The following is a 144,179-nucleotide window of genomic DNA, read 5'->3' as shown; positions in this document are numbered from 1 at the left end:
CCAGCGATATGTTACAATCCCCTCCTGAAAGCAGGACTAAGGCAGCAGAGTCCCTTCACCTGGTTGCTGGGGCCAACGATATGTCGCAATGTCTTCTGTGGCTAACGATATGTCACAATGTCTTCTGGGGCTAACAATATGTCACAATGTCTTCTGTGGCTAGGCCCAATCAGCAAAGGTACATTACCTAGTGCTGGCTCCAGTGATGTGTCATAATACTTTTTTTTTTTTTTTTTTTTTTGGCATGGCCTAGGCAGAAGACAAAATTTGAAATACCTAGTGATGAACAAAAGACACACCATAATAAACTTGTGGGCAGGACCCACACAGGAGAGTCACATCACCTAGGTGTTGGATCCAGCCATATTTCACAATACACAATATATGTGGGGCCCAGGCAGGAGAGGAGAGTTACATCACCTGCTTACCTGGTTCAGTGATATGTCACCATCTCCCCTGTGCACGGGGTGCAGACAGAAGAGGAGAGCCACATTTCCTAAGTGATAGATGTAGTGATATGTCATAGGTCTCCTGTGGGCAGGGCCCAGGCAGGAGCCTTTTATTTTCTAGATGTTTAGTGTAAAAATATGTCACAATACCCTAAAAATCCAGGGCCCAGACAAAAGAGGAGCGTCATGTTAACTAGAATCTGTGTCCAGTAATATGTCACAATCCCCGCTTTTGGCAAGGCCCAGGCAGAAGAGGAGAGACACATCACATAGGAAACAGACATAAAAAAGATGTCATAATGCCTCTGTGAGCAGGGCTTATGTGAGAGAGTAGCATCACCTAGGTGTGATAACATGCAATGTGTCACAACACAATATATGTGCAGGGCCCAGACAGGAGAGGAGAGTCCCATCGCCTAGATGCAGAGCACACATCAACACATAAAAATTCCTTATCGGTCAGAGTCCAAGATGTTGAGCAGGGTCACATCACCTAAGTGCTTGGTCCAGCCATATGTCACAATACCCTCTGAGCGAAGGCCCCAGGCAGGGTAGTGAGTCACATCGCCAAGGTAAGAGACCCACAGAGAAGTCACAATATTTTCTATGACCCAGGTCCTGGCAAAAGAAACACATCATCTGGTTTCTGGATCCAGTGATATGTCACAATTATTTCTGTGGTCAGGGTGTAGGCAGAGGTGAAGAGTCACATTTTCTAGGTGATATGTCACAATGCCTACTGTGGGAACGGTCCAAGCAAGAAACTCCAATCACCTTGGTAATAGTCCAAGCAATTTGTAATAATGCCTTTGGAAGGCAGCGCTAAGGCAAAAAACTGACATCACCTTGGTGTTGGGTCCAGCCATATGTCACAATGTTTCCTGTAGACATCATCAAGGCAGAACAGAAGACTCACATCACCTAGGGACAAGGTCTACCAGTATGTCACAAAGCCCCTGTGGACATTGTCAAGGAAAGAGTAGAGTCACATCACCTAGCTTCTGAGTTCAGTGATGTGTCACAATCCCTTCTGTGGGCTGGCCCACACAAGGAGAGTCAAATCACTTGGGTTCTGGGAAGAGGCACATGTCACACCTACAAGAAGGTCCAAGGATAAGATTAAAAATTCCACACATGTCCAAATTCTAGGTATGAGAGTCAATGTATGTTGCTTGGAAATACATAAGCCACAATCTCTACAATGGACTGAATCAACTCATGAGAGCCTCAATGTTTTCTGTGTACTGTGTTCCCTTATTAGAATCACAGTCTCACGGGTGTGCTAGATTTTGGTCTGAGAGACAGCAGTCAACCTGTGGACCAGATCCACTCATGAGAGTCAACTTTCCAACTTTTGACTGTCTCCAGGTATAAGATTCAGAACTTCAACAGTGGGCTGTGAAAGGATGATCATCTTTACTGTTTGCTGTGTGTGTGTAAGAGTGTCACAATCTTACCTTTGTTCAGGGCCATGTTAAGACATGTTCTGTATCACCCAAGGGCTTTTATATGGTATGTGTGGGAGTCACAATTTCCTCTAAATCCTTTGTGCTGGTATGGACCCGTGATAGCGTCTGTAGCTTTAAGCCCAGGTATGACAGTCAACATCTTTCTAATTGGCTGGGTCCAGATAGGAGAGTTTTCACCTGCCAGAGCTGGGTTTAGAAATGAGTCACCATCACAACTCTGAACAGAAATTCACAAATGAATGTCACAACTTTAACTGTGGACTGCATCCATGTGTGAGATTAAGTTCGTCACTGGTGGACTGCGTCCATCTGTAAGGGTGACAATCCTAATGGTTGTCAGGGTGAGCACACAAGCAACACAATCTCATCTGCATGCTGGACCTTGTGATGACACTACACTCTCTCTACCACCCAAGGGCTTTATACAATATGTGAGAGAGTGGTAACCTTTTTAACCTTGTACAGAAAGGAAACCTAGGATCTTACCCATTTTTCTACACTTAGCTATGACAGACAATATTTGTCCTCTTAGCCAGTTCAAAATATTAGAGTCATTATCGCACCTGTGCAGTGAGCCAATATATATGTCAGAATCCTACCTGTGTGTAGGGAGCAAACAGAAGAGTCACATCACATAAGTGCTGGGCAAGAGATATGTGACAATCTTTTGTAAAAGAAGGAACCAGGAAAAAGAGACACATCACCTGGGTTCTCAGCCAGGGACATGTTAAAATTCCCCACTGAAAGCAGGGCACAGCCAACAGCAACACATCACCAGGATTCAGGGCTCAGTGTTATGTCACACTGTGACCTTTGGGTAATACCCAGGCATGAAAGACACATCACCTCATTTCTGGGTTCCACGATATGTAGCAATCTTTCCTATAAGCAGCATCAATGCGGAGAAGGAGAGTCACATCTCTTAGGTGATAGATGCAAAGATAGGTCACAAGGCTTCTGGTGGACATCGCCCAGGTGGGAGTCTCTCATACACTATAAGTTGGGACCAGTATTAGGTCACAATACGCAACATATGCAGGGCCCAGGCAAAAGAGAAGAAAATCTCCTGACCCAGGGTCTGGGAAATAAACTGATAGTAAAGCCATGTAACACTTTCTGTGAAGGTTAACATTTCTGAACCTTGCTTTCCTTCTCATTGTATGCATGAGCTATTCTCATCCACCACTGGGGGCCCGTCTTGATTAATCTATAGTTGCAATTTAGAGAACTGGCTGATTGAATCCACCTGGGCTGATCTAACTGACTGAAATCACCTGAGCTGAGCTTATTGGCCAGTTAAAACTATGTGGGCTCAAATATTGGCTGACTGGAGTCACCTGGGCTAAACTAGTTGGCTGATTTTAATCTCCTGGGATCAACTAATTGTAATAACCTAGTTTGAGTTAACTGACTGATTGAAATCAAAAGTGCTGACCTAATTGGCTGATTGAAATCACCTGGAATGAGGTAATTGACTGATTGGATTTACCTGATCTGAGCTAATTGGCTGATCAGGTTACCTAGAATTACCTAGACCAAGTTAATTGGCTAATTGGAATAAACTGGGTTGAGCTAATCGGCTGATTGAAATAATCAGGGCTGAGTAAATGGGCTGATTTTATTCACCTCCCCTAAGAAGAATAAGTAGGGAAATGACCTCTGACTTACTTTTTTTTTTTTTTTTTTACAAGACTTACTCATAAATGGACATTACATATATCTATTCCAGCTACTCCCCAGGAACAGCATTGCACTTACCTGGGATGGGACAGAGTTCCTGGAGGCAGGCGCAGGCTGCCATATTCGCTGTTTGGATGACTCAGCCATTCTAGCCTGCGGGTTTAGGAAAGTCCAAACAAAACTGACAGCCTATGGAAAGAAGCCCCCAGCACAGCACAGTGGCTCCACCAAAATGTGGCCAGACTGTTTCTTTAAGTGGAACCCTGACACTTTTTTTTGGTCTCAGGGTGGGGCCTCCTATCAGGGTCTCCAGCTGGCCCCTCCCATATTCTCTGGTAGACAGGGTTTTTATTTCTCTCTGGGATGCAGTGCCCAATGGGAGGAGTGGGACACCATATTTGGTGTTTGGACAACTCAGCCATTCTAGCCTGTGAGCTTAGGAGAGACCAAATCATCAAAGGTCAGAAGGAATCTCCCAGCATAGCACAGTGGCTCTACCATAATGTGACCAGACTGCTTCTTTAAGTGGGACTCTGATATGCTCCTCATCTCTGAGAGATAATTCCCAACCAGGACCTCCAGCTCCTCCCACTGATGTTCTCTGGGCAACAGAGGTTTGAAAACGTTTTGGGGCAGAGTTCCTAGAGAGTGGGGTGGGCCAACATCTTTGCTGTTTTGCAACATAGCTGTTTCGGCCTCCAGGCTTGGGAGTGCCCAACCTGATGAGGGGCAGAAATGGCACCCCAGCACAGCATGGCTGCTCTATGAAAGTGGAGCTGGACGGCTTCTTTAAGTGGGTCCCCAGTTCTGTTCCTTCTGGCTGGGTGAGACCTTCTAACCGGGATCTCCAGTCATCTCCTCCAAATGTGTTTGGGCCCACAACATGTCTGCACCTACCCTGGGGATGGAGCTCCCAGGGGAAAGAGTGGGCTGCTATATTTGTTGTTTTACAGCCTTCACTGGTGATACCTCCAGATACTGAAAAATCCAAGAACTAGGAACTGGGACAGATGCCCAACTAACTGCAGCAGCTCTACAAAAAAATGGCCAAATACGGACTGGTCTCGAACTCCTGATCTCAGGCAATCTGCTCGCCTCGGCCTCCCAAAGTGCTGGGACTATAGGTGTGTGCCACTATGCCCAGCCTGGAGAGTGTTATTCTAAGTGAGGTAACTCAGGAATGGAAAACCAAACATCGTATGTTCTCACTTATAAGTGAGAGCTATGCTATAAGGATGCCAAGGTATAAGAATGACATGATGGAATTTGGGGACTCAGGGGGAAAGGGTGGGAAGGGAGTGAGGGATAAAAGACTACACACTGGGTACAGTGTATACTGTTAGGGTGACAGGTGCACCAAAATTTCACAAGTCACCACTCAAGAACTTACTCATGTAATGAAACACCACCTATTCCCACAATAACCTATGGAAATAAACAATTTTTTTAAAGTAACTTCATTTTTTAACAGAACATAAAAAAATGGCCAAATAGTTAAAAAGAAAGAAACAAACAAAAACCTCCTTTCATAGGTCAGCAACCTCAAAGATTAAAGGTAGATAGGCACACAAAGGTGAGAAAGAATCAGCACAAGAATACTAAAAACTCAAGAAGCCAGAGAGCCCTCCCTTCTCCAAATAACCATATTACTTCTCCAGCAAGGGTTCAGAATGGGGCTGAGGCTGACATGGCTGAAATAACAGAAGTAGACTCCAGAATGTGGATATAAATGAACTTCACTGAGCTAAAGGAGGATGTTCTAACTCAATGCAAGAAAGCTAAAAATTATAATAAAACATTGCAGGAGCTGACAAACAACATAGCCAGGATAGAGAAGAACTTAATCAACCTGGTAGAGCTGAAAAACACAATACAATAATTTCATAATGCAATCACAAGTATTAATAGCAGAATAGACCAAGCAGAGGAAAGAATCTTGGAGCTTGAAGACTATCTTTCTGAAGTAAGAAAGGCAGACAAGAATAGAGAAGAAAGATTAAAAAGGAATTTAAAAAACCTCTGAGAAAAATAGGATTATGTAAAGAGACCAAATCTATAACTGATTGGTGTACCTGAAAGAGCTGGTGAGACTAGAACTAATTTGGAAAACATATTTCAGAATATGATCCATGAGAATGTCCCCAACCTTCCTATACAGGCCAACATTCAAATTCAGAAAATGCAGAGAACCCCAGTAAGATGCTCCATAAAAAGATCATACCCAAGACATACAAAAATCAGATTCTACAAAGTTGAAATGAAAAAAATAAATGTTAAGGGCAGCCAGAGAGAAAGGCCAGGTCATCTACAAAAGGAAGCCCATCAGACTAATAGCAGACCTCTCAGTTAAAACCCTGCAAGCCAAAAGAGACTACAGGCCAATATTTAATATTCTTAAAGAAAAGAAATTTTAACCCAGAATTTTATATCTTGCAAAACTAAGCCTAAGCTAGGTTGAAATAACATTCCCTTTAGACAAGCAAATGCTGAGGTAATTCGCTACCACCAGATCTGCCTCCTGAAGGAAGCACTGATTTGGAAAGAAAAAATTATTCCCAGCCACCACAAAAACACACTGAAGTACACAGACCAGTGACTCTATAAATCAACTACATAAACAAGTCTGCAAAATAACCACCTAGCATCAAGATGACAGGATCAAATTTACATATAAAAATACTAACTTTAAATGTAAATGGATGAAATCCCCCAATTAAAAGACACAGAGTGGCAAGTGGATAAAGGACCAAGACCCATTGGTATGCTGTCTTCAAGACACCTATCTCACACGCAATGACACACATAGGCTCAAAATAAAGAAATGGAAGAAATTTTACCAAGCAAATGGAAAACAGAAAAAAGCAGGGGTTGCAATCCTAGTTTCCAACAAAACAGACTTTAAACCAACAAAGATCAAAAAAGACAAATAGAAGCATTACATAATGGCAAAGCATTCAATTAAACAGGAAGAATGAACTATCCTAAATATATATGCACCAAACACAGGAGCAACCAGACTACTATAACAAGTTCCTAGAGATCTTCAAAGAGACTTATACCCCCACACAATAATAGTGGGAGACTTTAATGCCCCACTGATAATATTAGACAGATTATTGAGACAGAAAAGTAACAAAGATATTCAGGACCTGAACTCAGCTCTGGATCAAATGGATGTGAAAGATATTTACAGAACTCTCCACCCCAAACAGCAGAATATACATTCTTCTCTTCACCACATGGCACTTTGTCTAAAATCGGTCACATAGTGACAAGGAAAACACTCCTCAGCAAATGCAAAAGAACTGAAATCGTAATAAACCATGTCTCAGACCATAGCACAATCAAATTAGAACTCAAGACTAAGAAACTTACTAAAAACCATACCCATGGAAATTGAATAGCCTGTTCCTGAATGACTTTTGGGTAAATAATGAAATTAAGGCAGACATCAAGAAGTTCTTTGAAATTAATAAGAACAAAGACAAAATATACCAGAATCTCTGGGACACAGCTAAGGCAATGTTAAGAAGAAAATTTATAGCACTAAATGCCCATATCAAAAAGCTAGAAAGATCTCAAATTGACAACCTAACATCACAACTAAAGTAATTAGAGAAACTAAAGCAAAGAAATCCTAGAGCCAGGAGAAGACAAGAAATAACCAAAATCAGAGCTGAACTGAAGGAGATGGAGACATGAGAAACCATTCAAAAGATCAGCAAATTCAGGAGCTGTTTGTTTGTTTTGAAAAATCTGATAATATAGATATATCACTAGATAGACTAATAAGGAAGAAAAGATAAAAAATTCAAATAAACACAATCAGAAATAATAAGGAGTATATTACCACTGACTCCACAGAAATAAAAATAACCATCAGAGAATAGTATAAGCACCTCTATACACATAAGATAGAAAATCTAGTAGAAATGGATAAATTCCTGGACACATACACCCTCCCAAGACTAAACTAGGAAGAAATTGAATCCCTGTGAAGATAAATAACAGGCTCTGAAATTGAGGAAATAATAAAGAGCCAGCCAACTAAAAACACCCCAGGACCAGAAAGATTAACAGCTGAATGCTACAAGATTTACAAAGAAGAGCTGGTAAAATTCCTACTGAAACTATTTCAAAGAATTGAAACAGAGGGTCTCCTTCCTAACTCTTTCTATGAGGCCAGCATCATCGTGGTACCAAAACCTGGCAGAGACATACACACAAAAAGATAACTTCAGGCCAATATTCTTGACGAACATTGATGCAAAAATTCTCAACAAAATACTGGCAAACCAAATCCAGCAGCACATAAAAAAAGCTTATCCACCACAATCAAGTAGGCTTCATCCATGGGATGCAAAGTTGGTTCAACATACACAAATCAATATGTGATTGATCATACAAACAGAATTAAAGACAAAAACCACATGATTATCTCAATAGATGCAGAAAAAGCTTTCAATAAAATTCAACATCCATTCATGTTAAAAACTCTCAATACGCTAGGTATTGAAAAAACGTACCTCAAAATAATAAAAGCCACATATAACAAACCCACAGACAACATCATACTGAAAGGGCAAAAGCTGAAAGCATTCCCCATTAAAACTGGCACAAGACAAGGATGCCCTCTCTCACCACTCCTATTTAAGATAGTATTGGAAGTTCTGGCCAGAGCAATCAGGCAAGAGAAAGAAATAAAAGGCATTCAAATAGAAAGAGAAGAAGTTAAACTATGCCTGATGGCAGACAATATGATCCTATATGTAGAAAACCCCATCGTCTCAACCCCAAAGCTTCTTAAGCTGATAAACATCTTTAGCAAAGTCTCAAGATGCAAAATTAATGTGCGAAAATTACTAGCATTCTTATACACCAACAGCAGTCAAGCTGAGAGCAAAATCCTGAATAAACTCCCATTCACAATCACCATATTGAATAAAACACCTAGGAATGCATCTAACAAAGGAAGTGAAAGGCCTCTACAAGGAGAACTATAAACCACTACTCAAAGAAATCAGAGCAGGGCATGGTGGCTCACCCCTGTAATCCCAGCACTTTGGAAGGCCGAGGCTGGCAGATCATGAGGTCAGGAGTTCGAGACCAGCTTGAGCAACATGGTGAAAACATCTCTACTAGAAATACAAAAATTAGCCAGGCATGGTGGCACATGCCTGTAATCTCAGCTACTCAGGAGGCTGAGGAAGGAGAATCGGTTGAACCTGGGAGGCAAAGGTTGCTGTGAGCCAAGATCACACCACTACACTTCAGCCTAGGTCACAGAGCAAGACTCCAACTCAAAAAAAAAAAAAAAAAGATATAAACAAATAAAAAAAAATTCAATGCTTATGCATAGGAAAAGTTAATATTGCTAAAATGGCCATACTGTCCAAGTAAACGTGTAGGCTTAATACTATTCCCGTTAAACTATCACTGGCGTTTTTCACAAAACAAGAAAAATGTATTTTAAAATTGATATGGAACAAAACAAGAGCCTGAATAGTCAACAGAATCCTAAGCAAAAAGAACAAAGCAGAAGACATCACGCTACCCAACTTCAAACTATGCTGCAGTGCTACAGTAACCAAAAAAGCCTGGTACTAGTACAAGAACAGACACATAGACCAATGAAACACAATAGAGAACCCAGAAATAAGACCGCATATCTACAACTATCTGATTTTTGATAAACCTGACAAAGACAAGCAACGGGAAAAGGACTCTCTATTCAATAAATGGTGCTGGGATAACTGACTAGCCATATGCGGAAAATTGAAACTGACCCCCTTCCTCCATCATCCTCAGCAAACTAACACAGGAATGGAAAACCAAATACCACATGTTCTCACTCATAAGTGGAAGTTGAACAATGATAACACGTGGACACAGGGAGGGGAACAACATACACCAGAGCTAGTCAGGGGATAGTGGGGCGAGAAGAGGAAGAGCATAAGGACAGATAGCTAATGCATGCAGGGCTTAAAACCTAGATGATGGATTGATTGGTGTGGTAAACCACATGGCACATGTATACCTATGTAACAAACCTGCACGTTCTGCACTTGCATCCTGAAACTTAAAATTTCAAAAAAGAAACGGAACTCCTTCCTTACACCATATACAATAATTAAGTTAAGATGGTTTAAAACTTAAATGTAAAACCCAAAACTATAAAAACTTTGGAAGACAACCTAGGCAATATGATTCAGGACATAAGCATGGGCTAATATTTTATGAGGAAGATGCCAAAAGCAATTGGAACAAAGGAAATATTGCTAAATGTGATTTAATTAAACTAAGGTGCTTCCGCACAGCAAACAAACAAACAAAAAAATGTCAACAGAGTAAGTGGACAACATACAGAATGGGAGAAAATTTTTGAAAACTATGCATCTGACAAAGATTTAATTTCCAGCATCTATAAGGAACTTAAACTTACAAGAAAAAAGCAAACAATCCCATTAAAAAGTGGGCAAAGGACAGGAAGAGACACTTCTCAAAAGAAGACATACACACAGCTAATAAACCACGTGAAAAAACCTCAACATCGCCAATGATTAGAGAAATGCAAATCCAAACCACAATGAGATACTGTTTTATACCAGTCAAAATGGCTATTACTAAAAACTCAGAAAATAACAGATGCTGGCAAAGTTGTGGAGAAAAAGGAACGTTTTTACCCTGTTGGTGGGAGTGTAAATGAGTTCAACCATTGTGGAAGACAGTGCGATGATTCCTCAAAGACCTAAAGACAGAAATATTATTCTTCCCAGCAATCTCATCACTGAGTATATACCCAAAGGAATATAAGTCTTTCTATTATAAAGACACATGCATGCACACGTTCATTGCAGATCTAGTCACAATAGCAAATACATTAAATCAACCCACGTGTTCATCAATGATAGACTAGATAAAGAAAATATAGTACATATACACCATGGAATACTATGCAGTCGCAAAAAAGAAGAAGATCATGTCCTTTGTAGAGACACGGATGAAGCTGGAGGTCATTGCCTTTAGCAAACTAACAAAGATACAGAGAACCAAATACTACATGGTCTCACTTATAAGTGGGAGCTGGATGATGAGAACACACAGACACAGAGGGGAACGACATGCACTGAGGCATATTGTGAGGTGGAGAGTTGGGAGGAGGGAGAGAAGCAGAAAAAATAACTAATGGATAGGAAGCTTAATACCTGGGTGATAAAACAATCTGTACAACCAATCTTTATGACACATCTTTACCTATGTAACAAACCTGCACATCCTTCACATGTACCCCTGAACTTTAAAGTTAGAAAAAGAAAAAAAAAATGTAGTAAAAAGATAGATTATTTTTGACTGCCTTGGTGAACAGTCCAGAGTCAGCATGGACTGTTCAGCTCTAAGATTCTTACTTATGGGAAAGAAAGCATCCTGTGTCTTGTCTGCACTACTGTTATATTGGGTATTCTTCTACTTGTAGGCAAATGTAATCCTAACCAAAGGGCTAGCTTTGTCATGGAATCCCTGGTAATCTTTGGTAAGACATATCTCTTTCCAAGGACAGTTTTTTTTATCTGCATAGTGGTGGAGGCAGGAGTGGGGAAGATTCTCAAGTTCTAGTGCCTTCATATGGCCCACATCCATAGTTTCTTGTACAGTTAATAGCATCTCAGATTCTCTTTGTGGCACTACTCCACCACGAAGTGTCCATCAGTCCATGTGTTAAGTGAGGATGTCACCACTTTCTAGATGCAGAGGGGAAGGGACATATTGGGTATGCTCCACGGGGAGCTGCTGGGGGATAAAGGTGGGGCTCACATGCACACATTGTCTGTGGGCCTTGAAGGATCCTGTGTGCATGACCTTTTTTGGACAGGTCCAGCTGCCCAGTGCAGTACCCATCTATTTCTGCCCAAGTGAGGAAGATCTGGGCACACCCTGATCACAGCCCTGCTACACTCATCCTACTTGGTAGGGAGATTGCAGCATGTGCATGCTGAGCTGTGGCTTAAGCACTTTGACATCTGATATCTCACTGGATAACTGGGAAACTGAGGTCTGGAGAGAAGCAGAGAATAGCCCAGAGAACATAAAGTTGGCAGAGTCCAGAGGAGAAAAGCGCATCCTGATCTCACAGGCCAGGGCTCAACCCTATGATAGGGTTTGCTTTGGGAATGAGAGTCCCTGAAATCTTGAGAATTTCTACCAATTTTCTCATATGGAGCAAACTCATATCTGCACCATTAAACTTGCACAGGTTTGTGTGCATAATGAGCGTACACACACACACACACACACACACAAAGACTTCTCAGGTTAAAGGTCAGAAGAGCAGTTAACACTGATGGAGTAACAAGAAAGAAGACAGAGGATGATGGTAGCTCTGCCATGGGGTAGGGGCACGCAGTCTCCTGGTAACATGCCCAGGACCTAGAACATGGAGAGGAAAAAAGACCTGGGAACCTCAAGGTTCCCATGGATCTGCCTGGGCTGTGGCCATCCACAGGAAAGATTTCAGAGGACAAAACCTTAGTGTCTGCATTCACTGCTCTGTGTAATTAAAATTGGCAGTAATCCCCCTACACTCAGTATGAAGGGGAATACAGTAGTGAAAGAGCTCAAATTTTTCTCTATAAATTGAGGTAATTGACCTAGGTGGCCTCTATATTTCCAAGGCTTAAAAAAGTGAGTTGACCTTGCTGTCTATCAATTACCCACTGTACTCTCAGATCCTTGGAAATTTCTCTGTATCCTCTGGAGGTCTTTCAGAGCAGAAATTGGCTTGGGGGTTTGTGGGACTGAGCACTCAGGTTAGTGTAGAATGTGGCAGAGCATCAGATCACTGCTCTGAAGACCATCCCTGTCATAGCTTTGGGCTTCTTTTTTAGAAGTGGAACCAGACTCATTTTCCAGGCTGGGATGATGAAGCCTTGTGAATTAACTGGATACCTCAGAACAGTGGAGGGAAACAAGGAAGCACAGGCGGCTTCTGAGGTCTCTCACATTGCCCTGGAACCTGTAGGCCTCATTTATTTGCCCTCCTGTATCATAGTTTATTTTTTTGTTGGTTAAATTGTTTTAAATTTGGATTTAAAATTTTTGTTAGTCTGTTAAAGGTTTGTCAATTTTTAGCTTTTCAAAAAAGCCAATTTTTTTCATTGATCTTTTGTATTTTTGTTCAACATTTTTTCTGCTCTAATCTTTATTTTTTTTTATTCTAATAACTGGGTTTGGTTTGCTCTTGCTTTTCTAGTTCTCTAAGATACAGTATTAGGTTGTGTATTTGAGAATTTTTCTTTTTTGGAGATGTAGGCACTTATACCTATAAACGTTCCTGTTAGTACTGCTTTTGTGTTCCCATAGATATTGGTATGTAGTGTTTTTATTATCATTTGTTTCAAGAAAATTTTTCATTTTCTTAATATCTTCATTGACCCACTGATCATTTAGGAGCATATTGTTTATTTTTCATGTATTTGTATGGTTTTTATAATTCTTCTTTTTGTTAATTTCTAATTTTATTCCATTGTGGACAAATAAGATGTTTGATATTATTTCAAGTTTTTGAATGTTTTAGGACTTGTTTTGTGGCCTAACATATAGTCTATCCTTGAAAATAATCCATGTGCTAAAGAAAAGAATATGTATTCTGCAACCATTAGATAAAATGTTATCTAAATATCTATTAGATACATTTGATCTATAGTACAAGTTAAGTCCAACGTTTCTTTGTTGATATTCTATCTGGAATACCAATTCAATGCTGAAAATGGAGCGTTGGAGTCTCCAGCTATTTTTGTATTGGAGTCTATCTCTCTCTTTGGTTCTAATAATATTTGCTTTATATATTTCAGTGCTCAAGAGTTGGGTGCATTTATATTTAAAATTGTTATATTCTCTTGTTAAATTTATCCCTTTGTCATAATATAGTAACTTCTTTGTCTTTTCTTATAGTTTTTGTCTTAACTATTTTTCTAATATAAGTATAGCTACTACGGCATTTTGTTGTTGTTGTTTTCATTGACATTGAATATCTTTTTCCACTTCTAAAACTTTTAGTCTATGTGTGTCTTTATAGATAAGGTGAATTTCTTACCGGCAAAGGATCAATATATCTTGTTTTTATATACATTTATCCCCTCTGTCTTGACTGAAGAGTTTAGTCTATTTACATTCAATGTTATTATTGATAAGCAACAACTTACCTTTGCCATTTTATTTGATTTATGGTTGCTTTGTGATCTTCTCTTTTATCTTTCTTTGCTTTTTGTCTTCCTTTTAGTGAATGTAGTTTTCTCTGGTGTTATGATTTAGTTTTGTGCTTTTTATCTTTTGTGTATTCCTTGTATGTTTTTTGGTTTGAGATTACCATGAGGCTTGCAAATGCTATCTTATAACCTATCATTTTAATCTAATAATGCCTTAACACTGTTTGAATAAACAAAGAAGCAAAAAGAATATACAAACTCTATGCTTTAACTCTTTTTCCCTCACTTTTTGTTGTTTCTATTTATGTGTAATTTTACTGTGTATGTCTTGAAAAGTTGTTGTAGTTGTTATTTTTGATTGGTTTATTGTTTAGTCTTTTCTACCTTGCATAAGAGTAGTTCATATACCACAGTTACAGTGTTACAATATTATTTGATTTTCTGTGTACTTACTATCACCAGCAACTGTATGTAACTATATGGTTTAAATGATTCCTCCATCAGCAGGTGTAAGCTGAGTTTGGTTTGGTTTTTCTTTCTGTTATAACACGAAAGCACTGAGTTGAATGCCTCTCAATTGCTGAACTCTCCCTTTCTGCACCATGCCACCATTGTTGGGGGATGTGGGAGAAATGGTGATTCGAGACTATTTTTCCTACCCGTTCAGTGCCTCTTCCAGCAATATGAAGTTAAAACCAGGTACCATGAGTGCTCACCTGACTTTTGATTCTCATGAAGGTGCTTTTTAAATATAGGTCGTTGTTAAATTGGTTTGTGAAGCCTTCTATTCTGCCACCTTGATGTACCTATGAACCAGTTATAGCTTTTTATTTTTTTTTTCTTTTTCAGGCAGAGCCTTGTTTTGTTACCCAGGCTGGAGTGCAGTGGCGCTATCTTGGCTCACTGCAACCTCCACCCCCCGGGTTCAAACAATTCTTCTGCCTCAGCCTCCAGAGTAGCTGAGATTACAAGCACACACCACCACACCTAATTTTTATATTTTTAGTAGAGACAGGGTTTTGCCATGTTGGCCAGGCTGGTCTCGAACTCTTGACCTCAGGGGATCTGCCTGCCTCACCCTCCCAAAGTGCTGGGATTACAGGCATGAGCCACCGTGCCTGGCTGACATTTTAAATTAATTAGTTTAAAGCCACATACCCATATAAGTTTTCCATTGTCTCTAAATTACTAGAGGTCCCATTTTAAAACAAATTTTTGGCCTCTAAATTTCTTTATTATAACATTTAGTAAATAGAAAATTACCAAAGAACTATTCAAAGCATTTAGTCTGTAACTGTCATTGCTACTATATAATAAATTCTATGGCCAGGCGCAGTGACTCACGCTTGTAATCCCAGCATTTTGGGAGGCTGAGGCAGGCGGATCACGAGGTCAGGAGATCGAGACCACGGTGAAACCCCGTCTCTACTAAAAATACAAAAAACGAGCCGGGCGTGGTGGCGGGCGCCTGTAGTCCCAGCTACTCGGGAGAGGCTTGCCGTGTCTAAGGTGGACCAGATAGCTCTCACCAGCAGCAGTACTATTCAGGTAAGGCAGAGGGATGCAATTGTGAGTCACTGCGGCATTGATCTCCCTGGTCTTGCCCAGATGGTCGTCTCATCCATCTCGGCCTCCTGAGTACCTGAAACTACTTGGATCTTCCCGGTTTTTTTTCCAACTCCACTTTCAGTTTGCTTCCACAGAACGTGGAGTTGCTGTGGTTTTTCTCCCTTGTTTTTTGTTCTCTTTCTTTTATTTCCTTACACTCTTTTCTGAAAGCACGCTGAAAGTGATGTTTTAGATTTTTTTTTTTCTTTAGCTAGGTCTTCTCACTCTGTCACACCCTGGCTGGAGTGCAGGTGGGTGATCAGCAATGAGCTGTGACCACACACGTGCACTCCAGCCTGGCTGTGAAACTGTGACACATGGAGATCAAGGGAGAGAGAGACAGAGAGAGAGAGACAACAATTAATTGTGACATTAATTACCTTTTATTTTTGTTCTCTCCCACTTATTTATTTGTCTTATTATTGTTTGTTATTATTTCTTTATTGTTGAATATTTACTGTTGGTTGTTTATTTATTTTGAGACAGACTTCAGCCATGAGCATTGGACTTGGCCGCCAGCTGGCCATGTCTAAGGTGGACCGGATAGCTATCACCAGTGGTAGTACTTTTCAGGTCCAAAGGAAGGATGCGATTGTGATTCACTGCAGCCTCGATCTCCCCAGTCTTGCCCTGGAGGTCTTTCCATTCAGCCTCTCGAGTACCTGAAACTACTCAAACCTTCTTCCTCTGTTTTTTTTTTCTAGCCCCACTTTCAGTTGGCTTCAACAGTACTTACAGAGAGTTACTGTAGTTTTTCTTCTGCGTTCTTTGTTCTCTCTCCCTCTTTTTTAAATTTTTTATGCTCCTTCCTGGATGCTGAAGTTGATGTTATATATATATTTCTATTTAGCTAGGTCTTCTCACTCTGTCAAACCATGGCTTGAGTGGAGGTGTGCGATCAACAGTGAGCTGTAACCATACATCTGCACTCTAGCCTGGGTGTGACAGTGTGACACACAGAGATCAAGGGAGAGAGACAGAGAAACAGAAAGACAGAAACCGAGAGACAGAAAGAGAACAACTAATTGTGATATTAATTACCTTTCCTTTTGTTCACTCCTACTTATTTATTGGACTTATTGCTGGTTATTGTGTCTTTGTTATTGTTAAATATTTACTGTTGGTTTTTTAAAAATTTATTTTCAGAGAGATGTTGGCCATGAGCTTTGGACTTTGCTGTCAGCTTGCCATGTCTAAGGTCGACCAGATGGCTCTCACTGGTGCCAGTACCATCCAGGTCCACATAGATTATAATTCACTGTGGCCTCGATCACCTTGGTCTCTCCCAGTTGGTCTTCCCATCACAGCCTCCCAAGTACCTGGGACTACTTGGACCTTCTTCCTCTGTGTTTTGTTTTTTTTTTTGAGACGGAGTCTCGCCCTGTTGCCCAGGCTGGAGTGCAGTGGTGTGATCTTGGCTCACTGCAAGCTTTGCCTCCCGGGTTCACGCGGTTCTCCTGCCTCAGCCTCCCGAGTAGCTGGGATTACAGGCGCCCGCCACCACGTCTGGCTAATTTTTTGTATTTTTAGTACAGACGGGGTTTCACCATGTTAGCCAGGATGGTCTCCATCTCCTGACCTCGTTATCTGCCCTCCTTGGTCTTCCAAAGTGCTGGGATTACAGGCGTGAGCCACTGTGCCCGGCCTTTTTTTTTTTTTTTCTAGCCCCACTTTCAGTTTGCTTCCACGGTACTCAGAGGGAGATTGAGGGAGAGAGACAGAGAGACAAAGAGAAAGAGACACAGGCAGATAGAGACAGAGAGAGACAACAATTAATCGTGATATTATCACCTTTTACTTTCGTTCACTTACACTTATTTAAATATTGGTGTTATTATTGTTTGTTATTATTTCTTTGTTACTGTTAAATGTTTACCGTTAGTTTTACTGTTTATTTATTTTGAAACACGTGTTGGCCAGGAGCATTAGAACTGGCCACCAGCTTGCCATGTCTAAGGTCGACCAGATGGCTTACTGGCAGCAGCACTGTTCAGCTCCAGCAGAGGGATGCGGTTGTGTTTCACTGTGGCCTCGATCTCCTTAGTCTCACCCAATTGGTCTCTTCATCTTGGCTTCTCAAGTACCTGGGACTACTCGGACGTACTTCCTTGTTTTTTTCCTAGCCCCATTTCAGTTTGCTTCCACAGTGCTTGGAGGGAAATCAAGGGAGAGAGAGAGACAGAGTGACAAAAAGAAAGAGACACAGATAGAAACAGAGAGACAGAGACACAGACAGACAGAGATGGACAGAGACAGAGAGACAACAATCAATTGTGATACTAATCACCTTTTACTTTTGTTCACTTCCACTTTTTTGTTCATTGGTCTTATTATTGTTGGTTAATATTTCTTTGTTTCTGTTAAATATTTACCATTGGTTTTATTGTTTATTTATTTCAAGACAGATGTTGGCCATCAGCGCTGGAATTGGCCACCAGGTTGCCATGTCTAAGGTTGACCAGATGGCTCTTGCTGGCAGCAGTACCATTCAAGTCCTGCAGAGGGATGCCATTGTCACTGCAAGGTAGACCTCCCCAGTCTCGCCTGAGTGGTCTTCCCATCTCGGCTTCTTGAGTACTTGGGACTACTCAGACCTTTTTCCTTTTTTTTATCAGCCCCACTTTCAGACTGTTTCCACAGTAATTAGGGTGACTTGCTGTTGTTTTTCTTTTTTCTCTATTTTCCTATGCTTCTTCCTGCATGCTGAATTTGACCTTTTAGTTTTTTGTTGTCACACTCCAGCCTGGGTGTGACAAAGCGAGAGAGAGAGAGAGAGAGAGAGAGAGAAGATCTTAATTGTGATATTAATTACCTCTTACTTTTGTTCACTCCCACTTGTTTATTTCTTGGTCTTTAATGTTGTTTGTTATCAATTCTTGGTTATTTTTAAATATTTACTGTTTTCTTTTTTGTATATATGAGGCAGATGTCAGCCACGGAGGTTGGACTTCGCTGCAAGTTTGCCATGACTGAGGCCAACCAGATGGCTCTCGCTGATAGCAGGCCTGTTCAGATCCAGCAGAGAGATGCGCTTGTGATTCACTGTGGCCTCGATCTCTCCGGTCTCACCCGAGTGGTCTTCCCATCTCCGCCTCCCAAGTATCTGGGACTACTTGGGCCTTCTTCTTTCTTTTTTTACTAACCCCACTTTCAGTTTCTTTCCACAGTACTTAGAGTGACTTGCCGCTGTTTTTCTCCTATGTTCTTTTCTCTATTTTCCTACACTTTTTCTGGCACACTGAAGTTGACCTTTTGTTTTTTGTTTGTTTGTTTGTTTGTTTTGGCATACTGCAGCCTGGGTGTGACAAACGGAGTGAGAGTGAGACAGAGAAAGAGAGGGAGAAGATCTTAATTGTGATATTACCTTTTACCTTTCTTCACTCCCACTTATGTATTTATTGGTGTTTGATATTGTTATTATTTCTTTGTTATTGTTAAATATTTACTGTACTTATTTTGTTTATTTTGAGACAGGTATTGACTCTGAAGATTCGACTCAACTGCCAGTTTGCCATGTCTAAGGTCGACCAGATGGCTCTCTCCAGCGGCAAGGTCAACCAGATGGCCCTTGACAGTGGCAGTATTGTTTAGACCCAGCAGAGAGATGAATCATGATTTACTGCAGCCTCAATCTCTCCAGTCTCAGCCAAGTGGTCTTCCCATCTCGGCTTCCTAAGCACCTGGAACTACTTGGACTTTTTCCTTTCTTTTTTTTTTCTAACCTCACTTTCAGTTTATTTCCACAGTACTTAGAGTAACTTGCTGTTGTTTTTCTTCCTTTTTCTTTTCTCTATTTTCCTGTGCTTCTTCCTGCGTGCTGAATTTGACCTGTTAGTTTTGTTTTTGTCACACTCCAGACTGGGTGTGACAATCAGAGAGAGAGATTTTTTTTCTTCTTCTTCTTCTTTTTTTTTCTTTTGAGATAGAGCCTCACTCTTTTGCCCGGGCTGGAGTGCAGTGGCGCAATCTCAGCTTACCGCAACCACCGCCTCCCAGGTTCCAGCGATTCTCCCACCTCAGCCTCCCAAGTAGCTGGGATTACAGGCACCTGCCACCATGCCCGGCTAAGTTTTGTATTTTTAGTAGGGATGGGGTTTCACTGTGTTGGCCAGACTGGTCTTGAACTCCTAACATCAGATGATCCGCCTGCCTCAGCCTCTCAAAGTGGTGGGATTACAGGCATGAGCCACCGTGCCCAGCTATTCACTTGGTTTTTGAAAGTGTTTAAAAATACAGCACGGGCCGGGCACAGTGGCTCACGCATGTAATTCCAGCACTTTGGGAGGCCGAGGAGGGTGGATCACGAGGTCAGGAGATCGAGACCATCCTGGCCAACACGGTGAAACCCTGTCTCTACTAAAAAAAAATACAAAAAATTAGCCAGGCGTGGTGGCTGGTGCCTGTAGTCCCAGCTACACGGGAGGCTGAGGCAGGAGAATGGCATGAACTGGGGAGGCAGAGCTTGCAGTGAGCCGAGATCGTACCACTCCACTCCAGCCTGGGTGACAGAGCAAGACTCTGTCTCAAAAAAAAAAGAAAAAAAAAGAAAAATCCAGCATAATTACTCAAACACTATGTTCATGTAAAAAAAAGGAATTCCTTTTTTTTTTTGAAATGGAATCTTGCTCTGTTGTCCAGGCTGGAGTGCAGTGGCACGATCTCAGCTCACTACAACCTCCACCTCCTGGGTTCAGGTGATTCTTCTGCCTCTCACCTCCTGAGTAGCTGAGACTACAGGTGCATGCCACCACACCCAGGTAATATTTTTTGTATTTTTAGTACGGGGTTTCACCGTGTCAGCCAGGATGGTCTCTATCTCCTGACCTCGTGATCTGCCTGCCTCAGCCTCCCAAAGTGCTGGGATTACAGGCATGAGCCACTGTGCCCTGCCAAAAGGAAATTTTAAGGTGCTTATATTTCAGACCTCAACAAGGAAAGCAAAAGCATCTATTCCCTTCAGACAATAAATGTATTATTGCACTATTTTCATGAAAAATTATGTAGTAAACAATTAGTCATATGTGAACATTTCTGGGAGGTACCAAGTTTTTTGTTTTTTGTGGTTTTTTTTTTTGAGATGGAGTCACGCTCTGTTATCCAGGCTAGAGTGCAGTGGTGTAATCTCAGCTCACTGCAACCTCCGCCTCCCAGGTTCAAGCAATTCTCCTGACTCAGCCTCCCAAGTAGATGGGACTACAGGCACACACCGCCATGCCCGGCTAATTCTTTTGTATTTTAGTAAAGACGGGGTTTCACCGTGTTGCCCAGGCTGGTCTCGAACTTCTGAGCTCAGGCAATTCGCCAGCCTCAGACTCCCAAAGTGCTAGGATTTCAGGCATAAGCCACCGTGCCTGGCCTCAAGTTTTATCTCATAAAATTTAGCATGAAACTCAGAAATAAAAATCACAGGATATACAACAAAAATATTCACTGTCATGAATTTAACCTGGAAAAAGAAAAACTGATGTTTTAATGAATCTATGTGACTCGCTAAAATTAAACAGGAAAGGGGGCAGCTTTGGGATATAATTAATTTAACAGTTTCTCCCTATTGGTCATCTTCTCAATTTTGAGAGATAGACCAAACTTTTTTTTTCTTTTTGAGACAGAGTTTTGCTCTGTCACCCAGGCTGGAACCCAGTGGCACAATCTCGGCTCACTGCAACCTCTGCCTCCCGGGTTCAAGCAATTGTCCTGCATCAGCCACTCAAGTAGCTGGGACAATAGGTGTGTGCCACCATGCCCAGCTAATTTTTGTATTTTTAGTAGAGATGGGGTTTCACCGGGTTGCCCAGGCTAGTCTTGAATTCCTGACCTCAGGTGATCTGCCTGCCTCAGCCTCCCAAAGTGCTGGGATTATAGGCATGAGCCACTGAGCCCAGCCCACTCCTGTATCTTTAACTTTTCCCAAGGATTTATGATTCCACTCTGGTTTCTCCTCAGGTCCCTCATCCCGCCCATACTCACTCCCCTCACTGTGTTAGGCAGGTACAGTTAAAATGGGGAGAATAACACATTCAGATTGTAGCCTCCAAGGTATTCCCATCTGGGGTGCAGGGAGGAGGGAGGCAAGTCAGAGTCTGTGGTGGTACTTTTTGCTGGGTCTGAGGGCAGGAAGGCCACGGCTGGTCACATGGATATCTGGGGAACCACCACTGCCAATTCCTTCCCCCACCGAGAGCTAAAACCAGGTCAGGCTAATCACGATTCATAAAACCACTGCAGCTCTCATTCTGCACACAACTAAAGTGTACCCCAACTCCCAGCCCTACCACAGATCTCCAACTTCCCATCCCAGAACACAGGAAGCCCTCCATTGTTTTGACCTAAAGCCTGGACTTTAAGCCAGGTTGGTCTTGGGGATGGTGGCAACAAAAGCAGCAGCCACAATGTCAAACTTACTTATGACGAGAAATCTCGTCTGCACGTCATTCACTCAGAACTGACCTAGAGTCGTGTACAAGTTAAGAAGGCCAGATCTATACACTCATGGGCATGGACACATTCCACACTTACTGGGGAGAATGAGAGGCACCTGTTTCCCAGCTGCAAACTGATGTCCACATTCACCATTCACATATCTTCATTTAGGCCTCTGCATTGTATATTCATTGAACCAATGCAAATACATCTTCCGGGGGGGCATCATTTAGTGCAGCACCACCCCCAACTTGTTCTGCGGGGCGCTCAGGAGGTATCTGGTCAGCTCCTAATTCCCTAGGACAAAGGTGCCTCCCCCTTTCCAGCACTCACATCCAGCAGCACCATCTCAGGATGGTTTTGTTTTGTTTTGTTTTGTTTTGTTTTGTTTGAGACGCAGTCTCGCTCTATTGCCAGGCTGGAGTGCAGTGGCACGATCTCGGCTCACTGCAACCTCTGACTCAGACTCCCTGGTTCAAGCAATTCTCCTGCCTCAGCCTCTCGAGTAGCTGGGATTACAGGTGTACACCACCACACCCAGCTAATTTTTGTGTTTTTAGTAGAGACGGGGTTTCACCATGTTGGCCAGGATGGTCTTGATCTCCTGACCTTGTGATCCGCCCGCTTCAGCCTCCCAAAGTGCTGGGATTATGGGTGTGAGCTACTGTGCCCGGCTAGGATTTTTTTTTTTTTTTTTTTTTTTTAAACATGAACAGCATGAGGAAGCAGGCATGGTAAGACAGGCTTAGGGCCATGGACAGCTGGCTGCTGGTGAAGCACCACAGGGCAGGCACATCTGTGGGTGGGGCAATGACAAGCCAAGGCAGTCATAGTCCCTAACCCCAACAGCCCCAGCCCAGATGGCATTCAAATCTTCCTGGATGGGCTTGATGCCTGTCACTCACCCTCTCTCTAGCACTGCCTTGTGTTGGTTACTCAGAGCCTGGGAGAGGAGGTGGGGATTGTAGATCCAGGGTGGGAACCACCTTACACCCAGAGTTCACCTGGTCACAGGCCAACAAGCAAGTCCAAGCGTCACAGCTCTAGACCCTGAGCCTTGGCATCTCCAGCTGCACTTTGTGTTTATATATTAGGTTTTTAAAAAACATAAATAAGCAGACACAAAAACAGCCACTTTGATTGAGGAGAGAGTGGAAGCTAAAGCAGTTGACCCTCAAACAGCTCCGCCAAGCCCCAGGCCAGGTCAGGCCATCTGAACACTCCAAGGCCACATGGTAGTTACAGAGGATGACAGTTCCCACAGGTACTTGTCAAGCACTGTGCTAGCTTCCCACAGAGTCTCAGAATGCCTCCTCGCCAATACCCTGTGAGGGGAAGCCCTGCCTCACTAGGGCACAAGAGGTTCCTAAGCTCTTCCCAGGAAATGGTTAGCAAAGTGTGGAGTAGGGCAGCGGGGGAAAGCCCAGTCAGAACAAGTGACTAGCCAGGGTCTTCCTAGACTCCATGCCCTCCTCCACATGGGGCCTGGAGGTGATGTGGACAGCCTCCTAACCCCCTCCATCCCACAGTCTCCTCAAAGTGACTGTTTTTGTTTGCTTGTTTTTTTTTTGTTTGTTTGTTTGTTTGTTTTTTTGAGACGAGTCTGGCTCTGTCGCCCAGGCTGGAGTGCAGTGGCCGGATCTCAGCTCACTGCAAGCTCCACCTCCCGGGTTTACGACATTCTCCTGCCTCAGCCTCCCGAGTAGCTGGGACTACAGGCGCCCGCCACCGCGCCCGGCTAGTTTTTTGTATTTTTTAGTAGAGACGGGGTTTCACCATGTTAGCCAGGGTGGTCTCGATCTCCTGACCTTGTGATCCGCCCATCTCGGCCTCCCAAAGTGCTGGGATTACAGGCTTGAGCCACCGTGCCCGGCCGTGTTTGCTTGTTTATTTATGGGATTTTAAAAACCTGATTTTTATTTATAGTAGTTTCAGGCTTATAGTGTGTATTTTTATAGACTTTATTAGAAGGAAGAGGGCTTAAGACAATAACTTTTTTTTTTTTTTTGAGGCGGAGTTTTGCTCTTGTTGCCCAGACTGTAGTGCAATGGCATGATCTCACTGCAACTTCCACCTCCCAGGTTCAAGCGATTCTCCTGCCTCAGCCTCCCGAGTAGCTGGGATTACAGGCATGTGCCACCACTCCGACTACTTTTTGGTATTTTTAGTAGAGATGGGTTTTCACCTTGTTAGCCAGGATGGTCTTGATCTCCTGACCTCAGGTGATCTGCCTGCCTTGGCCTCCCAAAAGTGCTGGGATTACAGGCGTGAGCCACCGCACTCAGGAAGACAGTAACATTTTTTTTTTTTTTTTTTTTTTTTTGAGATGGAGTTTCGCTCTCGTTACCCAGGCTGGAGTGCAATGGCGTAATCTCAGCTCACCGCAACCTCCACCCCTCAGGTTCAAGCGATTCTCCTGCCTCAGCCTTCCCAAGTAGCTGGGATTATAGGCATGTGCCCCCAAGCCTGGCTAATTTTGTATTTTTGGTAGAGATGGGGTTTCTCCGTTTGGGTCAGGCTGGTCTCGAACTCCTGACCTCAGGTGATCCGCCCACCTTGGCCTCCCAAAGTGCTGGGATTACAGGTGTGAGCCACTGCGCCCGGCTGACAATAACATGTTTAAAAGGTCTCAGTGGAGAATAGACTTCCATGTCACAAACGACGATGTTGGCCTCCTTCGGCTGTGTTTGGGCAAAGTATAAACCGTGTGAGAATTGCCATGTTCTGGGTTGTAGTTTCAGTGTGGGAGGGCAGTTCCTCAAGATGGAAAAACAAATCTCACTGAACTGTAGGAGCCACACTCACCTTTTATCACATTCCCCACAATGGTCTTTCACTTTTTTTCTGTGCTTAAATTTCTTTAAACATATATTATTTTGATTATATATATAGGGTGTATATGTGTGTGTGTGTATATATGTATGTGTGTATGTGTGTGTGTACACATACAGGTCTCACTCTGTCACCCAGGCTGGAGTGTAGAGGCCGAATGATAGGTCACTGCAGCCTCAACCTCCAGTGATCCTTCCACCTCAGCCTCTCGAGTAGCTTGGACTATAGGCATGCAACATCATACAAGGCCAATTTTTAAAATTTTTCTAGAGACTGAGTCTCACTACATTGCCCAGACTGGTCTTGAACTCCTGGGCTTAAGCAATCATTCCACCATAGTCTTCCAAAGTGTTTCGATTACAGGTGTTGGCCATCAAACCCAGCCAAAAATATTTTTTAAAGAACTGTTACAACCGAATTATGAGCTATGGTTGTGCCACTGCACTTCAGCCTGGGCACTAAAGTGAGACCTTGTCTCCAAAAACAAAGCAAAACAAAAAATTGTATGACCTAATTAACTTCTAAGATTGTGTCCTCTGTGTCCCCTTCCTGCCCTGTAAGCTATCACTGTTAAATATAATGGGTATTGAGAAAACCGTTAGATGTTAAGAAATTCCTGTATATTCTCTAACTGAGAATAAGGTGTTCTGATGTGTCTCAATATTTCCTCACTCCTACCACCAGGGTCTAAACTAGCAAATCAAATCAGGACACCCACAAAGGACAGTTGGCCATTTTCAAATAGAAAATGAAATACCCCCGTTAGTGAGAGTAATCCAGTGATTTTAAAAAAGAGAAGTCAGACTGAGATGCAGCGCAGTCAGGGCACAGTTACCCTGGAATAGCCACTTCACACGGAATAATTGAGGAGCCTTTCTAAGATGAACAAATTGGGGTAACATAATTCTTTCTTAACCATTCTCAGCCTCAGCTGTCCCCCACCCCCACCCCATTCCTAATGGTCATCCCACGATGTGGTCAGCAGTGTGGTACAGCATGGTGAGAGAGGGGTCCAGGGATGGGATGAAGGTCTTTCCTGCATTATCAAAATGATTAAAAAGTTGTTAAAGAAATGTCCAAATGGACCGGTCACGGTGGCTCACGCCTGTAATCTGAGCACTTTGGGAGGCTGAGGCGGACAAATCACGTGAGGTGAGGAGTTCGAGATCAGCCTGGCCAACACAGCAAAACCCGGTCTCTATTAAAAATACAAAAAGTAGGCCGGGCGCGGTGGCTCAAGCCTGTAATCCCAGCACTTTGGGAGGCCGAGACGGGGGGATCACGAGGTCAGGAGATCGAGACCATCCTGGCTAACAGGGTGAAACCCCGTCTTTACTAAAAAAAAATACAAAAAACTAGCCAGGCGAGGTGGCGGGCGCCTGTAGTCCCAGCCACTCGGGAGGCTGAGGCAGGAGAATGGCGTAAACCCGGGAGGCGGAGCTTGCAGTGAGCTGAGATCCGGCCACTGCACTCCAGCCGGGGCGACAGAGCGAGACTCCGTCTCCAAAAAAAAAAAAAAAAAAAAAAAAAAAAAGTAGCAGGGCATGCCTGCAATCTCAGTTACTCGGGAGGCTGAGGCAGTGAGGCAGGAGAATCGCTTGAACCCGGGAGACGGAGATTGCAGTGAGCCAAGATCGCACCATTGCACTCCAGCCTGGAGTAATAAGAGCGAAACTAGGTACCAAAACAAAACAAAACAAACAAACCACAGTCCAAATGTTCTTTTCTTACCCTTAAGTAGTAAATAAGATGCATTATACAAGCCGACCCAGGTAAGGGAAAGAGCTAGTGCATCTCAAGTCTCAGCTCACTTCTTAATTAGCTGTAATTCCCTGTGCACGTTACCCTACCTACTTCAGCCTGTTTTCCTATCCGTAAAATACACTAATGCTGAGAGGAGGGGGGTGGTATGGAGAGAGTGCTGGTGCTTTATCCAATCAGTGGCGCTGGCGCGGGAGCCGCCCAGTTGGAGAGGAGGGCGTGGCTTCCGGCATTTGGTGGGGCTTTTGTACCTCGCTGGCGCCAGAGCTTGGGATCTGTCTCTGCTGTTCTTCATCCTCCACCTCGGGAGCGCCCGGTGACTGTCACAATCTGTTGCCCTGTTATCTGCAGGTTCTGGGAGACGCACAGTTAAGATGCCAGGACATCCTGGAAGATGGGAAAAGGTGAGTGTGCGGGGTTGGGCATCCCGAGAGGGGAGAGCGGTGGTACCGGCCTCCCCACAGTCCGCTCCCGGGTCGCCCACCAGAGTCCCCGCTGGCGCAGCTCCACCCTAGGTCCCTCTCGCCGTAAGATGGCGGCTGGGCCCGTAGCCGGGACCCCGGTGTCTCGCCGCGACCCGACTGTGCGGCGCCCTGTCTGGAGCTCCCTGGGCAGCTCTGCGCGCAGCCCCGAGTATTTCCCGGATTGTTCAGGGATGCCAGGCGGGTCATCAGGGCAGAATCCTGACTCGGTGGGTGCGTGGGAGGAGCTGCGGCAGGTGAGACTCCCAGTCTCTTTTTTTAAACATTTTGTTTGAGACGGAGTCTTGCTCTGTCAGCCAGGCTGGAAGTGCAATGGCGTGATCGCTGCGACCTCCGCCTCCTAGGCTCAAGCGATTCCCGTACCTCAGCACACGCGAGAAGCAGGGATTCAGACCTGCGCCACCACGCCTGGCAAATTTTTGTGTTTCTAGTAGAGAAGTGGTTTCACCATGGTGGAAACTGGTCTGGAACTCCTGGCCTCAAGTGATCCGCCCGCCATGGCCTCCCAAAGTGCTAAGATTACAAGCATGAATCACCGCGCCCAGCCTCTTCTAGTAAGTATTAAAGGGAGTCAGTGTTAAAACGTTAACGAGTTTATTTGAGCAGTGATTGGTGAAATGGAAAGCACCCAGTCATAATATGTGGCCCACCTGAGCGGCATAAAGGAAAGGGTTTTATGAAGGGCGTGTGAGAAGGCAAACCAAATTCAAAAAGTGGTTACAGTTATGTAGTCATCTTATTTGTATGATTCAGGTGGAAATTTCCTGGTTATGTAATCAGAAGTTAATTGCAGGTTTATGATTGGTTAAGCCTGAATTTTGTTTCTGCCTAAAAATAGTAATTTGTAAGAAATCGAGTTAGGTTTTTTTTTACTTATGAACACAGGTTACTAGAGCCCCTTCAGTCTAATTTCCTGCTTTTTAATTATCTTAACACTCCACAGGAGGACTGGTTTCCTCGGTGACTTACTAATGTATGGCAAAGAGGACTTCAAATCCACCTTTTCTCCTAGCTTAACTCAGGAAATTATAAATTTCCACTTTCGTTCCTACATTCTCAAATGTAGGAAATGAGGACAACTTCCTCTCTCCAATTTACAACACTATCAACTATTTGTCCTTTATTGTACATTTCAAACATAGTGTTTTAATTGTTAATTATGTTTTTACACAGCAGTGAATGGCAGGTTTTTAAATATTTGTTTTCTGTCTGTAAACAGGTTTTTTTTTTTTTTTTTTTTTTGAGACGGAGTTGCACTCGTGTTGCCCAGGCGGGAGTTCCTCTGGAACTCCACTGTTAAAAAAAAAAATCTCTGCGCCTCTCCGCCTTTTATCTTCCTTAGGCACACACACCTTATTAGTACATATTTGGGTTGAAGGTTTGCTTTGGAGAAATTACAGGGCCCTTTACAGCAGCCCTCTAGTCTTTTCTTGGTCGTGAGTTTCAGAACTGTCTGGGATAACCCAAGATGCCCACAGTGGCCATATCTCTTGGAGTGTCTAATGAATATCATCCCCTGGATCACCTCTTAGAGGACAGCCTGAAGAGTAAGAGTGTAGCCTCTCAGAAGAGCAGCTGGATGGCCTAGGCCTGTGGAAAATTTCCTTGTATACCATTTGTCTAAAAAGCTAACCACTTAGAAAATTAAAATTATTTTTTCACAAAGGAACTCTTATGCACTGTTGGTGGGAGTGTAAATTAGTTCAACCATTATGGAAGACAGTGTGGCAACTCCTTGAAGACCTAAAGACAGAAATACCATTTGACCCAGCAATTCATTATTGAGTATTTACCCAAAGCAATGTGAATCATTCTATTATAAAGACACATGCATGCGTATGTGCATTGCAGCACTATTCACAATAGCAGAGACATGGAATCAACCTAAATGCCTATCAGTGATAGACTGGATAAAGAAAATGTTGTACATATACTCCATGCCACTGTGCACCCATAAAAAAAAATGAGATCGTATCCTTTGCAGGAATGTGGATGGAGCCGTAAGCCATGATTCTTAGCAAACTAACACAGGAATAGAAAACTAAATACCACTTGAACTTAAAAGAATTTGGTAGCTTTTCCAATAATTCCCTGACAGCATTTTGATTTTTTTGTATATGACATCTATTATGTATAAGACATTTGGATTACACAGATGAACAGGGTTCGACATACCTGCCCTACAGGAGTTTATAGTTCATTGGCATGGATAGGTGTAAATGATTAATTTATTCTGGAGAATAATACTTGTAAATAAAAAGACTTGTATTGAGGAGCTGAATGGTAATAGTGATCAATTGTGCCACTGACATAGAGGGAAATCAAAGAGGGCTTTATAGAGGAGGTGACATTTGAGTGGGTGTCAGGGTTTAATACAACCTTTTTTTGTGTTAATGCTGCTGGTGCAGAGTATACTCTTTTTTTTTTTTTTTTTGAGACTGAATCTCACTCTGTCACCCAGGCTAGAGTGCAGTGGTGCAGTGGCTCACTGCAACCTCCGCCTCCCAGGTTCAAGAGTAGCTGGGATTACAGGCATGAGCCACTGCACCCAGCCCCAGAGTAAAAAATTATTTGCAGCCTGGCCAACATGGTGAAACTCTGTCTCTACTAAAAATTCAAAAAATTAGCTGGGCATTGTGGCGTGTGCCTGTAATCCCAGATACTCAGGAGCCTGAGGCGAGAGAATTGCTTGAGCCCGGGAGGCGGAGGTTGCAGTGAGCCAAGATCGCCGCTGCATTCCAGCTTGGGCAATAGAGCAGGACTCCATCTTAAAAAACAAAACAAAACAAAAACCTGGGCATGGTGCTTCATGCCTGTAATCCCCGCACTTTGGCAGGTGGAGGTGGATGGATCACAAAGTCTGGAGTTTGAGACCAGCCTAGCCAATATGGTGAAACCCTGTGTCTACTAAAAATACAAAAATTCGCCAGGCATGGTGGCGGGCACCTGTTGTCCCAGCTACGCAGGAGGCTGAGGCAGGAGAATTGCTTGAACCCGGGAGGTGGAGATTGCAGTGAGCCGAGATCACGCCACTGCATTGCAGCCTGGGTGACAGAGCAAGACTCAGTCTCAAAAAAAATTATTAAAAAAAAAAATGTTACCCGTTGACTCTGAAATATATTGAGGGGTCCTCCCCCAATGACATAAAAATGAACAAGTGTGTAAACAGTTAAAAAGTTCCTTCTCAACCTTTTTTTTTTTGGAGCGACAGGGCTCTGTCTCCCAGGCTGGAGTGCAGTGGTGTGATCTCAGCTTACTGCAAGTTCTGCCTCCCGGGTTCACGCCGTTCTCCTACCTCAGCCTTTCAAGTAGCTGGGACTACAGGTGCCCGCCACCACACGCGGCTAATTTTTTTTTGTATTTTTAGTGGAGACAGGGTTTCACCATGCTAGCCAGGATGGTCTCGATCTCCTGACCTTGTGATCTGCCCGCCTCCGCCTCCCAAAGTGCTGGGATTATACAGGCGTTAGCCACCATGCCTGGCGGAGATGGAGTTTCACTCTTGTTGCCCAGGCTGGAGTGCAGTATTCTAATCTCGGCTCACTGCACCTCTGCATCCCAGGTTCAAGTGATTCTCCTACCTCAGCCTCCTGAGTAGCCGGGATTGCAAGCACCTGCCACCATGCCCGGCTGATTTTTATATTTTAGTAGAGATGGGGTTCCATCATGTTGGCCAGGCTGGTCTTGAACTCCTGACCTCGGGTGATCCACCCGCTTTGGCTTCCCAAAGTGCAGGGATTACAGGTGTGAACCACTGTGCCCAACCTTACTTAAGCTTTTTATATTGTAGTAGAAAATTTAAGTCTTATAATTTCCTTAAAATATTCCATAAACTATGTGTTGGAGTGATTAATCTTTTCTTGAAATATTGGTCATTTTTGTTTTTTGACTTTTTTTTTTTTTTTTTTGAGACTGAGTCTTGCTCTATCGCCCAGGCTGGAGTGCAGTGATGTGATCTTGGCTCATGGCAACCTGTGCCTCCCGGTTTCAAGGGATTCTCGTGCCTCAGCCTTATGGATAGCTGGGATTACAAGCGCATGCCACCATGCCCAGCTAATTTTTGTATTTCTAGTAGAGACAGGGTTTCACCATATTGGCCAGGATGGTCTTGAACTCCTGACCTCAAGTGATCCTCCTGCCTTGGCCTCCCAATGTGGTGGGATTACAGGCATTGAGCCACTGCGCCTGGCCATACATTGTTCATTTTCTTATTTAAAACTAAGTGAGTAACCCTGAGTGGTAAGTAGAAGCCTGAACTCAGTGACTCCAAGCTAAGTATAGTTTTGCCTGTAAAGGGAGATCATTGAAGGAGCGGCCGGTTCTGCCCGAGAGCCTCCTCTACAGATGTCCCAGCCTGCTCACAATAGCCATAGACAGAGCATTTATACTTAGAGGAGCCGCAGAGCCCTGAAAACCTTGAAATCCACAGGCAGATACAGTTGGGATTGGCACAGAAGTGGGGTTGGGAAGCTCTTTCTGGGAATAGAGTTGTTGTTATTCCGAGGTTGTTTCTAGATTTTGTAAAATATGACAAATTTAGATTTAGGTAAGAAGTCTCTTAATTTTTTTGTCTCATTCTCTCACCCAGGATGTAGTACAGTGGTGCAATCTCGACTCACTGCAACCTCGACTCACTGCAACCTCTGTCTCCCATATTCAAGCGATCTTCCCGCCACAGTCTCCCCTCCCTAGTAGCTGGGACTACAAACGGGCGCCCCGATGCCCGGCTAATTTTGGTATTTTTAGTAGAGATGGGGTTTCACCATGTTGGCCAGGCTGTTCTCAAACTCTGGACCTCAGGTGATCCACCCATCTCAGCCTCCCAAAGTGCTAAAATTACAGGTGTGAGCCACTGTGCTTGGCAAGAAGTTGCTTAATTTTTTTTTTTTTTGAAATGGTATTTTGCTGAGTTCCCCAGGCTGGAGTCCAATGGCACGATCTCGGCTCATTGCAACCTCTGCCTCCTGGGTTCAAGCAATTCTCCTGCCTCAACCTCCCAAGTAGCTGGGATTACAGGCACCTGCCATCATGCCCAGCTAATGAATTTACTTAATTTTAAAGTAGTATTGCAACAAGGGGAAAGCACCAACTATAAGATGTTGGAGAATTTTAAAGGTTAGAGAGAAAAGGACTTTCATAAAGAAGAGAAAACAAGGTCAGAAAAAAACTGGGAAGGGGAGGGATAGAACGTGGTGAAAGTAGATGCTAGATCAGGGAATATTTTATGCAGAAGTCAGCCTGGTGATTTTTTTTGTTTGTTTGGTTTTCTTGAGGCGAGGTCTTGCCCTGTTGCCTAGGCTGGAGTGCAGTGGCACAGTCTCAGCTCACTGCAGCCTCCGCCTCCCAGGTTCAGGCAATTCTCTCACCTCAGCCTCCCTAGTATCTGGGATTACATGTGTACCACCACGCCTGGCTAATTTTTTATATTTTTTTTATTTATTGTATTTATGTATTTTTTTGTTTGTTTGAGACAAAGTCTAGTTTTGTTGCCAGGTGGAATGCAGTGGTATGATCTTGGCTCACTGCAACATCTGCCTCCTGGGTTCAAGCCATTCTTCTGCCTCAGCCTCCCGAGTAGCTGAGACTACAGGCGCAGGCCAGCACACCTAGCTAATTTTTGTATTTTTAGTAGAGACAGGGTTTCACCATATTGGCCAGGATGGTATTGATCTCTTGACCTCATGATCTGCCCACCACAGCCTCCCAAAGTGCTGGGATTACAGGCGTGAGCCCCCACGCCAGCCTGAGTGCTATTTTAAATCATCCAGAATCAGCTGTGTATAATTCTCAGCAAAGTCAGTGATTTAGAAGCATACTTTGCAAATTGTGTCGTGTGCAACAATGAACTGGAGATCTTCTTGAAATGCAGATTCTCATTCAAGAGATCCGGGGTTGGTCTTTTGTTTCTGCATTATTTTTTTTGTTATTTATTTATTTTTTTAGAAAAAGTCTCGCCTATTCCTCACGCTGGAGTGTGGTGGCAATACTTCTGTCTCAGCTTTTTGAGTAGCTGGGATTACAGGTGTGTACCTGTAATAATTCATGGAGAATATGAAATTGAGAGTTTTATAGGATTTGCAGGTTTATAGCATTATAGCAAGAATGGCAAAAATCTTTGTTTTCTTTTTGAGACTGAGTCATCTGTCACCCAGGATGGGGTGCAGTGGTGCGATCTGGGTTCACTGCAACCTCTGGCTCCCAGGTTTTAGTGATCTCCTGTCTCAGCCTTTTGAGTAGCTGGGATTGCAGGTACGCACCACAAAGTCTGGCTAATTTTGTATTTTTGATAGAGACATTTCACCATGTTGGTGAGGCTGGTCCTGAACTCCTCAATTTAAGTGATCCTCCTCCTTTGGAGTCCCAGATTGCTGAGATTACAAGCATGAGCCACCATGCCTGGCAACAATCTTTCTTGGACTATATTGACTATATACTAAATTTTATCCTAGCAATTTTTTACATATTAATGAACAATACAACAAAATAATTTATGAGAAGTAATAATATTTGTCGCTGTTTAATATGCGTCCCTGGGCCAGACACAGTGGCTCACGCCTGTAATCCCAGCACTTTGGGAGGCTGAGGCGGGTGGATCACAAGGTCAGGAGTTCAAGACCAGTCTGGCCAACATCGTGAAACCCCATCTCTACTAAAAATACAAAAATTAGCTGGGTGTGGTGGCAGGCGCCTGTAGTTTCAGCTACTGGGGAGGCTGAGGCAGGAGAATCGCTTGAACCCTAGGGGCAGAGGTTGCAGTGAGCCAAGATCATACCATTGCACTCCAGCCTGCCAGCCTGGGCAACAAGAGTGAAACTCTGTCTCAAAAAAAAAAAAAAAAAAAGAATATTTTGTCAAATATTTAGTACATAGTAGAGCTTTTTTTTTTTTTTTTTTTAATTTATTTATTTATTTTTTTAAGACAGAGTCTTGCACCGTTGCCTAGGCTGGAGTGCAGTGGCACAATCTTGGCTCACTGCATCCTCCACCTCCCGGGTTCAAGCAGTTCTCCTGCTTCAGCCTCCCAAGTAGCTGGGATTACAGGTGCCCACCACCACGCCCAGCTAATTTTTTATATTTTTAGTAGAGAGGGGTTCTTCCATGTTGGTCAGGCTGGTCTCGAACTCCTGACCTTAGGTGATCTGCCCGCTTTGGCCTCCCAAAGTGCTGGGATTACAGGCATGAGCTACTGCCCGGTGACTCTTTTCTTACCTGGGCTTTGCTAATAGTAGAGGTTGTGACCTGTCTCTGGCTCCAGCACTTAGATATTATGACTCTCCTCCCCTGCCTGGTCTATGCCCACAGAAAAGAGAGTGACTTATCGCTAGGCTCAACACACAAGTGATTCGATTCTTCTTCATGATCCCAGCCCACACGGCTTATTGTGACATCTTTAGACCAATCACCTAGGTGATGTGACTCTCCTTTTCTTCCTGGGAACTGTCTATAATGAGGATTGTGACACATCACTTGGCCCAGCACTTATGTGATGTGACTCTCTTCTTTTGTCTGGGTCTATCAAATTGGGTGATTGTGTCATATAGCTTTACTCACCACCTAGATAATGTGACTCTCCTGTTTCTCCTGAGTCCTACCTACAGAGGTCATTGCAACATATCTCTGAGCCCCTCATTTAGGTAATTTGACTCTCCTGCCTGGGCTCTCTGCTCAGTGATTTTTGTGATGTCCGGAGCTGCACGCCCCGGCCATAGCGAATAATAACTGACGATTAAAAACGCCTGAGCTCTATTCATTTCCACCTTCTACCTCCTCCCTAGATTTACCTTTTTCCCTGTATTAATACCTCATAAAAGATGGCGCTCTTCCTGCTTCTTCTTCACCCATTTTTCCCGCGCCCGTGAAAATTACTACCTGACAGCGCAGGTGCAACATGACGTTCGACCAGAGAAACCAATACCTATCTGGCCACGCCTCCACTATGAGATCATTTTCGCCTTGGACCAACCCCTTCCCCTCCAAGTGTATATAAGGCACTGCATTACCGCCATTAAACGAGACTTGATCAGAGCACTGTCTTGTCTCCATTTCTCGTATCTCTTGTTCCCCAAATTCCCACCCCCTCCTCCAGGGCCTGCTTCGACTATCCCGCGGGCCGGGATATTGTGACACATTTTTCGATTCAGCATCTAGGTAATGTGACTCTTCCCCACTGCTTGGACTCTGTCACAGAAGGTATTGTGATGTATCACTGGGCTTGACACTTGGGTGAAGATACTATCTTCTCCTGCCTGGGCCCTGCATGAATTGTGTATTTTGACATGTCACTGGGTTCAACACACGGGTGATTCAGCTCTCTCACATGTACCATGAGCATGGGTTATTGGGACATTTATTTTTGTTCATCACCTGAGTGATATGACTCCTCTCCCCCCTGAACCCTGTCAAAAGGAAAGATCGTGACATATCACTGAAACCAGAACTTAGGTGATGCGACTCTTCTATCTAGCAACCACATATTTTGGGAATTGTGGCATTTCACTGGGCCAAACACCTAAAAAATGAGAGGCTCCTGCCTCAGCCCTGTCCCCAGGGATTCTTGTGACATATATCTGCATCCATTACATAAAAGATGTGATGCCTTTTCTGCCTGCACTCTGCCCTCAGGAAAGATTGTGACACACTGCAGGGCCCAGCCACCAGGTGATGTGTCTCTCCTGCATGTGCATAACTTTCAGGAGAAAATTGTAACATGCCACTGGTTGAAAACCCAGATGATGTGACTGTCCTGCCTTTTCACAGCCCTCAGGGAAAAAAATTTACATATCATTGGCCCAGCATCCAGGTGATGTGACTCTCCTGGGTGCTTTCTGCCAGCAAGTTGGTTGGTAACATGTATCTCATCCCAGCTCACAGGTTTGATGATGACTCTAATACTTCATACCAGCCAATAGAAGAGATACTGTCTCTCACAGCTAGGCTTAGAAAAAGGAGTAAAATCCCAGGTCTCCTCTCTGCATGAAGGTTATAGAGAATCACCACTCTCTCGTATATTGTATAAAGCACTCGGATGGTACAGTGTACAGAGCATGTCATCATAGGACCCAGCAAACAGGTTAGATCATGTTTCATGGAAGCACTCCCTACCAATTTTTAGAATTGTCATCCTCACACATGGTAAAAGCCCACTGATGAGGTCGTAATTCTCATGCACAGATGCAGTCCACAGTTAAAATTGTGACTATCATATGTGAACATGTGTGTTCACATATCATATGTGGCCACAGTTGAGATGGTGACTCATTTCTAAACCCAGCTCATAGGTGGCTGAGGACTCTTCTCCCTGGAGCCAGCCAATTGGAGAGATGTTGACTGTCATAGCTAGACTTAGGACCATGTTAGATCATGGGTCCAAAGCAGCGCAGAGTTCTCAGAGCAGGTTTCAACTCTCATGCACACCATATACAGTCCACAAGAGAGTGCTCTGACAGGGCCAAGCACACAGGTGAGATTGTGAAACATATTCACACCCAGTCAATACCAAAGACTGTCATTTACTTAAATAAACACACGCTACTTTTGAGATTCTGAACCTCACTTTTGGAGGCAGTTGATTGTTGGAAAATTGACTCTTATTTGTGGATTTTGTCCATAGTTGGGTTAGTGACTCTTTAATCAAAATTCAGCACACCTTTGTGACTGTAACTTCACTATGGAGCTTTATTTATTTATTTAGAGATGAAGTTTCACTCTTGTAACCCAGGCTGGAGTGCAGTGGCCTGATCTCAACTCACTGCAACCTCTGCCTCCTGGGTTCAAGCGATTCTCCTGCCTGATTCTCTCGAGTAGTTGGGATTACAGGTGCCCACCACCCCACTGGCTAATTTTTTGTATTTTTAGTAGAGCTGGGGTTTCACCATGTTGGTCAGGCTGGTCTTGAACTCGCGACCTCTAGTGATCCGCCCACCTTGGCCTCCCAAAATGCTGGGATTACAGGTGTAAGCCACCATGCCCAGCCTAAGGCACATAATTTGCAAAGGAAATTGAGGTTCTTGCACAAATCCAGTCCACCACTGAGATTGTGACCCCTGTACTTAGACCCAACATGCAGGAGGTATTGACTCTCATCCCTTGACTGAGGACAAGCGTGTAATTGTTAATGTCGTCACTAGACCTTTCGACAAGTGTAATTGTGACATACACCTTGGCCCAGCATCTGAGTTATTTGTCTCTTTCCTGGGCCCAGCTCATAGTGACATATCACTGGACCTAGACCCTTGGTAATGTGATTCTATTCTGCCTTGATACAGCCCATAGGGGTCATTGTGACATCACTGGGCATTGCACGCAGGTGATATGAGTCTCCTCCTCTGCCTTGGTGCTGCCCACAGGTGTATTGTGACATATTGCTGGGTGTATGTTATGTGACTCTTTTGTTTGTGCCCTAAACACATAGGCCATTGTAACGTTGCTGAATCCAACACCCAGGTGATGTAACGCTTCATCCTGGACCTGTCTACAGAGGGGATTGTAATATATGTCTTCACCAATCACCCAGGAAATGTGACTTTTTATTCCTGCCTGTTCTCCACTCACAGGGGATATTGGGACATATTGTTGGGTACAGCACCTAGCTGATGTGACTTTTCTTTTTTCTAGGTTCTGCCGACAAAGGAGATTATGACATATTGCTGGGCCTAACACTAAGGTGATGTAACAGCTTTGGCTGTGCCCTTGGAAGGCATTGAGACATACTGCTATGCCCAGCACCAAGATGATGTGAGTTCTCTGCCTGAACCCTGACCACAGGAAGCATTGTGACCTACCTATTGACCCACTGCAATCTCTCCTATGGGAAAAGCACAGATAAATGCTCTCTTTTACCGACATGATTTGACATTCCTCTACTGCCTGGGCCATGCCCACAGAATAGAGTGATTTATCGCTGGACCAAGCAGTGATGTAATTATTCTGCTTGGTCCTTGCACACACAAGTCACTGTGATATATGTTTGGACCCATAACCTAGATGATGTGCCTCCTCTTCTGGGGTTTGTCCACAGCGGCAATTGTGATATATCGCTTGACGTAGCTCCTATGTGATGTGACTCTTCGTTCATGCTTGGGCCCTTCCCACTGGGATGATTGGAACATAAAGCTGAGCCCAGCACCTAGGTTATGTGACTCTCTTCTTGTTTATGAGCCCTACCGGCAGGAGACATTGTGACATATCTCTAGGCCTCTCACTTAGGTAATGTGACTTTTTTGCCTAGGCCCTCCCCTCCAGAAATATTGTGAAATATTTCTGGACCAAGAACCTAGGTGATATGACTCTCCTCTTTTGCTTGGGACCTGCATACATTGCATGTTGCAACATGTCTCTGAGTCCAGCACCAAGGTGATGTGACTGCCCTGCATGGATGCTCCCACGGAAATATTATAACATCTCTTTATTCATTATCTAGGTAATGTGACTCTTCTCTTCTGCTTAAGGCCTGCCAAAAGAAAAGATTGTGACAGATCACCGGACCCAGCACCTAGGTGATGTGACTCCCCTCATTTGCCTGAGACCTGCTATATTTTGGATATTGTAACATACAACCGGGACAAACACGTAGGGGCTAGAAGGCTTCTGCCTGAGTCCCTCCCACAGGAGACCTCGTGATGTTTTTTTGTTGGTTTTTTGTTTTTTTGAGATGGATTTTTGTTCTTGTTGCCCAGACTGGCATGCAGTGGCGCGACCTTGGCTCACCACAACCTCTGCCTCTCGGGTTCAAGCGGTTCTCCTGCCTCAGCCTCCCGGATAGCTGGGATTACAGGCATCTGCCACCATGCCCAGCTAATTTTCTATTTTTAGTAGAGACAGAGTTTCTCCATGTTGATCAGCCTGGTCCCGAACTCCTGAAATCAGGTGATCCACCTGCCTAGGCCTCCCAAAATGCTAGGATTACAGTTGTGAGCCACCGTGCCCAGCTTTGTGATGTATTTCTGCATCCATCATGCAGGAGATAAAACCCTGTATTTTTGCCTGCATTCTGCCCACAGGGAAGATTCTGACATATCGTTGGGCCCGGCAACCAGTCGTTGTTGTGTCTGTCATATCTGGGCCCAGCACCCAGGGGATCTCACTCTTCTACCTGTGCCCTGCTTTCAGGAGGGGATTGTAACATCCCTGGTAAAGCCCCCAGTGATGTGATTCTCCTGCTTGATGCCTGCCCTCAGGGAGGATTGTGACATAGCCCTGGCCCAACACACAATTGATGTCACTCTTGCATTCGCTCTTTACATACAGGTAGGATTGTGACATATATCTGGCCAAGCATGCAGATGTAATGATAACTGTCATACCTTGCAGAAGCCAATAGGAGAGAGAATGTTGCCCTCAGCTAGGCTGAGGAAAATTAGAAAGTCTTTCTGTACAAAAGTCATAAAGAATTAGTACTCTCTCACATATATAAAGCCCTAGTGTGTACAGAGAATGTCATAACAGAGTGCAGCACACAACTGAGATTGTACTTGTCCTCTGCACACCACACCAACCTTTACAGTTGTCACCCTGATCCATTGACAAGAGTCCACTAGTGAGGTCTTGAATCACATGTGAACACAGTCCACAGTTGGAATCGTGACTGTTATATGTGAACATCTGGCTACAGTTGGGATGGTGACTGATTTCTAAATCCAGCTCATAGGAAGGTGAAGATTCTCCTATCTGGACTCAGTCAATTAGAGAGACGTTGACTCTCATATCTGGGCTTAGAACCACAGGAAAGATTCTGGAGCTCCTTCCTGTGGAAAGGTCACAGAGGATTACCAATCTTGCGTATTGTAGAAAGTCCTCAGGTGACACAGAGAGTGTCTGTCCAATGCACACCCAGGCAACAGTAAGGATTGTCATTCTCCCATGTAAACACATCCCACTATTGAAGTTCTGAATTTCACAGAGGCTGTCAAAAGTTGGATAATTGCCTCTCGTGTGGATCTGGTCCACAGGTGGGTTAGTGACTTCTAGACCAAGAGTCACCACACGTGTAAGTCTGTGACCGCACTAAGAAGATACAGTCTGCAGAAGAAACTGTGGCTCTTTTGCACACATTCTGTCGATCATTGACATTGCGACTCATGTACTTAGACCCAACATACAGGAGGTGTTGACTTTCATACCTTTAGAACCTGGACATGTTTGGAATTTCTAATCTAATCCCTGGACTTGCCTGCAGGTGTGATTGTATGCATCTGCAGGGCACCTTAGTGATTAGACTCTCCTGCCTTGGCCAGGCCCACAAATGAGATTGTTACATATGGTTTGACTCTGGACCTCCAAGATGTGACTCTTTTTTCCAGCCTTGGAGCTGCCCACAGGGTGCATTGTGACATATTCCTAAGCCCTGCACTCAGGTTATGTGACTCTCGTTTTTTGCTTAGGCCTGAATATTTTTCATGTTAAGACATATTACTAGGTCCAACACCTATAAAATGGGAGACTGCCACCTGGGCCCTTTCTACAGAGGGCCTTGTGACAGACCTCTGCATCAGTAACCTGGGAGATGTGACTCTCCATTTTTACCTGTACTCGCCCCACAGAAAAAACTGGCTGGCCCCGGTACCAGGTGATATGTGTCTGCTGCCTGGGCCTGGACCACAGAGGGCATTGTTACTGATTGCTGGGCTCAGCACCCAGGTGATGTGATTCTGCTGCCTGTGTGCTGCTTTCAGGAGAAGGTTGTAACTTATTCCTGGCTGAGTATTCAGGTGATGTCACACTCCTGACTGGTCTCTGCCCTCAGAAAAGGTTGTGTCAAGCCAGGCCTGGTGGCTCATGCCAGTAATACCCAGCACTTTGGGAGACCAAGGTGGGTGGATCGCCTGAGGAGTTTGAGACCAGCTGGCCGACATGGTGAAACCCCGTCTCTACTAAAAATACAAAAAATTAGCTGGGTGTGGTGGCAGCCACCTGTAATCTCAGCTACTTGGGAGCCTGAGGCAGGAGAATTGCTTGAACCCGGGAGGGGGAGGTTGCAGTGAGCCAAGATCATGCCACTGCACTCCAGCCTGGGCAGCAGAGCAAGACTCTGTCTCGGGGAGAAAAAAAAAAAAATTACAAAAATTAGCTGGGCATGGTGGCATGTTCCTGTAGTCCCAGCTACTTGGGAGGCTGAGACATAAGAATCATGTACTTGAACCTAGGAGGCGGAGGTTGCAGTCAGCTGAGACTGTGCCATTGCACTCCAGCCAGGGCAACAAGAGCGAAACTCCATCTCAAAAAAAAAAAAAAAGGTTGCGTCATATTCCTGGCTAAAAACCCAGATGATGCGACTCTCCTCTCTCCCTATTCACAGGCAGGATTGTAAAATAATTTTTTTTTTTTTTTGAGACAGTTTCATTCTATCCCCCAGGCTGGAGTGCAATGGCATGAACTTGGCTCACTGAAACCTCCACTTCCCGGGTTCAAGCAATTCTCCTGCCTCAGCCTCCTCAGTAGCTAGGAATACAGGCGTGAGTCACCACACCTGGCTAATTTTTGTATTTCTAGTAGAGACAGGGTTTCCCATTGTTGGTGAGGCTGGTCTCAAACTCTTGAGCTCAGGTGATGCACCTGCCTTGACCTCCCAAAGTGCTGGGATTACAGGTGCGAGCGACTGCGCCTGGCCTGTAAAATATATCTTGACCTTGATCACAGATGCAATGATTACTCTCATACGTCACACTATTTAATAGGAGAAATGCTCTCTCTCTCTCTCTTTTTTTTTTTTTTTTGAGACAGTTTCGTTCTTGTTGCCCAGGCTAGAGTGCAATGGCGTGATCTCCGCCCACTGCAACCTCAGCCTCCGAGGTCTAAGCAATTCTCTTGCCTCAGCCTCCCAAGTAGCTGAGATTACAGGCATGTGCCACCATACCCAGCTAATTTTGTATTTTTAGTAGAGATGGGGTTTCTCCATGTTGGTCACGCTGGTCTCAAACTCCCGACCTCAGGTGATCTGCCCACCTCGGCTTCCCAAAGTGCTGGGATTACAGGCATGAGCCACTGCACCCAGCCCAACCAAGATGCTGTCTGTTCCGGCTAGGCCTAGAGTCATGAATATGATTCTGGGTCTCCTTGTACAAAGGTCATAATGAATTCCCACTTTCTTGCATACTATATAAATCTCTTGTGGTACAGAGAGTGTCATTACAGGGTTCAGCATACAGGTGAGATTGTGGTTCTCATATACACTCCCGGCCAACTGTTAGAATTGTCACCCTCACACGTGGACAGAGCCCACTGGTGAGGCCCTGAATCTCACACACATACACAGTCTACAGTTAAAATTGTGACTGTCATATGTGAACATCTGGCTAGAGTTGAAATAGTGATTTATTTCTAAATCCAGTTCATAGGCAGTGAGAATTCTACCTGTCTAAGCCCAGGTAGGAGAGTCAACATGTCCCTAATTGGCTGGGGGACATGTTGACTCTCCTACCTGGGCTTAGGGCCAAACAGTTCATGGAAGGGATGAAGGCTCTCAGCTCTCATGCACAGATTCAGTTGGTGAGCTTGTCACTAGCACACTTAGACCCAACATACAGAATGTGGTGACTCACATGTCTAGAACTGGGACATGTGCAGGATTTTTAATTACTGGACCTTCCTGCAGGTGTGATTGTGACATATGTCTTTGTTATGCACCGGAGTGCTTTGATGCTTCTGTCTTGGTTCAGCCTGAAGTGAAGATTGTGATGTATCACTGGACCCAGCATCTCGGTGATGTGACTTTTGTTTTTGGACACCACAAATTTTGGGTATTGTCAAATATTGCTGGATCCTGTACCTATGTTATGTGACTCTCCAACCTGTGTCCTGCATGTTGTGCCATATTGCAGCACAATGTTTCACATTAGACATCATTACATATTGCTGGGCTCAACACCCAGGTGATGGAACATTATTTTCCTGGGCCCTGACTACAGGGGGCTTTGTGACATAACTGAATGCCCATAACCATGGTGATGTTACTCTTCTCCTGCCTGGTCTCTGCTCACAGGGAAATTGTGACATACCATTGGCCTAGCATCTTGGTGATGTGACTCTCCTCTTTTTTCTCAGGCCCCACATATTTGGGTATTGTGACATACTCAGATGTGACACTGGGCTCAACACCTAAGGGATGGGGAGTCCCCTACCTGGCTCCTTCCTCCAGGGGGCATTGTGATATACCTCTGCACAGGTATGTCACAGTTATTACCTAGGAGATGTGACTCTCCTCTTCTGCCTGCACCCTGCCTACAGTGAAAATTGTGGCACATTTCTGTGGCCAGCAACCAGGTGATGTGTTTCTCCTGCCTGGATCTTTATTACAGAAAAGATGGTTGACATATCACTAGGCCCAGCATCTAGGTGATGTGACTCTCTTCTGCCTGGTCCCTGCTTACAGGAACATTGTAGCATATTGCTATGCCCAGCACTTTTCTCTTCTTTTAGGTTTTGCCTGCAGGAGACTTTGTGACATTGCTGGGCCCTGCACTGACATTATGTGACTCTTCTGTCTCTGTTTTGCCTACTTGGGCCACTGTGACATATTGCTGGGTCCAACATCCAGGTGATGTAACTTTTATGCCTGGGTCCTGGCATCTGAGGACATTGTCTTTGCACCAATCACACAGGTGATATGATTTTCTTCTGTTACCTGGTCTGTGCACACAGGAAAAATTGTGACCTCGGCCAGGCGCAGTGACTCATGCCTGTAATCACAGCACTTTGGGAGGCCGAGGTGAGTGGATACCTGAGGTCAGGAGTTCAAGACCAGCCTGGCCAACATGGTGAAACCCTGTCTTACTTAAAACACAAAAATTAGCTGGGCATGGCGGCAGGCACCTGTAGTTCTAGCTACACAGGAGGCTGAGGCAGGAGAATCGCTTGAACCAGGGAGGTGGAGATTGCAGTGAGCCGAGATGGCACCACTGCACTCCAGCCTGGGTGACAGAGCGAGACTCCATCTCAAAAAAAAAAAGATTGTGACCTTTTGCAGCACATAGCTGATTTAACTGTGCTTTGTGGAGTACACCAAGCAGGTTGTCAAACTGATAGTTCCTTTACTGAAATTTTATTTCCACGATGGCGTTGGAGGGGCAGCAGCAGAATCCATGCCTTTTCTCCTGGAGTGTGCGAGAGTCTGTAGTCCTGAGTATCTCACACAGATGTGGCAATTTATGTGATGTTCTAATTAAGACCGTTGGTACAGAAACAGATTCAGACGTCTTCTCGGAAATAATGCATTGTTTAGCAAAGTGCATTGAAGTAATGGGAGATGGATGCCTTAGTAATGAACATTTTGAAGAACACCTTTGCCACATGTCCTCAGGACCTTCTGAGGGCCGTGCTATGGGGCATGGTCACTCATATTTGACTCTGAATAAATTTCTTCAAATATTTTAAAGAGTTTAACTCTTCATTGACACAGCTGATGTATGGAGCACGCTTGCTGTGCCAACCAGTGTTTCAAAGCTGTTTAGATATTTTTGCTCATTAAATCTTCATCAGCAAAAACTGTAGGTAAGTTTAATGATTCCTCATGTCACAGACAAGGTAACTGAAAGAAGAAAAAATTTAGGAACTTGCCCAAAGTCAGCCAGGTAGGAAGTGGCTGAGCTAAAGTGTGCTCTGACCTAATCCTTCCTGCTTCCCTTTTACAGACAGTGCTGTTGTGCCTTGATTAGACAACTATTCATTGATCACCTGCCATGGGCTGAGCACTGTGATTGGCACTGGGAATATAGTGGTAAACAAGACATAGCTCCCCGGAACAAAACTATAAGGAAGTAAACAACAAACACCAAGATTATATCAAAGATGTGAAATGCCCGAACGTGCTGCTGCTATAAAGAATTCCACAGGGTTATTGGGGGGTAGATTGTAATTAAAAGGAGGTGGGTAAAGCAAAGCTTTCCAGAGAGGGCTAGAGCTGAGCCAGGTCTGGATGCTCTTATCAATGTGAGTACTTAGAGTTTGTCTCAGTTTATTTGCAGCCCCTAAAATCTAGAATTTGTCTCAGTTTCTTCATATGCAGCTAAAATCTTTGGAATGTCTGAAAAGAGAAGCATCTTTTGTATGTTAATGAGATGACTTCTGGCTGGAGGCTTCTGGACAGCCTCAGGACCAGGGTTGATTGCCAGAGAAACCAATTGTGTAACAGAGCATTAAAACTCTCAGCTGGCCGGGCATGGTGGCTCCTGCCTGTAATCCCAGCACTTTGGGAGGCGGATCACCTAAGGTCAAGAGTTCAAGACCAGCCCAGCCCAAACGGTGAAACCCCATCCCTACTAAAAATACACAAATTAGCTGGGTGTGGAGGTGAGCGCATGTAATCCCAGCTACTTGGGAGGCTAAGGCAGGAGAATCCCGGGAGGCGGAGGCTGCAGTAAGGCGAGATCAAGCCACTGCACTCCAACCTGGGTGACAGAGCAAGACTCCATCTCAAAACAAAAAAACACTTCTTACCTCCTTGGATGGTAGAGAAGCAATCTGGGCTTTGTAAAAGTAAAAAGAGTACCTTATTTGATTCAACTAAGTGAATTGTTAAAGGGGCATATCAATGAAAAGCTCTTCCACCCCAGCCTCACTAGTTAAGTACCAGTTAGGGGAAGTTCTTTTGGTATCCTGAAATTGCTTTCTGCCTTTCCAGGCATATCATTAAGAAAGGGCACACTCTTAAACCAATCTGTAACCTCATACCATTCTCAAAAAAAAAAATTAAGGTTAATTTTAGGTTTATACCAAAAGTGCACAATTTAGCAATTTAGCTGTTTTCATCAAGCCAACAATATTTTACAAGCTTACTTAAGCCAAGATTATTCTGTCTTGTGCTGGGTTTTATCATTTATAACCCTTAGGGCAAATCTTAGAGTATTCTTGCAGGAATAATCATAAAACCACTTTTTTTTTTTTTTTTTTTTTTTTTTGAGATGGACTCTCACTCTGTCACCCAGGATAGAGTACAGTGGTGCAATCTCGGCTCACTGCAAACTCTGCTTCCTGCGTTAAAGCTGTTCTCCTCCCTCAGCTTCCTGAGTAGCTGGGATTACAGGCATGCACCACCATACCTGGCCAACTTTTGGTATTTTTAGTAGAGACAGGGTTTCACCATGTTGTCAAGGCTGGTTTCGAACTGCTGACCTCAAGTGATCCACCCGCCTTGGCCTCCCAAAGTGCTGAGATTATAGGCATGAGCCACTGCACCGGGCCAAAACCCCCTTGAATAAAAAATTGTTGCTGGGCCCGGTGGCTCACAGCTGTAATCTCAGCACTTTGAGGGGCTGGGGCAGGTGGATCACAAGGTCAGGAGTTCAAGACCAGCCTGGCCAACATGGTGAAACCCCGTCTCTACTAAAAATACAAAAATTAGCCAGGCTTGGTGACAGGTGCGTGTAATCCCAGCTACTCGGGAGGCTGAGGCAGAGGTTGCAATGAGCCCAGATCACGCCACTGCACTCCAGCCTGAGCAACAGAGTGAGACTCCATCTCAAAAAAAGTTAACGAAATGCTAACAATATTTAAGACATTGCTGATACTATTTTACCAATAATTTTAAAGTTGCCTTATTTGTTAAAGATTATACGTAAGTCACATAAACTTTTTTTTTTTGTTTTTGAGATGGAATCTCGCACTCTCGCCCAGGCTGGAGTGCAGTGGTGCCATCTCGGCTCACTGCAAGCTCCGCCTCCCGGGTTCACGCCATTCTCCTGCCTCAGCCTCCCGATTAGCTGGGACTACAGGCACCCGCCACCACGCCCGCCTAATTTTTTGTATTTTTAGTAGAGAGGGGGTTTCACCGTGTTAGCCAGGATGGTCTCGATCTCCTGACCTCGTGATCCACCCGTCTCGGCCTCCCAAAGTGCTGGGATTACAGGCATGAACCACCGTGCCCAGCCTCTAATTTTTCATTTCTGATTTAAAGTTGGATGTCTTGGCCCGGCGCGGTGGTTCACTTTGGGAGGCCGAGGTAGGCGGATCACGAGGTCAGGAGAAGGGGACCATCCTGGTTAACACGGTGAAGCACCGTCTCTACTAAAAATACAAAAAAATTAGCTGGACGGGGTGGCACGCGCCTGTAATCCCAGCTACTGGGGAGACAGAAGCAGGAGAATAGCTTGAACTCGGGAGGTGGAGGTCGCAGTGAGCCAAGATCGCATTGCGCTGCTGCACTCCAGCCTGGGCGACAGAGTGAGACTCCGTCTCAAAAATAAATAAAAATAAATAAAGTTGGATGTCTTGTAAGATAATGCTGAGTAATGCAGAAATACATATAGACATTTGTGCATGTGATTTGTCCTTATACTCTCACAGACCCCCCCACACCACAAAAGAAAACAGGTAACTACAGCCTGACCATTAGGGCCAAGATCAAATAGCAAAATAAGTTTGCCTTTAATCTGTTTTCTTCATATATAAACAGAGGAGGTCAAGACTGTGGACAGGGCTGGGCTCATGCCTGTAATCCCAGCACTTTCGGAGGCCGAGGTGGGCGGATCACGAGGTCAGGAGTTCAAGACTAGCCTGGCCAAGATGGTGAAACTCTCGTCTCTACTAAAAATACAAAAACTAGCTGGGCGTAGTGGTGGGTGCCTATAATCTTAGCTACTCAGGAGACTGAGGCAGGGAATTGCTTGAACCCAGGAGGTGAAAGTTGCAGTGAGCCCAGATCGTGCCACTGCACTCCATCCTGGACGAGCACGGTAGCTCACGTCTGTAATTCCAGCACTTTGGGAGGCGGGGGTGGGCAGATCACCTGAGGTCGGGAGTCCGAGACCAGCTTGACCAACATGGAGAAACCCCATCTCTACTAAAAATACAAAAGATTAGCTGGGCGTGGTGGTGCATGCCTGTAATCCCAGCTACTTAGGAGGCTGAGGTAGGAGAATCACTTGAACCCCCAGGGTGGAGGTTGTGGTGAGCCCAGATCGCGCCATTGCACTCCATTGCACTCCAGCCTGGGCAAAAAGAGCGAAACTGTCTCAAAAAAGACTGTGGAAAGATATGAAGACAGAGTTTTTTCTCCTGTCACCCCATCAGTTTTTGTTCACTGTCTAATCTCTGGAAGGAAGGTGGGCAACAGGTGGCCAGCAGTGGTCTGTGTGTGGTTATCTTATTCTTGCTGCTTTCTGCTTTTTTTATGACCACTATCTGTTCCAACCTGGGAACTGAGGAGAGATGTTGGTGTCCCCCACCTCTGATGTGCAGGCCCTTCATTCAGCTGACATCTCAGCCGCACTTCAATATGGCAGCTATTGGCCACGTGTGGCTACTGGGTGCGTGGAATGTCGCTGGTCTAAACTGCAATGTGCTAGAAAGGTAAAATACAGAGTTAGTTTCAAAGATTTAGTTTATATATATATATAACTTTATATTATATATATAAACTTTATATATATTTCATTATTGCTCACAAACTGATAATATTTTGGATATATTGGGTAAATTAAATTGTTACATCAACTCCACCTTTTTCTTGTTTCTTTTTAAAGTTGGCTACTAGAAAGTTTAAAATTCACATGTGGCTTATATTTTATTTCAGAGGGGTTGCCTTTTTAAAAAAATCTCAGGCTGCTTGCTCAAATGCCAGAAGCCAGGAAGATCATCAAAACTGAAATTTTAAAATTATTGTTATATATTTTTCCTTTGTGAATAGCCATATAGTATATTATTTATAAATACATGAAACCTTATACACGAGGTTAAATGCAAATACCCTCCGGGGTGGGCCTGGCTCAGCTCAGGGAGGAAGGCCTGCCTGAAAAGGCTGCAGCTTAGGCTGTCACTCTTACTTCATTCAGTCCAGCATTTGGTCAAGTCTTCTGTCACTCAAGGCCTGAAGCGGCCGGGCCTTAGACGGTTTCCAATCAGGGACGCTGAGCTGGGGACTGTCCAATCAGGCACGCAGCTGGAGCGGACAGGGCGGCTTCCGGGATTTGGCGGGGCCTTTGTCTCTCGCTGCAGCTGGAGCTCTTGGTCTCGTCTTCCCTGCTCTGAGTCTCCCTGCTCCTAGAGGCCCAGCCTCTGTGGCCCTGTGACCTGCAAGTATTGGGAGATCCACAGCTAAGACGCCAGGGTCCCCCTGGAAGCCTAGAAATGGTGAGAGTGGCGGCTCCGACATCCGGAGAGAGAGGGAGGGGCTGGTTGGAACCGGTGGGAAGTGGCTGTGGCGGACTCGGGCCTCCCCTCAGTCGTCTCCGCAAACTGCGCCCCGAGTTCTCCTTGCCCAGTTCGGCCTCAGTCCCCTTCAGCCATAAGATGGCGGCAGCGCTGATGGCCGGGCCCCCGGGCCTCTTGTCTGTTCCCTGTGCAGTGACTGTGCCCTCACCTGGAGCCCTCTGGGTAGCTCTGCACCCGCAGCGCCGCGTCTCTCCCGGATTGTGCAGGGACCACGGGAGGGTAGTCGGGAGAATCCTGACTCGGCGTGCGGGTTCGTGAATGGGAAGAGCTTTAGTCCGCTGCGTTTCCAGTTCCTCTTTCCCCCTATTAAAAATTTATGGCAGGCAGGGCGCGTTGGTTCACGACTGTAATCGCAGCACTTCGAGAGTACGAGGCTGGCGGATCGCCAGAGGTCAGGAGTTCGAGACCAGCCTGGCCAACATGGCGAAACCCCGTCTATACTAAAAATACAAAAATTAGCCTGGCGCAGTGGCCCACACCTATAATCCTAGCACTTTGGGATACTGTGGCACGCAGATCACGAGGTCAGGAGTTCAAGATCCGCCTGACCAACATGGTAAAACCCCGTTTCTACTAGAAATACAAAAACTTAGCCTGGCGTGGTGGCGCGGTCCTGTAATCCCAGCTACTCAGGAGGCTGACGCAGGAAAATCGCTTGAACCCGGGAGGCGGAGGTTGCAGTGAGCCGAGATCGCGCCATTTGCCCTCCAACGTGGGTGACAGAGCAAGACTCCATCTCAAAAAAAAAAAAAAAAAAAAAAAAAGCCGAGCATAGTGGCGCATGCCTATAATCCCAGCTAGTCGGGAGGCTGAGGCGAGAGAATCGCTTGGACCCGGGAGGAGGTTGCAGTGAGCCAAGATCGCCCCACTACACTCCAGCCTGGGCGACAGAGTAAGACTCTGTCTCAAAAAAACGTAAACAAAACAAAAAAAATGGCAGTCTCCGCAAAAATATTAAATAATTTCATCAAAGAGTGGTTCAAAAATTTTAGATCACCCCTGTGGGTTGTAGTTTTTGGTTCATAAGAGGGCCTTGAAAGACTTTTATAAGGTGCATGATGCAAAAATCCCAAATTCAATAATTGGTTAGGTACAGTTATGTTTTTTCTGTCTTCCTGTCTTTGTTTCTCTCCTCTTCTTTTTAGTGTTTTTTTTGGTTTGTTTGTTTTTTTACGGAGTCCTGCACTGACGCCCAAGCTGGAGTGCAGTGGTAGGATCTGCAACCTTCGCCTCCCAGGTTCAAGCGATTCTCCTGCCTCAGCTTCCCGAGTAGCTGGGATTATAGGCTTCTGCCACCACGCTCAGCTGATTTTTATATTTTTAGTAGAGACGGAATTTCTCTATGTTGGACAGGCTGGTCTCAGCCTCCTGACCTCAGGCGATCCACCGGCCTCGGCCTCCTTAAGTGGTAGGATTACAGGCGTGAGCCAGCGCTCCCCGCCTTAGTATCTTAGTTTCTTAATTTTCACCTTGAGGGTACTAATTTCCTGGTTATGTAATTGGAGCTTAATTGACAGTTTGTAATTAGTTAAGCCTGAATTTTGTTTCCTCTAATGTAGTAATTTACCAAAAAAAAAAAAAAAAAATGCATTTGAGTTAGATTTTTTTCAAAGCAGGAATCCAGGGCCTAGATTTCCACCTCAGACTAAATTGCCTGCCACTTAACTATTTTCATACTCCACAGAGGACTGATTTTCCCCTACATTTTTTACAAGTGTTCCAAGCAGAGTCTCCCGTGTATCCCCCAGTTCTCCTTACCTCCAGCCTAACTCTGGCTTGAAATAAAAACGCATAGTAAATTTCCGGTTCTGACAATCTCAAGAACTGAAAATTTAGTATTTTACTTCAAGGAGCTGTCAACTTTCTCTCCCTAATTCACATTATGAACTATTTGTCCTTTAGTGTACGTTTTTCATACTGTATTTTAATTATTTACCGACAACACATTGAAAACATTTTAAAAATTTATTTTCTGTTTTTAAATATTTTCCATGAGAAGAAAGCAAAGAGTAATCTCCTGACACTGTATCGTAAAAAATCTGTGCCTCTTTTCCTTTTATCTTCCTGAGCGCAGAGATCATGTTTTAGGGGTCAATGGTTTTTGGAAACTTTATGGGGTGATGTGTCCTCAGCTACCCTTTAGTTTTTTCCTGGTCCTGTACTGTCTGAATAAACCAAAATACCCACCGTGTCTGTCTGCTAGAGTTAATATTAGCTCTTGGGTCATTTTCTCTTACAGAACAAGCTGAGGTATGGAGTGTAGCCTCAAGGAAGCCGGTGAATGCCCTGGGGCTTAGAGGAATCTGCTGGTGTATTCTTCCTTTGAAAAGCTAACCCTTTAAGACATTAAGTCTCGCTCTGTCGCCCAGGCTGGAGTGCAGTGGCCGGATCTCAGCTCACTGCAAGCTCCGCCTCCCGGGTTCACGCCATTCTCCTGCCTCAGCCTCCCGAGTAGCTGGGACTACAGGCGCCCACCACCTCGCCCGGCTATTTTTTTGTATTTTTTTAGTAGAGACGGGGTTTCACCGTGTTAGCCAGGATGGTCTCGATCTCCTGACCTCGTGATCCACCCGTCTCGGCCTCCCAAAGTGCTGGGATTACAGGCTTGAGCCACCGCGCCCGGCCAAGATTATTTTTATCCAAGCCAGCTTTCATTTCTTGGAGACACATTGCTGGTCAGCGATAAGATGCTGGTATTGAGGGGAAAACAGAAATAATTTCTGCCACCCGGATTCTCTAAGATTTGTGAAAAAAAATCGTATCCCCAAAGACAGAAAAAAACCTGACCTCAGTGAGATAGTACAAGAACTTGCCAAGTAAAATGCATTTGGGGCACTCATTGGGGCGTAATGCAGTGTCTCCTGAGAGGGTGGTCACTGGGCACTTAAGTGAGCAGGATGGAGTGGGAGAATCTCTCCAGGAATTGGATGGTCTGACTTGACATATGAGTCAGACACATTGGTTTTCTAATCAGCACTGCCACTCCTTTGTTTTGTCTCCTTGAAAAGATCTATTCACTTATATTGACTCTTTTAAACTGTAAATTGTAGTTTATTAGTAGAGCTTGAAAGGTAAGAAAATATGTACAAAAACATAAAATAGGCGGGTTTCAAAAAATATCTAATCATATATTCCATTGTTAAAAATTCTCATTTTTTTTTCCCCCAGTGTGAGTTTAGAAATTTTTTCAGGTGTGTTTTTCATTTTTTGAAACAGAGTCTCGTTTTGTTGCCCATGCTGGACTACGGTAGCATGATCTTAGCTCACTGCAGCCTCTGACTGTCAGGTTCAAGCGATTCTCCTGCCTCAGCCTCCTGAGTAGCTGGGATTACAGGTGCACGCCACCATGCCCGGCTAATTTTTGTATTTTTAGTAGAGATGGTGTTTCGCCATGTTGGCCAGGCTGATCTTGAACTCCTGACCTCAGGTAATCCGCCCACTTCGGCCTCCCAAAGTGCTGGGATTATAGGGGTGAGTCACTCAGGTGTGTTTTTATGCCTGGGTGTTTTCAAACAGAATTTCAAGGGTTAGCTTTTAGAGAGCTATCAAGGGAAAGAATAAGGAAAATCTCTCTTCCATTTTGGCTGTAGAAAATGAATACACAAGAAAATGTGTATTCATTCACATTTCACAAGAAATGTGGTGGATAATTGCTGAGTTACATAGATTCATAAAAACATCAGTTCCTCTTATTGCAGGGTAAGTTTCTGTGAGTGAATATCTCTGTTCTATATCTTGTAATCTTGATGTATGAGTTTAATGCTAATTTTTTTTTTTCCTCTGAGACAGAGTCTTGCTCTGTCGCCCAGGCTGGAGTGCAATGGCGCGATCTTGGCTCACAGCAACCTCCGACTCCTGGGTTTAAGCAATTCTTCCTCAGCCTCCAGCATACCTGGGAATACAGGTGCACGCCACCACTCTCAGCTAATTTTTGTATTTTTAGTAGAGACGGGGGCTTCAGCAGGTTGGCCAGGCTGTTTGTTATTGAACTCCTGATCTTGTGATCTGCCCACTTCGGCCTCCCAAAGTGCTGGGATTACAGGTGTGATCTACCACGCCTGGCCAATGCTAAATTTTATAAGATAAAACTTGGTAGGTACCTCCTAGAAGTGTCCCCATATGACTAATTGTTTACTACATGATTCATAATGGAGATAATAAAGTAGTACATTTATTGTCTGAAAGAAATAGATTCTTTTGCTTTTCTTGTTGAGGTATAAAATGTAAGCACTTTAAGTTTTTTTTCTTTTGTATGAGCACTGTGTTTGAGTAATTTTACTGGATTTTTCAAACACTTGGTTTCAAAACCTGAGTGAATAACTCTTACTTGAAAATTAAAACTTGAGCCCAGTGACTTCAAGCTAAAGGCTCATATTGAGCCTGCAAAAGGAGGTTATTAAAGGCCCAGTTAGTTCTTCCTGGGGAGCCTCCCCTGCAGATTTCCTAGCCTGTTCACTCCAGCCATGGAAGAAGCCTTTTATCTGGAGAGAAGCTACAGAGCCCTGGAAAGCTGGGGACCCACAGACAGGTGCAGTTAAGATTAAGATGGAACAAGACCGAAAGGATCTTACTAAAGATAAAGTTGTTTTTGCTTTGAGGCAGTTTCTAAAACAAAGTTAGATTTGTATTAAAAAATTAAGTTCCAAAGGAGTATTGCAACAGGAGAAAGTACCAACTATAAGATCTTTAAAGATCTCAAAGGTTAGGCAGACAAGGGTGGCTTTTCTTCATAGAAAGGAGCAACCAAGATTAGAAACAAAGTGGGAGGGGAATGGCAAATGGAGGGTGAAAAAATCAGATTCTAAGTCGGAGAATGTTTAGCATGTTCTTAGGAGGAGCATATAATGGGGTTGTATGTTGGCTCAGACTGAGGGTAGCTCAAAGCTCAGGAGCTGTGGGAAGGAGATAAACCTAAGTTTGATTACGTAGTATTTTATTTTGATCACTGAAGACAAATTCAGCTGATTTTTCTAAGAGAAGAAGAAAATGGGCAGAGTCTATGTCTGGCTACGTGATAGGTAAGAAAAGAGTGCATCATCTAAGTCATAATGGGATGTGTGTTTCTTTCCATAAACTGTTTCTGGAGCACACAAAAGATGGAGAATTTTATTAATTATAGCCATTTACCAGGATTACTTACGTGCTTCATCTTTCCCCACCTCTTTTCTTTGTCTTACACATTTCTTTCATTTGACTTTTCTTGGGTTGTATCTTTTATAATAATCCAGTCAACATAACTACAGTGTTTTTCTGAGTTCTGTGTATAGCACTGTTAAGTTATTGAACTTGAGCAAGTTTATGGGACTCCTGAATTTTTAAACAGTAGCTCATAATGGGCTCATAATTTGGAAGCATAAATGGGCCCATGGGGTTTGTTACTGGCATCTGTAGTAAGAACAGTATTTTGAGACCAAGCCCTGAATCAGGGTCTGTGCTGACTCTGGGTGGTGTCAGAATTTGAATGTTAGACAAAGAATTGGTGTTGGAGAGTTGCTTGGTATTCAGCAAACTCTATAGCTTTTGTGCCAGAATAAAAATGCCATAAAGGCCTGGCCTGGAATAAAACTCAGAGTGTCTGGGAATGGGAGGCTCTACTCGCCTGTGTACTGGCTGTCACACTGCCCATTGTTTTCTGATTCCAGGTCTCCTCTTAGAGTGAGAGAGGACTGAAAATTGAGAGGAAAGAGAAGCTCTGATGACAGACCTTCTCTTTCCACAGCTGCCACCACAGGATTCCCACCGACTCACAATCATGCCCACTAGACACTGATGTATCCAGACCCCTCTCAGGACAAGGCACCACCCTCAGGAACTTCACAGCATTTTTGATTCTAGCATTTCTTGCAAAAATCCTACAAAAGTGTCTACAAGTCTCCTGGCATATTCCCATTCCCCAGACACTGAATCTGCAGCAGCAACCTGTTTTCCCCACCAATTTAGGGTTCTGGGCCACTTGTTCATAATCTCACGTGCCTGCATGGACCCAGAAATAAATAGCACAAACCGATCTTTCAGCTTACATATTGTACTTACCCCCACCCATAGAGTTTTTTCCTTTCAACTTTTAATTTTAGTTCAGAGGTACACATGTAGGTTTATTACATAAGTAAAATTGTGTCATGAAAGTTTGATGTAGATTATTTTTTCACTGAGGCACTAAGCATAACACCAAATGGGTATTTTTTTTTTATTATTTAATTAAAAAAATTTTTTTTTTGAGATGAAGTTTTGCTGTTGTCCAGGCTGAGGTGCAATGGTGTGATCTCCGTTCACTGCAGCCTCTGCCTCCTGGGTTCAAGTGATTCTCCTGCGTCAGCCTCCCAAGTAGTTGGGATTACAGATGCCTGCCATCACGCCCAGGCTAATTTTTATATTTTTAGTAGAGATGGGGTTTCACCATGTTGGCCAGGCTGGTCTTGAATTCCTGACCTCAGGTGATCTTCCCAACTCGGCCTCCCAAAGTGCTGGTATTACAGGCATGAGCCACTGCGCCCAGCCCAAACGGGTCTTTGTCCTGCCAACCTCAACTAGGCCTGTGTCTATTTTTCTCCCTCTTTGCATCCATGTGTTCTTATTATTTAGCTCTTTTAAAAATGAGATAGTGCATTTAGTTTTCTCTTTCTGCATTAGTTTACTTTTTTTTTTTTTTTTTTGAGGTGGACTCTCGCTGTGTCACTCAGGCTGGAGTGCAGTGGCACGATCTCGCCTCACTGCAACCTCTGCCTCCCAGGTTCAAGCGATTCTTCTGCCTCAGCCTCCCGAGTAACTGAGATTACAGGCATGTGCCACCACGCCTGGCTAATTTTGTATTTTTAGTAGAGCTGAGGTTTCATCATGTTGGTCAGGCTTGTCTCGAACTCTTGACCTCAGGTGATCCACCCGCTTCAGCCTCCCAAAGTGTTGGGATTACAGGTGTGAGCCACTGCGCCCAGCCTGTATTATTACTAATATTATTATTTTTGAGATGAGTCTCGCTCTGTCACCCAGGCTGTAATGCAGTGGCATGATCTTGGCTCACTGCAGCATCTGCCTCCTGGGTTCAAGCAGTTTTCCTGCTTCAGCCTCCCAAGTAGCTGGGATTATAGGCGCGTGCCACGAAGCCTGGCTAATTTTTGTATTTTTAGTAGCAGGGGGTTTCACCATGTTGGCCAGGCTCGTCTTGAACTCCTAACCTCGTGATCCACCAACTCGGCCTCCCAAAGTGCTGGGGCTACAGATGTGAGCCACCGCGCCCAGTCCTATATTTTCATTAGAAAAAATTTTTTTTTTCTATTTTATTTCATGAAGAGACAGGGTCTCATTCTGTCACCCAGGCTGGAGTGCAGTGGCATGATCTTGACTTACTGCAGCCTTAACATTCTGGGATCAAACAGCCCTCCTACCTCAGGCTCCCAGGTATGGGACTACAGGAACACACCACCATGCCCAGCTAATTTTTCTTTTAGTATTTTTTGTAGAAATTGGGTTTCTTTATGTTGTCTTGACTGGTCTCAAACTCCTAATCTCAGGCAATCTGCCTGCCTCAGCCTCCCAAGGTTCTGGGATTACAGGCATGAGCCATCATGCCTGGTCAGTCTGGCCATTTTAATGATACTGATTTTTCTGTCCATGACCATGAAATAGTTTTGTATTTGTGTCATCTTTGACTTCTTTGAGCAGTGTTTTGTAATTGTTGTCCTAGAGGTCTTTCACCTCTCTGGTTAGCTGTATTTCTAGATACCTTCTTTTTGTGGCATTTTTGAATGGAATTGTGTTTTTGATTTGGCTTTTGGCTTGGATGTTGATGTGCAGAGGTGCTACTTATTTCTGCACCTTTGTTTTGTATTTTGAAACTTTGCAGAAGTTGTCGGTTTATAGGGCATTTCTGCCAAGACTATAGGGTTTTCTAGATACTGAATCATGTCATCTGAAAACAGGGATAGTTTGATTTCGTCCCTTCCTGTTTGGGTGAATTTTGTTTCTTTCTCTTGCCTGATTTCTCTAGCCACGACTTCCAATTCTCTGTTGAATAGGAGCAGTGAGAAAAGGCATCCTTATCTTGTGCCAGTTTTCAGAAGGAATGCTTCCAGCTTGTGTCCATTTAGTATGTTGGCTTTGGATTTGTCATAGATAACTCATTTCTATTTTATTTTAGTTTATTTTACTTTAGTTTATTTTACTTTGGTGTGGTGTGGTGTGGTGTGGTTTGGTTTGGTTTGACGGAGTCTCACTGTGTCACCCAGGCTGGAGTGCAGTGGTGCGATCTCGGCTCACTGCAAGCTCCACCTGCCAGGTTCACGACATTCTCCTGCCTCAGCCTCCCGAGGAGCTGGGACTACAGGCGCCCACCACCACGCCCAGCTAATTTTTTTTTTTTTTTTTTTGTATTTTTAGTAGAGATGAGGTTTCACCGTGTTAGCCAGGATGGTCTCAATCTCCTGACCTCGTGATCCACCCACCTCGGCCTCCCAAAGTGCTGGGAATACAAGTATGAGCCCCCGTGCCCGGCCAAATTTGTCATAGATAACTCATTATTTTGAAGTATGTATCTTCAGTGCCTAGTTTGTTGAGAGTTTTATACATGGACAATGTTACATTTTATTGAAAGTTTTTTCTGCATCTATTGAGATAATTTTGTGATTCTTTAGTTCTGTTTATGTGATGAATCAGATTTATTGATTTTTTTTTTTTTTGTATGTTGAACCAACCTTGTATTCCAGCAATAAAGCCTACTTGATTATAGTGGATTAGCTTTTTGATGTGCTGCTGGATTTGGTTTGCCCATATTTTGTTGAGCATTTTGCAGCAATGTTAATCAAGGACATTAGCCTGAAGTTTTCTTCTTTGTTTTATCTCTGCCAGGTTTTGGTGTCAGATTGATGCTGTTATATAAAAAGCTGGGGAGAAGTCCCTTAATTTTTTGTAATAGTTTTAGAAGGCATTGTATCAGCTTTTTTTACACTTGGTAGAATTCAGCTGTGAATTTTCTGGTGTTGGGTTTTTTTAGTTGGTAGCCTATTTACTACTAACTTAATTTTGGAGCTTGTTATTGATCTATTTAGGGCTTCAACTTGTTTAGTCTTGAGAGAATTTATTTGTCTAGAAATTTATCCATTTCCTTTAGATTTTCTATTTTTGTGTATAGAGGTGTCTATAGTAAACTTCAATAGCTATTTGTATTTTTGTGGGGTCAGTGGTAATGTTCCTGCTGTCTTTTTTTTTTTTTTTTTTAAATGAGATGGAGTCTCACTCTGTTGCCCAGGCTGGAGTGCAGTGGCATGATCTTGTCTCTGCAACCTCTGCCTTCGGGGTTTAAGCAATTCTCCTACCTCAGCCTTTCAAGTAGCTGGGATTACAGGTGTATGCCACCACACCTGGCCTAATTTTTGTATTTTTAGTAGAGATGGGGTTTCACCATGTTGGTCAGGCTGGTCTCGAACTCCTGACCTCAGGTGATACACCTGCCTTGGCCTCCCAAAGTGCTGGGATTACAGGCATGAGCCACTGTGCCTGGCCCCTATTGTCCTTTTTCTTTTTTTAGGCGGAATCTCTGTCACCTAGGCTTGAGTGCAGTGGAATGATCTCAGATTACTGCAACTGTCACCTTCCTGGTTTAAGCAATTATGTGCTTAAATCTGCTGTTTACAAAATGAAGGGGGCCAGCCCCTCCACAATCTGTGGGTTCTCGTCAGGTGGGACGCGAGACTGAGAAAAGAAGTAAAATACAGAGACAAAGTATAGAGAAAGAAAAGTGTGCCTAGGGGACTGGTGCTGCTCAGTATAAGGAGGACCCGCATCCTCCCTCCGGCACTGGTCTCTGAGTTCCCTCAGCATTTATTGATCATGATCTCTACCAGATAATGATACGGCAGGACGATAGGGTAACAGTGTAATAGGGTAATAGTGGGGAGAGCCTCTGAACAAAGGTCTCTGTGTCATAAATAAGTTTAAGGAAAGGTGCTGTGCCTTGATGTGCACTCACACAAACATCTCACATCTCAAACATTTCTCATCTTGGTGTAATAAAGAGCAGTATTGCTGCCAGCATGTCTCACCTCCAACCTTAGAATAAAGAGCAGGATTGCTGCCAGCATGTCTCACCTCCAACCTTAGAATAAAGAGCAGGATTGCTGCCAGCTTGTCTCACCACCAGCCCTAAGACAGTTTTCTCCTATCAGTAAATAGAACATACAATTGGATTTTACACCGAGACATTCTATTCCCAGGGACAAGCAGAAGACAGATGCCTTCCTCTTATCTCAACTGCAAAGAGGACTTCCTCTTTTACTAATCCTCCTCAGCACAGACTCTTTGGGTGTCAGGCGGGGGGATGTCAGGCCAGGGGGACGGGTCAGGTCTTTCCCTTCCCACGAGGCCGTATCTCAGGCTATCACATAGGGAAAAACCTTGGACAATACCTGGCTTTCCTAGGCAAAGATCCCTGTGGCCTTCCGCAGTGTGGTGTTTCCCTAGGTACTTGAGATTAAAGAACAACGATGACTTTTAACAAGCATACTGCCTTCAAGCACTTTTTTAACAAAGCACATCCTGCACAGCCCTAAATCCATTAGACCTTAAGTCAGCACAGCACATGTCTCTGGGGGCACAAGGTTAAGGCTAAGGTTACAGATTAGCAACATCTCAAGACAAAAGAATTTCTCTTAGTACAAAACAAAATGGAGTCTCTTATGTCTACTTCTTTCTACATAGACACAGTAACAGTGTGATCTTTCTTTTCCCCACACAAAAGACAGAAAAAACCTGGTCTGTTTTAGGATCTACCTCTTTCCTTAAATGTTCAGTTCCATTATGTCACATTTAAGCATGAGTGACACCATTTTGGTTAGGTTTGTCTGTTTGAACCTAGTGTACAAACTCAGTCCAGAATAATGTCCTCCAATAATTTTGTTTAAAATTGTCTCCCTGTTTGGTCAGAGTGCAACCAAAACTCTGGGCCTTAGTGCCATTCTCAGTTTTCATCCTTTTTGGATTTGTCCTTCCCCTTTTTTTTTTTTTTTTTTTTTTTTTTTTTTGAGACAGTCTCTCTCTGTCGCCCAGGCAACCTCTGCCTCCCGGGTTCAAGTAATTCTCCTGCCTCAGCCTCCAAAGTAGCTGGGACTACAGGCATGTGCCACCTCGCCTGGGTAATCTTTGTATTTTTAGTAGAGATGGGGTTTCAACATGTTGGCCAGGCTGGTTGGTCTTAAACTCCTGACCTCAGGTGATCCACCTGCCTTGGCCTTCCAAAGTGCTAGGATTACAGGTGTGAGCCACGGCACCTGACCCCCTGTTGTCATTTTTAATTGTGCTTATTTGGATCTTCTGTTCTTCATTAATCTTGCTAGTGGTTTATCTTCTTAATTTTTTTCAAAGATTTAACTCCTGGATTACTTGATATTTTCTATGACTTTTCATGTCTAAATCTCCTTCGGTTCAGATCTAGTTTTGGTTATTTCTTATCTGCTGCTAGCTTGGGAGTTGGTTTTCTCTTGCTCGCTTGCTTGATTGATTGATTGATTGAAACAGTCTTGCTGTGTTGCCTAGCCTGGAGTGCAATGGCACAATCTCGGCTCGCAGCAACCTCTGCCTCCCGGGTTCAAGGGATTCTCCTGCCTCAGCCTCCCGAGTAGCTGAGATGACAGGCGAGTGCCACCATGCCCATCTAATTTTTGTATTTTTAGTAGAGACAAGGTTTTACCTCCCAAGCTGGTCTTGAACTCAAGTAATTCGCCTTCCTTGGCCTCCCAAAGTGTTGGGATTACAGGAGTGAGCCACCATACCCGGCCTCATTCATTTATTTATGATGTTAGGTATTTAAATTGATTTCTAAGTTTTTGATGTGAGTAGTTACTGCTGTAAATTTCCTTCTTAACACTGCCTTGGCTGTGTTATAGCGATTCTGGTTTGTGTATCTTTGTTCTTATTTGTTTCAAAGAACTTACTGATTTCTGCTTAATTTTATTATTTATCCAAAAGTCATTCAGGTGAACGTTTTTAAATTTCCATGTAATTGTATAATTTGAAGTGGTTTTCTTTGTATTCAATGATATTTTTGCCAAGCTGTGGCCTAAGTGTGTGTTTGGTATGACTTTGGGAAAATTCAATTTGCTGAGGACTGTTTTATTTCTGCTTGTGTGGTCAATTTTGTATGTGATATGTGGTGATGTGAATGTATACTGTGTTGATTTCACTTGAACAGTTCTATAGGTGCCAGTTAGGACTATTTGGTCAAATGTTGAGTTTAGGTCCTGATATCTTTGTTAATTTTTTGCTCCAGTGATCTGACTAATAGTGTCTGTGGGGTGTTGTAGTCTCCCACTATTATTGTGTCAGAATCCAACTCTCTTCATAGGTCTCTAATTATTCATATGCACTCGTGGATTTTTTTAGAACACCTTTCTGTCGTCTGCTTTTTTCTTTAGTGTGCCCAAGGCTGCTCCTTAGATGCCTAAACCTAGAGTCTACTGAAATTCAGATCTCCAAGAGATCAAGAACCTGTCCAGAGATTTAGCTGTTTTTGTTTTTGGTTTGAGATGGAGTCTCACTCTGACGCCCAGGCTGGAGTGCAGTGGCACGATCTCGGCTCACTGCAACCTCTGCCTCCTGGGTTCAAGCGATTCTCCTGCCTCAGCCTCCCGAGTGGCTGGGATTACAGGCGCACGCCACCACGCCTGGCTAATTTTGTATTTTTAGTAGAGACAGGGCTTCACCGTGATGGCCAGGCTGGTCTCCTGACGTCAAGTGATCTAACAACCTCGGCCTTGTAAAGTGCAGCGATTACAGGCATGAGCTACCGTGCCTGGTCGAGATTTGGCTGTTATGGGAGAAAATATAAATTAGAAATTTATATTTCTATATTACATTAATTTATTATTAATCATTAATAATATTAATAATTACTAACTACTAATTTATATTAGTCTTTATTTTCTTACCTCATAATAAGGGGGGATAGTTTGTTCATCTCTCTTTATTGAAGCATTTTGATTATATGTAGATATTCTCTGCTTTTTTGAAATATACGTAAATCATATTTACAGCTAAAGAAACCTTTTATCATTCTTTCTGTCTCAGGATTGTCTATCTAGGTATCTAGGACCACAGAACCATTGCAGTGTTTTTGCTTTGGCAAAGTTTTTTTTTTTTTTTTTTTTAAGGCAGAGTCTTGCTCTTGTCGCCCAGGCTGGAGTGCAACGGCGTGATCTTAGCTCACTGCAACCTCTGCTTCCCACGTTCACACCATTCTCCTGCCTCAGCCTCCGGAGTAACTGGGACTACAGGCGCCCGCCACCACGCCTGGCTAATTTTTTATTTTTAGTAGAGACGGGACTTCACCGTGTTAGCCAGGATGGTCTCAATCTCCTGACTTTGTGATCCGCCCACCTTGACCTCCCAAAGTGCTGGGATTACAGGCGTGAGCCACCGCGCCTGACCCAAAGGTGTGTTGTTTTTTTTTGGGTTTTTTTTTTTTTCAGTCTCTTAAAGTAGATACAGATTTGTTTAGATTAAAACTGAATTTAAGAGCACACAAAAAGTGGAGCACAAAGATAGGATTAAACTTAGCAATACAGAATGATAAAGACTAAAAGATGCTGAGGAAGTTTCTTTGACAAAAAAACTGATTATCCAATATTTGCAGGCTGAAGTACTTACACTGCAAAAGAAAGAACAGTTCTGTGTATAAACTCAACAGTGGAGTCAGTGGTTATGCTTTGGTTCCTATTTACTACTTCAAAACAATTAGCATAGTTATGTGTAGTGTTTGTAGACAACTTGCCTTCATATGAATTATACAGTCTTGTCTTTTCTTCTTCTTCTTTTTTTTTTTTTTTTTAAGACAGAGTCTTGCTCTGTTGCCCATGCTGGAGTGTAGTGGCATGATCTCAGCTCACTGCAACGTCCAGCTCCTGGGTTCAAGCGATTCTCCCACCTCAGCCTCCTGAGTAGCTGGGGTTACAGGCATGAGCCACTGTGCCCGGCCTAAATTGTATGGTATTTTCTACAATAGTATGAATATAAGACCACAATATTTAGGGTGAATGTCTTAGTCATTTTAATATTAGTCATACTTTTGAAATATAAAGTATTTTAACTAAATTATGGTTACAGAAAATTTTTTAAAATTCTACATTATTACTGGTACATTAAAATTATTTATGCTTAGATGTTTATATCTAGTATCCAAAAAAATTCACTACAAAATTGTTGTGGTAGATATTAGCCTGACATGCATATTAATTTACCCAATAGATGTAGGTAAGCATGATTTCAGTGTCTTTTATTTTACTAAACTTGAATACTGCTATTACAGGACAAATAAACGTGATGGGTAATGTGACCATGCAAGAAATGTAATAGCTTTTCAGTTAGCTATGTTGTAAGCTCAAATATATTTTACTACATAAACAAAGTCAGATTCTGATTCTTCATCAAAAAGTGTTGGTGAAGTCTGGGTGAGGTGGCTCACCTCTTTAATCCCAGCACTTTGGGAGGCCAAGGCAGACAGATCACTTGAGGTCAGGAGTTTGAGACCAGCCTGGCTAACATGGTGAAACCCTGTCTCTACTAAAAATATAAAAATTAGCGGAGGGTGGTGGTGGGCGCCTATAATTCTAGCTACTCAGGAGACTGAGAAAGGAGAATTGCTTAAACTTGGAACGTGGAGGTTGCAGTGAGCTAAGGTCACACCACTACACTCCAGCATATGTGAGAGAGCAAAACTGTGTCTCAAAAAATAAATAAATAAATAAAAAGTGCTGTTGGAAATTGTCAGATGTATTCCAATATAAATCCCCCATTTTATAGATAAAAGAGATAAAAGAGAAATTTTATAAAATTTTGCTGAGGATATGTCCCCTTTCTTCATAATGCTCATGCTTATCATGCTGAGAGTAGCTGTGCAGTTTGGGTGTTTAGAGAGATGTTTATTTTAGGGGAACATTTTCTGGCCAACATGATTAATCTTATATCTAATCTGAGGTTTTGTTTTTTTTTTTTTTTTTTTCTTTTTTTTTTTTGAGACTGAGTCTCACTCTGTCGCCCAGGCTGGAGTGCAGTGGCACGATCTGGGCTCACTGCAAGCTCCGCCTCCCAGGTTCACGCCATTCTCCTGCCTCAGCCTCCCGAGTAGCTGGGACTACAGGCGCCCGCCACCTCGCCCGGCTAGTTTTTTGTATTCTTTTGAGTAGAGACGGGGTTTCACCGTGTTAGCCAGGATGGTCTCGATCTCCTGACCTCATGATCCGCCCGTCTCGGCCTCCCAAAGTGCTGGGATTACAGGCTTGAGCTACCACGCCCGGCCCTGAGTTTTTTTTTTTTTTAAAGATGCTCTTCTTTTGTACTCTCAATATAATTTTGCTAAGATGAAGAGCGATTTTTCTCTCCAGTGCTTTGGGTGTCTGTTTCAGAAGCCCTATTACTATCCCATGGTGTCTGTGAATGTGGTGGGCTGTCACAGGGAGAACTCTCTATGTGGACTCATGCTGAAAATCCAGCAGTATTTTTTTCATGTCACCATTATAAATAGAAACTGAAGCTGAAACACTGCTCCCATTCCCATTATCGTGAAGGTGCAATTTTACCTAGGAGGACTGAAGGCTCTCCTCCTGCACCTCAGGCTTCATTACCTGATGTGGGACTAGAGTGCTGCTCTGGCAGTTGGGGTTCATGTAAGATGTGAGCTGCCAGCTGTGAGCCCTGTGGTAGGAGTCAAGAGAGGACACTGGCTGTCAGGAAAGGACAAGCAGAGTCTACTAAGTTGCAAAATTACCTCCTGTCATGAGGATGTGAAAAGTTAATTTTGTCATTGAATATAACCAATTAGCATACATGGATCGCCTCCCCCATTACCAGGTGAATTTAGGATGAACCATGTATTACATGGTGCTGTGAATTCTTTTACTTGTGGACTAATTATGGGAGTGTCTTTTTGTCTTTGCAGTCTCTTAAGAAGATTGACTGTGATGCATGTCACATTCTGGTTTAATTGTGTAATGAAATAGTTTACTTTGTGTTCTGTCATTTTGGAGTTTCTCTAGGGCTGGAGAAATTTTTTCTTTTAATTATATTTTCCAAACATTGTCTAGAATTACTAGACATAATATAAATACATACGGTTCCAGCCAGACTTTACTCTAGAGGGGCCTTTTCCTCTCAGGCTTCCAGTCTCTTCAGATTTCTACAAACTTCACAGGGTAGCAATCAGCCATTTTACCTCTTATTTTGTCTGGCTCCACCTTGAAGTCTGGCCTCACAGAACTGACTGATTGGAAGTTTTGGCTGGTGAGTCTGTTACATTTTTTAGAGCTGGTGCTCACAATTTTCTGAAACCCGAAAAGATAAAATTAGAAAAATAAAGTATGTATTTTAGCATCTTAATTTTTAAATTTTCTGTTAAACCAATACTTGCAGAGACATTTTATTTAGTAACTTGTTTTCTATTCCTGCAGATCCAGTAGTTGCTCCACAAGTCACAAACAAGTAAATATGAACACAATAAAAATTTCTTTAAACTACATTAAATTCTTTCTGTATCCCTCTCATCTGTCAATATTTAGTATTCTATACATTTTTTAAAAACCAAGGACAGAGAAACGGAAGATGAAATAAAAATGCTGAGCCCTTAATCTAAATCCCGGGAATTATTAAACATCTGTGCTAACTCCCAGTTTGTTATGAGAATTAAATCACGTAATGTGTTATTCCAAGCATAGTGCTCTGTAGCATACTCTTGAGCACAGGCGTTGCTACTTTATGTTGCCTCTGTAAACTTTACAGAACCAGCAAAGAATATGATACTTAAAGATGGAGATTAGTTGTCTTCATTTGTGCCAGAAGTATTTGTGTTGTGACAAGAGTGCTGAGTGTAAGGGGCAGTGCCTGCTTCTCTAACTGATTCTAATGATTAGCCTAGAAGAAGCAACATCAGCATTGACAGGGGACTTATTTAAAACACACATTCATGAACCCTTTGAAAACCTGCAGAATCACATTACATAGGGAAAGTCCAAAGTTACCAAGTGATTTATACGCTTATTAAATATTACAAGACAACTGGGCGTGGTGGCTCATACAGGATGGGATACAGGATACAAAATGCCTGTATCCCAGCATTTTGGGAGACGGAGGTGGGTGGATCACCTGAAGTCAGGAGTTTGAGAGCAGCCTGTCCAACATGGTAAAACCCCATCTCTACTAAAAGTACAAAAATTAGCCGGGCATGGTGGCAGGTGCTTGTAATCTTACCTACTTGGGAGGCTGAGGCTGGAGAATCTCTTAAACCCAGGAGGTGGAGGTTGCGGTGAGCAGAGATTGCGCCATTGCACTCCAGCCTGGGTGACAAGAGCAAAACACCGTCTTAAAAAAAAATTGCAAGGCAATGCTTAGCTAAATGGTTATCAGCCGGACTTCTATTAGGTTGGTGCAAAAGTTAATTGACATTTTTGCCATTCTAAGTAATGTGGATTACTTAGGTGTAGACACTCAGATTACATGGCTAATTACTAGAAATCCCTTTACTTGTGCCCTCTTCACAGATCTGTTTTTTGTTTTGTGTGGACAAGTTTATGTTGTTGTAATTAAGTGCCTCTTGTGACTCTAAGGTAAGGCCAGAATCAACTATGAGGGGTTCAAGATACATTCATGAGAGTTATGTTTTACTTTTCCGCTGAAGGATGGTCACAGGGCCTGTTCTGTTTGGGTTTAGTAAAGACGGGGCAGCGTGGCCCATATTACCATTATTGTAGCAGAAATTGCTGGTGTCTGTGGTGGGGAGCGTACCTAAGGACGAGAAAGGAGAAACTTCTATTTTTCACTTCATTATTTCTGAATCTTTTCTGAAGATTCACCCAGAAATGGGTGGACTTTTTCTGAGGATGTTGGTCCTTCTGCCTGTGGGTGTGGTCATAGCATGTAAACAGGTGGAATGTTCTCAAGATGCAGGTGTAATTGGTCTAGAAAATCTCATCTGAAAATAAATCCCAGAGAAGGAGGAGATAGGAAAAAGTGGCACTTTTTTTTTCAGCTAAACATGTCTCAGAGCTGTGTCCGCTCTGCCTCCTGGAATGCCATGTGTTTAGTACTTGCAAACCTTGCCTTCTATAATTGTGGTTTTTTCTCTCTAATGAGTTTGTTTTAACTACTTTTAAAAATTCTTACGATAATCAAGGGTCTCTGAAAAATATTTCTTTCCTATATACCAGAGTCTTTTATGAATTTTTTAAATTATGCCTTTTTATATGCCTTGCAGAATTCTCACCATTAGTTTATGATCTGCAGTATTAAAAGTGTTCTTTTCGTGGCTGTTGAACATGGAAAAGTGTGGATACTCAAAGATTACTGTTGGGGAAAAGCTGGGATCCTTAGTAAAGGTGGAGAACATGTAATGTTGAAGTTCCATTTGTGTTTGCTATTAGCCCTATGCAGAACAGAATTTAGAAAATGCTTATTTAAACAGGATGGCATTTATTACCCAGAAAGTTCTGAAAAAATATTATCAGGAGGTACCTGTTCTCTAGGGTGCTAAAGAAAGACTACTTAAAATCACTATTAAACATTACAGAACATAGAAGATCTTGAATAGAATAATCCTGTATTTTGAGATATCCTGTATCAAGATAGAGGATACCTGTATCTTGAAGTTTGCATAAAACTGTTGTTTCAATATGGTTGAATTTAGACTATAATTTACTTATTGGGAACAATATTTCAGCAGTAATGCTGTGTCCTTTTGAGTGTTTTAGCACATTATGAAAATTTGTCCTAGTGCAGTTGATGCTAATGATTCACTCGGTTAAAGAGCTCTCTGACAAATGTTTTCACTGTAGTGTTATTTTTTTCTTCGTTATTAAGTATCTTTATGCAGCTGATTTGTATAAATTATCAAATGTAATCTGGCAGCTGCTCTTCTTTCTTAAGGTTTCTTTCCATATATTTGTCTTTGGAAAATGAAGACTGTCATCTCTCTCTTATAGGCCATGAAAACTGGGGGGAAAAAACAGGTTATTTCACTTATTGGATATTTGATAAAATATTTTTCTTGGGGCAAAATCATTGGCATTTCTTGTGAACATATTAAAAATTCAGCAACTCAGACTTTATTCCAGATCTTCTGCAAAAAAAAAAAAGTATAACAAGATTTCCAGTTTATTCTACACATTAAAATTTGAAATGTACCTTGTAACTCAACATGTCTTTCATCTCAACAGAACTCATTCTGTATAGTGTGAATATAGCACTCCAGAATGTACATGCTTGTGTTCGTGCCCTTAATTTTATATTTTATTATCCATAAAAGTATCATATATAAATTGATGTTGTGGATCTTATTCTAGTCTTTTCTCAGAGTTAGAGAATACATCAGATAATATTTCTGTCTTTAAAATTACTTCATTTGGGTAATTTCATTCACTTTTATAAGGCAGAACCAGTACTTTTTAGTCATTCATTTCAACTTGAGTCAAATTAAAAATTTCGCCCATGGCCACTTGGTAAATATGTGTGTGTGTACTTTTCAGGGACCGTTAACATTTATGGATGTGGCCATAGAATTCTCTGTGGAGGAGTGGCAATGCCTGGACACTGCACAGCAGAATTTATATAGGAACGTGATGTTAGAGAACTACAGAAACCTGGTCTTCCTGGGTGAGAATAACTTCAATATACAATTCCTAATATACCCTAAAGATTTCTTTCTTTTTTTTTTTTTTGTAGAATGTTTTTTGGTAATTGATCTTTGTATAAATGAGTATCAGATCTCTTATTTCTAAGAAAATCTTGGGGGCCAACCGCAGTGGCTCATGCCTGTAATCCTAGCACTTTGGTAGGCCAAGGCAGGTGGATCACCTGAGGTCAGGAGTTCAAGACCAGCCTGGCCAACATGGTGAAACCCCGTCTCTACTAAAAAAAAATACAAAAATTAGCCAGTTGTGGTGGCGCACGCCTGTAGTCCCAGCTACTTGGGAGGCTGAAGCAGGAGAATCACTTGAACCCAGGAGGCAGAGGTTGCAGTGAGCCGAGATTGCACCACTGCACTCGAGCCTAGGTGGCAGAGTGAGACTCCAAATCAAAAAAAAAAAAAGAGAAAGAAAATCTTGGAGATTTGTCAGTGTAGGAAAAAATAATTCAAGATGTTTCATCTTGATCTGGACTTTTTACATTTCTGAGCTGATCTGTATCCTTCCCTCTAAATTAGTGGTAATTCCAGAAATTTAGTGGCATAAAATATTGTTTTGTATACCTTAAAATCTAATTGTCATCTCCAGTTTTTGGTTCAGTAATACTAAGTAGTAAAATTAAGAACCTACAAATTTTAAAAAAGTCTAAATATTTAGAAATTTCTGTTGTAAATTAGTATTTTGTAATTAATTTACTATTCTATTAATTACACTCTCTTTACTGAGCACATTATTTGAAGAATATGAGCAACATTCATGTTATTTATTTTTAATAAAACAGGTATTGCTGTCTCTAAGCCAGACCTGATCACCTGTCTGGAGCAAGGCAAAGAACCCTGGAATATGGAGAGACATGAGATGGTGGCCAAACCCCCAGGTAGGTGATAGTGAATATAACAGATGACACAGATGAGAGGTCCATATGTCAAGGAGAAAGTCAGTTTTTGAAATACGATTTGGGGCCGGGTGCGGTGGCTCGTGTCTGTAATCCCAGCATTTGGAGAGGCCAAGGCGGGTGGATTACCTAAGGTCGGGTGTTTGAGACCAGCCCGACCAACATGGAAAAACCCCATCTTTACTAAAAATACAAAATTAGCTGGGTGTGGTGGCGCATGCCTGTAGTCCCAGCTACTCGGGAGGCTGAGGTTGTGGTGAGCTGAGATTGCACCATCGCACTCCAGCCTGGGCAACAAGAGTGAAACTCCATCTCAAATAAATAAATAAATAAATATATAAACGAATAAAAATAAGAAATACAATTTGGGAGTTGTGCTCCAAGGAGAATAGTTTCAGGGAAGCCTGAAGTTTATTTTTTATTTTATTTTTTCTCTTACATAGGGGTATCTTTTGTCTTATCCGTCTAACTTTTCTAAGGAATATACTTTCCCTTCAGTTATCTTTCTAGTTTTCAGTGAGAGCCAAAGTCCCCTTTTTGGCATATACAAGACTACAAAATCTGCTTTTTTAATGTTTTGGCGGACACATAAATATCTGTGAAATTTTAAGAAACTCTATGTTAAACTATTATTTTAAGTTTTCTTTCTACATCATGTCTGAAATATGTGAGAGTAGTGGTTTCTGTTTCATTTTTTTGTTCATTTTTTTCTGCACATTCCATCCTGTTTTTATTACTATAGTCTTGAAATACAGTTTGAAATTATAAAGTATGTTGTCCTCCTGCTTTGTTCTTTTTCCTCAAGATTACTTTCATTATTCAGAGCTTATTGAAGTTTCAAGTAAATTTTATGATTGTATTTTTCATTACTGTGAAAACAAATACCACTGGAATTTTGATAGGGAGTTTATTAAGTCTGTAGATCACTTTGGATAATATGGCACTTTAACAATATTTATTCTTTCAATCCATACGCACAAAATGTTTTAAAATTTGTGTCTTTTCTAATTTCCTCCATTGATATATCATTTATTGTAAAGGTTTTTTAGATCGTTGGTTAAATTTGTTCTAAGAAATTTATTATTTTAATGCTATTGTCCATGAGATTGTTTTCCTCCTTTATTTTATCAGATAGTTTAAGTTTATGGAAGTGTAAGTTTATCTTATAAATGTATGTTAATTTTATATTTTGCTAATTTACTGAGTATATTAATTAGTTTAGACATGTTTAAATGTACTGTGTATGATTTTTTATATATGAGATTATATGATCTACAAACAGCAACTTTTTACCTATTTGTCTTCCATTTTAATGGTTTTTTAAAAATTGTTTTGACTATTCTGCTGCATACTTCCAGTGCTATTTTAAAATAGAAGCATTGACACTGGGCACAATATAGTTTTGCACTGGTGTCTGTGAATTTCAGGAAGCAAACACCTCTTCAAGTTTTTATCAACTTGTTTCAGGAGGTAAAGATCTTTTGTTGGGCTCCCAGGATAATGGGATGCCCTCTGGGTTTGTAATGAAGAGGGGTTGTAGGTTGCTCACAAGGCTGCTATGTCTGCACAAGGGTTTACTTTAGTGTTTAGTTGGCTTGTTACAAGGGGATTGTGGTGTAATTTGCATTTTATTTTTGGACAGGCTGAATATCCTTCAGGACTTTGATCTGTAGGGCAGTCACTAGGCAGGTTTCTGTAGTCATGTCTGCAAATGGTAAGCATTACATCAGGATGTCATTGAGTATGGTTTTCACTGAGCATCAAAGAGGATTTTGCCAGGTCACTGTGTGGGTTTCTATGTAGGCAGAACTGGCCTTGAACTGTCATGGAACTGCTTCAGGGACCACAGTAAAGGCTACGGTCTTGCAAACCTGCCTGCATGACTATAAATGGGTATCTTCCTCCAGCCCTGTGGAAGGGCAGGACCTCTCCCAAACTGTGACTGGGAGGAGTATGAGATGCTTACAGGGTAAGTTTAATATTCTCAGTGGGACCAAGTTGGGTGGGCTATTTTTTGGTCTGTAGCCAAGAATAGAGGTGCTATAGTTTGCCACCTGAATATATGCCTGCCTTCTGAAAAGGATACGCCTCAGTCTTGGGCATTATCAGCTTCATAACTCCCTCCTTGGATCTCAAAGCTCTTTCTCTCTTTTTTTTTTTCGTTTGAGACGGAGTCTCACTCTGTTGCTCAGGCTGGAGTGCAGTGGCACCATCTCAGCTCGCTGCAACCTCTGCCTCCCAGGTTCAGGTGATCCTACTCCCTCAGCCCTCAAGTAGCTGGGATTACAAGCATGCGCCACGATGCCTGGATAATTTTTTTTTGGAAGACGGGCATGAAGTCTCGCTGTGTTGCCCAGACTGGAGTGCAATGGCACAATCTTGGCTCACTGCAACCTCCTCCTCCCAGGTTCAAGCGATTCTCCTGCCTCCGCCTCCCAAGCAGCTGGTACTACACGCACGTGACACCACACCCGGCTAATTTTTGTATTTTTAGTAGAGACAGGGTTTCACGATGTTAGCCAGGCTGGTCTCGAACTCCTGACCTCAGGTGATTTGCCCGCCTCGACCTCCCAAAGTGCTAGGATTACAGGCGTGAGCCATCCTGCCCTTCTGTGCCCATATTTTTGTATTTTTAGTAGAGATAGGGATTCGCCATGTTGGCCAGGCTGGTCTCGAACTCCTGACCTCAGATGATCCACCCACCTCAGCCTCTGAAAGTCCTGAGGTGACAGGCGTGAGCCACTGCGCCCAGCCTTTTTTGTTTTTTGTTTTTTTTTGTTTTTTGTTTTTTTTTTGAGACGGAGTCTCATCTCTGTCACCCAGACTGGAGTGCAGTGGCCCGATATCGGCTCACTACAACCTCTGCCTCCTGGCCGGGTTCAATCAATTCTGCTGTCTCAGTCTCCCGAGTAGCTGGGATTACAGGCATGTGCCACCATGCCTGGCTAATTTTTGTATTTTTAGTAGAGATGGGGTTTCACAATGTTGGCCAGGCTGTTTCGAACTCCTGACCTCAGGTGATCCACCCGCCTCAGCCTCCCAAAGTGTTGAGATTACAGGCATGAGCCATCGTGCCCAGCCATGCCCAGATAATTTTTGTATTTTAGTAGAGATGGGGTTTCGCCATGTTGGCCAGACTGGTCTTGAACGCCTGAGCTCAGGTGATCCACTCACCTCAACCTCCCAAAGTGCTGAGATTACAGACATAAGCCACTACACCTGACCTTTTCTTTTTTCTTTTTTTTTTTTTTTGAGATGGAGTCTCATCTCTGTCACCCAGGATGGAGTGCAGTGGCCTGATCTCAGCTCACTGCAACCTCTGCCTCCTGGTCGGGTTCACTCCCGACCAGGGAGTGAACTGGTCTGATAGCAGACCAGTTCTGCTATCTCAGCCTCCCAAGTAGCTGGGATTACAGGCGTGCACCACCATGCCTGGCTGATTTTTGTATTTTTAGTAGAATGTTTCAGCATGTTGGCCAGGCTGGTCTCGAACTCTTGACCTCAGGTGACCCACCTGCCTCAGCCTTCTGAAGTGCTGGAATTACAGGCGTGAACCACCGCACCCGGCCTTTAAAGCTCCCTTAAAGGCACTTATTTTGGAGATGAGGACTTGCTGCATACCCCAAGCTGGTCTTGAAATGTTGACCTGAAGAAATTCTCCAACCTCAGTGTACCGTGTAGTTGTCATTACAGGTATGAATGATGCTTGGCTCTCTCATAAAGGCATTTTTGTTAGGGATGGCTGACAAATTTTCTTGCTCTCAGGGTGTAAGAAAATATGTCACCTTTTATTTTTCCACCAAACTAATGTCACTCTATTCATTTTTCTTTCTATTTTGTATTTCAAATTTGTCCATAATTTTGGATTCACACATTTAGGGCAATATGTCACAATTTAAGTGTTATGCCTGAAGTAAATTAGATACTTAGTAGGCACTCCATATTTACTAAAATATAGTTACTTATACATTTGTTTGCTGTAGGCAAAGAGGAATTACAGGATTTGCACTCACTTTCTTCAGCCTATATCTAAATAAAAACATAATTTATTTCCAAATATTTGTTTTATATATATATCAGAGGCTTTAATTATATTCTGCAAAAATATATATTTCTTTTTAATTTAGCAATATAAGGCTATTATTTTCTTCTAAATTTGATTTTTTTTTTTTTTTTTGAGATGGAGTCTCACTCTGTTGTCCAGGCTGGAGTGCAGTGGTGTGATCTCGGCTCACCGCAGCCTCCACCTCCTGGGTTCAAGTAATTTTCCTGCCTCAGCCTCCCAAGTAGCTGGGATTACAGACGTGCACCACCAGGCCTGGCTAGTTTTTTGTATTTTTAGTAGAGATGGAGCTTCATCATGTTGGCCAGGCTGATCTTGAACTCCTGACCTCAAGTGATCCGCCCGTCTCAGCCTCCCAAAGTGCTGTGATTACAGACGTGAGCCACCATGCCCGGCCACAATTTTTTTTTTTTTTTGAGACGGAGTCTCGCTCTGTCGCTGAGGCTGGAGTGCGGTGGCGCGATCTCGGCTCACTGCAAGCTCCGCCTCCCGGGTTCACGCCATTCTCCTGCCTCAGCCTCCCGAGTAGCTGGGACTGCAGGCGCTCGCCACCTCGCCCGGCTAATTTTTTTGTATTTTTTTAGTAGAGACGGGGTTTCACCATGTTCACTAGGATGGTCTCGATCTCCTGACCTTGCGATCCACCCATCTCGGCCTCCCAAAGTGCTGGGATTACAGGCTTGAGCCACCGCGCCCGGCCCACAATTTTTTTAAGGCTGAATAAAATTCCATTGTGTATATATGTTACCTTTTTTATGTTTAGGTTGCAGTGAGCCGAGATAACATCACTGCACTCTAGCCTGGGCAACGGAGTGAGATTTCTATAAAAATCTCAATAGCACATTTTTACAGAAATATTGTTAAAAACTTTTGAATTTGATTTTTTATGTTTATGAATCAAGAGACATCTGGGTTACTTCAGCCTTTTGCCTTTTGTGAATGCTGGTACAATAAATATAGATGTTTACGTATCTCTTCTAGGTCCTGTGTTGCATCCTTTGGATATAGATTCATAAATGGGATTGCTGTATTTAATTATAATTCCACTTTTAATTCTGTGTGAAACATAACATTTTAAAATAATGGTTGCATCCTTGTTTTCCATCAACAATCAACATAAGTTTCATTTTCATAGCATCGTCAACAGATTTGGTGGTGGGTTTTTTTTGGGGGGGGGGGTTGGGGTTTTGGTTTGAGTCAGAGTCTCGCTCTGTTGCCCAGGCTGGAGTGCAGTGGTGCGATCTCGGCTCACTGCAATATCCGCCTCCCGGGTTTAAGCGATTCTCCTGCCTTAGCTTCCCAAGTAGCTGGGACTACAGGCGCATGCCACCATGCCTGGCTAACTTTTCATATTTTTAGTAGAGACGGGGTTTCACCATGTTAGCCAGATGGTCTTTATCCAGCCTCCCAAGGTGCTGGGATTATAAGCGTGAGCCACCGTGCCTGGCCAGATTTGGTGGTTTTTTTTTTTAGAAAAATGATAGTGGTCATTCTAATGGGTGTGGGGTGATTTTGCTTTTCATTGTGATTTCTATGTATGTCTTCACAAATTAGTAAATTTATGTGTCCTTTCAAATGCTCTTTCCCATTTTTGTATCTTTTTGTTTGTGTGTGTTTTTTTTGTTTGTTTTTGAGACACAGTCTCCCTCTGTCACCCAGTTTGGAGTACAGTGGCGCAATCTTGGTTCACTGTTTTTTTTTAAGATGGAGTCTTACTCTGTCACTCTGGCTGGAGTGGAGTGCAGTCGTGTGATCTTGGCTCACTGCACCCTCCGCCTCCTGGGTTCAAGTGATTCTCCTGCCTCAGCCTCCCGAGTAGCTGGGACTAAAGGCGTGTGCCACCACACCTGGCTAATTTTTGTATTTTTAGTAGAGATGGGGTTTCAATGTGTTAGCCAGGATGGTCTCGATATCCTGACTTCATGATCTGCCTGCCTCAGCCCCTCAAAGAGCTGGGATTACAGGTGTGAGCCACCGCACCTGGCCCGCCTGTGTATCTTTTAAATGAAAATTTTGTTCAATTATTCATCCTTTTCTAAATCAAGTTATTCAACTTTATTGCTCAGTATTAAGAGTTGCTTATATGTTCTGAGTATCAACTCCTATTATATGATTTGCAAATATTTTTACCAGTTTCCTAGGAGGCATTGGCACTTGAATTTTTTTTTTTAATCTGCAGAAATTTTGAAGTATACTGGGGTTAAATTATTTTTTAATGTTTAAGTATTTTATTTAAAATATTTTTGCATATGATCAATTTTTATAATGTAGCTTTGTCCTGGCATAGCCTGAAAAAAATTTTCTCAGCTAGAAATTCTGAGAGTATCTTAAACATGTTCCTAGGATGTGTCTTGTCTGAAATTTGTTTTTTAATTTAAAAAGTTTATTCATGTTTCTTCTTAATAATCAGTCACCACTTGCTAAACCTGTTCGCTGTCTGTGATACTGCGGTCTCTCTGCTGCTGTAACATTTGGCTTTGGTTTCAGCAGATTCAAACCGTCATTCCACAGTATACCAACACTTTTTTCAGCACTTTATGTCGTGCGAGACAGAAACCAGTGTCTGGAAGGGCGCCTAGAAATGAAAAAAAGATGTATGTGCCAGTGTTCTACTTGTCTTTAAAAAACAAAGAAAGAAAGAAAAACAGGGTTGGCTATTCACTTTTTTTTTTTTTTTTTTTTTTTTTGAGAGGGAGTCTCGCTCTGTTGCCCAGGCTGGAGTGCAATAGCAATCTTGGCTCACTGCAACCTCCGCCTCCTGGATTTAAGCAGTTCTGCCTCAGCCTCCCGAGTAGCTGGAATTACAGGCGCCCACCACCATGCCTGGCTAATTTTTGTGTTTTTAGTAGAGAGGGAGTTTCGCCATGTTGGCCAGCCTGATTCCAAACTCCTAACCTCAGGTGATCCATTCACGTCGGCACCCCAAAGTGCTGGGATTACAGGCGTGAGCCACCCTGCCTGGCTGGTTATTCACTTCTTAAGGTACTATATTATATTGGGGAGAGGGATGAGCTGTGTTGGGTAAACATAACAGACTTTTCTCATTATTCTTTATGGTTCTTTGCATTGTCCTCACCTCCTGGGGCACTGTACACACTTAACTCTTGTATAAATTTTTCACAAATGTATTTTGGTCTGTGTATTTTTCTTACATTTATATGTCGATAAGGAAATTAGGGCCTTTGGTATTTTGTTGTGCAGTTTTGTTTTGGTTGTTTTTGAGTCAAAGTATTGCTCTGTTGTCCAGAGTGGAGTGCATTGGTGTGATATCAGCTCACTGCAACTTGTGCCTCTCAGGTTCAAGCGATTCTCCTGCCTCAGCTTCCTGAGTAGCTGGGATTACAGGTGCATGCTATCATTCCCGGCTCATTTTTTTGTATTTTTTAGAAAAGATGGGTTTCACCATATTGGCCAGACTGGTCTCAAACTCCTGACTTCAGGTGATCTGCCCATCTCAGCATCTCGACGTGCTGGGAGTACAGGCATTAGCCACCATGCCCGGCCTTCTTATGCAATCTTGTTTATGTAGTTTGTATAATTTTGTAGGTTGGATTTGTAAAGAATATGTATCTGAGTCTAGTATGTGGAGTAAGTTGTTATTTTTATTTCTTTCAGGTATGTGTTGTTATTTCGCCCAAGACCTTTGGCCAGAGCAGAGCATAAAAGCTTCTTTCCAAAGAATAATACCAAGAAAATATGAAAAATGTGGACATCACAATTTACAGTTAAAAAAAGGGTGTAAAAGTGTGGATGAGTATAAGGTGCACAAAGGAAGTTATAATGGATTTAACCAGTGTTTGTCAACTACCCAGAGCAAAATATTTCAATGTGATAAATATATGAGAGACTTTCATAAATTTTCAAATTCAAATAGACATAAGACTGAAAAGAATCCTTTCAAATGTAAAGAATGTGGCAAATCATTTTGCGTTCTTTCACACCTAACTCAACATAAAAGAATTCACACTACTGTCAATTCCTACAAACTTGAAGAATGTAGCAAGGCTTTTAATGTGTCCTCAACGCTTTCTCAACATAAAAGAATTCATACAAGACAGAAACACTACAAATGTGAAGAATGTGGCATAGCCTTTAACAAGTCCTCACACCTTAACACACATAAGATAATTCATACTAGAGAGAAATCCTACAAACGTGAAGAATGTGGCAAAGCTTTTAACATATCCTCACACCTTACTAAACATAAGATAATTCATACTGGAGAGAATGCCTACAAATGTAAAGAATGTGGCAAAGCTTTTAACCAGTCATCAACCCTTACTAGACATAAGATAATTCATGCTGGAGAGAAGCCCTACATATGTGAACATTGTGGCAGAGCTTTTAACCAATCCTCGAACCTTACTAAACATAAGAGAATTCATACTGGTGATAAACCTTATAAATGTGAAGAATGTGGCAAAGCCTTTAATGTGTCCTCTACCCTTACTCAACATAAGAGAATTCATACTGGGGAGAAACCTTACAAATGTGAAGAGTGTGGCAAAGCCTTTAACGTGTCCTCAACTCTTACTCAACATAAGAGAATTCATACTGGAGAAAAACCATACAAATGTGAAGAATGTGGCAAAGCCTTTAACACATCCTCACACCTTACCACACATAAGAGAATTCATACCGGAGAGAAACCCTACAAATGTGAAGAATGTGGCAAAGCCTTTAACCAGTTCTCACAACTTACTACACATAAGATAATTCATACTGGAGAGAAACCCTACAAATGTAAAGAATGTGGCAAAGCTTTTAAGCGGTCCTCAAACCTTACTGAACATAGGATAATTCATACTGGAGAGAAACCCTACAAATGTGAAGAATGTGGCAAAGCTTTTAACCTATCCTCACACCTTACTACACATAAGAAAATTCATACTGGAGAGAAACCCTACAAATGTAAAGAATGTGGCAAAGCTTTTAACCAATCCTCAACCCTTGCTAGACATAAGATAATTCATGCTGGAGAGAAACCCTACAAATGTGAAGAATGTGGCAAAGCTTTTTACCAATACTCAAACCTTACTCAACATAAGATAATTCATACTGGAGAGAAACCCTACAAATGTGAAGAATGTGGCAAAGCCTTTAACTGGTCCTCAACTCTTACTAAGCATAAGGTAATTCATACTGGACAGAAACCCTACAAATGTAAAGAATGTGGCAAAGCTTTTAATCAATGCTCAAACCTTACTACACACAAGAAAATTCATGTGGTAGAAAAAACTGACAAATATGAAGAATGGACCGGGCGCAGTGGCTCACACGTGTAATCCCAGCACTTTGGGAGGTCAAGGCTGGTGGATCATGAGATCAAGAGATTGAGACCATCCTGGCCTACATGGTATTTAGTAGTCTCTATTTAGTAGTCTCTACTAAAAAATACAAAAATTAGCTGGGTGTGGTGGCGCATGCCTGCAGTCCTAGCTACTAAGGAGACTGAGGCACGAGAATCCCTTGAACCCGGGAGGTGGAGGTTGCAGTGTGCCGAGATCGTGCCACTGCACTCCAGCCTAGTGACAGAGTGAGACTCCGTCTCAAAAAAAAAAGTGGCAAAGCTTTTAACCAATTAACAACTCAACTATACATAAGATAATTTATACTGGAGAGAAACCCTAGAAGTGTGAATAATGTGGCAAAGCCTTTAACAAGTCCTTAATTCTTAGCAGACATAAGAGAATTACTGGAGAGAAATTGTACAAACCTGAATGATATAACAATGCAGTTGACAACACCTGAACATTTCTAAACACCTTTAAATGGTTGTCACACTTGATTGTAGGTAAAATACTTCATACTAGAGCTAGAAACCTCTGCAAGTGTGAAGAATGTGGCAAAACATTTAACCAATGCTGACACTTTATTGGACAGGGAATGATTTATACTTGAGAAAAATTATGCAAATGTAAAGAATGTGAAGAAGCCATTAATATCTGCTCACATCTTATTCAATATCAGAGAGTTCATACTTAATAGAAACATTAAAAATGAAATTACTGTCAATAGATTTTTCAGAAAATATAAGCCTTTAAAGTGAAGAAGAGTATTTATTTTGAAGACAAGCATTAAAATATCAAGAGTGAGCTGGGCATGGTGGCTCACGCCTGTAATTTCAGCACTTTGGACAAGCATTAAATTATCAAGAGTGAGCTGGGCATGGTGGCTCACGCCTGTAATTTCAGCACTTTGGAGGCTGAGGTGGGTGGTTCACTTGAGGTCAGAATTTCAAGACCAGCCTGGCCAACATGGTGAAATTCCGTCTCTACCCAAAATACAAAAATTAGGTGGGTGTGGTGGTGCATGACTAATCCCAGCTACTAGGAGGTTGAGACAGGAGAACCGCTTGAACCTAGGAGGCAGAGGTTGCAGTTAGCTGAGTTTGTGCCACCGCACTGCAGCCTGGGCACTCCAACTGCACTCCATCTCAAAAAAAAAAACTAACATGAAGAGTATTGTGGTACCATTACTTGTATTACAGATCTTATTTTACACATTTTGTACTAGAGGAAAACCCTGAAGTGGTTGCTGAAACTTTTCTTCAACATCAGAGAATATATCTTGAAGAAAATCGCTGCAAAGGTGATAAATTTGGAAAAACATTTTTTTACAAACTACAGCCTAGGAAACACCAGAGAGTTCATACTAAAATATATTTTTGCAGATGCAGTAATATAAAAAATTCGTTATTTGAAAATTAAGTCTGTAAATATCAGTTCAGAGTAGATGTATCTAAGGAACTGACACTTCAGACAGGACACTAAATCAGAGTGCTGAGTTTAGAAAATAAAACTGAAATTTACATAAATATTTTGTATATAACTTTAAAACGTGTGTAAGATATTTTGGAGAGTTATTACATTCAAAGTATGCTTTTTTTTTTTTTTTTTTTTTTTTTTTTTTTTTTTGAGATGGAGTCTTGCTCCCATCGTGCAGGATGGAGTGCAGTGGTGCTATCTTGGCTCACTGCAACCTCCACCTCCCAGGTTCAGGTGCTTCTCCTGCCTCAGCCTCCTGAGTAGCTGGGATTACAGGTGTACACCACCATGCCTGGCTAATTTTTGTATTTTTAGTAGAGACAGGGTTTTGCCATATTGGCCAGGCTTTACTTTTTTTTTTTCAGACGAAGTCTTGCTCTGTCATTCAGGTGCAGCCTCCACCTCCCACTTCAAGTGATTCTCATGCTTCAGCCTTCCGAGTAGCTGGGATTACAGGCATGAGTTACCACGCCTGGCTAATTTTTGTATTTTTAGTAGAGATGAGGTCTTGCCATTGGGCAGGTTGTCTTGAACCCTGCCTCAGCCTCCCAAAATGCTGGTATTACAGGTGTGAGCCACTGTGCCCACCAAAATATACTTTTTCTTGAAAAAAATTTATAGATTTTTTAATATGTGAATAATGATGGAATTCAACTCTCAAATTCATGCTGTTTCTTTATTCCTATTGCATTCATATGTGAAAGTATGTGATGAATGGTTCCTGCATGAAAGATGAGAGATTGTTTTTTATTAGGTAGGCATTATTATCTCTTCTATGAAAGAGTAAAGACATTAAAATGTAAGATATATGATGAAAATCTAAGTAGGGATGCTCTTTGTGGTTAACTTATAATATTGAGTGATGCATGAAGTAGGTGTTCAGTTTAATATTCTGCTTTATGAGAGAAAAATATTTTTAATTTTAGTTAAAATTTAATAGTGTTATTTTACTAATTGTACTTTAATGTGATACAATCTAGTACATTTAAAAACTTTGAAATTATGTATAGACTTAACTTTTTAATTTAACATTTTTAACATGTTAAATACTATTGTGCATTCAATAAAGCATTATTTTGCCACTAACCTTAACCCATTCCACCTTACTCAAGAGTGTAGGTAAAAGATAGTATTATTTGTTAACGTAATAAAGTAGTATCTGTAGTAATCTTTTTTGCTAGTGGCTTTAAACTGCAAAGAAGTTAAAGTATGTTGTTCCTGTATGTTAAATTTTTTTTTCTTATTTAAATTTACTTAATATTTTTGGGTAGATAGTATGTGTATATATTTAAACCATATATGGCATATTTTGATACATACAATATATAATAATCACCTCATGGTAAATTAGGTATCTGTCACCTCTAGCATTTATCCTTTGTATTATAGAAAATTTAATTTTATGCTTTTTGTTAGTTTAAAATGTGCAACTAAACTGTTACCAGTGGCCTCACCTCTGGCATTTATCCTTTGTATTACAGAAAATTTAATTTCTCACTTTTTGTTAGTTTAAAATGTACAATTAAACTGTTACCGATGGCCAGGCACCATGGCTCATGCCTGTAATCCTAGCACTTTGGGAGGCTGAGGCAGGTGGATCACCTGAGGTCAGGAGTTCAAGACCAGCACTGCCAACGTGTTGAAACCCTGTCTGTACTATAAATAAAAAAGTTAGCCAGGCATGGTGGTGAGCACCTGTAATCCCAGTTACTCAGGAGTCTGAGGCAGGAGAATCACTTGAACTTGGGAGGTAGAGGTTGCAGTGAGCTGAGATCGTGCCACTGCACTCCAGCCTGGGTGACAGTAAGACTCTGTCTCAAAATGAATAAATAGATATTGACTACAGGGTAATTTCTATTATTGTATTATTTAGAAGTATGAATAAAATGCATACATTTGTGAGTCTTGTATACATATTTTTATAAATTTCTTATATATTTTTATTTGAACATGTGGCCTCTCTGCCTGCAAACACATAAAGACTTTTAATTTTGATTTACATGAAGTTAAAAATACACATGTATTACTCTAAAGATAAACCTTAGGAAAGAAATTATGGAGTGAGTGTGTTTATATGAGTATGAGTTTGTACCTATTTTCAGGAAAGAAGAATAGAGCAATATCGGAACAAAACAAATTGTTTTAATGAGGTGATTATTAGATAATAAAAACCTCAAAAATGCTGAAAGCAAATTTTTGCTCTCAGCTTTGTATTAAATTCATTACTGTAAAACCGTATGGTTTATGGTTCAGAATCTCTCCATACAAACTCTTTGCCTGGTACTCATGCCAGACCTATAATTTTGTTATGATTTTTTGTTTTATAGTTTATGAAGTATCCACTACGTGAGCTGGTCATGATTATAAGAATTTTTTATAAAATTCAGTAATGTACACAATTTTTAGATATAATTCCATAACGTTATATTTTATTTAGAACATTCCATTTTGTTCTTTTAGTTGCAGATGCCTATATAAGCCTACTTTAGTTATTGTCGTTTTACTTGTTATAGATGACATAAGTGAATTTACTTATTTATTGAGTCTTTTTTTTTTTTAGGTAAATACTAGGGAAGTTTCATAAGTCATGAGAATGTTTTTGTATATAAATGTATCAAAGAAACATGACAGTGAGGCCGGGTAAGGTGGCTGATGCTTGTAATCCCAGCATTTCGGGAGGCCAAGATGGGCAGATCACCTGAGGCCAGGAGTTCAAGACCAGCCTGGCAAACATGGCAAAACCCCATTCTCTACTAAAAATACAAAAATTAGCTGGGTGTGGTGACATGCGCCTGAAATCTCAGCTACTCGGGAGGCTGCGGCAGGAGAATCACTTAATCCCAGGAGGCGGAGGTTGCAGTGAGTTGAGATCAGGCCACCACATTCCAGCCTGGGTGACAAAGTGAGATTCCATCTCAAAAAGAAAAAAAAAAAAAAGGAAACATGACGATACTTGCTGTGTAACTGATGCTCCATAATAAGCCATAAATATTTCTGCTGGAGTTAGTTTGTAACTTCAAGTCAGCGGTTTCTGGTCTTTTTTTTTTTTTCCTGCTCCATTGGAGTATGTGTCTGTTTTTCTTCAATTACCATACTGTTTTACCTAATAAAGCTTTTTTAGTATATTTCAAAGTCAGGTAGGGTGATACCTTCACACTTTCTTTTTTTCTTTTTTCTTTTTTCTCGCACTTTCTCCCAGACTGGAGTGCAGTGGCACAGTCTCCGCTCACTGCAAGCTCCGCCTCCCAGGTTCAGCCATTCTCCTGCCTCAGCCTCCGGAGTAGCTGGGACTACAGGCATCCGACACCATGCCCGGATAAATTTTTGTATTTTTTAGTAGAGAGGGGGTTTCACCGTGTTAGGCAGGATGTTCTCGATCTCCTGACCTCGTGATCCACCCGCCTAAGCCTCCCAAAGCACCCCCCCTTTTTTTTTTCCTTCATTGCTTTGGCTACTTTGGGTCTTCTGTGGTACAATATAAGTTTTAGATGTATGTTTTAAAATTTATACCAGTGTGTCGCTGGTATTTTCCTAGAGATTGCATTATGTCTGTAGATTATTTTGTGTAATACAGATATTTAACGATAATAACGCCAATTCATTTATAGGTAATATTTTTCCGTTTGTGTATTATTTTTGTATTTCAATATCGTTTAGATTATAATGCACAGGTTTTTCCACTTTTTGGTTAAATTCAAAGTATAATTACTAGTTATTGTAGATTAGATTTTTTTTTTTTTTTTTTTTTTTTTAATTGAGATGGAGTCTCTCTGCTGCTCAGGCTGGAGTGCAGTGGCACAATCTCAGCTCACTGCAACCTCTGCCTCCCAGGTTCAAGCTATTCTGCCTCAGCCTCCTAACTATCTGGGACTACAGGCACACGCCACCACATGTGGCTAATTTTTGTATTTTTAGTAGAGACTGAGTTTCACCATGTTGGTCAGGCTGGTCTCGAACTCCTGACCTCATGATCAGCCTGTGAAATTTTGCTAAAATTTCTGAATTAGAAAAAGAAAACATTTTTTCTAATAAATTCATAAACGTCTTATGGCCATATCCCAAAAATGGTGAAGCAGAGAGTGTAGGTTATTTAAGATCATGCTGCGGACCAGGCACCTTGGCTCACGCCTGTAATCCCAGCGCCGAGGCGGGCAGATCACGAGGTCAGGAGTTTGAGACCAGCCTGACCAACATGGTGAAACCCCGTCTCTACTAAAAATACAAAAATTAGCAGGGTGAGCTACTCAGGAGGCTGAGGCAGAATAATCACTTGAACCCGGGAGGCAGAGTTTGCAGTGAGCTGAGATCGCGCCATTGCACGCCAACCTGGGCGACAGAGCAAGACTCTGTCTCAAAAGTAAAAAAAAGCTGCTGCAAATGCTCATTCCATCACAACCATGCTAGTGAAAAAAGAAATAATGGGTTAGAAGGTAGTTTTAGAGTATGTTTCTTACTCTTTTGCCCTGTAAAATTTTTGTCTTTATTACTTGCCATGTAGAAGCCTGTACTTCAACAAAAGATGTCATTAATTTCAAGTAAATATGCTCCCACATATATTCTCCCTAGAAAGGTACTGGTGTATTTCCAGTCATGCTGTAGCATTTCTGGCCGTTTTTGTGCTGCTGTGTTTGTGTGAAATAAGGCAGGAAGTAAAGTGGAGTCAACCATGACATTTCTTGTTTCTAAAGCCACAGCCTCTAAAATTTAATGTTATGTCAGCTAGAAATAATGACAGTATTTAAGAAGTAAAAAAAAATTCTTTATATTTTTTATAGTTTATAAAAATTTATTTTTGAATTATAAGTTAAACAACTTGAACATGCAGAACCTAAAAATGTCAGCTAGGTAATAGTATTAATATTTTAATAGCTTATAATTGTGAGTCACAATTGCCCCATCAGGTTTACTGAAAAGCAGTTATTTATCTTCTGTGTGTGAATGGAGAATAGGCTTTTTATAATCCTAAGCATACAGATCTTTTAAGATTAGCACTATGTTTAGATCTGAATAAAATTTATAGGCTTGTAATAACAGAAATTTTAATACTTTTTTTCTAATAGAAGTGAAAAACAGTAGAAGTCATTTGTTAAAATGAGTTTAAGAGAAACTTCACATGTATTAATTAAATAACATTTAAACCACATTGTAAGTTACCGATCAGTAATTCCAATCTATTTTATTTTAATCACTGAGAAAGCATAACGTTCTTTATTCAATCAGAAAGAGTATTCTTATTAATGTTTCTGAAACTTCTAGCAACTGTAGACTGCTCAATGGATGACAAGGTTCATGCAGACAACAAATTTTCTATATAATAGGCTCATTTTAAGTTTAAATATAAAAACTCATTATTTCAAAAGTAAAATTAATGGTTCTTTTAAGTCATAAGACGAATAATGTTATAATTCATTTACTGAAGTGTTTGTCTCAGACTTTATAATGAATACTTTAAACCAAAATTTAAGTTCTACATACTATCTATGGATAAAAAGAAGTGGTTTCTAAATTTATCTTTATTTCTACTAAATTAAAAAATTTAAAGCCAAAATGTTAGGTCAGGATTTAGAACAAGCATTGGGTGACGGGTTGTTGGGCATAATGGTTAAGATTGAAACTTGGTAGCAGCTGGTTACTGATTGCATCCCTAACTTTAGGGTTTTGGTAAAATTAAAGCAATTAATGCAAATAAAGTTGCCCAAAGAGCACCCAGCATATAGCTCTCATTTGTTGATTCTGTTAGATCATGATCAATGTTAAGCCTAAAAACAAGGTGGCCACATCAGTGGTTTGTAACCCATGTTTATTCTAATCAGTCAGTGAGGGACTATATATAATAGTAGTTGAATGTTTATAATACTACCCTTGGAAAATTTCCATATATTCACACTCAGCATGGATATAAATATGGAAAGATTTCTCATTGAGTACTTCTCTTTGGCACTCTAGTAACACCAGACAAATAAGCACCTAAATGCCGAGTGTGTCAGTTTTAATATTAGAAAAGAAGGCATGTTGTTTTCTTGTCTACTTGTTTAATAAATTTTTTATTGCCAAGTACATATGTTCATTTGATTTAATATGTTGAAATGTGGTTTAAAATATATTTTCAAATAACTTTTCTCTAACAAGTGAAGAAATAACTTATTTACAAATGTAGAAATAATGTTACTCTAAGCAGTTGCTTTAGAGTCTGTCTTTTATAGTATTGTATTCTTTTGAACATTAAAAATAAACATTTTTTCCTGAGTGTTGGGTTTAGACTATTCATTATATTAAAAGTTCACTTATGGCTAGGTGCGGTGGCTCATGCCTGTAATCCCAACTCTTGTGGGAGACCGAGGTGGGTGGATCACCTGAGGTCAGGAGCTCAAGAACAGCCTGGCCAACATGGTGAAACCCAGTCTCCACTAAAATTACAAAAATTAGCCGGGCATGATGGCAGGTGCCTCTAATTGCAGCTAGCTGCTCGGGAGGCTGAGGCAGGAGAATTGCTTGAACCTGGGAGGCGGAGGTTGCAGTGAGAGACCATGCCACTGAACTCCAGCCTGGGTGACAGTGAGACTCCGTCTTAATAAAAACAGAAAAAAGAGTTTACTTACATCACTAAAGGAGCAAGCCTTTTGAAATATATATATATGAAAAATATATGTATGTTTTCTAAGATTTTAAAATGAACACTTTTGTCAAATTTCTTAAAGTTTATTTCTCTTTAAAGTATGAGTAGTATTTTTGATTGGCAAATCAAAGTTGAATGAATTTATGGGGTAAAATGTGATGTTTGAATATATGTGTGTAATATGGAATGATTGAGTTGAGTTAAATAACATCTATCAACTCGCTTACCTATCATAAGTGAGTTGATAGTTAAGATATTTGAAATTTACTCTTAGTCATTTTAAAATACAATTACGTTATGGTTTACTATAGTCACGCTGCTGTGAAGTAGATCTCAAAACCTACTTACCTTGTCTATTTGAAACTTTGTACCCTTCAATCAAAAAACTCTGTAATTTCTTCCCACCACATCAAGCCTCTGGTAACCATTATTTCACTTTCTTTTTTTTTTTTTTGAGTTAAACTTTATTAGATTCTACATATAAATGAGATTATGAAGTATTTGTCTGTGTCAGGCTTATCCCATCTAGCATAATGTCTTAAAATGTATATTGTTTCAAATGACAGGATTTAGCCCTTTCTAAGGCTGAATAGTACTCCATTGTGTATCTATACCACATTTTAAGAAATAATTTAAATATATATTTATTGGTCGAAAGACTTGTGTGTTATAAAAATAGTTCTGTGTTGCTGGGCACGGTGGCTCACGCCTGTTGTAATCCCAGCACTTTGGGAGGCCGAGGTGGATCACCTGAGATCAGGAGGTCGAGACCAGCCTGGCCAACATGGTGTAACCCTGTCTCTACTAAAAACCCAAAAATTAGCCGGACTTGGTGGCACGCGCCTGTAATCCCAGCTACCCAGGGGGCTGAGGCAGGAGAATCGCTTGAACCCAGGAGGCGGAGGTTGCAGTGAGCCAAGATCCCGCCATGCTCTCCAACCTGGGCAACAGGGCGAGATTGTCTCAAAAAAACAAAAAACAACAAAAAGCCCAAAAAACAAAGGACAACAGACAAACCCTTCAAACAGAAAATAATGTAACACTCATTTATAATACAAATAAAAATGGAATAATTGGATACATTTTCATTGTTATATATGTGTGTGTGAATCTATAAAATGGTACATAAAGAAGAAATTAAGCCAGAAAAAAGATATTTGTAACGAATTAAGTTGGAAAGTAATTATTATTTGCAGATATCTTTGTTTACTTAGATAACAAAAGCAACTGAAAGAATTTGAAAAGTCTATTCAGGTCCAGGCGCGGTGGCTCACACTGTAATCCCAGCAGTTTGGGAGGCCGAGGCGGGTGGATCACCTGAGGTCAGGAGTTCAAGACCAGCCTGGCCAATGTGGCAAAACCCTGTCTCTACTAAAAATACAAAAATTAGCCGGGCGTGGTGGTGGGCGCCTGTAGTCCTAGCTACTCAGGAGGCTGAAGCAGGAGAATCGCTTGAACCCAAGAGGTGGAAGTTGCAGTGAACTGAGATCACACCATTGCACTCCAGCCTGGGTGACAAGAAGGAAATTCCATCTCAAAAAAAAAAGAAAAGTCTATTCAGGTAGATAGGCAAAATTCTAAAATGATTCCCAGCTGTTGCACACCTGCGGTGTTACCTTTTTAGTGTAAAAAAATGTGCGACTGGCCGGATGCGGTGGTTCACACCTGTAATCCCAACATTTTGGGAGTCTGAGGTGGATCACCTGAGGTCAGGAGTTCGAGACCAGCCTGGCCAACATGGTGAAACCCCATCTCTACTGAAAATACAAAATTATCCAAGCATGGTGGAGGGCGCCTGCAATCCCAGCTACTCAGGAGGCTGAGGCAGGAGAATCCCTTGCATCTGTGAGGTGTAGGTTGCAGTGAGCTGAGATCATGCCACTGCACTGCAACCTGGGCCACAGAGTGAGACTCCATCTCAAAAACAAGTGTGATTTACTGTGGTAGGAAATTAATTACTCATGAAATTAGGTTATTAATGTGTTGACTTTGTGTTTATCAAAAGGGAGATTATCTTGATTGGGCTAAACTTAATTAGAGATGCTTTTAAGAGAAAAAGGCACATCATAGAAAAACACTCCTGCTGGCCTGGAAGTAAGTGACTTCCAGATGGGTCATTTTGTAAGCTGCTTATGGTGGTCCCCTGGCAGGAAATATATTTGTATGTTGTCATAATTCCTGCCTCCCACATGTTCCTTCCAGTACGGAGGACAGGAGGATCCCAAGGAAGAGGAAAAAAAGGGAGTCTCATTCATGCAATAAATAATCACCTCTCATCTGGGATAAACAGAGGGAGACCACAACATGACCACATCAATGAGAAAAAGGAAACGTAGGTTGAAAGAATTCACTGGGATTATGGGACAACATTTACTAAGTTGTAGTGAATGATCAGCTCCTGAGATACCAATATTCCACCACGAAGGCTGAATTCATTCTGATTAAATAATCATGTCTGCGTAAGTCTGGTGACCCAGTTTTACACTATCCATTACAGAAATACCGTGGAGACCAGTGGGTACCCTCCTAAAATTGAACTTATCGTGAAAAGCATACCTGATTCTTTAACGATTGAAAACCCTTGAAAAAAAATTGTATTGATTGATTGATTTTATGTTTTTTGAGACAGAGCCTCACTCTTGCCCAGGCTGGAGTGCAGTGGTGCAATCTCGGCTCACTGCAGCCTCCACCTCCCAGGCTCAAGTGTTTCTCCTGCCTCACCCTCATGAGTAGCTGGGATTACAGGTGCACCACCACACCTAGCTAATTTTTGTATTTTTAGTAGAGACGGGATTTCACCATCTTGGCTAGGCCGGTCTTGAGCTCCTGACCTCATGATCCACCTGCCTCGGCCTCCCAAAGTGCTGGGATTACAAGCGTGAGCCACCGCGCCTGGCCTAATTTATTAATAATAAACTTCTGCTCATTTTTGAGGATTCCACTCCACTGTCATATAATATTGAACATTAAATACCTTAATATGAAGATTTATTTGAGACAGTCTTGCTCTGTTGCTCAGGCTAGAGTGCAGAGGTGCAATCTTAGCTCACTGCAACCTCTGCCTCTCAGATTCAAGAGAATCTCGTGCCTCAGCCTCCTGAGTAGCTGGGATTAAAGACATGCTTCATTATGCCCAGATAATTTTTGTAGTTTTAGTTGCTTTTTCCATGTCAGCCAGGCTGGTCTCGAACTCCGGACTTTATATGATCCTGCCTCCTTGGCCCTCAAAGTCTGGGATTACAGGTGTGAGCTACTGCATCCAGCTAAGATAAATATTTCTGGAATGCATGTAAAGTTATGTAGATAGATCCTCTTAAATTAACATAAAAGTAACAATTTTTGAAATGGGATAAAGTTAACTAGATGTTTTCAATGGCTTGGCATAATTGCTGTGCTTTTTGAAATGGTTAGATTGCTAACAAGAAGCAAAGACAGTATTTTGGCTTCACTCAATTGTTCTTGACCTTTTGAAATCTAAAATTCTGGCTAAATAGTTTGAATGGAATATATTCTATGTAAAGAAGAATTATGGTGGGCAGGAAAATGCATTCTATCACGCCTGTAATCCCAACACTTTGGGAGGCCGAGGCAGGCGGATCAGGAGGTCAGGAGTCCAAGACCAGCCTGGCCAACATAGTGAAAGCCTGTCTCTACTAAAAATAAAAAAATCAGCTGGGCGTGGTGGCAGGCACCTGTAATCCCAGCTACTTGGGAGGCTGAGGCAGGAGAATCTCTTGAACCCTGGAAGCAGAGGCTGCAGTGAGCCAAGATTGTGCCATTGCACTCCAGCCCGGGTGACAGTGCGAGACTCCATCTCAACAACAACAACAAAACGCATTCTGCATGCATCGTGCTTCTCTGATTTGCTTTAACACTGAAAGATTGGAGATTGCAAATCTAGTCTCTCAATTTCAAGTAAATTAACAAAATATTTTTCAGCCAGTCAAATAATTGTATAGGACTAATGGGTAACAGATATCATTAGCTGCTAAAAAATAGTATGATTAGGTTGAGTAGGTATCTAGCCATAGAAATGACAGTCCAATTAAATTAAGAGCCTAATAGGTGCATGTGGAAAGCACTGATGTGCAGTGTGGTACACCTCCACTCAGCAGCACCTTCCTCTGCCTGTTTACAAATACCAATTTCCCCTGAGTGACTCAGGGTAAATACTGGAAACTGAGAATGCTGTGGTCAGAGTGATTACTGGAAGCATGGTTAACATATTCCTTTTATATTATAAAGAAATTTTATGAATCTTACTCTACAAATGCTTTTAGTAAAAGATTATTTATAGTTTTGAACTCAATTTGAATTCATAAAAAAGTCAATATTCAAGATAAGTCAGAGACTCTTAAATGTCAGCCATATTTCATAAAACATATTTGAATGAGATCAAGTCTTCTTAGCTAAGAATTTTATTTTATTACTAAATGTAGAGAAAAATAGAAAACCAGTACTTTGGGCCAAATAACAGTGTTTGGCACAGGAGTATCACCCAAACAAGTGCTCTTTATCATTCCCGGGACCAGCTGGCTTGTTTTCCACTAATACAGAGTGGAGAAGACATTGAAATGGTTAAAAAAGGTGATATAAGTTGCATATTTATATGAAATACAATTTTTAATAAAAAGAATTTGATGTACAAATATAGAGACTATTAGGATAAGGTTATAATTTTTTTGCTTCTATTGACAGAATAACTTCATTCACAATATTCTTATTTCAAATAATATTATTTTCTGCTGTATATTTGCTAGCTTTTGGTTTATAACCTGAGCTCTACAGGAATCAGCAAAATGATTATTTTACCACAAGCGTTTTATTCATGCATATACCTATTTTGCTTACCCTCTTTGCCTAATAGTGAGTAAAAGTGATGTGTGGGTAAGATGCCCAATGTGTCTTCTCTGCATTGTTTTTTTCATCCATTCGCTGAAGAAAGGAGAATACAGATTGAAGATGAAAGAAAATATGATCCCTGAAAGATCATGAAGACGTCCTCTTAACCAGAAAAAGAAAACCGACAGGGCATGGTGATCTAAGCAGAGAATATATTTTGCTAAGCCTCTGAAATTTCGGTATACAACCATCATTGCTATAACAAATGTGTTATTTCTTCAGTATTGATTCTTCAGTGTATGATTCAATTCCCTGGTTAATCCAATTTGAGAGGAGAATAACTTATTTGTTAACTTAAGAGATGTAGACAGGACCTATTATTTTTTATCAACATCTCCTCCAGCCCCAGGCAATTATCATTCTACTTTCTGCTTCTGTGTATTTAAACTTTTTTACACTCTACATAGAAATGAGATCATGTGATATACTTTTATTCTGTGCTGGCTTATTTTCCTTGGCATAATGTTCTCTAGGTTTATCAATGTTGTTGCAAATAACAAGACTTTCTAATTTAAAGAAATGGATATCATTCCATTCTGTAAATATACTACAATTTCTTTATTCATTCACCTGTTGATGGACACTTAGGTTGATTCTATACCTTAGCTATTGTGAGTAATCCACTTTCTTCCTTCTATTTCATTTGTTTTTATACCTCTTTTTTCCTACCATTTGTATTTCTAGGAATAAAATGATGGACACATTTAAACATTTTTAGAAAATTAAAAATGCTTAAAAAACAGACACTGAAACTAAAAGTAATTTTAGATTCTTAGAGAACATCTCTCAAATACTTCAAGTTACCTCACTCTGACAGTAGATACATACTTTTCTACATTGCTATATACAGATTTGGCTGTCCTTTGTGGCCAACTCCATCATTTCTATTTTGTTGTGTAGTATTTTTTTTTTTTTTTTTTTTTTGAGACGGAGTCTCGCTCTGCCGCCCAGGCTGGAGTGCAGTGGCCGGATCTCAGCTCACTGCAAGCTCCGCCTCCCGGGTTCACGCCATTCTCCTGCCTCAGCCTCCCGAGTAGCTGGGACTACAGGCGCCGCCACCTCGCCCGGCTAGTTTTTTGTATTTTTAAAGTAGAGACGGGGTTTCACTGTGTCAGCCAGGATGGTCTCGATCTCCTGACCTCGTGATCCGCCCGTCTCGGCCTCCCAAAGTGCTGGGATTATAGGCTTGAGCCACCGCGCCCGGCTCGTGTTGTGCAGTATTTATTTTATGCATTTTACATTTTAAAAGTCGTAGACAATGCAATGTAATTTTCAAACAATTGACAAGTTTTTTAATGTAAAATTCTCTACATAATCAGCAGTCAGCATATTTTCACTCTTCAAAGGCATTTTAACTGCCTGGAAAGCAAGACAGTTCAAGTGAGTGTGCAGAGCTGGTCCTCTCCAGGGTCAATCTATTCAAATTCACACAGGTAATCTTCTGATGAAAGAGAGTGTACTTCAACAACATCATTACAGCATTGTGAAACATAATAAAAGATGAAACACTGCCTTCCAGGAAAAAAAGTTAATTATTCTGTGTATGTGAGTATGTGATATTTCTAAGATTGAGAATAAAGACTAATGTTAGAGAGAAAACACTACATTAATCATGCAGTGCAGTTCCTATGTAACCTTCTTGTTTGTCAAACACACCCTGAATGGTTTTGTCAAGTATTATGTTGCTGTATCCATCACTTATTAGACTCCGATGATCACTTTCTATTTTATCCGATGATCACTTTCTATTTTATCCATTTAAATATTCCCTCAACATCATCCAGAGTCCTGTTATTGATGCATAAGTGCTCAGACATAAAACTTAAAATATTGATAAAAAGAGGCTTTATTTTACTACAGAGCATTTGTGCTTCTAAGCTTAAGTCCCTTGAACCTTTAAAAACATGCTTTAGCAGGGCGCGGTGGCTTACACTTGTAATCCCAGCACCTTAGGAGGCCGAGGTGGGTGAAACATGAGGTCAGGAGTTTGAGACCAGCCTGGTCAACGTGGTGAAACCCCGTCTCTACTAAAAATACAAAAATCAGCCGGGCATGGTGACATCTGCCTGTAATTCCAGCTACTCAGGAGGCTGAAGCAGGAGAATCGCTTGAACCTGGGAGGCAGATGTTGCAGTGAGCCAAGATTATCCCACTGCACTCCAGTCTGAGCAACAGAGCGAGACTCTGTTTCAAAAACAAAAACAAAAAAAACAAAACAAAAACAAGAACATGCTTTAGTTTTTTCTTAGTTTTCAAATCCAATTTTGTCAAAAGTACATATAACAATAAATGAATTTAAATAATTTTGGAATTGAATCCTAATCATTAAATATTAAATTTGATTATTTGTGTTGGAAATTGTTTTAAGAAACTGAATAGTGTGATAAAGTCGAAATTTGTAATAACATACATGCTTTTATCACAAGTCATTTTGTGATCATTTAAATTTTCTTTTCTTTTTTTTTTTTTTTTTTTTGAGGTGGAGTCTTGCTGTGTCGCCCAGGCTGGAGTGCAGTGGTGCCATCTCGGCTCACTGCAAGCTCCGCCTCCCGGGTTCACGCCATTCTCCTGCCTCAGCGTCCTGAGTAGCTGGGACTACAGGCGCCCGCCACCATGCCCGGCTAATTTTTTATATTTTTAGTAGAGGTGGAGTTTCACCGTGTTAGCCAGGATGGTCTCGATCTCCTGATCTCGTGATCCGCCCACGTGGGCCTTCCAAAGTGCTGGGATTACAGGCGTGAGCCACCGCGCCTGGCCTGATCATTTAAATTTTCAATTTAGTATTGTTATATAGTAGACTTCAATATAAGTTGGCTGTTTGAAATGTGAATATTGATGTATCAGAGAATAAAATGTTTATAATAAAAAATACAAAACAGTGCAATAGTGTTAGTGGCTGTTGTGAGACCTCAGTTTTTCTCTTCTAAGTTAAAAAAAAAAAAACAAACATGAGCCACACAACAAAGGAGATGCAGCATAGGGTAATTTATTGCAAAAGGGAAAGACTTAAAAGTTAGGTGCAGGCTCGGTGTGGTGGCTCACACCTGTAATCCCAGCACTTTGGGAGGGCGAGGCGGGCAGATTGCTTGAGGTCAGGAGTTCAGGACCAGCCTGGCTAACATGGTGAAACCCTGTCTTTACTGAAAATAAAAAAAATTAGCCTGACATGGTGGCACACGCCTGTAGTCCCAAGTACCCAGGAAGCTGAGGCAGGAGAATCGCTTGAACCCGGGAGGTGGAGGTTGCAGTGAGCCGAGTTCACACCACTGCACTCCAGCCTAGGACAGAGTGTGACGCTGCCTCAAAAAAAGAAAAAAGATGCAGAATGGCCAGTACACCCTGAGAGAAAGGGATTGAAGACAGGCTGTAAGAAAGACAGGAAAGAAGGGAACTAGGGAGACTCCACTTACCGGAGCCTTACACAATTATAAGGAGGTAGGGAGAGGTGTTACTACTAGTAAGCATGTTCTGGGTCTTCCTGTTGGTGCACATACACAGTGGCTGTACATGCTTCTTCATATGTCACATGTCTCAATGACATTTTAAATCTCTACCCATGGGCGTGGTTAAATATTGATAATGAGTTCAATATTGATAATGATAATCAATAGTAAAATATTGATAATGGGTTAAGAGGTCAGGTCAGTCTGAGGACAGGTAAAATAAAAATGTGCATGCTCTTTACAGGAAAATTTTCCTATTGGAGAGAGCTTTGCTTGAATGAGCTGGAATACAAAGCAAACATTGGGTTTATTGTGTTGATAGTATGCAGTCACCATGCAATCGCCATGGTTGCTGCATCCCAAGGACATGGTCACTTTCTTGACTACCCATCCTCCCTCAGTAGTACTTGTTGTGATTTATTCCCAAGCACCAACACTGAAACTATGAACAGTTTTGTCAACATTGTCAACAGTGAGAATTAAAAATTTTAATATCAAACATATATGAGCCTGGTTTGGGTCATTAGCTGTGTGCCTAGTAGAAATTATTTTACATCCTTGGAGCTTCAATCTTCATCATTAATAAAAAGTACTATTTCCCCCAGGGCTGTTTTAATGTGATTTGCTAATTTTTATGTATGGCTGTGATTGCTATTGTTGAATTTAGGTTGAATTTTAAATCCACTGTTGTTTACCTTGTGTGGGTTTTTGGTTCGTGTGGGAAACCAAATGTATTAGACGTGGACTGTTTGCAGTAACTTGGCTTCATTTCTGCTGTTTTTCTATTCTTACATCTGAGGCTTTAGAAATGACTGGGATTCAAGTAAGGTTGACTTGGAATCTAGCAACAGAAAAATTCCAGAAAAACTGAGAGAAATAGCTACTAGATAGTGCCTTTTAGTGAAATTTATACGTATAAATTTCGTGAAATTTATACAGAGTTCAATTGAATTCATAAAATCATTGTAAGTTTGTTAAATTTTGAAACTAACTGCCTATAACATATTAGGCACTTGCCTTAGTTTCTCTATGGCATCTTTAGCTTGGGGAAACTGTCATTACAGAAAATAATATTACTACTGTAATAAGATTTGGAACAAATTTTTGTGTGCTTGTAAACATTCCCCTTAATAATCCTTAGATACATGTCATTCTTGCTCAATTATTTTGGCACAACTGCTACAATTCCAGAGACTGTTTTTTTTTTTTACCAAATTCAAGCCATGGTGTTTTCAACTTTTTATGTTTATTTCTACCCAGTAAGCTTTATAGCTGCAAGCATTATATTGGCATCCCCCAGGCAATTCCTGAGCCCTAGACCTGACCATCCTACCTCATCCTTTTTGTTTTGCATGCTCTGTTGTTGAGTCCTTCTCACTCCATATTTGAGCCTTCATGAGGCCTCAGTTTGGAGGAAGCAGAGAAATGAGTTGCCATATATGTTGGGTTGAGAGTCAGAATCCTCTTGAGGATAAATACTTCACCTTTATTATTCATAATACAAAGCAGTGTTTTTAAGATGTGAAAATGTTTCACTCACATTAAATATGAATGATTTAATCAGCATGCCAATATGGCAAAAATAACTGTATCAAGTTCACCAAATATTCTGCTTTAGACTCTCCCAACACAAAGAACAATATGTATGCACTGGTGGATGTTAGCTTTTGTTTTTGTTTTTGTTTTTGTTTTTGTTTTTTTTGAGTAGGTTTTCTTTTTGTGGGGGTGGAGTGGAGTCTCGCTCTGTCGCCAAGGCTGGAGTGCAATGGCGGATCTTGTCTCACTGCAACCTCCGTCTCCCGGGTTCAAGTGATTCTCCAGCCTCAGCCTCCCGAGTAGCTGGGATTACAGGCGTGCACCACCGTGTCCTGCTAATTGTTGTATTTTTAGTAGAGATGGGGTTTCACCATGTTGGCCAGGCTGACCTCGAGCTCCTGACCTCAGGTGATCTGCCCGCCTCGGCCTCCCAAAGTGCTAGGATTACAGGCACGAGCCACTGCACCCAGCCCATTTTCATTTTTAAAGATTTTATTTATTTATTTATTTACTTTTGAGGCGGGGTTTTGCTCTTGTTGCCCAGGCTGGAGTGCAATGGCGCGATCTCGGCTCACTGCAACCTCTGCCTCCCAGATTCAAGCGATTCTCCTGCCTCAGCCTCCCTAGTAGCTGGGATTACAGGCATGTGCCACCACGCCGGGCTAATTTTGTATTTTTAGTAGAGATGGGGTTTCTCCATGTTGCTCAGGCTGGTCTCGAACTCCCGACCTCAGGTGATTGGCCCGCCTCGGTCTCCCAAAGTGCTGGGATTACAGGCATGAGCCACCACGCCCCGCCAAAGATTTTTATTTTATTTTATATTTTATTTTATTTATTTTTTCTTCCCCGAGACGGAGTCTCGATGTGTCTGTCACCCAGGCTGTAGTGCAGTGGCATGATCTCGGCTCACTGCAACTTCCGACTCCTGGGTTCAAGCATTCAAGCAATTCTCCCTGCCTCAGCCTCCCGAGTAGCTGGGATTACAGGTGCCCGCCACAATGCCCAACTAATTTTTGGATTTTTTAGTAGAGATGGAGTTTCGCCATGTTGGCCAGGCTGATCTTGAACTCCTGACCTCAGGTGATCCCCCTGCCTCAGCCTCCCAAAGTGTTGGGATTACAGGTGTGAGCCACTGCACCCGGTTTAAAGATTTATTTTCTACTGTATGCTACACAAAGCTTACCAAACGCTTCATTTTACAACATTTTTAAAACAAAAGTTCAAATACTTAAATATTGAAAGGATTACCATTTTCTAGGTGATTTTGCTTGCATTTATTTGTGCTACATACTAGTTTTTTCTTATGTGGTGCAAGGTTATAAAATGCTTTTCGGTTGATTTCTTAAGTAACAGCAGATTCTGTTTTCTCAGACAAAAGCATAAAAATTCTTGATATACAACCTTTAGAGGCACTAGAAGCAACTGGATAAATGTGCTGAAATCTGGATTTATTTATAAACTCATTAGAAGCTGTCATAGAAACACATGTTAGTTCCATTCAATTTTTTTTGTCTAAAATCTTGTTGAGCCACATCCATCTGTATATGTAACTTGGTAACAGCTTCTTTATATCAAGTCAGAGCTCATTTTACCTGGTGATTTTACTTTAAATATATAAACTGTATTATATATCATTCAAATAAGTAATAGAGCCCGGGCGCTAGGGCTAATGCAGGTAATCCCAGCACTTTGGGATGCCTACGTATGAGGATCACCTGAGGTCAGGAGTTCAAGACCAGCCAGGCTAACATCGTGAAAACCCATCTCTACTAAAAATATAAAAATTAGCTGGGTGTGGTGGCGCATGCCTGTAATCCCAGCTACTCCGGAGGCTGAGGCAGGAGAGTCACTTGAATCCGGGAGGCGGAGATTGCAGTAAGCTGAGACCATGCCGCTGCACTCCAGCCTGGGTGAAAGAGCGATACTCTGTCTCAACAACAACAACAACAACAATAACAACAACAAAACAAATAAGTAATATAAATTTAATTTAAAGAATATGGAAAAGACATACAGGCACACTAAAAATGAATTGGGATCTGGCACCTGGCACTGATTAACATGTTTAGCAGTTTAGACCAGAACTAAATTTCTGCAAACAATATTGAAAGACCAAATTTTTAAATTAAAAACATCTTGGCTGGGCGCGGTGGCTCACGCCTGTAATCCCAGCACTTTGGGAGGCTGAGGTGGGCGAATCACCTGAGGTCAGGAGTTCGAGACCAGCCTGGCCAACATGGTGAAACCCCATCTCTACTAAAAATACAAAAATTAGCCAGGTGTGGTGGCAGGCACCTGTAATCCCAGCTGCTTGGGAGCCTGAGGCAGGAGAATCGCTTGAACCTGGGAGGCGGAGGTTGCAGTGAGCTGAGATCGTGCCATTGCACTCTAGCCTGGGGGACAAGAGTGAGACTAATCTCAAAAAAAAAAAAAAAAAAAAAAAAAACAACTTCAACAATTTAATAGGCCTATAAGATTTTCGAAAACTTTGCTTACCCGTCATCAATCAATATTAGGTCACACTAGAACATTTTTAACACACCATACACAAAAGAATATAAAGTTAGTCAACTATTTTCCAAAATATTTGATTAAAGCAAGACTTCTTCCTACTTGAAAACATCAAACTGGGCCAGGCGCAGTGGCTCACACCTATAATTCCAGCACTTTGGGAGACTGAGTTGGGGGATCACCTGAGGTGGGGAGTTGGAGACCAGCCTGACCAACATGGAGAAACCCTGTCTCTAGTAAAAATACAAAAAAAAAGAAAAAAAGAAAAAATAAAATTAGCCGGTCCTGGTGGCACATGCCTGTAATCTCGTCTACTCAGGAGGTTGAGGGAGGAGAATTGCTTGAACCTAGGAGGTGGAGGTTGCGGTGAGCCGAGATCGCGCTATTGCACTCCAGACTGGGCAACAAGAGCGAAACTTGGTCTCAAAAACAAAAAAACACACCAAATTATTGATGAAAAATGTTCATTTTGAAAAGATATTTGATCTCATATGTACATTACTACTAAGTAAAACCTAATACCAATAGGTTTGATTTATAAAATATTAGTGAATGTGTATCACTGTAGTTTTAAATCAAAAATGTTCATTTTGAACAGATATTTGATCTCATATGTACATTACTACTAAGTAAAACCTAATACCAATAGGTTTGATTTATAAAATATTAGTGAATGTGTATCACTGTAGTTTTAAATCAATAAATTATTTAAATCTGCTGTCTAAATAATTTTGATTAAAACATTTGGTATTTTATTTAAGTCCCAGTATTCATATAGCATGAAAAACCACCCATTTCTTTACTATTTTACCATTTTATAAAATAAGACTGAATTTGTGGAGGCATTTCTTTAAAAAACTAATCTTTTCTTAAAAAAATTAGAAATCAAAATATAGGTATTGTCATATTACACACATCGTTTGCTAAACCCTACAGAAATTTGTAAAGTTTGTTTGCGTACGCCAATCTTATATTACCTAAAACATGAAGAAGTGTCTTTTTAATGTTATATTTAACATACAAAAGTCCAAAATACATTCAGACAAACAGAAACTGGCTGTCACTTAAAAAACAAAAAAAAAACCCATCAGCACGATACACTGTTCTGTATATGCACAGATGGAAAATCAAACTTTGAAGTTTTCAAATAAAAAGCAGGAGCATTATTTGTGAGTAAGCCTTAAATATATAAAACAAAGACATACAGTTTACTCTTTTTAATTAAAAGTATACTGCACTTTGAATAATTCAAGTAATGTAAGACTATCAAAAACTTTATAAGCCATACAAGTGTCAACTGCCCTTTTAAAATTATAAGAACTTAAGAAAATGTAAACTAAACCGTGACAATTTAGTATAAAAAGATGATAAATGACTTTTTATTTCCACTTATGATGAAGATCACCTTTATTCATTTTGAAAAACAAAACAGAAAATGATGCGGTTGTATCTTGCTGGGTGGTGACTGTGATGGTATTTACTGTCCTAGGAATGGTGGGATCCAGTGGACCAGAGTCGTCAGCACCTTGCCGTGGTCACTGCTCTCCTTTCTGTGACTAAGATTTGTAGGCCGGACCCGGAGGCTCATGCCTGATATCCCAGCACTTTGGGAGGCGGAGGCGGGTGGATCACGAAGTCAGGAGCTGGAGACCAGCCTGGCCAACATGGTGAATCCCCGTCTCTACTGAAAATACAAAAATTAGCGGGACACGGTGGTACACGCCTGTAATCCCAGCTACTCTGGAGGCTGAGGCTGGAGAATCACTTGAACCCGGGAGACGGAGGTTGCAGTGAGCTGAGACCACGCCATTGCACTCCAGCCTGGGTGACAGGTGAGACTCTGTCTCAAAAAAAAAAAAGATTCGTTTCTCAGACTCCTTCATCAACTCCGTTTCCATAGTGGCGTGAACAGTTTTGCACGGCTTTAAGCATCTGCCTTTGATTTCTGCTAATTTTCTTTGACTTTTCCTTTTTTCTTGTCCATCTCTGGTGGTTGCTTTGCTGCTCCACTTTGAGGAGTTTGGGCAGCTTCGCCCTCAGCAACCCCAACAGTCCGTCCATTTGGCTCAAGCTCTAGGGCAGTTTCTCCCGGGTCTTCTGTTCCTGGCGTCTGAAATTTGTTTACAGCGCCCAGTTTTCAGAGATCATGGCTACCGCCTCCTCCCTCCTGCGAGGCGGCTCCTGCACTTCTGGCCTCCGGCTTCGATCGAGCCTTCCTCCAGCCTTGATCCAGCAGAGCACAGAAGGAAACGCAGCTGCAGCCGGATCGCCAACGCTCAGGGTCGCCCAGCCCGAGAGGGACGACGCCTTGGCTCCAACCCTGGGTCTGGGCCCAGTTGCGTGCGCAGAAATCCGAGGCCAACAGAGCATTTCCTGGGCGAGACCTCGCTGCCTGCGGAGCCAGTTCCTTCCACCAGCTTCCTGTTGCCGCCTCGGCTTCCATCAGAGGGATGCTCAGGATTGTGCAGGGGTCCGGAGACACCGTGAAGAGTCCAAGGGAGTGAGGAGGGGCCGGGCCTGGCAGCCTCCGGCCTAGCGCAGGGCGGCGCCTCTCACGCCTGAGCAGAGATCAGCCACTGCCACCGCGGGAAGGACAGAGGGACCCAGGCTCCCCAGCCAGCCTCACTCTGGGTCAGGAGAGAAGGAGACTTTTTTTTTTTTTTTTTCTAAGTATAAAGTAGAACTTGCAGATTTGACTCAATCAAGTTTTTTTTATTTTTTTATTTTTTCCTTTTTGCCTTTTCATCTCAAATTATGCTAGCCTGAAGTAAGATTTCATGTTCCATCTATATGTGGCAAATTAAATGTAATTGTAATGGTCACAAATTTACAAACTAAAAATTTTAATTTATTTTACCTAAGAATGCTGGGGTAACATTGAACTTTCAGTAGTTCTTTCTGAATCCCACAGTTTATTACCTTTCATTTGATTCTATTAACTAATCTATAGTAACTAATAATAATAAAGTCTTGGTTTGCATAGCTTGACAGTATACAAAGGGGATGTATTCATTCATTTAACCTGGAAATGTTTGTGGAGCACACACTTTGTGCCATACTTTTTGCTAGCCTTAGGAAACAAAATGAAAAAATAAAAGTATTGCTCTTTACTCTTTTAAAACCTTCAGTCTTGCTACATAAAATCCTCACACAGGCCGGGCGCGGTGGCTCACGCCTGCAATCCCAGCACTTTGGGAGGCCGAGGCGGGTGGATCACGAGGTCAGGAGATCGAGACCATCCTGCCTAACACGGTGAAACCCCGTCTCTACTAAAAATACAAAAAATTAGCCGGGCGTGGTGGGAGGCGCCTGTAGTCCCAGCTACTCGGGAGGCTGAGTCAGGAGAATGGCGTGAACCCGGGAGGCGGAGCTTGCAGTGAGCCGAGATCACGCCACTGCACTCCAGCCTGGGCAACTGAGCTCCGTCTAAAAAAAAAAAAAAAAAAAAAAAAAAAAGATCCTCACACACTCCTGTAAAGTCAATACCTCTAAAGTCTTCTATTAACCTCCTACCCCAATTTGACCACTACCTGAATTTTGTGTTATCATTTTCTTTTTCTTTCTTTCTTTCTTTCTTTCTTTCTTTCTTTCTTTCTTTCTTTCTTTCTTTCTTTCTTTCTTTCTTTCTTTCTTTCTTTCTTTCTTTCTTTCTTTTCTTTCTTTCTTTCCTTTCTTTCTTTCTTTCTTTCTTTCTTTCTTTCTTTCTTTCTTTCTTTCTTTCTTTCTTTCTTTCTTTCTTTCTTTCTTTTTCTTTTTTTTTTTTTTTTGACAAACTCTCGCTTTGAATCTCCCAGGCTGGAGTGCAGTGGCGCAATCTCGGCTCACTGCAACCTCCGCCTCCTGGGTTCAAGCCATTCTCCTTCCTCAGCCTCCTGAGTAGCTGGGATTACAGGCGCGTGCCACCACGCCCGGCTAATGGTTTTTGTATTTTTAGTAGAGATGGGGTTTTACCGTATTGGCCAGGGTGGTCTTGATCTCCTGACCTGGTGATCCGCCCGCCTCGGGCTCCCAAAGTGCTGGGATTACAGGCGTGAACCACTGTGCCCAGCCTCTGTTATCATTTACTTTATGCAATTTTATGTATAAACATATACATTTCAGTGTTGCCTATTTTTTGCCTGTATATATTCTGCATAAGTTTTCATCTGCGACTTGCTTATGTTGTTTTCTATTTTTTCATGTTGCTTTGCATAGCTATAGTTCTGTTTTTTTTTTTTTTTCTTTTTGAGACGGAGTGTCACTCTGTTGCCCAGACTGGAGTGCAGTGGTGATCTCCGCTGACTGCAACCTTCACCTCCCGGGTTTAAGAGATTCTCCTGCCTCAGACTCCCAAGTAGCTGGGACTACAGGTGCATGCCACCACTCTCGGCTAAGTTTTGTATTTTTATCAGAGACGAGGTTTCATCATGTTGGCCAGGATGGTCTCGATCTCTTGATCCCGAGATCTGCCTGCCTTGGTCTCCCAAAGTACTGGGATTACAGGCGTGAGCCACCGTGCCCGGACTTTAGTTCTCTATTTTTACTGCTGCATAGTGCAAACACACATCAATTTATAAACCAAGTCTATTGCCAGTGGATATTTGAATTACTTCATATTTTTATCATCTCCTGAAACTACTAGACATAATTATTTGACAAAAAATGGTGAATTAGAAAGGTGTATCATTTGTAGTTTGAATTAGCATTTACTTGCTTACTAATAGAGTTAGCAATTTTTATAAGTTCTTGTTTTAAGATTTGCCATCTGTCCTATTTTAAATGTTTGTCATTTCCTTGTTTATGCATACATTTTCTGTAACGTATATTTTCTAAATGCTGATATTTTGCAACTTTTTTTTAGATGGAGTCTTGCTCTGTCGCTCAGGCCGGAGTGCAGTGGCATGATCTTAGCTCACTGCAATCTCCACTTCCGAGGTTCAAGTGATTCTCCTGCCTCAACCTCCCAAGTAGCTGGGACTACAGGCTCCCACTACCGCGCCTGCTAAGTTTTTGTATTTTTAGTAGAGACGGGGTTTCACCATATTGGCCAGGCTGGTCTTGACCTCCTGACCTTGTGATCCGCCTGCCTCGGCCTCCCCAAGTGCTGGGATTACAGGTGTGAGCCACCGCACCTGGCCTGTAATTTGTGTTTTTAAAACATTTTCTCCTAGTTATGGTTTGCCTTTCCACCATCTTTACTAAAACATGTTTTAATAAGATTTTGATAATTAAACAGTCTTAAAATTGATATAGTCTAATTTATAAATATTTTCATGCTTTTTTTTTTTTTTTTTTTTTTTGCGATGAAGTCTCACTCTGTCACCTAGGGTGGAGTGCAATGGCACAATCTCAGCTCACTGCAACCTCTGCTTTCCCCGTTCAAGTGATGCTCATGTCTCAGCCTTCTGAGTAGTAGCTGAGACTACAGGCATGTGCCACCACACTTTGCTAATTTTTGTGTTTTTAGTAGAGATAGGGTTTCACCATTTTGGCCTGGCTGGTCTTGAACTTCTGACCAGAAGTAATCCACCCACCTGGAGCTCAAAGTGCTGATATTACGGGCATGAGCAACTGCGCCCAGCCTATGCACCATTTCTATATGTTTAATAAGTCTTTTTACCCCACAGTTATGATGGTAGCAGGACAAGCTGCAGACAGCAGACAAAACCCCTCAGACACTGAGTTAAAGAAGGAAGGGCTTTATTTAGCCAGGAGCTTCAGCAAGACTCATGTCTCCAAAAACCGAGCTCCCCGAGTGAGCAATTCCTGTCCCTTTTAAGAGCTTACAACTCTAAGGGGGTCTGTGTGAGGGGGTTGTGATTGATTTGAGCAAGCAGGGGATACATGACTGGGGGCTGCATGCACTGGTAATCAGAACGGAACAGAACAGGACAGGGATTTTCACAAAGCCTTTCCATAGAATGTCTGGAATCTATAGATAACATAACCTGTTAGGCCAGGGGTCGATCTTTAACTACCAGGCCCAGGGTGTGGCACTGGGCTGTCTGCCTGTGGATTTTATTTCTGCCTTTTAGTTTTTACTTCTTCTTTCTTTGGAGGCAAAAATTAGGCATAAGATGATATGAGGGGTGGTCTCCTAGCTTAATAAAAACAATGTTATCCTCTATTTTCTCCTAAGTTTTAAATCCTCGATCTATGTGAACAGTTTTTGTGTGAGTTGCTTTGCAGAGATTCAATCTACCTAGCTAGAACCAGTTGTTCAGGTACTAGTTTATTGATTAGTTCTGCTTTGCCAATGTAATTGTAATACTAATTTCTCATTTTAATCTGTTGGCTGGAGCCATAAATGCAATTTTTAATAAAAATGTTGACAGCAGCATCATTATCATGTTTATGACATCAAAAGACAAGCTTTCAATAGTTGTACATTTACTTTTGCTGTAGTTTATTTTAGATACCTTGTATGTTTAGAAAATAAAATGAAATTTTCTTTTATTTCTAGTTTGCTAAAAAGTTTTTACCAAGCTCTTTTTCTGTGCCTATGATATATACACGTAGATTTTACAATTTCAACTTATCCTGTACTTCTGAGATTAACTTACTTATGGTTTTATTTATTTTTTACAGAGCAAAATTTAGTTTGTTAGCAATTACTTTAACATTTTTCTCTTTGTCTTAATGAGGTTGTCTATAGTTGCTCTCGTTTTGTTTCTGTCAAGCTTTGGTATTAACTCAGGAATTAAGTTGCGCAGGTTTTTTACTTTATTTTTTGGAAGAGGCTAAATAATATCAATATTATGCTTTTCAGTTTTAAATTTTGAATGTCTGGAAAACTTACCAGAAAAGTTTTCTGAGACTGACATTTGTTGCCTCTGTGTTAATTTCTTCTGATCTAGCATCTAGTTTACTGGTTCTGTCTTGTGCACATAAGTTCAAATGTGACTAGTGAGTTTTTCATTTTAGTTATTGTATTATTCATTTTGCAACTTAGTCATTTTATTTTATTTGAGATGGAGTTTCGCTCTTGTTCCCCAGGCTGTAGTGCAGTGGCACAGTCTCAGTTCACTGCAACCTCTGCCTCCCAGGTTCAAGCAATTCTCCTGCCTCAGCTTCCCGAGTAGCTGGGACTACAGGCACCCGCCACCACACCCGGCTAATTTTATTTTTTGTATTTTTAGTAGAGATGGGGTTTCACCGTGTTAGCCAGGATGGTCTCGATCTCCTGACCTCGTGATCCACCCGCTTCGGCCTCCCAAAGTGCTGGGATTACAGGTGTGAGCCACCGTGCCCAGTCTGGGATGGGTTTTAACATGTTGGCCAGGCTGGTTTTGAACCCCGACCTCAGGTGATCCACCTGCCTCAGCCTACTACAGTGCTGGAATTACAGGCGTGAGCCACCGCACCCCAGCCACAATTTAGTTATTTTTAAAACTTTTAATATTTTTTCCTGCCAATACTTTATCTTCTTTTAATGTGGTAGGCATAGTTGTTTTTAATATTTTTGTATGTGATAATTCTAATATTAGATGTCTTTGCAAATTTGCTTCAGTTTTTTTTTTCCCCCTCTGGTGTATTTCACACTTTCTTATTTATTGTGAGCTTTGTCATCTTTGATTGCTTGCTAATCACTGCACATGAAAAATTATTTTTAGGGTTCATTAAGGTCTGGAAGAGATGTGACCTCTTGGAGACAGCCTTGTATGCCATTCCTCGGTGTTGGGAAGAAAAGAACTGTTTGGACCATATGTGTCTTTTGGAGTTCCAGGTTAATTTTGAAAAGGTTTTTATAATATTTTCCAAGTGCTAAACATCTGAAAGTACTTAATAAATGTTTTTTAAAAATCATTATACTAATAATTCTCAATACAAATTTTAATTCAGGTATACTACTTGGTTCCGTGAAGAGAATGCATTTGTTTTGAATATTTTCCAATAGATTGATTATGTATGATAAATTGTGAATAAGTTTATAATATGTATAAGGCAAAAAATGAGATGTTTGGATTCAAAGATGCATAAGATCAAACACAGGATATTTTCTATGTAATTGGGGAGAAAAAATATGTTATAAAAGCTGATGCACCATGGATTGCAAGTTTCTGCCTTCTGCCTTCACCTTACTTGGCTGTGCCTGGTTGCCAGCAGCCAAGATTTTGCTTGTTTGTTTGTTTGTTTGTTTGTTTGTTTTTGAGACAGAGTCTCGCTCTTGTCACCCAGGCTGGAGCGCAATGATGCGATCTGGGCTCACTGTAACCTCCGCCTCCCGGGTTCAACCAATTCTCCTGCCTAGTAGGGGTTTCACCATGTTGGCAAGGCTGGTCTCTACCTCCTGATCTCAGGTGATCCACTCACCTTGGCCTCCCAAAATACCGGGACTACAGGTGTGAGCCACTGCGCCTGGCCCAGGATTTGTTTTTAATCATTGAAAAAGTAGTAAGGAAGCAAACCTTATAGTCTCTTTACTCACATAAATATAAAGCAAAATTCTTCTCTAATAGGAGAGATATGTTCAGAAAAGCTAATATGGTATCAGATAAAGAATATAAACAGCAGCATGGCAACATCTAGCCCTATAGTCTGGGTTGCTTTGGGAGTGAAGAGCTAAGATGAAAGGCAAAAGAAAGACTAGAAAGGGATGATTTAGCCTTTGACTATATTGTATTTTTTATTTATAAGTTAATCCAATACAGTGAATAACGAAATTATATAAATGCATTATAAGTATTATTTTTGAGATAGAGTCTCACTCTGTTGCCCAGGCTGGAGTGCAGTGGTGCGATTAGAGCTCGCTGCAACCTCAATCTCCAGAGCTCAAGTGGTCTTTCCACATAAGCCTCTCAAGTAGCTAGTACTATAGGTATGTGTCACCATGTCCACCTATTATTTTTTTATTTCTAGTCGAGATGAAGTTTCACGACGTTGCCAAGACTCGTCTTAATCTCCTGAACTCAGTTTTTTCCCCTCAGCCTCCAAAAGTGTTGAGATTACAGGCATGAGCCAGCACACTTGACTCATAAGTATTATTAAATATTACAGAGAGCATTTTGGGAGGCTGAGGCAGTAGTTTCATTACTTGAGCCACTGACTTTGAGAACAGCCTAGGCAATGTAGCAAACCCTCATCTATAAAAAGGAAAACCGTTGGCCGGGCGTAGTGGCTCACGCCTGTAATCCCAGCACTTTGGGAGGCTGAGACGGGTGGATCACAAGGTCAGAAGTTCAAGACCAGCCTGGCCAACATGGTGAAACCCCCGTCTCTACTAAAAATACAAAAATTAGCCGGGCGTGGTGGCACATGGCTGTAATCCTAGCTACTCGGGAGGCCAAGGCAGGAGAATTGCTTGAACCTGGGAGGTGGAGGTTGCAGTGAGCTGAGATTGTGCCACTGCACTCCAGCCCGAGTAACAGAGAGAGATTCCATCTCAAAACAAACAAACAAACGAAAAACGAGCCAAAGAAGAAAAAAGCAGAGAACGCTAATTTTATTTTTTTGAGACGGTGTTTCTCTCGCTATTTATTTATTTATTTATTTATGTATTATTTTTTGAGACCGAGTCTCTCTGTGTTGCCCAGGTTGGAGTGCAATGGTGCGATCTTGGCTCACTGCAACCTCCACCTCCTGGGTTCAAGCAACTCTGCTGCCTCAGTCTTCTGAGTAGCTGCAATTACAAGCGCACGCTACAGCGCCCGGCTAATTTTTGTATTTTTAGTAAAGACAGGGCTTCACCATGTTGGCCAGGCCGGTCTTGAACTCCCGACCTCAGGTGATCACCCCATCTCGGCCTCTAAACTTGCTGGGATTAGAGGTGTGAGGCACCACGCCCGGCCCAAACTTTTTAAAATCATATATTATTTTTGAAAAAATCATGTTTATGGCCATTTGAATAGTTGGGCTTTTGCTAATCACTCGTGCAAAAAAAGTATATATTTTGCAAAATCTAATACAGAACACTTAATATTCATATCAGACAACCATCAATATGATGTATATATCTGATATAAAAAGTTGTTTTAGCATATTGAATTCTGCATTTTTCTTTTTCTGTCTTTTTTTTAGTTTGAGATGGAGCTTCACTCTTGCTGCCCAGGCTGGAGTGCAATGGCGCCATCTCAGCTCACTGCAACCTCCACTGTCCGGGTTCAAGAGATTCTCCTTCCTCAGCCTGCTGAGTAGCTGGGACTACCAATGCAAGCTGTAATGTTTATAATATTTGATTTTTGAAGTTTTTTAAATAAATAAAAAGCTATTTGTGGGACAAGTGTAAGTAAAATGGCAGTATTTCAGCAAAACTTAGCAACAGACACAAAGAAAATACAACTAAAATAGAATGAAATAATTATTTAATTCAAGAAATAAATTTGTATTAAAGGGTAATAAAACCATAGTAGACTGCTTGGGTCTGTAGTAAATAATATTTAATTATTCACCTTACAGCATTTGCTAAATTACAGCTTTAGATAAAAATGATGCTGTTGGGCTGGGCATGGTGGCTCACCTGTAATCACAGTACTTTGGGAGGCCAAGGTGGGCGGATCATGAGGTCATGTGATCGAGACCATCCTGGCCATCATGGTGAAACCTCGTCTCTACTAAAAATACAAAAAAAAAAAAATTATTTGGGCATGGTGTTGCGCACCTGTAATCCCAGCCACTCGGGAGGCTGAGTCAGGAGAATCGCTTGAAAGCAGGAGGCACAGATTGCAGTGAGCCGAGATCACGCCACTGCACTCCAGCCTGCTGGGCGCCGTGGCTCACACCAGCCGAGGTGGGCAGATCATGAGGTCAGGAGATCAAGACCATCCTGGCCAACATGGTGAAACCCCGTCTCTACTAAAAATACAGAAAATTAGCCGGGCACCTGTAGTCCCAGCTACTCAGGAGGCTGAGGCAGGAGAATCGCTTGAACCCAGGAAGTGGAGGTTGCAGTGAGCCAAGATCACACTAGTGCACTCCAGCTTGGGCTAGAGAGTGAGGCTCCATCTCAAAAAAAAAAAAGAAAAAAAATTAACCTTGAGTGGTGGCTCATGCCTCTAATCCCAGCTACTCAGGAAGCCGAGGCAGGAGAATTGCTTGAACCTGGGATAACTATGGTTTGTTTAGTAGTAGCCAATAGACTTCTGATAGACCAAATCAAATTATTTATTACTTCAGGAGACTATTAAGACATGTCATTCCCCTCTCTTGCATCTACTTATTCATCCCCAAATTCAAATAAACAAAATAAAAATGTTAGCAGTAATCATATTTGTTATTTTCAGTTTTAAAAAGTCACACCTTAAATGTCATAGGTGGTTCTCCATTATTAGAAGCCACAGTTTTAGTTGTCCTGGAGCCCTGGATGGTTTAGAAGTATGGTCAATAGGCCGGGCGCGGTGGCTCAAGCCTGTAATCCCAGCACTTTGGGAGGCCGAGACGGGCAGATCATGAGGTCAGGAGATCGAGACCATCCTGGCTAACACGGTGAAACCCCGTCTCTACTAAAAAATACAAAAACTAGCCGGGCGAGGTGGCGGGTGCCTGTAGTCCCAGCTACTCGGGAGGCTGAGGCAGGAGAATGGCGTGAACCCAGGAGGTGGAGCTTGCAGTGAGCTGAGATCATGCCACTGCACTCCAGCCTGGGCGGAAGAGCGAGACTCCATCTCAAAAAAAAAAAAAAGAAGTATGGTCAATAGAGTTTGAACCCGTGGTTCTGCCAAGCTCACTAAAAGTGGCTGCTTCATTGTTTTCATGTTTATTCTCAGGTGTGCTGCTCTTTTGTGGGCTCTAGATGGATATTTTCTTCATGGCAGCTCCAAGGATAATCCAAATTAGTAAAGAAAGAAATTATCAGTAGCTTTGGGTACAACTTCATGTGCATTTATAAACTGACACATTGTCACTATTAGTGTGCATATGGCAATTTACTAAGGATTGGAGGCAGCTCTACTTCATTACTTATGTTATTTATGCAACTCAAAACGTCACTAAATTTTACTAGCTTCATCTTTAAAATAGGGATAATTCTATGCCAGCCTCTTACATTTAAATGAAATAGCACATGTAAAATACTTAGCATGGGCCAGGTGTAGTGGCTCATGCCTGTAATCCCAGCACTTTGGGAGGCCAAGGCGGGCAGACCACTGGAAGACAGGAGTTCGACACCAGCCTGGCCAATATGGTGAAACCTGGTCTCTACTGAAAATACAAAACTTAGCCAGGTATGGTGGCAGGTGCCGTAGTCCCAGCTACTCGGGAGGCTGAGGCAGAAGAATTGCTTGAACCTGGGAGGCAGAGGTTGCAGTGAGCCAAGATCATGCCACTGAACTCCAGCCTGGGCCACAGAGTGAGACTCCATCACAAAACAAAACAAAACAAAAAACTAACTAAAAAACATTTATCATTGGCTGGGCACGGCAGCTTATGCCAGCACTATGATAGGCCAAGACAGGAAGACTGCTGAGGCAAAGGAGTTGGATAGCATCCTGGGCAACATAGCTACACCCCATCTGTACAAAACAGAAAACACATTAGCCAGGCACAGTGGTGCATGCCTGTAGTCTCAGCTACCCAGGAGGCTGAGGTGGGAGGATCATTTCAGCAAGAGATTGAGACTGCTATGAGCTGTGATTACACCACTGCCCTCCAGCCTGGATAAAAGAGTGAGACCCTATCTAAAAAAAAGTAAAAAATAAAATGCATATCATTGATTCTAGCAGATAAGCAAACAATAGATATTAAATATTATTACTAATAAATAGTATTAAATTCAAAGTTCATTTGTTTATGAATGAATGTATTGTAATTTCATATTTAGTTGAGTAGGAAGGTTTTGTGGTAAGTTGTATTATTGTTTCCTGATATTTGATGACCCCCCCCAAGAGAATTATATTTTCCTACCCCATAGAGATCAGACTTGGCCTTTTAACTTTATTTGGCCAGTGAAAATAGACTAAAGTAACTTGTGTCACTTCTGAGTATAAATTTTAAGAGTCAATGTGTGGTTGACTGTTTTTTTTTGAGATGGAGTCTCACCCTGTCACCCAGGCTCGAGTGCAATGGTGCCATCTCACCTCACTGCAACCTCCACCTCCCGGGTTCAAGCGATTCTCATGCCTCAGCCTTCCGAGTAGCTGGGACTACAGGCACCCTAGACTACCATGCCTAATTTTTTTGGATCTTTACTAGAGACGGGGTTTCACCATGTTGGCCAGGCTGGTCTCGACCTCCTGACCTCACCATCTGCCCGCCTCAGCCTCCCAAAGTGCTGTCATTACACGCGTGAGCCTCCGTGCCCCACCAACCGCTTCTTTTCTCTAAGCCATGAAAATCAGAAAGATGTAGACAGAGGCTGTTTCACCAGCCTGGATTTTGGAATAAAGATAAAAACTACTAAAAATGCAGTTAATCTGTATAACAATTCTATGAACAAGAAACAAATCTTAGCCGGGTGCGGTGGCTAAGGAGAGAGGGAGGGAGGGAGGGAGGGAGGGAGGGAGGGAGGGAAGGGAGAGAGGGAGGGAAAAAGGGAGGGAGGAAGGAAGGAAGGAAGGAAGAAAGAAAGGAATTATTGTACTTAGGGCACAATGACTAAACCGGTTCCCAAATAAGTACAGACAAGCCTGCTCAGTGTGGTATCTGTGTTTTTGAGTGAAAGGAACAGTTCTTTGCAGAAAATGAATTTTAGATTTGGCACTAGACTGAAAGCATTATAGGGGCTCCTAGAGCTTTACTTCGAAGAAGAATTGTAATTTTGGGTACTGATTTTACACAGCCTTGCATAGCAGGCAATTACTATTAGTATTTCTCAAATGATCTCTTTTCAAAAACAACTTGTAGGTATAAAAATCAAAGGTAGGCCTGTAGAGTAGCAATTATTTTGTTTGTTTACTTTCCTAATAAACTTGCTTTCTTAGGTGAAAAAAAAAAAGTAAAAGTAAAAATTTCGTTGTTAACAATAAATCTCAGAGAAATGCATTGAATTTATTCATTATACAAGAATAGAAACGAGTTAAGAAAATCTCAGTAGGATTAGAAAGAGAAGGTAGAATGGCCGGGAGCGGTGGCTCACACCTATAATCCTAGCACTTTGGGAGGCCAAGGAGGGTAGATCACAAGGTCAGGAGTTCGAGACCAGCCTGGCCAATATTGTGAAACCCTATCTTTACTAACAATAGAAAAATTAGCCGGGCATGGTGGCACGCGCCTGTAGTCCCAACTACTTGGAATTTGAGGCAGAAGAATTGCTTGAACCTGGGAGGCAAAAGTTCCAGTGAGCCGAGATTACACCACCTGCACTTCAGCCTGGGGGACAGAGTGAGACTCCATCTAGAAAGAAAGAAAGAAAGAAGGAAAGAGAAAGAAAGAAAGGAAGGAAGGAAGGAAGGAAGGAAGGAAGGAAGAAAGAAAGAGGCATGATAATGGAAATAAAACTTTACATAATCATAAAGCAAAGAAGATGCAAGGTCAATCCTATTAAAAATTGTATACCTTTAATAATTATGCTTTTAAAAGTGTTATTACATATATTTGACCATGAAATTTATAGTTTAGTAGTATAATACTACTAAAAAGTGTATTAAAATTGTTATGAAATACAAAAATTAGCTGGGCATGGTGGCAGGTGCCTGCAATCCCAGCTACTCAAGAGGCTGAGGCAGGAGAATCTCATCTCTTGAACCCGGGAGGTGGAGGTTGCAGTGAGCCCATATCATGCTACTGCACTCCAGCCTGGGTGACACAGCAAGAGTCAGTATGAAAAAAAAAAATTATACAACAGACCTTTAGAATTTTTACATTTTGCAAAAGTAAAACTCAAAACTCAAACCCATTAACCAAGAACTTCCCCTTCTACCCACTACCCCAGTTGTTGACAAACACCATTCTACTTTCAATTTTTATTAGTTTGACTGTTGTAACTAAGCGAGTTATAGAGAAACGCCACACTTTGAGACAAGTTAAAGAGTCTTTCATTAACCAGCAACTGAGAGGCAGCTAATGCCCAAAATTCTCTTGGACCGGAGGAAGGGGCTAGTTTTGTTTTTATACCGTGGTCTAAATAGAGGAGGGGGATTTTAGCTGAAGCAACTTTTGCAGAAGCAGAACTGGCAAAAAGTTAAAAAATTAATTGGTTACAAGTGTAGTTACAAAAAAACAAACAGTTCCAGGTGCAGGGGCTTAAACTATCACAAAGAGATAAGTGTAGGGGTTTTTGGGTGCCGCCCACCTAGTGTGTCCCCAGGAGCTGCTGGTGCAGCTCGCCTCAATATCTTATCAGCAGGTGTGTTGCTGCACGTGCTTTGAGTCAGTTTTACACTAGCTCTGCCTGGAGGGAGGTGAAAGGGGTTACAAGTGAAGGAACTAAAATGGAGTCTGTCCGGCTCTCTCTCTGCTAGGAGACAGCCACTCAGGTTATAACAAGGTAAGGTATCACATTCCTTACTTATGTTTTGGGGAATGAAATCAGTGATTCTTCAGTTATAACAAGGGGGTTATACTAGGTTCTGAGATACATAAGTTTGACAGAAGCTATGCGCTCTTTTACAAAGTTAAGGAGCAATTTAATATACAAGGCCTGAAGATTAAACTTAAGAGGAGGAGAAGGGGTCTTGCCAATCTAATAATTAGTTAGCCATGGATTCTAGTTGAACATGCTTTGATACTAGGGGGTTACTTTCTCGTTCTTGTTGGTGTCTATTTAGATTTTCTTGAACTCTTTGGAAGGTATCTTTTATGACTCCAGACTGGTTGGCAGAGAAACAGCAACTCTCTCCTAGGGCTGCACATAATCTTCCTTGGGAGAGAAATAGTAGCTCTAAGCCTCGGCGGTTTTGAAGAACTACTTCAGCTACAGACTTTACCTGGGTATGTAAGCGTATTTATGGCTGACTGGAGGTTGCTTAAATCAGCATCTACTTGCTGAGACAGGGACATTAGTCTAGTCTTTCCTTTAACTAGGGCAGCCGTGCCAATGGCTGCTGACTGAGCTATGCTAAGGTCAGCATAGCTAGGACCTACCCCCCCATGCCAGCTAGGAGGGGTACTAGGAGTGGGGCAGCTTGGCGAAACCTGGAATGCAATTCAGGGAGAGCAGTAAGCAGTTGCCTTTCTGGCCTGCTGTACACATAGACTTGGGGGAGTACATGAACTAACACACAAAGGAGAGCTCCGGGTTCAGTCCTATTGATGCAGTGAGTGAGGCCTGAAGTACAAGCCAACCAGGTATTGTTAGGTGCCTGGTAGGAAACTGATGCGTTTAAGGAAGTAAGGAGAGATTGATTACAGGTGGCCTGAAAGGGAGATGCAGATAAGTTATACCTGTTGCTAATTAGACGGGAGGGGTTCCTCAACACATCTCCTAGTGTAAGGGCATGGGGTGGTGTATGACAAGAGAGAGAGTTAACCTTGAACACGGCCTCTACTCTTAAACTAACATAATATGGGGGTTTTGCTTTTAGGCACAACTAACAATCTCGGACTAGTTTAGGCTGGGTGAGATTAAGAAGGTGATGCACTTTGTCCAGATTGGACATCAGGTTGGGTTGGAGATGTTGTCATTGTAATTGGGATTTTGGAACTAGGAGTGGTGGGACAGTTAAATTGACCTTGTCTGGGTGCGTTTAGAACATAGGGTCGCCAGGCCGGGCGCGGTGGCTCAAGCCTGTAATCCCAGCACTTTGGGAGGCCGAGACGGGCGGATCACGAGGTCAGGAGATCAAGACCATCCTGGCTAACATGGTGAAACCCCATCTCTACTAAAAAATACAAAAAACTAGCCGGGCGAGGTGGCAGATGCCTGTAGTCCCAGCTACTCGGGAGGCTGAGGCAGGAGAATAGCGAAAATCCGGGAGGCGGAGCTTGCAGTGAGCTGAGATCCAGCCACTGCACTCCAGCCTGGGTGACAGAGCCAGACTCTGTCTCAAAAAAAAAAAAAAAAAGAACATAGGGTCGCCTAAATCAGTTAGAGGTCTGGTTGACTTAGGAGGGCTTCATGGGACTAGGACTTTTTTTTCTGAATGGGGAACATAGTTCTAACATTAAATCCTGAGATGTAAAGTCTTAATCCTTATGACATGCCATAATACTATTGAGCTGAATTACGGTTATGGACAGTTATAGTAAGAGTGCTGCAGTTCTTTAGAGTACATGGTCGAGGATGGGAACTGCGAGTTATGGAGAGGATTGAGCATGAGGTTGATCCTCCAGAGTAAGCACCCAGGATTACACACGACTAGTGAGGGCAGAAAAACTGATAGGAATCTCGACAACTAGAGTCAGGGTGATTTCTAGGGCAAAGGTAAAAATCAGTGCTCTGGAGTCTTTTTTTCTGCACCTTTAGAGCTCCTGCATCTAGTCCGGCTTCCTGTGTGTCCGAATCCTGCAGCCAGGTCAATGTTCCCTGCTCCTGTGGCCGGCAGATTGCGTTGCTTTCCATGGGTGGCCGGCAGATTGCGTTGCTTTCCATGGGTGGCCGGCAGATTGCGTTGCTTTCCATGGGTATGGGCAGGCTCTGGGAATAAAGCACATAAATCAACTGCAAAAGAGACTTCTTTGGAGGTTCCTGCCTTCCAAATAGTGTTTGCAAATACACGTCCTGTCGTGAAAGAAGTAAGGAGAAAAGAGTAGGATGGAGCAGAGGACATGATAGGTGGAAACAAACAAAAGAAGTAAATAAAAAGAATTAATTCGATGGCTTCGCCGACTTAGGTGCAGTTTTAAGAGGCTTGGCCTAGGCTTGGGGATCTATGTTTCTTGCTGGGCTTTGCTGGCTTTTTTGATGCGAGGGTGATGAATCTAAGCAGGAATGCCATCTACCTTTAGAGCTGTCGGCGTGGTGAGGATAACAGTATGAGGTCCTTTCTAGGCAGGAATGAGTCCTTCTTTCTGGAAATTTTTAACATACACCAGGTCACTTGGCTGGAAAGAGTGGCAGGGTCCTGTCTGGTCAGGGACTGGATTTGGGTGTGCTTCCTGGACAAGCGGCTGGATGATGTCTTGTCCTTGTTGGAGAGACTGCAAGTACCGTAATAAATTCACTTGAGACATTTCTGCTAAATGGGTGTCTTTTAACCTAGGCAGGATAGGTGGAGCCCTTCTCTACATAATTTCAAAAGGTGTAAATCTAGCTCGGTAAGGGGTGCATCTTACTTTAAGAAGGGCTAAAGGAAGTAGTCTCACCTAATTCTAACTGGTTTCTAGAATTAATTTTGTAAGAGTGTTTTTTGCCGGGCGCGGTGGCTCAAGCCTGTAATCCCAGCACTTTGGGAGGCCGAGACAGGCGGATGACGAGGTCAGGAGATCAAGACCATCCTGGCTAACACGGTGAAACCCCGTCTCTACTAAAAAATACAAAAAACTAGCCGGGCGAGGTGGCGGGTGCCTGTAGTCCCAGCTACACAGGAGGCTGAGGCAGGAGAATGGCATAAACCCGGGAGGCGGAGCTTGCAGTGAGCTGAGATCCGGCCACCGCACTCCAGCCCGGGCGACAGAGTGAGACTCCGTCTCAAAAAAAAAAAAAAAAGAGTGTTTTTTAGGGTGCAGTTCATGCGTTCTACTTATCCAGAGCTCTGGGGTCGGTAGGCCCAATGGAGCTTCTATTTGATGTTTAATGAACTACGGATGAGGTGAAGGCTGGCTTATTATCAGACCTTATGACAACAGGCAGCCTGTGTCTTGGGATGATTTCATTTAGTAGAAATTTAGCTACTCTAGTGGCAGTTTCGTTTCTGGTGGCAAATGCCTCAGTCTACCTGGAAAAGGTGTCTACTACACCAGGAGGTACTTATACTTTGCCCGGTGTGGTTTTGTCTCTGTAAAGTCAATTTTCTACCTTTCTCCAGGTGGGTCTCCGCAGAGACGGTGGCCTGGGTTGGGTTTGGGACCTTGCTTGGAGTTTAGTTGAGCACAAGCTGTACACTGGAGAGCTGCTTGGTTAGCTAAGTCCTGAGGGTGGGGGATCTTGAAACAGTTCCTTAGTAGCTGGGTGAGTTTTACTCCTCCTAAATGGGTTATAGAATGTAGACGATTGATTAGAGTTTTTCCAAGGGCTTGAAGTATGAAGACTCTGGAAACAGTAAGAATATATCAACCTTCTTGATTTTTATTAGATCTGAAGCCTGTTTGTCTTCTTCTGTGGAGTATTTTGGGTGATTTGGCAAGTTGGGTTGTGGAAAAGACATGGCAGGCCATAGGACTAAGGGCACGACTGGGAGCTGAGTGGCTTCTCGGGGTGCAGAGTCTGCTCTTTGCTTACTACGGGCAACGGCTCTGTCTTCTCTTTGATGTCCTTTGCAGTGAATTACAGCTACCTGATGAGGAAGCCAGACAGTTTCACGCAGGGATAAAATTTCTTCTTTGTTTTTAATAGTCTTTCTTGCTGAGATGAGTAGCCTACACTCTTGATAAATGGCTCTATGTACATGTACAGTAGCAAAGGCATACCTGCTGTCAGTGTAAATATTAATACGTTTGTCTTTACTTTATTGGAGAACTTGAGTGAGGGTGAGCAATCAATTCAGCCTTCTGGGCCAAAGTATTGGTTGGCAATGCCTGAGCTTACAGCACATCAGACTCCATGGTAACGGCCGCACCAGCCTTCCATACTCCTTGTTCGAGGAAGCTGCTACTGTCTGTAAACAAGGTGGCATCCACCTTCTTTAGGGGCAAATCTTGGAGATCAGGCCAGCCAGTTTCCATAGTTTCTAACAGTTCTTGCCAATCATGGACAGGTGTAGCGAAGTCTGGATCAGGAAGTAAAGTAGCTGGATTTAAACACCTTGTGGGAGGGAAAGTCAAACGAGGCTGATCTAACAGTAAACTCTGATACTGCAGGATGCGATAATTAGACATCTATTTGCCAGAAGCACTTTGTAGCAAGGTCTCTATGGCATGTGGAGCTGTAAGGGTTAAATTTTGGCCTAGAGTCAATTTATCAGCCTCTTGGACCAGGCTTGCAGTGGCTGCTATGGCTTGCAGACAGCTTGGCCATCCAGAGGCCACAGGGTCCAGTCTCTTAGACAAATAGGCTACTGGGCATCTCCAGGGTCTTAAAGTCTGAGTGAGCAACTCTTTAGCAACTCCTTGGCTTTTATGAATAAAAAGGTGAAATGGTTTTGAGATATTAGGGACGGCTAGAGTGGGGGCCTCAGTTAGTGCCTTTGTCAGGTTTTGGAGAGCCTGTTCTACAGTGTCAGTCTAAACTAGTGGGCCATTCCTTCTGGTAGCAGTGTACAGGGGCTTGGCAATTTCTGTGAACCTTAATATCTATAGGCGACAGTATCCTATGGCCCCCAGGAATTCACGTACCTGTCTTTTGGTGGTGGGAGTGGGGATTCGTAGGATGGCTTCCTTACGAGCACTGGTGAGTGCCTGTTTTCCTCTGTTTATTTTATACCTTAGGTAGGAGGCTCTGGGAAGACAAAGCTGGGCTTTTTTGGCTGAGACTCCATACCTGAGTTCCTGAAGGAGGTAAAGTAGGTCTTTGGTATGTTGCAGGCAGCTGTCAGTAGTTTCAGTAGCTAATAAAAGGTCATCTACATATTGAAGAAGAGGACAATTAGGGTGTTTGTCTCAAAATGGTACAAGAGCTTGCTGGAGGGCTTCCTTAAAAAGGGTGGAGGAATTTTTAACACCTTGAGGTAAACCGAGTCCAGGTCAATTGGGTGGTGTCTTCTGAGCCAGGATCTGTCCATTCAATGGCAAATATAGGTTGACTTTTGGGGGCTGGAGGAATAGCAAAGAAAGCATCTTTTAAGTTAAGGACAGTGTACACTGTGTGTTCTGGTGGGAGCAGGCCGAGTAAAGTATAAGGGTTAGGGACTGTTGGGTAGACAGTGACTGTCCATGAACTTCCTTTAAGGCCAGTAGTCATTTGTTCTGGGTTTTTGGACTGGCAAAAATGGAGCATTCCAGGTGGACTGACATGGTTTTAAGTATGCCAGCCTGTAACAGTCACAGAATATGGAGATTGATTCCTTTCTTAGCCTGCTGACTCATAGGATATTGCTTTACCTGGACTGGCAAGGCATTGGCCAGGAGTTCTACTACTACTGGCAGATGGTGCATAGCCAGTCCCGGGGGGTTTGACTCAGCCTCGACTTGAGGAAAGAGAGTCTGTAAGTCCAGTAGGAGAGGATTAGTTTTATTTTCTGGCAGTTGTGAAGGTGAAACTAAGAGATATTCTTCTGACAGAAGGGTGGTTAGCAGGATCTGGGCAGTGGGAGGTGTTGTGTCTCCTAGCATGAGGTGAGCTTGTTGGGCTGAGAAGGAAATAGATGCCTGCAGCTTATGGAGCAGGTCTCATCTTAGCAGGAGAAAGGGACACTCTGGGACCAAGAAGAATGAGTGGGTTACTCTTTTCTGTCTTAAACTCATCTCTCATGAGTGGGTGACAGAATATTCTTGAATAACTCAACTAGCATTCTGTACAGCCACTTTCTTACTAGAGACACTGCCTAGGGGCATCTGCAGTATTAAGTGTTCTACCCTGGTGTCAATTAGGAAGCGTATGGGCTGGACCCCTACTATGGCGGTCACCATGGGCTCCCGGGGGCGAAGTGGAAAGGAGCCCTAGCCCTGTCACTTATCAGATTCCTCTGAAGCGGGGAGGGTGAGGACTTTTTTCTCTTCTGATTTTTCCTCTGGTCTAAATGGGCATTACTTTTTCCAGTGTCTTATCTGCTTGCAATGAGTACATTGGTTTTTCTCCAGGGTTGCCTGCTCCTCTTTCTGGCCTTTTTGGCGGGGACCCAGGGTTCCTTGACCATTTTTCTGTGACAGGGGCCTTTCCTTCTTGACTTCCTGAATGGCAACCACTCTGATTTTTGCCTGTATTTTTGATGCTTTGTCAGCGGCCTTTTCAGCTGCCTGAGCTGCTTGTTTCTGCTTTTCAAACTCTTGGTTGTCAAAACCCTTTTGGGCGATCTTTAAAAGCTGACCGATGTTCATCTTGGCAAATCCCTCTAGCTTTTGTAATTTTCTTTTAACGTTGGGGGCTGCCTGAGCCACACATGCCAAATTAAGAGCATGGCTATTTTTGGGAGCTGTAGGGTCAAAAGGGATGTAAGTCTGATAGGCCTCCTGGAGGCATTCTAAAATGTTCCTGGTGACTCATCGGGCCCCTGGACAACTTCAGTTGTCTTAGATAAATTTATAGGTTTTCGAGCGACTCCTTTGATACCTACAAGGAGATATCACTGAAAATCGTCTAAAGCTCTCCTTCCACCTGAGGAATTTGGGTCCTAATTAGGCCGGGTAGAGGGAAAAACCTCTTCAATTTGGTCTTGAATTTCCTCTTCTGGCCTACTAGCTGTTACAAGGTAATACTTTCTGGCCTCCCTTCGGATAGCTCCCTCTGTTCAGAGATGAAGGGGTAAAAGGAGTTGCTGACAGTCATCCCAGGTGGGGCGGTGAGTCCGGAGCATGGACTCCATTAGTGAGGTCAAAACCTGGGGATTTTCAGAAAAGGGATTACGAGCCTTCCAGTTGTACAGGTCAAAGGTAGAGAAAGGGACATAAACTAAGAAGGGAGCTGAGCGCTCATCACCTGGAGGGATTTGAGCCTCTCTCAGTGGGAGGAGGGGGTGGCTACCTCCTCCTGCCTGTACAGCAATCAGGAGGCTATCAGCAGAGAGCCCACAGGAGATGTAGTCAAGGAAACAAGGGAAGAAGCCAGGGGAGCAGGAGGGTTATAGGGCAGTGGAACTGGGAGAGGAAAACTTTCCTCTTCTTCAGAAAGAGGCAGTACAGGAGGAGCCCAGGGGACTGAGGGTCGGGATAAAAATACAGAGCGGCTCAAGGGACCTTGGAAGTGGGATCATGAATGGCACATGAACGGAGCGAGGGAGGAGAGCTCCCGAGAAAATCTAGCTATTGATCAATATAGGGAAACTGATCAGGGTGACCAGGGCTTCCAGTAATGACCCGCCACACAGCCTGAACAGCTGTGGGGTTAAATGACCTTTCTGGGGGACACCTGGTTCCATACTGCGGCCATTCTACTTCACAGAGCGTCCAGAGTTTGCCTTTTTTCAGGAAGACTCCGTAATCCTCTGAGAAGCCTAGAGAGAAATTCTGCAACATACACTGGAGAGGGCTCCACTCTTTACAGGGTCAGGAAGAGAAGTTTCCTATTTTGGAGGCAGTTTAACAAGGTTGAACAGAGATATTAAATGTGGCATGGACAGACAGATTCACAACCTGGGGTGCTGGTGTATCAGAAGAACAGAAATACAACCAGAAACAGCAGGAAAACCACTACAGCTAATACTTCTTGCCACATGAAGTTGGTTTTCTTAGGCTTCAAGATTTAGGGAGGAGGACTAGTGGCCGACCCGAGGCTTCTTTGGCTGGCTGGACCTAGATGACCTCCCTCCTTCCCTTGAGCTATATCCGAAGTGTTTTTGGTGTCTGCATGATTCAAAGGCAAAAAGTTCAAACTCGGCCTTTTCTTTCAAGGGTTTTAGGAGGGAGAGCAGGGCTCAATCTTGGAGGCTCTGGACTTGCTGTGACAGAGGAAAACGAGATGTGCGGGATAAGGGATAAGGATGAGGAGGAAAGGGACCACTGGGATCTCTCCTAAGGTAGGAGAGTAGCCATGGGGAAACAGAATAGGAGTCCAGAGGGAGAAAAGCAGTAGGAGCGTAGGCTTCTCTGCACAGTCTTCTATTCAAAGGCAGGGGAAACGTTACAGGATGACAGAAAAGGTGGGCAAGGAGGTCTGCAGCATAGCTATTTTGGACCTACCACTGATCTAATGTGGAGGCCCTCCAGTTACTAGGGCGTGGGATGTGGCAATCTAAATTCCAGCAGCCTTTATGGTGCCAGAAATTCTAAATGGGCGAGTATTTCCCACTCCTTCCCATAACAGCACTTGATTTCTTTCTGACAGACAAGACAGGATGGGGACGGCCAGCCCAAATGACTGATGAGGAATTTGACCTCCTGTGGTAGAAAATCAGTACTGAGGACCTTGAAGAAGTTCTTTCCCAGTCGCCTTGGGCAGTATCGGTGACCTGACATATGAAACTTAGACACTAAACAAGACGATAGACACCGAGCAGGACAATAAACAGAAAACAAACAATAGACCTTAGGGTATATAAACAATTACGGCAGTTTTTATTAGACAGACAAGGGGGGGGGGTCCCGTGATAGGATCAGTCAGACGCCCACCTGGCCGCTCCCCCTGAGGGGACTCAGGCTCCTCTTAGCACTGGCAGGCTGGTATAAACCCCCGGCTCGGATCGAGCCATGCCTGATGCTGCCTTAAGCCTTATGAGGTCACCATGGAACCGCAGGCGAGGGCCCACTCCAACTCCGTAGCTTTTGCCATGGAGCTACAAACCGGAAGTCCAAGCACAAGCCCTTGACTTCATCATCCACTCACCATTCACACAGAGTTTATAACAGCTTTTTTCTTATTCTGAAACAGAGGTCTCCAGGAAACTGGAAGGTGAGAGGGAGGAGAGATAAGGAGACAGAGACAGAGAGACAGAGAGAGAGACAGAGACAGAGAGAGAGACAGAGAGAGAGAGAGACAGAGACAGAGAGAGAGACAGAGAGAGAGAGAGAGAGACAGACAGACAGACTAGTCTTTAATGGAGAGACTGGCCTGCCAGAAACCAGGACTCAGTCCTCCAGCGTCCTGGAATATGGACTGAGTCAAGGGAGGGCCCCCATCAGGGCCACTTCCCTCCCAGGGAGACACAGAGGTGCCTCACAGAAAACCAGGACTCTGTCCTCCAGCGTCCTGGAATGCCGGCAGAGTCAAATAGGGAGGGTCCCCGTCAGAGCCACTTCCCTCCTAGAGAAACAGAGTCAGATCTGACTTACCTTCCCGGGACCAGAGGACTCAGGAGTTGAAGTTTTATGGGCACACACCGGTGGTCGATCCCTTCCCCTCTGGAAGACAGGGTCTTATGGGGCCTTAGAACGTCTTCGGGGCGCATCCCCTATAAGTCTGCTGTGTGTCCGGGGGAGCCCGGAACGAGTCCGGTTCTCACATGGTGGCGAATATCTCGCTGGGGCCTCCAAACGTTGTAACCAAGTGAGTTATAGAGAACCGCCACATTTTGAAACAAATTAAAGAGTCTTTTATTAGCTGGGGACCGAGAGGCAACGAACGCCTAAAATTCTCTCGGCCCTGAGGAAGGGGCTAGTTTTGTTTTTATACCGTGGTCTAAATAGAGGAGGGGGATTTTAGCTGAAGCAATTTTTACAGAAGCAGAACTGGCAATAAGTTAAAAAATTAACTGGTTACAAATGCAGTTATGAAAAAAACAATTCCAGGTGCAGGGGCTTAAACTGTCACAAAGAGATAAATGTAGGGGTTTTGGGTGCCATCCACCGAGTGCGTCCCCAGGAGCTGCTGGTGCAGCTCGCCTCAATATCTTATCAGCAGGTGCGTTGCTGGACGTGCTTTGAGTCAGTTTTACACTAGCTATGCCTGGAGGGAGGTGAAAGGGGTTACAAGTGAAGGAACTAAAATGGAATCTGTCTGGCTCTCTCTCTGCTAGGAGACAGCCACTCAGGTTAAAACAAGGTAAGGTATTACACGACTACTGAAGAGATCTCATATAACTCAAATTATGTGCTCTTTGTTATTTTGTTCCTGGCGTAATTCACTTAACATAATGTCCTAAAGGTTTATAGTGTGTGTGTGTGTCTGTGTGTGTGTGTGTTGCCCGGCTAGTCATAAACTCCTGGGTTCAAAACATTTTTTTGCCTCACCCTCCTGAACTATTTGAATTACAGGAGTGAGCCACCACACTGGCCCCAAAAGTTTATCTTTATTGTAGCATGTGATATAACTTCCTTTTATAAGGTATAATTATATTTCATCGCATGTATATTGCCATTTAAAAAATCCATTTATATGGCTGGGTGTGGGGGCTTGAGCCTGTAATCCCAGCACTTTGGAAGGCAGAGGTGGGCAGATCACCTGAGGTCAGGAGTTCCAGACCAGCCTGGCCAACACGGTGAAATCTTGTCACTACTAAAAATACAAAAATTATCCGGGTGTGGTGGCACACGCTTGTAATTACAGCTACTCTGGAGGCTGAGACAGGAGAATCACTTGAATCCCGGGGGCGGATGTTGCAGTGAGCCGAGGTGGCACCACTGCACTTCAACCTGGATGACAGAGTGAGACCCTGTCTCAATTAAAAACAAAAAAAATCCATTTATACATCAAAAATCATTTAAGTAGCTTCCAAGTTTTGGTTTCATGAATAATAAGATTATCAACATGAGTATGCAAATGTTACTTCCAGCTTCTGCTTTGCATACATAGACATTTTTTGTATAACATGCCAAAAAACAGTGTCCAAGCTTTTTGTTTTTTTCTTTTGAGACAGATTCTTGCTCTGTCACCCAGGCTGGAGTGCAGTGGCACGATCGTGGCTCACTGCAACTTCTGCCTCCTGGGTTCAAGTGATTCTCCTGCCTCAGCCTCCCGAGTAGCCGGGATTACAGGTGCGCGCCACCACGACCAACTAATGTTGTATTTTTAGTAGAGATGGGGTTTTCATCACGTTGGTGAGGCTGGTCTCGAACTCGTGATCTCCAGTGATCTGCCCACCTCGGCCTCCCAAAGTGCTAGGATTAGAGGCGTGAGCTACTGGGCCCAGCCCCAAGTTTTTTTTTTTTTTTTTTTTTTAATTTAAACATTAAGTTATCTGGTGCCATTTGTTGGAGAGTCAGTCCTTTTCACATTGTTTGGTTGTGGTAACGGCCATGCAACTGAAAGCTGGAGCTTCTGCTCTTTTCATTTCTGGAACATCCTGCCTGTGAGTACCCTCAGATCCACCTCGTGCTACCTGACCCAGGCAGCTGCCAGCCCTGACCGCCTCCCTGCCCGAAGCATCCTGGGCCTGGTGGTCCTGTCAGCTCTCTTTCTGTAGCTTGGCTTCCTCTTCTGGCTTCTTCAGCTTTCTTTCTCTTGGTTCTCATGGTTAAGCACCTGGCTTCTTAGAGACGCAAGAGCAGAGCAGTTTCTTGGGTCCTGCACAGGTGAAGCGACCAGGACAAAACCTGTCAGTAAGTAATATTTTGTAATATGTTAGTTGATTTTGTAAATATTAAGTCAACACTAAATTTGTGAACAAATATTACCTGGTCATGGTATGTACTCATTTTCATATGTTGTTGGATTTAATTTGCTAGTGTTTCTGAAAATTTCTGCATCTTCATTTATAGGGGACGTTGTTCCATAGTCTTCATTATTTCTGATTCTTTTCTCTGGTTTTGGGATCATGGTAATCCCAGCTAATAGATGAATTGGGAAATGTTACCTCTTCTATTGCTGACAGTTTTTGGGGGAAATTGGTATCAGCTTTTCTTTTTTTTTTTTTTTTTTCTTTTTTTTTTAAATTTATTTATTATTATTATACTTTAAGTTGTAGGGTACATGTGCATAACGTGCAGGTTTGTTACATATGTATACTTGCACCATGTTGGTGTGCTGCACCCATCAACTTGTCATTTACATCAGGTATAACTCCCAATGCAATCCCTCCCCCTCCCCCCTCCCCATGACAGGCCCCTGTGTGTGATGTTCCCCTTCCTGAGTCCAAGTGATCTCATTGTTCAGTTCCCACCTATGAGTGAGAACATGCGGTGTTTGGTTTTCTGTTCTTGTGATAGATTGCTAAGAATGATGGTTTCCAGCTGCATCCATGTCCCTACAAAGGACACAAACTCATCCTTTTTGATGGCTGCATAGTATTCCATGGTGTATATGTGCCACATTTTCTCAATCCAATCTGTCACTGATGGACATTTGGGTTGATTCCAAGTCTTTGCTATTGTGAATAGTGCTGCAATAAACATACGAGTGCATGTGTCTTTATAGCAGCATAATTTATAATCCTTTGGGTATATACCCAGTAATGGGATGGCTGGGTCATATGGTACATCTAGTTCTAGATCCTTGAGGAATCGCCACACTGTTTTCCACAATGGTTGAACTAGTTTACAATCCCACCAACAGTGTAAAAGTGTTCCTATTTCTCCACATCCTCTCCAGCACCTGTTGTTTCCTGACTTTTTAATGATCGCCATTCTAACTGGTGTGAGATGGTATCTCATTGTGGTTTTGATTTGCATTTCTCTGATGGCCAGTGATGATGAGCATTTTTTCATGTGTCTGTTGGCTGTATGAATGTCTTCTTTTGAGAAATGTCTGTTCATATCCTTTGCCCACTTTTTGATGGGGTTGTTTGTTTTTTTCTTGTAAATTTGTTTGAGTTCTTTGTAGGTTCTGGATATTAGCCCTTTGTCAGATGAGTAGATTGCAAAAATTTTCTCCCATTCTGTAGGTTGCCTGTTCACTCTGATGGTAGTTTCTTTTGCTGTGCAGAAGCTCTTTAGTTTAATGAGATCCCATTTGTCAATTTTGGCTTTTGCTGCCGTTGCTTTTGGTGTTTTAGACATGAAGTCTTTGCCCATGCCTATGTCCTGAATGGTACTACCTAGGTTTTCCTCTAGGATTTTTATGGTATTAGGTCTAACATTTAAGTCTCTAATCCATCTTGAATTAATTTTCGTATAAGGAGTAAGGAAAGGATCCAGTTTCAGCTTTCTACTTATGGCTAGCCAATTTTCCCAGCACCATTTATTAAATAGGGAATCCTTTCCCCATTTCTTGTTTCTCTCAGGTTTGTCAAAGATCAGATGGCTGTAGATGTGTGGTATTATTTCTGAGGACTCTGTTCTGTTCCATTGGTCTATATCTCTGTTTTGGTACCAGTACCATGCTGTTTTGGTTACTGTAGCCTTGTAGTATAGTTTGAAGTCAGGTAGCGTGATGCCTCCAGCTTTGTTCTTTTGACTTAGGATTGTCTTGGAGATGCAGGCTCTTTTTTGGTTCCATATGAACTTTAAAGCAGTTTTTTCCAATTCTGTGAAGAAACTCATTGGTAGCTTGATGGGGATGGCATTGAATCTATAAATTACCTTGGGCAGTATGGCCATTTTCACGATATTGATTCTTCCTATCCATGAGCATGGTATGTTCTTCCGTTTGTTTGTGTCCTCTTTTATTTCACTGAGCAGTGGTTTGTAGTTCTCCTTGAAGAGGTCCTTTACATCCCTTGTAAGTTGGATTCCTAGGTATTTTATTCTCTTTGAAGCAATTGTGAATGGAAGTTCATTCCTGATTTGGCTCTCTGTTTGTCTGTTACTGGTGTATAAGAATGCTTGTGATTTTTGCACATTAATTTTGTATCCTGAGACTTTGCTGAAGTTGCTTATCAGCTTAAGGAGATTTTGGGCTGAGACAATGGGGTTTTCTAAATATACAATCATGTCATCTGCAAAGAGGGACAGTTTGACTTCTTCTTTTCCTAACTGAATACCCTTGATTTCTTTCTCTTGCCTAATTGCCCTAGCCAGAACTTCCAACACTATGTTGAATAGGAGTGGTGAGAGAGGGCATCCCTGTCTTGTGCCAGTTTTCAAAGGGAATTTTTCCAGTTTTTGCCCATTCAGTATGATATTGGCTGTGGGTTTGTCATAAATAGCTCTTATTATTTTGAGGTACGTTCCATCAATACCGAATTTATTGAGCGTTTTTAGCATGAAGGGCTGTTGAATTTTGTCAAAAGCCTTTTCTGCATCTATTGAGATAATCATGTGGTTCTTGTCTTTGGTTCTGTTTATATGCTGGATTATGTTTATTGATTTGCGAATGTTGAACCAGCCTTGCATCCCAGGGATGAAGCCCACTTGATCATGGTGGATAAGCTTTTTGATGTGTTGCTGAATCCGGTTTGCCAGTATTTTATTGAGGATTTTTGCATCGATGTTCATCAGGGATATTGGTCTAAAATTCTCTTTTTTTGTTGTGTCTCTGCCAGGCTTTGGTATCAGGATGATGTTGGCCTCATAAAATGAGTTAGGGAGGATTCCCTCTTTTTCTATTGATTGGAATAGTTTCAGAAGGAATGGTACCAACTCCTCCTTGTACCTCTGGTAGAATTCAGCTGTGAATCCATCTGGTCCTGGACTTTTTTTGGTTGGTAGGCTATTAATTATTGCCTCAATTTCACAGCCTGCTATTGGTCTATTCAGGGATTCAACTTCTTCCTGGTTTAGTCTTGGAAGAGTGAAAGTGTCCAGGAAATTATCCATTTCTTCTAGATTTTCCAGTTTATTTGCGTAGAGGTGTTTATAGTATTCTCTGATGGTAGTTTGTATTTCTGTGGGATCGGTGGTGATATCCCCTTTATCATTTTTAATTGCGTCAATTTGATTCTTCTCTCTTTTCTTCTTTATTAGTCTTGCTAGTGGTCTGTCAATTTTGTTGATCTTTTCAAAAAACCAACTCCTGGATTCATTGATTTTTTGGAGAGTTTTTTGTGTCTCTATCTCCTTCAGTTCTGCTCTGATCTTAGTTATTTCTAGCCTTCTGCTAGCTTTTGAATGTGTTTGCTCTTGCCTCTCTAGTTCTTTTAATTGCGATGTTAGAGTGTCAATTTTAGATCTTTCCTGCTTTCTCTTGTGGGCATTTAGTGCTATAAATTTCCCTCTACACACTGCTTTAAATGTGTCCCAGAGATTCTGGTATGTTGTATCTTTGTTCTCGTTGGTTTCAAAGAACATCTTTATTTCTGCCTTCATTTCGTTATGTACCCAGTAGTCATTCAGGAGCAGGTTGTTCAGTTTCCATGTAGTTGAGCGGTTTTGATTGAGTTTCTTAGTCCTGAGTTCTAGTTTGATTGCACTGTGGTCTGAGAGACAGTTTGTTATAATTTCTGTTCTTGTACATTTGCTGAGGAGTGCTTTACTTCCAATTACGTGGTCGATTTTGGAGTAAGTATGATGTGGTGCTGAGAAGAATGTATATTCTGTTGATTTGGGGTGGAGAGTTCTATAGATGTCTATTAGGTCTGCTTGCTGCAGAGATGAGTTCAATTCCTGGATATCCTTGTTAACTTTCTGTCTCGTTGATCTGTCTAATGTTGACAGTGGAGTGTTGAAGTCTCCCATTATTATTGTATGGGAGTCTAAGTCTCTTTGTAAGTCTCTAAGGACTTGCTTTATGAATCTGGGTGCTCCTGTATTGGGTGCATATATATTTAGGATAGTTAGCTCTTCCTGATGAATTGATCCCTTTACCATTATGTAATGGCCTTCTTTGTCTCTTTTGATCTTTGATGGTTTAAAGTCTGTTTTATCAGAGACTAGTTTGCAACCCCCGCTTTTTTTTGTTCTCCATTTGCTTGGTAAATCTTCCTCCATCCCTTTATTTTGAGCCTATGTATGTCTCTGCGTGTGAGATGGGTCTCCTGAATACAGCAGACTGATGGGTCTTGACTCTTTATCCAGTTTGCCAGTCTGTGTCTTTTAATTGGAGCATTTAGTCCATTTACATTTAAGGTTAATATTGTTATGTGTGAACTTGATCCTGCCATTATGATATTAACTGGTTATTTTGCTTGTTAGTTGATGCAGTTTCTTCCTAGCCTCGATGGTCTTTACATTTTGGCATGTTTTTGCAATGGCTGGTACCGGTTGTTCCTTTCCATGTTTAGTGCTTCCTTCAGGGTCTCTTGTAAGGCAGGCCTAGTGGTGACAAAATCTCTAAGCATTTGCTTATCTGTAAAGGATTTTATTTCTCCTTCACTTATGAAACTTAGTTTGGCTGGATATGAAATTCTGGGTTTAAAATTCTTTAAGAATGTTGAATATTGGCCCCCACTCTCTTCTGGCTTGTAGAGTTTCTGCCGAGAGATCTGCTGTTAGTGTGATGGGCTTCCCTTTGTGGGTATCCTGACCTTTCTCTCTGGCTGCCCTTAAGATTTTTTCCTTCATTTCAACTTTGGTGAATCTGGCAATTATGTGTCTTGGAGTTGCTCTTCTCGAGGAGTATCTTTGTGGCGTTCTCTGTATTTCCTGGATTTGAATGTTGGCCTGCCCTACTAGGTTGGGGAAGTTCTCCTGGATGATATCCTGAAGAGTGTTTTCCAACTTGGTTCCATTTTGCCCCTCACTTTCAGGAACCCCAATCAGACGTAGATTTGGTCTTTTTACATAATCCCATACTTCTTGCAGGCTTTGTTCATTTCTTTTTCCTCTTTCTTCTTTTGGTTTCTCTTCTCGCTTCATTTCATTCATTTGATCCTCAATCGCAGATACTCTTTCTTCCAGTTGATCGAGTCGGTTACTGAAGCTTGTGCATTTGTCACGTATTTCTCGTGTCATGGTTTTCATCTCTTTCATTTCGTTTATGACCTTCTCTGCATTAATTACTCTAGCCATCAATTCTTCCACTTTTTTTTCAAGATTTTTAGTTTCTTTGCGCTGGGTACGTAATTCCTCCTTTAGCTCTGAGAAATTTGATGGACTGAAGCCTTCTTCTCTCATCTCGTCAAAGTCATTCTCCGTCCAGCTTTGATCCGTTGCTGGCGATGAGCTGCGCTCCTTTTCCGGGGGAGATGCGCTCTTATTTTTTGAATTTCCAGCTTTTCTGGCCTGCTTTTTCCCCATCTTTGTGGTTTTATCTGCCTCTGGTCTTTGATGATGGTGATGTACTGATGGGGTTTTGGTGTAGGTGTCCTTCCTGTTTGATAGTTTTCCTTCTAACAGTCAGGACCCTCAGCTGTAGGTCTGTTGGAGATTGCTTGAGGTCCACTCCAGACCCTGTTTGCCTGGGTATCAGCAGCAGAGGCTGCAGAAGATAGAATATTTCTGAACAGCGAGTGTACCTGTCTGATTCTTGCTTTGGAAGCTTCCTCTCAGGGGTGTACTCCACCCTGTGAGGTGTGGGGTGTCAGACTGCCCCTAGTGGGGGATGTCTCCCAGTTAGGCTACTCAGGGGTCAGGGACCCACTTGAGCAGGGATTCTGTCCCTTCTCAGATCTCAACCTCCGTGTTGGGAGATCCACTGCTCTCTTCAAAGCTGTCAGACAGAGTCGTTTGCGTCTGCAGAGGTTTCAGCTGTGTTTGTTATTGCCCTGTCCCTAGAGGTGGAGTCTACAGACACAGGCAGGTTTCCTTGAGCTGCTGTGAGCTCCACCCAGTTCGAGCTTCCCAGCAGCTTTGTTTACCTACTTAAGCCTCAGCAATGGCGGGCGCCCCTCCCCCAGCCTCGCTGCTGCCTTGCCGGTAGATCACAGACTGCTGTGCTAGCAATGAGGGAGGCTCCGTGGGTGTGGGACCCTCCCAGCCAGGTGTGGGATATGATCTCCTGGTGTGCCTGTTTGCTTAAAGCGCAGTATTGGGGTGGGAGTTACCCGCTTTTCCAGGTGTTGTGTGTCTCAGTTCCCCTGGCTAGGAAAAGGGATTCCCTTCCCCCTTGCGCTTCCCAGGTGAGGCAATGCCTCGCCCTGCTTCAGCTCTTGCTGGTCGGGCTGCAGCAGCTGACCAGCACCGATCGTCCGGCACTCCCCAGTGAGATGAACCCAGTACCTCAGTTGAAAATGCAGAAATCACCGGTCTTCTGTGTCCCTCGCGCTGGGAGTTGGAGACTGGAGCTGTTCCTATTCGGCCATCTTGCTCCGCCCCCCCCCCCCCGTATCAGTTTTTCATTAAGTGTTGGTAAAATTTAAAATTTAAGCAACTTGACACTGAGCTTTTTGTGTAAAAACATTTTAAGTAACTTTTTTACTTTACTTGTTATATGGCTATTTATATACTCCATTTTATTGTAGATATAATAAAAAGTGTGTGTATAAGGCCGGGCGCGGTGGCTCAAGCCTGTAATCCCAGCACTTTGGGAGGCCGAGACGGGCGGATCACAAGATCAGGAGCTCGAGACCATCCTGGCTAACATGGTGAAACCCCGTCTCTACTAAAAATACAAAAAACTAGCCGGACGAGGTTGCGGGCGCCTGTAGTCCCAGCTACTCGAGAGGCTGAGGCAGGAGAATGGCGTAAACCTGGGAGGCGGAGCTTGCAGTGAGCTGAGATCTGGCCACTGCACTCCGGCCTGGGCGACAGAGCAAGACTCCGTCTCAAAAAAAAAAAAAAAAAAAAGTGTATGTATATATAAATGTACACCTCTTAATAGAATCTATTTCTTCAGTGTACTTCTGTAATCTGTGACTATCACATTTTCTAATTTCATAGTATATTATTAAAATTCATATTCTTGTTACTTGACATGAAATAATCTGTAATAAAAACATAAAATAAGACTTTAGCACTATTAAAAAATAACTCAAATGTTTCTCCATTGTTAGTATGAGAATATAACTATAATTGTGTTACTTAATTCTCATGTTTACTGTGTGAAACAAATGAGTTACTGAATACAAATAAAAAAAGCAAAACTGCTATTTGACTTTGGAATTAATAAATTAGTCAAACCAATCCTCTGTATTTTTATCAATATTTATGCATGACAGAAAAATGAATTTTAATAAGAAATACAAAATATTATATTTCAAAAACGGTATGAACAAAAGATAATCTGATAGTCACAGTGATTATCATGTAGGATATGCAGTGTACGACATTATCTAAGCCATTGAACATTTATAGGCTTAACACCTAAGAATTTAAAGTGACTATATCAAAGATTCATTGAATAAAAAATAATTACTCTTTTTAAAAGATTATGTTTTTAATCAAAATATAATCATTGCATCTATTTGTTGGCTACAATGTCTCTTTGGTTTTTTTTTTTTTGATTGACTTTCTCTCTGTCACCCAGGCTGGAGTGCAGTGGTATGATCTTGGCTTACTGCAAGCTCCACCTCCCAAGTTCACTCCATTTTCCTGCCTCAGCCTCCCAAGTAGCTGGTACTACAGGTGCCCGCCACCAAGCCAGGCTAATTTTTTTTTTTTTTTAGTAGAGATGGGTTTCACTGTGTTAGTCAGGATGGTCTTGATCTCCTGACCTCATGATCTGCCTACATTGGCCTCCCAAAGTGCTGGGATTACAGGCATGAGCCTCCATGCCCAGCCAAGAATAAAAAAGAGCAATTGAAATTGAAGACGAGGCCAGGGACGGTGGCTCACGCCTTTAATCCCAGCACTTTGGGAGGCTGAGGCAGACGGATCACCTGAAGTCAGAAGTTTGAGACCAGCCTGGCTAAACATGGTGAAACCCCATTTCTACTAAAAATACAAAAAAATTAGCTGGGCGTGGTGGCAGTCACCTATAATCCCATCTACTCGGGAGACTGAGGCAGTAGAATCACTTGAACTCAGGAGGCGGAGGTTGCAATGACCGGAGATCATACCAATGCACTCCAGCCTGGGGACAAGAGCGAGACTTCATCTCAGAAAAAAAAGAAAAAAAAGAAAAGAAATCAAAGATGAGTAAGTTAAAAGTTGAAGGTTGTAGATCATATCATCTTTTTTTTTCTTTTCAAATGTTTATTTTATGTACAAAGAACTATCATGGTTTTTCATTGAGTAGATGCTTTGGTTAATCCTTTAAAAGAAGATCATTTAGTCCAACTTAATGAAACCGATATCCTTCACATACTGATGGAAACACTGGTGGCACATATGGAGGCCATATTTCTGGATCAGACCATGCCAGTTTGAACAGATGCGACAAGAGTGAGAACTGTGGCCTAATTTTCATGGGTGGCTCCAGTACAGCTGCTGGTGACCCATCTTGCTCTCAGGAGTTCAGCGAGGTAAAGAAAAGGATCATATAATCTTATATAAAAAACCATAAACCATGTGGTAAACCCGTCTAGGCTGGTTGTGGTAGCTCACACCTGTAATCCCAGCACTTTGGGAGGCCATGGTGGGTGGATCACCTGAGGTCAGGATTTCAAGACCAACCTGGCCAACATGGAGAAACTCTGTCTCTACTAAAAATAGAAAAATTGACTGGGTGTGGTAGTGCATGCCCGTAATCCCAGCTACTCCAGAGGCTGAGGCAGGAGAATAGCTTGAACCCAGGAGGTGGAGGCTGTTGTGAGCTGAAATTGAACCATTGCACTCAAGCCTGGGCAACAAGAGAGAAACTCCGTCTCAAAAACAACAACAAAACTGTCCAAACTAATAAATAAACTCAGTAAATTAGCAAAATATTAAATTAACAAACAAGTATAAGTTATGGTTCCATACACTGAAAACAAACTGACAAAGTAGAGGAAGAAATTATTTTATTTACAATAGCATTAAAATAATAAATTTCAAAAATGAATTTAACTAATGAGATAAACAATCTTTACAATAAAATATATAAAAAATAAATTACACAAGAGACAAATTTCAAAATATTTTATGCAAACAGATTGAAATAATAAATATTAAAGTGCCGTGTTATCCAAAATGATCTATAGATTCGATAAACTCCCTATCAAAATTCCAGTGACATTTTCTTCATGATAATGGAAAATACAATTCTAAAATGTATATGAAACTACAATAAACTTTGAACAGACAAAGCAATCTTGAGGAAAAAAAAACAGAGGAACATCATACTTTATAATTTCAGACTATATTTAAAGACTATACTAATATAAACAGGATGGAATGTGTAGAAACATATATAAAAAAAACCCTAATGGAACAGAAAGCACTACTCTCACATATTTCAGACATGACACAAGAAGATAACTTAAACATAGTTTAACATAGTTTCTCAAAAATATGCAGATATTTGTGTGTCCCCAGAAGGAAAGGAAAATCAGCTAGATTGTGCTGTCTGTTACAGATCATAAAGAAGACTTTGGCTCTCACTGTGAACTTGAAGGAAAATCACTGAAGGGAAAGTAGAATCTTGAGATAATTTAAAAGTATAAGACAGAAGATACCCTTATTTGAGAGAAAACAAAAATAAACAAACAAAAAAACAAATGGAAAACAAACCCCTCAGGCTTCCCAGAAACTATTTCCTTTGCAACACAGCTTCCCAAGTAACAGTTTGAGACCTGGCTTTCTTCTTGAACTTTGGACCTCTCATCTGTGTCATCTGTTGTATTCACTCTCACCTACCTGGGAGTTCATCCACCATCTCATGCCTTTTCATATTCCAGGGCTCTTTTCCTTTCTGCAGACAGGTGATCAAGACTGGCTTAGAGACAGCAATACCTGTTTAATTAAAAGTAAATAACATGTATCTTGCTCATATTCTCCAATTACCAACCTAGTAATGTGCCCAGTAAAAAGGGTGTAATAGAATATTTTAATAATTAATCCCAAAATACTGATTTTTAACAGAAATTTGTAAATATTTTGAAAATATTTTATAGGTCCTTAATTTTACTAGCTTGTAATACTGAATCTAAAATTGGTGTTGGCAATTAGATTTTAATTTGTAAGCAACAATATTTTATGCCACTTGATTTCTGGAATTACCACTACTTTAGAGAGAAGAGTACAGATCAGCTCAGGAATGTGGGAAGTTCAGGTCAAGAACTTTTTAAAACTAATTTGGAAAAAGTAGCTTGCATAGAATAATTTGGAAAAAAATAACAAGAATATCGAAGTCCATTTATCATAGAAAAATGTGAAAACTTTTAGAAGAAAAAATCTTTAGAGAATTTACATTTAACAGAGTTTAATTGAGCAAAAAATGATTTTCAAATCAGGCGTCCTCTAAATTCAGAATAAGCTTAGCGACACTCCAGCACAGACATGTGGTACAAAAAGACTTAGGGACAGAAAAACCAAAATGACATACAGAACATGGAAGTAAGGTACAGAAACACCCAGATTAATTACACCTTGAGACTCACTTTATTTGAATATGGTTTGAATAGTTGAAATCCTCATATTGGCAAAAACACAGTGGTTGGTACTGTCATGTGAGTCCGTGGGAAGAGAGTCCACCAACAGGCTTTGTGTTAGCAACAAGGCTGTTTGTTTCACTTGTGTGCAAGTGGGCTGTCTGAAAACAGAGTCAGCAAAGGGAGATAGGGGTGGGGCAGTTTTATAGGATTTGGGTAGGAAGTGGAAAATTACAGTTAAAGGTTGTTATCCCTTGCAGGTGGGGGCGGGGTCACAAGGTGCAGGGTTGGGATATCATGAGACTCATTCTCCAGGAGAGGAATGTCACAAGGTTGATTGATTAGTTGGGGTGGAGCAGGAACAAATCTCAATGGTGGAATGTCATCTTTTATGGTTCTTCAGTTGCTCCAGGCCACCTAGATATATACATGTAGGTCACAGAGGTTATGATGGCTTAGCTTGGACTCAGGGGCCTGACAGTCCTGTCTTCTTATATTAATGAGAAAAACAGAACAAAATAGTGGTGAAGGGTTGGGGCAGTGAAAATTTTGGGGATTGGTATGGAGTGATAATTGGTGATGTTTCTCATGGTTACTTCGAATGGGATTAGGGGCAGCCTGGGAACCTAGAGTGGGAAAGATTAAACTGAAGAAAGATTTTTGGGGTAAGAGGTGATATTTTGGGGTTGTTAGAAGGAGCAATTGTCATATAGAATGATCAAGGATGGCCTGGATGTCATTTTGTATGAATTGAGAAACTAAATGGAGGACACAAGGTATGAATAAGAGAAGGAGAAAAACAGGTATTAAAGGACTAAGAATTGAAAGGACCCAGAACATCCAATTAGAGAGTGTCCAAGGGGGTTCAGCATAATTATTTGCTTGGTTGGCGAGTTTTGGGGCTATATCCTTGAGTGTTTTTATGTTGTTATATACCAGGCCAGATTAATTTAGGGAAAAATAACACTCTTCATTTAAAAATATACTAAGTCCCCTTTTTTAGCAGTGAGTAAGTCAAGGCCTTGGCAGTTTGGGAGGAAACAGAAATGCTAAGCCAGCAATTGTTTGTTAAAGAAGGATTAGAGAGGGCTCGGAGAGAGTGAGAGAGATTGATGGTGTGGTGGAGATAGCTGGAGAGAGGTAGAGGGTGGCATAAGAACGGGAACAAGAATAAGAGTGAGTATAAAAGTAAACAATAGGACTTTATCAGGGTGAAAGTATTGGAGGGTGCCCTGTTAGCAAAGATTATCCACTCCAAGAGGGAGTCAGATATCACGTGGAGAGAGTACCACGTGATATCTGCTACGATGGTTTGGAGGAAAAGTGTAAACCGGCAGTGTAAACAGGGGCAGGGCATTTAAGACTAGTTGAGAATGGTGAATAGGAGTATGACTAGACAGAAGATAGTAGGGGAGACAAGTTTTTGGGGTGCAGTTCAAGTTGGGGAGGGGACTGTGTAAACCCCATTGTAAACAGCTAAGGTAAGGAAGAAGAAACCTAATAAAAATGAAAGCATGTATTAGGTTTATAAGGATTATCCTTTAGGATTGCGGGTGAGTTTAAGGGAAGTAGGGGTGAGTACTTGCAACTTCCAGGAGGAAGAGGAGAGATCAGGCTGTCTGTCTGATGGTCACAGCTTTATTCTGGAATGGTGAACCTAATGGGCGAGGGTCCTGCAGATGGATGGCAGTTGGGGTACTATAGATGATTAAGTAGGGTCTGGTCCATTGAGGTTGTAGAGTTTGAGGGGTCAGATTCTTAACAAGAACTGATCATCCAGCTAGGGTGTCTTCACGTGGCTGCATATCTGGAGTAGGCAAGAGAAGACTAGCAGCCTGGGAAATTTCCTGTCTAGCCTGCTGGAGGACTGGAAGATAGTAGCCTAGAGGGCTGGTGTCTGGCATGCGGTTGGGGCTGAGCAAGAAAGTGCGTCCATATAAGAGTTCAAATGGACTGTACTTTTAGCATCTCAAGGACAGGATCTAATTCTGAGAAGGGCAAGAGGTAAAAGTACTGTCCAGTCCTTTTTAAGTTGGTGGCGGAGCTTGGTGAGGTGTGTCTTTAAAAGCCCATTAGTCCTTTCTTCCTTTCCTGAGGATTGAGGATGGTAAGAGGTATGAAGGTTCCACTGAATACCAAGAGCCTGAGAAACTGCTTGGGTGATTTGACTAATAAAGGCTGGTCCCTTATCAGACTGTTTAGAGGTGAGAAGGCCAAACCGAGGAATTATGTCTGACAGAAGGGTAGAAAGGACCGCAGTGGCCTTCTCAGACCCTGTGGGAAAAGCCTCTACCCATCCAGTGAAAGTGTCTACCCAGACCAAGAGGTATTTTAGTTTCCTGACTTGGGACATATGAGTAAAGTTAATTTGCCAATCCTGGGCAGGGGCAAATCCCTGAGCTTGATGTGTAGGGAAGGGAGGGGGTCTGAAAAATCCCTGAGGAGTAGTAGAATAGCAGATGGAACACTGAGAAATGATTTCCTTGAAGATAGATTTCCTCAATGGAAAGGAAATGAGAGGATCTAAGAGATGTGCTAATGGCTTGTAACCTACATGGAAGAGGTTATGAAATGGTGACAGAAGGCCAGGCACAGTGGTTCACGTCTACAATCGCAGCACTTTGGGAGGCTGAGGTGGGTGGATCACAAGGTCAGGAGATTGAGACCATCCTGGCTAACACAGTGAAACCCCATCTCTACTAAAAATACAAAAAAGTAGTCAGGTGCAGTGGTGGGCACTTGTAGTCCCAGCTACTCTGGAGGCTAAGACAGGAGAATGGCATGAACCTGGGAGGCGGAGCTTGCAGTAAGTTGAGATGTCACCACTGCACTCCAGCTTGGGTGACAGAGCAAGACTCCATCTCAAAAAAAAAAAAAAAAAAAAAAAGAAAAGAAATGATGACAGAATAGAATGGACTTGTGAGGCTAGAAGGAGATATTTTCCTTGGTCCAAGAACCATTTGCCTTGAGAGAGGAGGGATTGATAGGTGGAAACTTCAGTGGGAGAGTAAGTAGGAGTGACTGATGAGAAGGAGAAAAACTGGCCATGAGGGACAGAACTAGGAATATTGGCTGCTTCTTTAGATGTCTTATCAGCATAATTGTTGCATCTTTGAGAAAGATGCTTTCTTTGAGACCCAGAACACAATAATGGGTTGTGGAGGGAGGTATTGAGGATAGGAGAATATATGGGTTTGGTACCACGAGGTGGATAGGCTAGGCAATTTAGTTGATAAGGCCAAGATTCTGGACAGGCTTTAGTCCCTTCAAAGTCTGTTGAGGGATGGGATACTGGCGTTGAGCAGGATAAGGGTGATTAGCCTTTAATGGGATAGTAATGGGTGTGTGATTTGTTGCCAGGGAGGGGTTACAGGTGTCCTATACTTGTGGGTTAAGGTGGGGGGTTTACTGTATTCAGGAGACCCATCTCACACGCAGAGACACACAGGTTCAAAATAAAGGGATGGAGGAAGATTTACCAAGCAAATGGAAAACAAAAAAAAGCAGGGGTTGCAATACTAGTCTCTGATAAAACAGACTTTAAACCATCAAAGATCAAAAGAGACAAAGAAGGTCATTACATAATGGTAAAGGGATCAATTCATCAGGAAGAGCTAACTATCCTAAATACATAGGCACCCAATACAGGAGCACCCAGATTCATAAAGCAAGTCCTTAGAGACTTACAAAGAGACTTAGACTCCCATGCAATAATAATGGGAGACTTTAACACCCCACTGTCAACATTAGACAGATGAATGAGACAGAAAGTTAACAAGGATATCCAGGAATTGAACTCAACTCTGCATCAAGCGGACCTAATAGACATCTACAGAACTCTCCACCCCAAATCAACAGAATATACATTCTTCTCAGCACCACATCACACTTATTCCAAAATTGACCACATAGTTGGAAGTAAAGCACACCTCAGCAAATGTACAAGAACAGAAATTATAACAAACTGTCTCTCAGACCATAGTGCAATCAAACTAGAACTCAGGACTAAGAAACTCAATCAAAACCGCTCAACTACATGGAAACTGAATAATCTGCTTCTGAATGACCACTGGGTACATAACGAAATGAAGGCAGAAATAAACGTGTTCTTTGAAACCAATGAGAACAAAGACACAACACACCAGAATCTCTGGGACACATTTAAAGCAGTGTGTAGAGGGAAATTTATAGCACTAAACGCCCACAAGAGAAAGTAGGAAAGATCTAAAATTGACACCCTAGCATCACAATTAAAAGAACTAGAGAAGCAAGAGCAAACACATTCAAAAGCTAGCAGATGGCAAGAAATAACTAAGATCAGAGCAGAACTGAGGGAGATAGAGACACAAAAAACCCTCCAAAAAAATCAGTGAATCCAGGAGCTGGTTTTTTGAAAAGATCAACAAAATTGATAGACCGCTAGCAAGACTAATAAAGAAGACAAGAGAGAAGAATCAAATAGATGCAATAAAAAATGATAAAGGGGATATCACCATCGACCCCACAGAAATACAAACTACCATCAGAGAATACTATAAACCCCTCTATGCAAATAAACTAGAAAACCTAGAAGAAAAGGATAATTTCCTGGACACTTACACTCTTCCAAGACTAAACCAGGAAGAAGTTGAATCCCTGAATAGACCAATAGCGGGCTCTGAAATTGAGGCAATGATTAATTGCCTACCAATCAAAAAAAGTCCAGGGCCAGACGGATTCACAGCCGAATTCTACCAGAGGTACAAGGAGGAGCTGGTACCATTCCTTCTGAAACTATTCCAATCAGTAGAAAAAGAGGGAATCCTCCCTAACTCATTTTACAAGGCCAACATCATCCTGATACCAAAGCCTGGCAGAGACACAACAAAAAAGGAGAATTTTAGAACAATATCCCTGATGAACATCAATGCAGAAATCCTCAATAAAATACTGGCAAACTGAATCCAGCAGCATATCAAAAAGCTTATCCACCATGATCAAGTGGGCTTCATCCCTGGGATGCAAGGCTGGTTCAACATATGCAAATCAATAAACGTAATCCAGCATAGAAACAGAACCAAAGACAAAAACCACATGATTATCTCAATAGATGCAGAAAAGGACTTTGACAAAATTCAACAGCCCTTCATGATAAAAACTCTCAATAAATTGGATATTGATGGAACGTATCTCAAAATAATAAGAGTTATTTATGACAAACCCACAGCCAGTATCATACTGAATGGGCAAAAACTGGAAGCATTCCCTTTGAAAACTGGCACAAGACAGGGATGCCCTCTCTCACCACTCCTATTCAACATAGTGTTGGAAGTTCTGGCTAAGGAAATCAGGCAAGAGAAAGACATAACTGGTATTCAGTTAGGAAAAGAAGAAGTCAAATTGTCCCTGTTTGCAGATGACACGATTGTATATTTAGAAAACCCCATTGTCTCAGCCCAGAATCTCCTTAAACTGATAAGCAACTTCAGCAAAGTCTCAGGATACAAAATCAATGTGCAAAAATCACAAGCATTCTTATACACCAGTAAGAGACAAACAGAGAGCCAAATCATGAATGAACTCCCATTCAGAATAGCTTCAAAGAGAATCAAATACCTAGGAATCCAACTTACAAAGGATGTAAAGGACCTCTTCAAGGAGAACTACAAGCCACCGCTCAGTGAAATAAAAGAGGACACAAACAAATGGAAGAACATACCATGCTCATGGATAGGAAGAATCAATATTGTGAAAATGGCCATACTGCCCAAGGTAATTTATAGATTCCATGCCATCCCCATTAAGCTACCAATGACTTTCTTCACAGAATTGGAAAAAACTGCTTTAAAGTTCATATGGAAACAGAAAAGACCCCAAATTGCCAAGACAATCCTAAGCCAAAAGAACAAAGCTGGAGGCATCACACTACCTGACTTCAAACTATACTACAAGGCTACAGTAACCAAAACAGCATGGTACTGGTACCAAAACAGAAATATAGACCAACGGAACAGAACAGAGCCCTCAGAAATAATACCACACATCTACAGCCATCTGATCTTTGACAAACCTGACAAAAACAAGAAATGGGGAAAGATTCCCTATTTAATAAATGGTGCTGGGAAAATTGGCTAGCCATAGGTAGAAAACTGAAACTGGATCTTTTCCTTACTCCTTTTACGAAAATTAATTCAAGATGGATTGGAGACTTAAATGTTAGACCTAAAACCATAAAAACCCTGGAAGAAAACCTAGGTAATATCATTAATGCCACTCTCAGTTTTCCTTATTTTGAGGTTTTTTTTTTTTTTGGTATCATGTCATTCATAAGTTATGGTGTCCACATGGTCGTATATGTCTTTGAGTTTTTTTCATTCATGTTAAACAGAGACCATTTGACATTCTACAGATGAATGCATTCAAACATTTGTAACTTTTGAGAGAATAGAGTTCGGTGAGAAACTACTATTTTTACTATAAAGAGGATAACACCAAGAGTTTGAAGTATGCTTTTTAACCAGGGTCCCCATGAACAAACCAATTAAAACTAAATAGATCAAATAATTAGTTAGATAAATGTTCTACTTATTTCAACAAAGCAGCCTGTTTACTAATCCTCTGCAATTTAATCTATGTAGTACCTGATGTATTCCTCCATGTGCAACTACAAGTATTAGTAACTGTCATAGCGTTTACAGTAAAATCTGCTATAGAGCCCATTATGGAAAATACATTTCTAATCATTGCTTCATTTGTTCTACTCCATGTGGGGTAGAGGGGGCGCCCCTAACACATAATGCCCATTCAGAAGTCGAATGGCCTCTTGGCAATGTTCTTTAACCTATTCTGAAGAAGTTCTCTTTAAGTTATGAAGTAGGTTAAGAGCAGTAGACCAATATTCTGTTTCTGATATTATGAGGCAGCAAATGTCCCATTAAATTTTCTTTCTTAATTAAATTTTGTTTCTTAATGTGGGCAAGAAACCTCATATATAAGGTTGGCTTCAAAATTCTCTACATATGAAAGAATCGCCCCATGAGTGCACAGGAGAGATTTCTTTTTGATTTCTGTTGTTTGTGGAGCCATAAGAAAAAAAACTTGTCAACTAAGAGTACCATAATAGTGGAGATGTCTTCATTTTTGATCTTGTAAAAAAAAGCTATCTAAATCAAAGTTGCCATTTGTTTTTAAGGAGAAACTCAGGAACGGTGGCTCATGC

The 144,179-nt window shown here is 42.2% G+C and overlaps 1 protein-coding gene and 1 pseudogene across 1 annotated transcript; one reads left to right on the top strand and one right to left on the bottom strand.

Annotated features, from left to right (window-relative positions):
- Window positions 1-26,668: 26,668 nt before the first annotated feature.
- LOC698907 (uncharacterized) lies at window positions 26,669-86,475 on the top strand. The gene is made up of 6 exons (XM_002801168.4): window positions 26,669-26,825; window positions 37,518-37,637; window positions 38,323-48,962; window positions 68,537-68,663; window positions 69,477-69,572; window positions 77,269-86,475. The coding sequence occupies exons 3-6, from the start codon at window positions 48,960-48,962 to the stop codon at window positions 78,936-78,938; spliced, it is 1,896 nt and encodes a 631-aa protein (XP_002801214.3). The 5' UTR covers window positions 26,669-26,825; window positions 37,518-37,637; window positions 38,323-48,959; the 3' UTR covers window positions 78,939-86,475.
- A 48,266-nt stretch (window positions 86,476-134,741) lies between these two features.
- On the bottom strand, window positions 134,742-134,919 carry LOC114674186 (small ribosomal subunit protein uS14 pseudogene; annotated as a pseudogene).
- Window positions 134,920-144,179: the final 9,260 nt, after the last annotated feature.

Source organism: Macaca mulatta, chromosome 19 (genome assembly GCF_049350105.2).
Source record: "Macaca mulatta isolate MMU2019108-1 chromosome 19, T2T-MMU8v2.0, whole genome shotgun sequence".
Lineage (NCBI taxonomy): Eukaryota > Metazoa > Chordata > Mammalia > Primates > Cercopithecidae > Macaca > Macaca mulatta.
The sequence above is the reverse complement of the archived record's forward strand: the minus strand, read 5'-3'. Positions and strand labels throughout refer to the sequence as shown.

What these genes read in the sequence shown, in the direction of transcription:
- LOC698907 (XM_002801168.4), top strand. An exon ending in CAGAAACCTGGTCTTCCTGG is followed by an intron (nt 68,664 to 69,476) that starts GTGAGAATAACT and finishes TTAATAAAACAG; the next exon opens with GTATTGCTGTCTCTAAGCCA. An exon ending in GATGGTGGCCAAACCCCCAG is followed by an intron (nt 69,573 to 77,268) that starts GTAGGTGATAGT and finishes TATTTCTTTCAG; the next exon opens with GTATGTGTTGTTATTTCGCC.